The sequence below is a fragment of the Zeus faber genome (assembly GCF_960531495.2).
Source record: "Zeus faber genome assembly, chromosome: 17".
NCBI lineage: Eukaryota > Metazoa > Chordata > Actinopteri > Zeiformes > Zeidae > Zeus > Zeus faber.
In genome coordinates, this window is record NC_137204.1 from 6,605,527 (window position 1) to 6,749,705 (window position 144,179).

At 42.9% G+C, this 144,179-nt stretch overlaps 1 protein-coding gene across 2 annotated transcripts; it reads right to left on the reverse strand.

The window, feature by feature from the left end:
* Positions 1-34,945: 34,945 nt before the first annotated feature.
* On the reverse strand, positions 34,946-100,996 carry col5a1 (procollagen, type V, alpha 1). 2 transcript variants are annotated; one of them, XM_080017777.1, is made up of 66 exons: positions 100,613-100,996; positions 85,971-86,138; positions 80,749-80,965; positions 79,936-80,098; positions 70,918-71,049; positions 69,736-69,843; positions 69,134-69,610; positions 68,420-68,995; positions 68,237-68,293; positions 67,037-67,078; positions 66,249-66,311; positions 66,020-66,094; positions 64,377-64,469; positions 64,146-64,202; positions 63,951-64,004; positions 63,784-63,837; positions 63,639-63,692; positions 63,463-63,516; positions 63,279-63,332; positions 62,786-62,830; positions 62,154-62,207; positions 61,577-61,621; positions 60,437-60,490; positions 60,227-60,271; positions 59,859-59,912; positions 59,303-59,347; positions 58,663-58,716; positions 57,612-57,656; positions 57,175-57,228; positions 54,857-54,964; positions 54,516-54,569; positions 54,334-54,387; positions 53,766-53,810; positions 53,547-53,600; positions 53,355-53,399; positions 52,912-52,965; positions 52,752-52,805; positions 52,587-52,640; positions 51,675-51,782; positions 51,273-51,362; positions 50,768-50,821; positions 50,562-50,669; positions 49,545-49,652; positions 48,653-48,706; positions 48,478-48,531; positions 48,228-48,335; positions 48,059-48,112; positions 47,850-47,957; positions 46,178-46,231; positions 45,820-45,927; positions 45,658-45,711; positions 45,124-45,177; positions 44,981-45,034; positions 44,818-44,871; positions 44,592-44,699; positions 44,402-44,455; positions 44,254-44,307; positions 43,867-43,974; positions 43,657-43,710; positions 43,501-43,536; positions 43,352-43,405; positions 42,954-43,218; positions 42,728-42,840; positions 40,127-40,195; positions 37,985-38,218; positions 34,946-37,896 (listed from the first exon to the last, which is right to left on the reverse strand). In XM_080017777.1, exons 1-66 carry the CDS (start codon positions 100,710-100,712, stop codon positions 37,750-37,752), a joined length of 6,135 nt encoding a protein of 2,044 aa, XP_079873903.1. In that variant the 5' UTR covers positions 100,713-100,996; the 3' UTR covers positions 34,946-37,749. The 2 variants fall into 2 exon arrangements, with proteins under 2 accessions (XP_079873903.1, XP_079873902.1); XM_080017776.1 differs by lacking the exon at positions 40,127-40,195 and adding an exon at positions 40,260-40,328.
* Positions 100,997-144,179: the final 43,183 nt, after the last annotated feature.

Here is a 144,179-nt window from a genome sequence, read left to right on the forward strand (position 1 = left end):
GTCAGGCACATGCGTCCGTTTGCGTGTGTGCCTGTTCACACACACACACACACACACACACACAAACACACACACAGTTTAGTAAAACATCTAACAGAGAACATAATATTTACTTTATTCATCTTGTTGAAATCCAGTAGAGTAAAGTAAATCAGCTGTTTAGTTATCTGTGTCCGCCAAAACCGTAACTTGCGCTTGCTGCACTGAACAACGTCCGGAACACTGAGCTGTCACTCAAAAACTCATTAGCCAGTGGGGACTCACCCCTGAAGAAACCCCGCCCACACGAGAGGTTTGTGTCAGATGTGCAAACAAAAAGTCAGGCAGGAAGTGTGTAAACAAAAGGACATCTTATCAAAAATCCAAAAGACCAAGTTCACAGGATTACACAAATAATTTGTTCACAAGTTATACAATTTACTTTTGGAGATGTCTTTTTTTTTTTTTGCTTCATTTTGTATTCTCTCGCAAATTCTTATTTCTGTGTGGTATTTAAGAAGTTTTGCTTGATTATATTGGCACAAATCTGATTCCATAGACTTGATGTGTTATGCCCAAGGCTAGGGGGACTCAAATGCACGACACTGAGACTGCTGGCAGACAGGTTCGAGCAAGCGAGTTTTATTGGGAGACACCCGGCCGGGCTGGATTGGGCAGATGGGTCCTGGAGGGGGGGATCACTGTACAGGACGAGAATGACAGGACAGGAACGGCTTGGACGTGGAAGGGAGAAATGCAAGGTTAAAAACGATGACTTGCATCAACAAATTCTCCGAAATATGTACCGCCACGAGCGGTACTAACTAGGTTAGAAAAGCTGATGATCTGGCGATGAGTGGATGGAAGGCCGGGGAATAGATACTACAGGCTTGATGGAATGATGGACCTCAGGTGTGTGGGACGGTGCAGGATGAAGGAGCGGCAGAGGGGACCAGGAAGGGGTTAGTGCCTGCCGACCTGTCCATGATAAATGACAAATAGACAACTTGCTCCTAGTGGGACTAGGAGGCTGTGGGCGTGACATGGTGTTTGTTAAGCGATGCATGGGGTTATTTTCTTCTAGGCATCGGGTTCCAGGTTAATGTTTTTGCCGTGAAGATATATTTCAAATCTGGGCCCCCGTGTAATTAGTATTCATGGCGGACTGACTGCTTGGTTGTTTGGTCCTGAGGGTCCCAGCATCTTGTTCCAATGCCTCCAGCAAATTGTCACAATCACTATGTTGCGTTACAAAATCCAGAAAGCAGTGTTTGTATTTGGAGGCGATTTGCGAGGGTTTTCAGTTGTCAGCGATAGTTCTGCTTCGGAGTTTAGCTGCCAACTGCTGACCTGTATGGGCAGACAGCAGCAGCCACATGTTAGACAGGCACGGACGCACCGTGGTCCAACACCCAAACGGAACAGTAAACGATACAGGGGTGTACTGTACTATATACTGTATATATATGACAAATTGCTTCAGCAAAACCATATGCTTGCAAAGTATTTCTTTTTGTTTCAACCCATATAGAACTTGCAGGACAGTGAGGTGTTGGAAGAATTGATTGTGATTGTTAACTTTTCTTTATTATCTCTATTATTAAAATGTATACTAGCGAGTATAATATACACTTTTTTGATAGGGGAGATTGGCCATCGTGCTTGGGTTGTATTTGATGTATGAGGATTGTTATCTGTTTAAATTAATTTAAGTTACTTATTTTAAAGGGGGTTAGGTTCGAACACGATGTGTGCGAATATTCAAGAGGTTTATTCGTGACATACATATACATATTTTCATACATATAAGCAGTGAAATGCCTTGCTGAATATGATTGTTTGTGTATGTGTGTGTGTGTCTGTGTGTGTCTGTGTGAGTGTGTGTGTGTGTGTGTGTGTGTGTGTGGATGTGTGTTTGTGAGTGTGTGTAAACGTGTGTGTGTGTGTGTGTGTGTGTGTGTGTGTGTGTGTGTGTGTGTGTGTGTGTGTGTGTGTGTGTGTGTATATCTGTGTGAACAAAGATGAGAACAAATGGAGCAATGGGAGGATGAAGACATACCTGTCAACATTGGGGTAAAAATAAGGGAACATTTTCCATCCCAATGGCCATTACGCACAGTTACATACTGTTTTCTTTGGTTTGATCCAATTATAAATACATCTGCGATAAAAAAGTCACTGTTATTATTGGTTTTGTTTGGAGAAACGGGGAGCGGGGACGCAGAGCAGTGAACGCGGCAGTGAGCGGAGCAGACAACAACCGTTTTTTTTTAGAAATGTTAAAAATAAGGGGTATTTACGGGGAAAATAAACAACCGGATAGACAACGGGAAAGAATGGTTAAATATGGTGGAATCCAGGGAAAAACAAGAGGGTTGACAGCTGTGGGTTAGGATGTACAGTATCTATTGTTACAGAAACCTGAGAGAAAGGCGTTGCAGAGAAATGCAGCACTTCAATGTGAGGTAAGGGCTTGACTTAAGCACATATGAGAACTTGGTCATTTTCCATCACTCACTCTTTATTTGAGGACTCCACAGATTTTTTTAACGTTTTAACAAAAATATCTAAATTGGTTTTCTCGACTGTGGTTTTTCCTTTAAGAATAGAAAAAGTCATCATCCAATCCACTGTAATGGAGAAAAAAAACTAAGACTAACCTAATCATAATGAGCCTGCGAAAATGACCCGATGAATCAAGCTGGTGAGGATATAGAGGTTCATTATGTTTTCATAAAGTATGTGCTCAGTTGTATGTACATATTGTTCAGAATCTGTTTTATTTGTCTGAATACAAATGATATAATCTTGTTTAAAAACCAGAGAGAAACATTTCAGATTTATCTGATTTGTAAAAAGATGTTCCCTGCTATGAGTTAATATTTTTTAGAAGCTTTTAATGATGCTGTAAGTAGACTGTATGGTTACTTGCTTGTTGACTTTAAAGCGAAAATACCAGATATCTTTAGACTAGACCAGGCGCTTGTTTATCTCCCCAAAACGTAACTCATAATCATAAGCAATGAAGTCACGCATCTCCAGGAACTCTGAAGCGCCTCAGTCTCAGGAAAGTTATTCTGAATACCGCAAGTAATGATTTTATCACCGCCCATGTGAAAAAGCATTAAATGTGTTACAGGGTAGAATGTGGCACCAATTTGTATTATTAAGCAATCACTGACGGGAGGATGTCTCGCTGAGTTTTATTCATCCCTGCAGGAGGACTCCCACAGCCTTTACATGGCACGTTCAATCTGGGAGTGAGTCTCCCCATCTAGAGCTGCTTTCACACATGCACCGCAAACCTGAAATTATCCAGACACTACCCAGAGGAACTGTACCGTATGTGTGAATGCAAATGTCCGAATCAGTTTGACTAGACGTTAAACAGACGTTACCCAGCCAGCACCCTTGTACAAAGTCTGCATAATGTCTGATAAAGTGCTATGTGTGAACAGAACAGGTGCTTGTCTGGAGGATTCACAGCAACATGGTGGGTGTGTACCGTGTTGATGACGTCTCTATCATGCATTATGATTTATGGTCAGTTCAAACAATGCTTTCCAGCTACTTGGTGGCCCGTATATTGTCAATTAGGACAAGACCTCAATGCCCCCCTGCTCAGATATTTCAGGAAGGGCCACCAGGAGTTGTGTGTCTCTGGATCCTATCTGCCAAGGCTTTTGCATCAAAGCCCCATGGTTTCCATTGACTTTATCCTCCTCATTCTTCCTGTACAGGCACCACAGGAGTGTCACAACTATCAGCACACTTAGTATGACCAGGGTGCCTTCACTCAGGCTGCATCCAAGCCGCTTGAAGGTTTTTCATGGCCTACTGGGTGGCGTCATCCTACGCTAGTCATCCGCTGATTCGGATATCTTCCTATATCTGCTGGCCTGAATCCACGTGGCTATTTCGGCTACCTGCTGTAAGGAGCATCTGGAATGGGTGGAATCTTCAGGAATCTTTAACCACAATCAAGTCACCTAGTGCTAGGCTGTCCCTTGGCTTCTCGTGGTAATGCGTCCTTCACAAATCTGTGAATGTCATAAAGAGCAGGGAGAGGTTTGCACAATAACAAACATTTCATCCTCACATAGGTCTGTGTTAGATAATTGTCTCTTCTGGCGCCCAATCCCCATGGTCAGTGGTCTTTCAAACAACACTTCAAAAGGACTAAACCTGTTGTGGCTAATAAGTAACCCTACATGAAAAGAAACTGGTTACATGTTATACTAAACCACCAATACTCAAGGTATATGTATCAAAAAAAAACTTTTAGAATTGTATGCTATAAAACCAAAAAAGGGAAGTAATGAAATGACAAAATTAACTTAAATCTTCTATTAAAATGGGCCAAAAAAAGAGGGACCAAATCTGAGACAAAGAAAAAGAGGAAATAACCCTCTCCAAAAAAATAGAAAAACCCTGGTAACAGGGCTGTGACTGGTTCACCCCGCCAAAGGCTGTGATTTGCTGTTTGGAAGACCACCCGTAAAAATATAGAAAGCCCCTGGTAAGAGGGCCGTAACTGGTTCACCCCCACAAAGGCTGTGATTGGCTGTTTGGAAGCTACCCCAAAACAAGAGAAAACATGGTAACATGACTTTGAGTGGTTCCCGGCACTGAAAGGGGCAGAACATGTAATTGGAGAAGGGTACATCTCAGGATATAAGGAAGCCCAAAAGGTTTGGTTAGCCCACTCAAAATGTATTGCTGTACTTGACTCTCAGATATTCAATAAAGATTTTCACATCAGACTTGGTTCGGTTCCAGTGTTTTTTCTTCCAAGTTTGTTGAGGCCAGAACAGATAGAAACATCATCCAGAGATCCATACTTCTCACAAGCCCAGGTCTGGACCTTTTTGGTCGCGACATTTGGCGAAGTTGAGACATGAGAGAATGACGACCAAGACCGAGATCAAAGACCTGGGAAGGACCAGTCTGCACTTTAGAAACCCTACTGGCCTCTTAATTTGAAGGTAAGCAGAGCCTTTTTTTCTCTTCAAATTCGGGTTTGTGTGTCTGAGTGCAGGACTCCTCCCAGGTTGCAGGTATCTTAAAAGTCTCTTCTTCAATGAACCTAAAATATTGACCTAGTTTAAAATTACGTAATTATGAATTTAATCAGAAAATGGAACTTAGACAGAGGCTTATGTGAATAATCTATTTGAATGTGTGTTGAATCAGTGATCCTTCGTTGAATGTTGCTATAATTGGATGGTGTGTGGTTTGTCTGGAGGATTGGTTTGGCTAACACTAACAGCCGCTGAATGCGTACAAGAACCATAGGGAAAAGATGTAAAAAATAGCACATCTGTAGTACATTTAGTCACAGTTACAGCGCTGAGAGGAAAAGTTTGTTGTGTGTGTCTATTAAGAATAGAATAGGTTATAGAGGTTTGTTGTGTTTATTGAAAATAGAGGGGGTATACAGGGGTTTGTTATCAAGTATAAGATTCCCAGGTCTAGTAAGAGACAATGGCGTGTATGTTGTAATTACTCTGAGCAGTAGATTGAGCAGAGCCCAGATGTGGGCAAACGTACAGCTCGTCCGGGGGGGTCATCATAAAGTAATTCAATACATATTTCTAGTGTTGAGGACTTGTATCGAAAAAGAACACCAGATAAATTCATAAAGTTCAAGAGGAACTAAGTTGACAGGACTACTATGGATATCGCTCTCCGTCCTGTGTTTTCACAGCCATATGCTGCGATGTCCCAGGTGAAGTAGAGGGCTAAACAGGCAGGGAGTCGATTCAGTTTTTAAAGTTCAAGAGGAACTTAAAGCTGGCTATTGTGCATACCGCTCTTCGTCCTGTGTCATTACAGCAGTATGCTGCGACTTCCCAAGTGAAGGAGGGGAATGTACGGGCAGGGAGTTTAAAATTGCCTAAGGGAAAGGCAACCGCATGCGTCACTTGAGAGCCTTTAGGGCGGCGACACTTCACCAAAATGTGTATAGTAGTGCTTGTAAATATTGCTATTATAACTGTAAAATAAGTTGTGTGTCTGTAATTTAGCTAGAATATTATACATGAACCACCTGGAGTGGGTGGAGGGTCAGGAAGAACAGGCAGATAAGAACAGATAAGTAGAACAACCATGTAGGAATGATGGGGTTCGTGGTGTTATTTGGATTAGCATTGTTCACACTGTGGACCGCACCTGTTACTTTGGAAAAAAGGGGATTGTGGCCGCCGTCCCAACCTAGATAGTTGAGAAAAGTATAGCAAGGCGAGAGAGAGAGCTGTAAAGTTAGTTGATAGACTGAAAGGATTACGGAAGTTGATGTGAAAAACAATGAGAGTGGGAAAGTGAGCACATGATGGATTTGGGTTTCTTTGTTTAGGATGGAACGTGGAACAAAGGGAGTTGCAAATATCATTTTATTAAGATATTAGTTCAGCATAGGAAGCTGCAGGACTGAGTGATTTCACCAAAAGTCAAATTTTACTCTGTGTGATTATGGTTAACTAGTGGTGTTTAATTGAATTTAAGCGCCAGTTAACAACAGTAGTCTTTGCTGAGGTAGTATGAATTGATATTGAACAGTTTGAACTGTTGGATTGTGTTTAGAGAGATGATTGTGATATCGATCATAGTGGTGTGGTGTTCTTCCTGGCCTCAGTTTGGTGTTGGGGGTGTGTAGTGGATGGGGTGGCAGAAGGAGCCACACCTGATGCTCAAGGGTTGGGCTAACGAGCATCAGGTTTAAAAACCCCATCCACACAGTCAGTCAGGATGGGATCCCTGTGTCATGAAATGTTCCAGCTGCGCCTGGCTAATTCCACCTAGCCTCACCTCTACAATAAACTGGTGTTATCACCCCCCCCCCCCCCCCCGGTTGTCTGTGTCTCTGTGCTGGAGGGCCCTGAAAAAGTTGGCATGTAGTGGCGAATCTGCCACATGCAGTTTGTGTTTTGATCAGTGTAGAAGTGTTTGTATCATATTGGGAAGACCTGTAGGATTGACAACAGGGTTGATCAAACAGAATTGCTCTACAATTGACAATTTGCTTGATATTCTGCTGCTCCTCCTCTCCACAGACGAACATGAAGTATTTGGCCGAGTGCCGTAAATGCACAACCAACCCCAACCAACTGTGCTCCTCTGGACCTGCACTCGGCGATGTTACTTCATCATACAAAACATCAAACGGAATGATTGCAATCTGAATGTTTTTCTGCTCCAACTGGGAGCTGTGGGATGATTGATTGCCTCAAGTCCTGCTGGAAATTATATCTTCGTCATGTCCAGAGGGTTGCTTTTGTGTGTGTTCACAGCTGTTGTCTAATCAATATGTCTGTCCTGATAATACACAGATTATTAAATGTTCTCTAAGAAAACGACATTGTCATTTGAGTATTGGCGAGTTTTAATTCAATAACTTTAAATATTTTAGAAATGGTTTAAATAGTTAGTAAATTTAATCATTAAGTAGAAACAGGATTAGGCACAGATTATAGAAAAAGGTAATTGCATCATTGATTGTGTTTACTATGTTAATAAATCCCTTCTAGATGTTAACTTGATTGGAAATGCCAAATAACTGATCAATTTTTTCGCGAATCAGACTGCAGAATTATGTGACTTATACTATACTCCCTGTCCAAGAGGTAATACTAGCAGTTCAAAGTTTAAACGCATAATTGATCATGCGATAATGGATAGTTGATCAAATATTCAACGCCAGTCAGGCTTCTGTTAGCTTAATGACTGCTGAGATATCAGGCTTACTGTTAGCAATTATTAGTACCTTTAAGGGTATAAGAAAATATATATCAATAAATTAGGAATATAGTATTGAACGCCAAATATTTTAATTTTTTAGTATGTGAAACTCTATTTTTCCTTACCCTCTCTAGTTGCTAATTGTTGTTGATTTTGAGGACATTACAATTTGAGGTTTTGAGGTTATTGATGGCAGCTCATTAATTTGAATATTGATAGTTTATTGATCTGCTTGTGTCATGGATACACAGGAATTCCGAAAATACTTAGAACAACATGGTCACATAGCTTATTTTTTTTCTTTTAACTCTAGCCGGCACAAAAGAATGTACATTATTTAAGTTAAGTTATTTATTTTATGGTTCCTTTTCTCCTCCTGGTCGCACCCTGGCATGACCTTTCTGGACTTTTGTGGTTATTGTTGTTTTCAGATTTTTTTGTGGTGGTGGCTAGTTTGGCAGGAGCTGAACTAGAAAGGAGAAGTAAGACGTCTCCTTCCCCCCACTAGTCCGGGGGTCCACTTTGGGCAAGTGATAGTACCCCCCCCCCCCCCCCCCCCCCCTTAGCCCCCCTGCCTTGGTTACAGGCCGGGCAAGAGCATGCCAGGGGCAGGTGGGGCTCATAGCCTTGGATGGCAACCCACCTAGGAGAAGGACACTCTGAACTAAAACCAGGACTGCGAGGAGTTGCGCCCCACAGTCCTTAATCACCATTGTAAAGCCTACCATGGAGTACAAAGTCTTCCCAAACCCTATACTTCCAGCGGCGGAAGTCAGCAGGAGCACCGCAGCGGACGGTGGTGCTGGTCCTCCTCCCGGAGGACAGCATGACGACAGGACCTCAAAACCTTGGGAATGTCCCAGGGAGGGTCCTGTACGATCACAGCACTCCATCCAATGCACTCATGCGTTGCAGGAGGCCATTTATAATGGGGACCTTCAACGCATGCACTGTCAGAGAAGACGGGAGGTTGGAGGAACTCTCACACTGTGTGGAGGGCAGAGGAGTGAACATCCTGGGAGTCCATGAGCACAAAAGGGTGCATGCCGAAATCAACATCAAATACTGCAGGGTTGACAGTTACACCTTCGTCACCTCCTCAGCGTGGCGAGACGAAGCCCAGGCAGCAACCGGAGGTGTAGGGCTGCTGTTGAGCCCCCGGGCACGCAAGGCGCTCCGGAGAGTCCACCGTTACTCAGAGCGAATCCTCACTGCTGAATTTGATGGCAGCCCAGTGACAACGACCATGGCAGTGTATTCACCCACCAACGTGGCGTCAGCCTAGGAGGCGGAGAAGTTCTACAGGGACCTGGCAACAGCAGTCCGTAGCGTCCAAGCTCACAACTTCCTTGCGATTCTGGGCAACTTCAATGCAAGACTCCATGACGACACAAACCGGAATGAAGCATACCTTGCCGCCCTACTCCTGGAACAGGATCTTCTGGCTGCAAACACCATGTTCAGGAAGAGAAAAGGCAAAAGATGGACCTTTCTGGACCAGCCCACCGGTATGAAGCGTCAGCTTGATTACATTCTACTGAGACGGAAGTGGAGGAACTCCATCTTGAATGCAGAACCCTATAGCACCTTCAACTCTCTGTATCCATGAGAGTTCGGCTGAGCCTCAGGACCCCAAAACTGAACCCCAGGGTGCACCATGACTGGAGGGCATTCTCTACAAACCCTGAGCTACAGGCCAGATACACAGCAGTGGTCAGGGACGGCGTTCACATACGTGATGTGAAGGAGGAACCGGGCGCAGGGTACATGAAGTTCATGGAAGCAAACGAAGTGGCAACATCGAGGTGTGTACCGGTAATACAGAAGACCAGAAGCCCTGCAAGATCAAAGCATCCAGATGTCATGGCAACACGGCAAAAAGTAAAGGACGCAAGCCACGCATTGGGTCAAAACTCGTCCGCAGAACAACGCGAGACCTTGAAGGAGGCCAAGCGTCTTCTCTTTGCCGAGTACGACAAAATCAGAGGTGAGGAGCTGATGCAAAAAGTCAGCAGAGTGGAAGCTGCCCAGGGAGAACAGCAGTACAGCGAATCATGAAGGGTGATCAATGAGATGTGTGGAAGGAAAGACCGAAAGAAGGACAGGTGGCAGGAAACAGCCCTGAGGAGAGAGTGGCACACACCAGGCAGTGGAAGGTGCTGAGCAGGAAATACCTGCAGTCCTGGGGGATCTCAACATCGATGACGGCCCTTTTACATCGCGGGAATTAGCCAAGGTCAAAGCCTCCCTCAGGCAGGGGAAAGCGGCTGGGCCTGACGGCATCCCCCCAGAGGTTATCAAGAACTGCAATCTCGATTCCGTCATCTTGGAGGTCTGCGACCAGGCTCTAATGGAAAATGTCATGCCGGAAACATGGTCACTCTCACACATCATCCCGGTACCAAAATCTGGAGATCTCTCAAGACCTGACAGTTACCGTGGTATCAGCTTCACCTGTATCATTGCAAAAATGTTCAACCGCATGATAATATACAGGATACGGAGTGCTATCAACCCTCACCTCAGGGAAAACCAAAACGGGTTCCGAGAGGGTAGAACCACCTTAGCCCAGATCCTTGCGTTAAGGAGGATCATTGAAGAGGTAAAGAGGAACAACCTGGCTGCGGTGATGCGTTTCAATGACTTCAAGAAGGCCTTCAACACCATCCACAGAGGAATGATGTTGAGAATACTCAAGGCCTACGATGTTCCTCCCAACCCACTCCGTGCCATAGGGACCATGTACATGGGAACGAGAGCCCAAGTGACAACGCCGGACGGTAACAGCAAGGAGTCCAAACCGGAGTGCTGCAGGGAGACACCCTAGCCCCCTTCCTTTTCATTATAGTATTGGACTATGCTCTGAGACAAGCCATCAAAGGAAGGGGGCCGGAGCTCAGCTTCACTATCGCACCCTGGCCTACGCTGATGACATCTGCCTGCTATCTAACAATGTGAAGCAGGCACAGGATCTCCTGACCAGAGTTGAGCTAGAGAGTGCTCAAGTCGGCCTCATGCTAAACGCAAAGAAAACCGAGGTCATGACCTACAACATCCCCCAGGAACACCCACCCCTAATAACAACAGAAGGCTCAGTGCTAAAAGAGGTCAATGACTTTAAATATCTGGGCGCTTGGGTCGGCTCCACGGAAAAGGACCTTAATGTGAGGAAAGCACTTGCCTGGAGAGCTCTTAATGGTACAATCAGTGTGTTGAAATCCAACCTCCCCCGACACATCAAGATCAGTTTCTTCTCTGCCACCGTGGAGTCCGTTTTCCTATATGGCTGCGAGTGCTGGACACTTACAAAGGCCCTACAGAAGTCCCTGGATGGGTGCTACACCAGAATGTTACGTGTGGTACTGAACATCAACCAGGACGAACACAATACCAACCAACGTCTGTATGGGGCACTACCCAGTGTATCTGAGAAGATAGCAGTAAGGAGGATGAGACTAGCAGGCCATTGCCACCGCCACCGAGAACTCCTGGCCAAAAAGCTTGTACTGTGGGAACCAACACATGGGCATCGATCAAGAGGACGTCACGCATCTACTATGTGGACGTGCTAAGGAAAGATGCTGGTGCTGAAAGCATAAAGGAGCTGGCCAGATGTATGGAGAACAGGGATGACTGGAGACGCCGATGGAAGGCTCGTCTGAGGACGACGTAGAGAGAGGATCATGAAATGAGGCAACGCTTGCCCAGCCATTAGACGGAAGAACGTTTTTGTTGCTTTCACTTAAGCTTTTGCACCTGCTCCAAGTTGGGTTTGCTGGATTACTTTTACTGTGGATGAGGGAGATGGGTTTATGATTGCTGCGTTGTTGCAATGTTATGGAGATGAATTATGTCTTGTTGCATACTATGGTCAGAGACTTGGTGCCAGGGTTATCGGGTTGATTACATGCCGTCGACTTTATCTTGCTACGGAGCAGATCGGCTCATTTCTCTCCGGTAACACCTCTCCATCATTAACATGTCCACTTTTCCCTTTGCTCATGTCATTTTGAGGTGGTTACCATTTTTAGCCATAACTGACATAACATTGCATGAATGTGAAGTGTGTGCAAATTACAATGTCAGGAAAGCATTTTCGGCTCCCATAGCACACATTCCACCACCAGATGGCCTTTTTAGACATTTAATGATAGACCACGTGGACATGACGCAACACATGGGGAGAATGAGATACTGTACATCCTGGTAGTCTGTTGTTTTAGCAGGTGGGTAGAGGCAGTGCCCACACCGTGGCCAGACTCCAGATCGGTGGCAAGGTTTCTGTGCAGGGAAGTAATTCCACGATTTGGCATTCCTGACAGCATAGCTCAGACAACGGACCACATTTTGCAGCTGGGGCGCTGAGGACAGTGTTGAAAATGATAGGAATTAAAAAAAATTTGGATGCGTGTATCATCCTCAGTTTCAAGAGACACTTGGGCATGCTAATGGCATTTTGAAGGCTAAATTGGCCAAGATAATGGAAGATGGAGCTTTACATTAGATGCAGGCCTTGCCACTAGCACTACTGCCCATGCGATCGAGCACTTACAGAATAAAACACCTAACCCTGCATGAAATGCTTAAGGGTTGACCAATGCCTGGGCCTTACCTCAGAGCTCCTTATGAAGGACCTCCGCTTGAGCAACTAGAAAGGGAACTGCAAAGCTATCTATCACATCTAACACAAATACATAAAGTTGTGTTCCAAGAACACACATACATCCCATTGTCCGTCTACTATCCTTACAGTCATGTTACACCCAAGATCAGTTATTGCCTCTAAATTTCTTGTTGGATCTTTCACCCAAACACACAGTTTCCTCTCTGTTCTCTTTTCATGTACTGCAACAGATGGCAGGACTTCCTGATGCAGCTCTGCTGGGATTGGTGTAAGTATTCCATCTGTGTTTTCTGCCGTCTGTTCTACCACTCACTTGTATCTTAATAACTGTTCTTTCCTTCAGGCTTCTGTGGCATTGGGTGGCTTATAGTCACCCTTCTTTTACGTTGTTTGGTTGTCAGGCCAGGTCGTCCATGTTGATGGTGTTGATGTCCTCATTCGGGCCCCCTCCACAGTCATTCCTTGGGCCAATAGAATCCGCCAGGGTCCGCAGCTGATCAACAGCAGCTTGAGTACAATCCAAGCCTGGGAATTGGAGTGGTTCCTCCTGGGCTCTCCTTGGCCTGGAATGGTCTCGGGCTCTGCAGAACCTGAGCCTGATTCCTCCTCATGTTGCAGTCTGAATCCCTGTCATGGCAGTCTAGTACAATGGTTAAGATGATAATATGTGGTGCGTCCCTCTACCTGAAGGGCTATTGTGGTCACCCTGACCAACTTGTAGGGACCCTCCTTCCTTGGCTCGTTCCACCGTACCCTGAAGACTCTCAGAATAACTAGGTCACCTGGTTCCAGCTCCCTTATTGGCTCTTCCTTGGGCTCTGGAACCCTGCGTTTCTCCTGTTGGAATATCACTTTATATATAGCAGTTAGTTGCCTGATACAGTATATTCTTTTAGTTCCATTTCCAATTGTTCCAGCAGTGGACCTTTGTAGGGTCCTCAGAGCATTGGGTCGACCCATTAGCATCCCATGCGGTGTTCGGTGGGTTATTCGGTTAGCTTACATGCGGTAACTCATTAGTGCCAATGGTAGTGCATCCACCCAATTCAGTTTAGTGCTTACACATATCTCGTTTACTTTTGCCTTTTGTGTTCCATTCACTTGTTCAACCACTCCCTGTGACTGCGGGTGATACACACATCCTAGCCTTTGTTTTGTACTCAAATGCTGTAGCACCTGTTTCACTGTATTTTGAATTAATGCTGAGCCACTGTCTGAGCTAATCTCTGTCGGAATTCCAAATATTGTCATGACTTCTCTGGTCAAACATTTGATCACAGTGGAGGTGGAGAAGGTGGATGAGTTCAGGTACTTGGGGTCGACCATCCAAAGCAGCAGAGAGTGTGGGAGAGAGGTGAAAAAGAGAGTACAGGCAGGGTGGAGTGGGTGGAGAAGAGCGTCCGGAGTAATCTGTGACAGAAGGGTTCCAGCAAGAGTAAAGGGGAAGGTCTACAGTACGGTAGTGAGACCAGCTATGTTGCACTGACAAAAAGGCAGGTGGCTGAACTGGAGGTGGCACAGTTGAGGATGTTGAGATTTTAATTAGGAGTGACATTGATGGATAGGATTAAGAATGAATACATTAGAGGGAGAGCTCAGGTTGGACAGTTTGGTGAAAAAGTGAGAGAGGCCAGATTGAGATGGTGGATACGTGTGTACATTTACATTTAGTCATTAGGCAGACGCTTTTATCCAAAGCGACTTACAATTGTTCAAACACCGACGGATGCAGCCATCAGGAGCAATTAGGGGTTAAGTGTCTTGCTCAAGGACACTACAGCATGCTAGCAGAAGGAGCCTGGGATCGAACCAGCAACCTTTGGATCACTAGACCACCAGCTCTACCTCCTGAGCTACCATCCCCTAGGCGAGATGAGAGTTACATTGGGAGAAGGATGCTGAGGATGAAGCTGCCAGGCAAGAGGAAGGCCAAAGAGAAGGCTTATGGATGTGGTGACGGAGGACATGCAGGCGGTTGGTGTAATGGAGGAAGATGCGCAGAACAGAAGGTATTGGAGACAGATGATCCACTGTGGTGACCCCTAACGGGAGCAGCCGAAAGAAGAAGAAGAAGAAGATACACTCTGATCTTGTGATGGGCTGCTTCTACCGATCTGCTTAATCTATCAATGACTACTAACATGTACCTTTTCCCATTTACCTACTTAATCATGTCTACGTAGTCTAAGACCAGATGTCTGAATGGTCCCTCAGGTGTGGGAATGTGTCCTCATGGGGTAGTGATTGTTTTTCTTATGTTGTTTTTTACACATATCTCACATTCATTTAGTTGATTATCAACCATTGCTTGCAAGTATGGTGACCAAAAACCTTATTTTCTGATTTTTTTTTTCACTACTCACTACTCCCCTCCTTGCGCAATAGTCAAAGTCATGCGCAACATCCCTGTTGGTGCCAACAACATCCCATCATGGGTTCTCCATAACCCTGTGGGGGTGCGCACAGAACCCCTCTCTATCCACATGTTTTGCTCAGAAACTCTAGCTTTTTCCTGAATGTGGACAACATCTTCTTCCGTAGGCGCAGCCTCAGGCATTGTCAATGTTGCCTGGATTGCCCTACTGCTGTTCGCTATTTTGGCAGCCTCATCTGCATCTACTCCATTGTTACCTTTTATAACTTAATCATTACCCTACCTGTGTGCCTGACATTAGATCATGCCACTTCTTTAGGCAGTAGCAATGCCGACATTAATTTCACAAACTGATCACAATGCATTATGGGGGACCTATCTGTTTTATTAAATTCCCTCATTTTTGAAACTGCTCCACACAAATTACATACACCATGTGCATATGCAGAATCTTTGATAGAGTTAGCATTTTCCCTGTTACTTTTCGACAGACCAGAGCTCTCAACCCAGCTAACTGTACTGAACACGGCTGTTTACAATTACAGCTTTGAATAACAGCAAACATTTTGTCTGGGTTCTGTCTCATTAGTGCAAACCCTGCATGGTTTCCCAAATGATCTATGTAGCAAGATCCATCCACCAACATCTCTTCTTCTGCCTTACCTATGGGTGTTGACAATAGATCTGGTAATAAAGGATTTCTTCGGTGACATTCCTGATTGCATCCCCAACACTCCATAGGCCCTCTGCACTGGCTAGGGGGTCCCTGCTACTTAGCTTATCAAGACTGTACTTGTGGCCCCCTATATTGGCTCGTTTGTACCCATCATTTGGATGTTGCCTGGTGTTCTGATACTGTACATTGACAATGGGTCCTGCGGTTGCTGTACTGGGTGTGAACCTGGCTAAGCGAGCGAGGTCATTGGTTCATCTCGACTGCAGCTGCCACGCCTTGTACTTTCTTTTTGTAATTGTCTTTCCTTATTAGCTCCTCCAGTTGGAGCTGTGTCAGCATTCTCTGTATCTCCTTGCCTTGTTCTGGCAGTCTCTGCTCACTCTGACGGTGCTTGTACACAGCATGAATAACGTGATTACAATATTCCTTGTGGCTTTTTGATGAAGTCAGTCCAACCACATCGTCCAGCTTATTTCTGACTGGCCCTGGCAATGTCTCTAGCATTGAGTTCTCAATTCAGATACTCCTTCCAAAGTGCCATCCCAAAGCACTTCTTACGTAGCTTCTGCTCGACCTCCTTTCCATAATACTCTACTCATGCTGGTCAACCCCAGTACTCTGGTCAAAAGTGCTTTCAGGTCTCCCACCGCTATTATCTTTCCCATTGTCTGCTCTTCAAATATTTTGATCCACTTACTTGCTCCCTCATTTATGTTGGGTAAGGTCAGTATCAGGGCCCCTAAGTCTTGCGTTCCCTAAGGGATATATTGGCCTGTTTCTCCTTTTATTAATATTAGACATTGGGGTTGGGCTATAGATCACAGGAAATTTTTTTGCATTTGGAGTGCTTCTTCTCTTTTCAAGCTTTTTATATTTTCCTGGAACTGCTGGACTAAGGATGAGCTCCTAGGTTGTCCTGAAGTTCCCTCACCTGGGCCTTGTCTCCCTTCACTCGATTACAGTTCTTCCTCATACTCCAAGTCTAGATATAGGTTTCTGGCCATTTTATTTTTGTACCCTTTGTAGCAATCCAATGTTAGCTTTTTCTCTTGGCTATCCTGTTGTTGATTGTATTGTTCTTCTTCATTTTCTATCTCCACTTCTCCCACAATGCTACTTTTCTACCTTTCCTTTCACTATTTGGTATTGCCCTTGATTGTATGGGGGTGGTCTCTCCTTATTATCTACCTTCCCCTTCTTCATCTCCTTTCTTTCCATCACCATTTCTCTGACCTTTTCCATGCTCTTTCTCCATCCCTCACCTTCTTCCCTGAACATTTTCCATACCTCTAGTTCTCTTCCTTTCCTCTCTACCCTTTTCGCTTTCTTGTCTCCCAGTTTATAGTTTTATATCAGAACTTCCATCTCCTCACACAACGTTACATCGTACGTTCCTTCCTTTGGCCCTTTAGTGGCTAGCTTTGCTGTGCGTTTAGCCCACTTCTCTGATGTCTTTTGTATTTCTTCCTTATTCAACGGGAACCTCTTTCACAGCATCTGTACTGGTGCATCCTTCATTTTTACTACTCAACTGTAGTATCAAACACAATTTTCTACAATTGAAAAAGTTAAACATGAACAACAAGTTATACAAGTTATATTTCTTTTACACAAGATCACAATGACAAATTATTATTTTTACAATTACTCCACCTATTCAGGCCTCCTTCCCTGATGGGGATGGGGCGATATATGTGGTTCCAACCCAACCTTACACTATTGAACTCGTTATTGAATTTAAAATTTGATTGCCTGCCCAGTATCACCCCCTGCTTGAGATCAACTACCCACAGCGCTGAGTGACTTCAGATGCCTTTCTCAAAGGAGGAGACTCAAAAATTAGGATTTACGAGCCCACGTTGCTGATTGCCCAAATTGGAACCCCCAGTCTAGATTGCCACTGTGACATCCGGGTTCTAGACAGGTAGAACTCAAAATTTGATCAGATCCAGACTTGATAACCTCAGAATTGGAATCTTCAATTGGAAGCCAACATAGAGTATCACCGCTGAGAACCAGCCTAATCCAAAACAGCGAGCACCTGTTTCTTCACGGGAATTTATCAGATCAACATACACTTGGAGAGTTATTCGAGAACCTTTAACTAAAAATAATGGATCATCACAATGTTATATCTGGATTTTATTCTTAATATTTGGCAAATTTTCCTCCTAATATACCCTTATGTATTTTTACTTTACCTCAAGGTTAATTCTTTATTCCTGATACTTTTGAAATTATTCTAGTGTTCTGTTTTTCTCTCTCCTTCTCTGCACTGACCTCTGGATTTGACCTCTTGTTCCTGATATAGCTCCTCAGGGAATTCTTCTACAGGCCCACTCAGATCGCGCTCACCAACACACTCACCAACACAATTCAATTTCCAGCCTGCAGACAAACTGTGGACACACACACTATTTTATTAGAATCCCTGGAATTTAGACACTATATCATAAACAGTTACTTTTCAGGGTCTTATTTCGGAGATATTCCATTGGGGACTCTTGTCACACAATAATGTCCGTTGTAAGCAGTCTCATAAGCATCAAGACTCAAATCTGAGTCTTTTCAATGCACACATTCCTGCCACAAGGGCTCATACAATTTTAGCGGGCACTGAAGGAACAGGCCTCTCAGCCTCTTTTTTCCCTTTATAAAATGTATCTGTTATTGACCCAAGTTCTTATCTATTTGAATCACAATAGTTCTTACCAATAAACATGAACTATACTTCACACAGATATTATAAATGGCAATTTCACACTTCATAATTCCACAAGCAGTTTTATCAAACAATTTCAGTTTTTTTTAACCTGTGCTGTCAGCATGCTGGGCATACAACACAGAGTATTTGTATGCCATTGCATTCAGGACAGAGTATTCTTAAATCATCAAGAACTGCTGCAATATCTGTGTTCTGTGGATGACCTGTAGAATGACAAGAGCACAGTTTCTGGTTATGGAGAGCCACCACAAACAAACAACATTTACACAAAAACATGAACATTGGATGACAACATGTATTGAAAAACAATGAATTAGGTCCAGGAAAACTGGAACTACAACTGGTCACGTGGCCTCTTCCTGTCATAGTTATGGCAGTAAATGAGGGAGGAAATGAGAGGAAAGCAACCAGCAGAGTGCTGGGGTGCACTCGAAGCAGGTGTGTGTGTGTGTGTGTGTGTGTGTGTGTGTGTGTGTGTGTGTGTGTGTGTGTGTGTGTGTGTGTGTGTGTGTGTGTGTGTGTGTGTGTGTGTGTGTGTGTGTGTGTGTGTGTGTGTGTGTGTGTGTGTGTGTAAGCTGTCAACTGGTGAGTGTACATGACTTATCCCCATTGGTACTGGTGTAGAAGGTCAGTAATATGCCGCGGCACCTCCAAGCAGCAGAAGGGGCCCCCAAGCCCCCCCGAACTCTGCAGCCCCATGGACACCCTGCAGCCACAGAAGACCCCCGGGCCCCCAGAGAAGCCAGAGGGCCGTGGAGCAACCCCCACGCCCAGCCCCAAGGAGCATGACCCAGTCCAAGGGAGCACGAGGAGACCCCGCACCCCAGGGGCGCACACATACAACCAACCCCCGGGTGCAGGCACAAGACACAGCCGCCGACCCAGAATCTGGGCAACGGGCGCGAGGCACGGATCGTGGGCCCTGATCTCAGCCCCACGGCGACAGACCAACACCCCGTCCAAGCCGCCACCTCATGGGCGAGACGGCAGGACCCCCATGCCCACCCACGCCCCGCACAAGGGGGAGGCCGCCCCACCGCAGCTGACCAGACGCCCCGCCCGGCAGGAGTGCCAAGTGCCCATACATGTAGCAGCGTGTGCCGAGCCCGGGGCACCTCGATGTTACACCCCCCCCCCAGTGATGCCGGCAGGCGACCAGGTATACAAGCCCTCTGCCACCCCCAGCATCCAGGGCGCCCACCGCAGAGAAGCCATGCCACAGAAGCAAGAGGCCAAAAGCCGCCCTCACACACTAACCCAGACCCACGACGGCAAGCCGGGTCGCAGTATGCCAGAAACCAACCAGCCCCCCCCCCCGGATCACACGAAAGTTTCCATTGTGTTGCATCTCTTGCGGCGCGCCTGTGTTGTCAAATTGATGATGTTTTCTGAATTTGCTTGTGTTATGTATTTTTGCAGTGATTTGCAGTGACCACCTTAGGGTAGGTTTTTATCAGCAGATTAATTGAAAATGGATAGTTAGGTGCAGGCAAAGGCCAAAGGTCAGTGTTCCCACCATACTACTCTTCACCACCACTTATTTTTCTTTGTTACAAGGCATATCAGAAGACTAACTGAGCCCTGTGTGGAAATCTTTTGTTTTCTTGTGCCAACTGCTCCTTTTTATTTTATAATAAATATTTTCTTAAAAATGTAATTTTTTATCTACCTTTTGTACAGTGGGTATAGGTTTATTCCCAGTTTGTTTAAGTTTGGAAGAAATCATAGGAAGTTGCATTCAATCGAAAAAGGTTTGTGTGATTGGCTGCGAGCAAAACCAAACAAATGGAAATTTTTTTCTAGATCTAGGGACAAAAAGGATTGCATTGCATGCAGGTATTGTTTGACTGGAGAAGGTTGATACTTCTTGGTATTGGGTCATTTTTGGTCGAAACCTTAAAGGCATTGAGTACCAATACCCAACCCTATCCATTGCTCCATAGTCCAGTATTGACACTGTGAGAGATATTTAATAAAATAAATTTAATAAATATCTTCAACACAGTGGTGTGGTTCACCTTCATCTGTTGTGTGGAGAAGCGTAGCTGGATTTAGAATAGTACATCTTTTCACAGAGATATTAGGCTTGTCAAGCAGAACAGTGTGATACATTAACCACCTTGAAGCTGAGAGATGAGCAGTCGTTTGTTCAAGCAATATGATGGAAACCATATGTGGCACTAAAATAACTTATTCTTGGTATTCTAGCAAATGATATGATGCTAATACAGGTACTCCTCACTTAACGACCTACCTGTTTAACGACCATTCAGACTTACCAACGGCTCAGTCGGTTTTGTGCGCTGTGTAGCACCGCAGCGTGCGCGCAGCGCTTGCGGCATCTCAGCATCAAGCATCTCATCACGCATCACCGTTCTCACTCTCGTTACCGCAGTCTGTCAGTATTCACTACACAAGCATTCACAACCGCCCCTTACCGTGAAATAACACCGGTCCTCGATTATCGATCAATTTGTTTAATGACCTGGTCCTAGGAATGGAACTCAGTCGTTAAGTGAGGACTACCTATGGCTTGTATAGGTGTATAGCTTTCTCTGCTGCTGCTACTGCTCTGAGATATCTAGGCAATCCTATTGCCACAGCATCTAGCTTGGATGAAAAGTAACCTACTGGTCTGTGTTGACCTCCATGCTCCTGTAACAACACTGAAGTCATGTTACCATGTTTTTCATTAACAGTATGTTTGAATGGTTTGCAATGGCAAATCCCTGGCAATCCTTGAGTTGGTGTAGATTGGAGAGCTTTTTTCAGGTCAACAAAGGCTTTCTCAGCCAAGTCAGTCCATGTCAACTTTTGATGTGCATTCAGTCCTTTACTGGACAACTGAACAATACTGGACATTGGTGCCTCAATTTGTACATAATTGGGAATCCACTGTCGACAATATGACGTCATTCTGAGGAAACTCATGACTTTTTGGTTTCTTCTAACCATTCATTGAAAGCTGTCCAATCTGCCTTTATATATTTTTTCCTTTGCCTTTTAGTAATTCGGTGCAAAATTGTCCCCTTTCTATGGAAATGAGCCTTGTTGCAAATAGCGTCCAATTCACAAATACCGGCGCCAATAGCCACACGCAGTTAGAGTGACGATATTACCCTCTATAGAGTGCTGGTGGTGACTGCACAGAGACCAAAAAAAATGGGGGTAAAGGCGCTATCATCTGCAGAGAGCTGGTGCATCTGAAACGCATTTATAACGGGTGGCATGCCAAGACTTTCCAGTGAGCTGTAAATTATTTTTTTACATTATTATTATAATTATTATTACTGTCACGGCATCCAAAGCTAGCGATATGGGCAGCAGTCCATGGTGGTTTTCAAAATGCACTCCAAAAGCAAGAATTTTTTTTAATGCAATAAATGAACCGTTTGGGAAGAGAACGTTTTATTATAGATTTACTCATAGTATTGAAATTATTGAAGTTATATAGTCACATGCACATGCACATAAAAATACGAAGTAATACCTGGGGCCCTCGGGTCCTTTTGGCATAGCACTGGCACAGCCCCTCTGAGGATTTCCTTCCAATTTAACATTTTTATTAAACACTTTAAATCAAAAATAACTACTGTCTGACATTTATTTGAAGTTCTATATTGATTTAAGATGAATAATTTCTTAAACAGGCAAGTGTTGCGCAGTGGTGGAGGAAATACACGACCATTTCACATCATTATCTATCTATAGTTAGACAAGGAGGACAAAGGGACAACTAGCACTGACACTTCCAAACAGCTACGTAGCAGATTATCAACTTGACGATAAAATGGTTCAGTAGTTGATGAGGTTCTGACAAACTAATCACCAAAAAGCAGGAGAAATTCTGAGTTTATTATGAAGCCGTTAAAGAAATCAAAGGAGGAAGTATCTTCGACGGGTCAGGGGGAACTTGTTGTTAACAGACATGTTATTGGAGGATGTCACATTTATGGTTTGGTAAAGAGCATCAATGGCGGAAAAAAAGATTTTGAGAGTTTTAGGTCCAAAGGGTGGGGTGCATTTTTAAAACACTTGTGAAAATAACTGTGCCTCTGTTGTCTAATCCTAATGTCAATGTGTGACACGCTTATTTTGAGTGCACATCTATACATGTCAGCAAAAGATCTTTACCGTTATTTTCATCCGCATGCTTGTTCATATCCACCACATCCGCCTGAAACTAGCTGTCTATACCACCAACTAGGACTAAATTGGAGGATAGGACATAATACACTTACATTCCATTGTTGTGACAAACATACAACTGAACACACTTTTATATTTGAAGCACATTTTATGATCAGACACAGTATAAATAAGATCAACAGTGCAACAACATCAAGATCAAAGTAAGTTTCACAGCATACGCTTCTAAATTTGAACAACCGACCATTTACAATCCTGTGTGGCATCATCCACACATCCCTACTGTTCTTCTAATATTTCAGCTGTGGCACCTGTATATAAATTACTCAGTCTGCCTCAACTATCCCGAGTACCTTTTTCCAATATATAGATAAATCAATTGTTTTACGCAGAACCACTTTGAGCATACATATAAACTGTTTAGTGAAAACCCCTACCTCGCCTATAGGGCCATACACTATCAGAAAATAAATGTGACTCCTGTGATTAACCTGACAACCAAAACAAGCTTGTGTATCTCTTTTTGTTACCTACAGCATTAATACAACCCCTGGTATTAGCCCTTATAATCTTGACAGCTTCTCCAGAGAAGCGACACGTCAGAAGGGATCCCTCCGGCTCCTCGTTACAGCTGTCGATGCAACAGTTCATTACCTTTAACAGTTGAGTGTTCTCCTTGAGATGCAGCCGCCCTTCGTCACTGCTAGTCAGGAAGGTGGGATTTATGCACCCGAGTTTTACCAAAGTCCGTGAGCCCTTCATCCAACGACACCTCTTTATCGTGACCAGCATTAGCAAGGGTGAATAGGGTCCCTTCCATGTCCAACAAGCTGTTTTCATCATATCCATATCGTACAGATTCATCATCAGCAGGTATGAGTAGAGATCCATTGATCTATATAATAATAGGAGGGTTGAAACACTGGCTAGACAGAACACATTATTATTAGACATAAGACTAATAGTATTGGAGAATGTATATTTACCATATTAACCCTTTTTTCTGACTATTTTCTTCGAACTGCAATAGCATTGAATAACAGCACTCTACATCTCCTCAATCAAAGAACGTATTGACTATGTCTGACTATAACGGTTAAACTGGTCTTCCCTCTTTTGATCTGTTCAATGCTCCATCCACGGCATATTCATTATTAGCTTCTGAAGGATTTGGTGCCTCATAGACCAACGTACCTGAAGAGGAGCGTGAACAGTTCATGTTGAAAAGTGAATAATCTTGTTAAGAACAGGGCATAAAATACAGGACGAATGAATGTGATCTGCGAAAAAACTTCAAACCCCACCTCAATCACGTCATCAGATGCCATCTCCACACACACACACACACACACACACACACACACACACACACACACACACACACACACACACACACACACACACACACACACACACAAACACACACAATTGTATTCACACAATCGTATTCACACACTGGGTTCTTACCTAACCCCCTTTAAAATAAATTACTTAAATATCTTTAAACAGATAACAACCCTCATACATTTAATACCCCCCCGGTCATAAATCACCTAGGTGTCATAAATCATTGACACCTGTCAATCAAAGTGACTGGTTGGAATTCTCTCAAAAAAGATGTGTATTATACTCTCTCACATTTACATTTACATTTAGTCATTTAGCAGACGCTTTTATTCAAAGCGACTTACAAGGGAGAGTAACATTCAAGCTACATTGCGACAGAGACATTAGTGTAACAATAACAATAATAATAATAATATCTAATAACTCTCATACTAGACTAAGAAATAAATAAACGTACACCTTCATAACTTCAAAACCTTCAAAGTTAAGATTTAAACTTGAAGGCAAGTAATTGGAAAATAAATTAATTAAGGGTGAAATAAACTATTAAATAGCACCAGCCCAGACTTCACTGTTTCAGCTTTTTATGTATTTCCACCCACAGTCAGCAGTTTGATTTCCCAGCCGTAGATGTACACTCTTAAAGGTTAATGTCTGTTGAAGCAAGTCTGACAAGCCATGTAAGTAATGTGTTAAACCAAAGTGGTGCTCGTAAAAGATGTATTACTTTATATTTTTTCATGTACCTGGTTTTTGATGATGAAATATCTTCCCTGGAAAGGTGTCATCAAAGTATCCCGGCTACCTCGTCATCTGCCTGTCATTTTGGCTTACGCTTAATGACGTATCAAGCGGAACGTAAGGGGGTGGGGGGTGGTTCCCATCATAGGAAATCCATTTAATTCAATTATCAACTGTGATCTGAGGTGTGTTGGTGAAGCAAGAAGGGTTGAAAAATCACAGGCGGCACAAGGATACTCACAATCAGTGGTTATTATTATTATTATTATTATTATTATTATTATTATTATATTTATTATTATTATTATTATTATTATTATTATTATTATACTTTCTTTCACACCATGGTAACTAATATGTGGAAACCAATCTGTTCACACAGACTCAGAGATTGAAATTTGTGTTACATATCGGCTTTAGTGTGTGTGTGTGTGTGTGTGTGTGTGTGTGTGTGTGTGTGTGTGTGTGTGTGTGTGTGTGTGTGTCTGTGTGTGTGTGTGTGTGTGTGTGTGTTAGAGAGCTGACAGTTGGCTTGCTGATGTAGTGGGAGAGAAATGATGACAGCAGTGAGGCTTGTCAACGAGCGATCATCACATTAACTATTCTCCTCATCGGCAGCTTTGGACAATGGCGGAGTAATGGACACTCCATACTGACTCACCCAGACACAACTAAAGACACAGAACAGCATGCAATTTTATATTTTTTATAAAAAAAAATACATTTTAAAAAAAGAACGGCATGCTATTAACACATAAAGTAGAAGGTTAGAGTTTGGCTTAGAAATAGGTAGGTAAGCAACTAAGTAAAAATGGCTTTATACTACTTGTTAAAACGGTTTTGTTATCAAGTGCCTCCCAGACTTGTGTCAGAAAATGGAAATACAATTTAGAATAAGTAGAAAAGAAAAAAGAACATAAAAATAACATAAACTAAACTGTAGGGTTGGAACAACATATCTCGGTACCAAATTTTTCCCTAGAAAAACGTGAATATATGCCTGGAGGAGCTGGATCATTGATCACGATATCAACTACAGGTAAATGTGCTCACTTTTAATTTACTTACTTTAACCATCAGAGGGCAGCATCATAAATCCAACTTTGCTTGATTGGTGTAGTTGGTTCTCAATGTGAGGTCCGGGGACTCCCAGGTGTCCTTTGGGATGTCCCCAGCATATATAATGTAATCGCTAGAAATCAAAGACATAGAAATCAAAACCATACGTTGACAGCGATGTTCAATCAGGACGTGGATGTGTAGTGCCAAGTAATACATAGCAGCCATATTTCTAGGATAACAGCAGGAAAATGGAAAAAGCATCATAGCAGAATTTAAATGGATGAATAGCTCAAATTGCTGACAACGGACGATAAATTAGCCAACGGCCAAGCAACTCTGGTGAAAGCAATGAGCGTAGAAAAGATTATGATTTCTTTATTTATTTGTTTTTTGTTAGCGGACAAAAGATACAGGTTAAGATACAGGTTATAATTGCAATTGCTTTATCTAGATCGCCCCATACCATACCCCCATTCACATAGTTAGAGCTGAGGTGGAGAGTGTCTCCTGCTGAAGTTCCTCAGTGTGTTCATCAAGGAGGACCTGACCTGGTCCAAGAAAGCAGATTCAGTGGTAAAAACTGCCCAAAAGCGCCTATACTTCCCGAGGAGACTCAAAAAGTTTGGCATGTCTGCCAAAACTCTCACCAACTTCTGCAGATGCATCATTGAGAGCATCCTCTCTGGCTGCATTACTGCCTGGTACAGCAGCTGCTTCACTTCTGAACCAAGGCCCTCAAGAGGGTGGTGAAGACAGATGAGCGCATCATCAGCTGCCAGCTCACCTCTGCGCAAGGCATCTACCACATTCAATGCCTTAGGTAAGCACGGAAAATCATAAAATACTACAGCCACCCAGGCTATGGACTGTTCACGTTGCTGCTGTCTTGTCGACATTACCGGAGATCAGGTGAAAATCTGACTTTCATGTCTTCAACAGGCAGTGTTTACTCAATGACAGGTTCATATAGAGGTTGGTGCTTTTTGAAATAGTTAAGTAACAATTTCCATGGGCATATATTAGGTGTAGCTTGCGGAGCTAATTCTGCCAGACAACTTGATGGCGCCACATGCTTCCACACCCTTATGGGCCGGCCTATTTAAGCAGCCAATCCCTCCTGCTCTATCTGCTTTGATGTCTTGCCGGTATTGATGAGCAGTAGAGCCCAAACGCTAACATCACATGATGCAAAATAAATAAAGATAGATAAAGATAATTTTAAAGTAGATCTAATAGTTGTCTGTCAGTAATGTATGATAAATATGATATAAAAAGTTGTAAGAGGAAAAGATTCACTTCTTTCGAAAATTCAACTGTTGTACTATATTAATTGTTCTTGTTATTTATGTATTTATTTACTTAATTATTTGTTTATTTATTTTTAAGTATTATATGATCCACCAGGAAGAATGGCATGAGCCCTTTGAGGGCCACATCTCCTGGGTTGAGAACCCCCCCTTGCAGTGGAAGGCAGACTGAAATATTATCAGCATATTTAGATACGGTGAAGGCGAGTCCAAACAGCCGTCCCGGGGATTGCGTCGGCATCAGGCCAAGGTCCGTTCCTGCAGAGTCTGACACAGAGGAACCTTAAGTTTTACAGAACGTCCATCGTGATGTACGACGCTATTTGGTTTGCGCAGAAGTGGGCGTCCACGCATGAATCTTTGCTGCTCGCCGACATGTTTGTTTTGGAGAAGGGTTGACTGGCTTCACATCCCTCATTTTAGTTTTAATAGCAAATAAAATCATCATTATAACACCCTGTTAAATGTTGAAATACATGGCTTTTGTACAAACAGCAAATTGACACAGTAAAATGTCAATTTTCAATTGGGATTAAGTAAATTTCATCGGGGATCAATTATTTGTAGGTTAAATGTGAGACTCGAATCTGTAACAAAGGAACATACTGTATGCATGAAGAAAATTATCAGTTTCCATCAAATACAGACTCAAAGTGACAATAAAATACATGAGTAAAAGTGAAAGTACCAAATTGACTTTTCTACTTAAGTCAAATTGCTCAAAGTATTAAAAGTAAAAGTACTTGTCACATCCAGTGTCCTATAACAGAACATGTAATACAACATTAAGGCCCTTTCTCAATGTGCGTTCTTGTCTGTACTTGTGTTCTTGTGGACTTGTGAAACGTCATCAGTCACAGCCCAAGTACTGTTCCAATTCAAAGTCTGCATCAAGCCATGTCCAGTCCAAATGCCCGGATGTGGACTTGCTCCGCCCATTTTATCGAGGATGCATCAGTGGTGACGTGTGTGGACTTGGGACAGCCAAGTATCCCAGAATGCATTTCGCAGAATGACTGTCCTGCGTCCTCCCGTCCCCGTGAGTCTGTACTCCCGAGTCGAACTTACCAAGCCTGAACTACCAAGTCCGCAAGTCCGGACTTTGCGTACTTGGTTTTGAGAAACAGCCTAAGTTCCTTGTGGTGTGGGGGTGGTGTGATATAAGCAGCCATACCTGCCTTGGATCTAGTTAATTGGGCCCAGGAGCAGGGGTGGCTGTGCGACTGTTGTTCATTAGAACAGCTGATGAGCACAGGTTAAAATCACCCGTTGCCACACACACACATTCAAAAAAGCCACTCAGGTGGTGTGTGGCAGGTGGAACTGCCACACTGGCACCCAGTGTGAGGCTCCCGGCACAAGGAAAGGATGTCCAGCAGAGGACCGGAGGAGAAGCTGCAGCAGCCACCATGGGTAAATGTTGGCTGCTAGCTGCTTCTCTAAGCAGCTAGCGGCCAGGACCATCCAGTAGTTTAGCAGTCAGATCACGCCCCCAAACAGCCACCGCAAGGGTACCAAGCCAAGCCCAGCTACACCTCCACCAGCCAAAACAGCAGCCTAAGGCCCTATGCGGCGTAAGGGAGGAGGGGGTAGTCTGTTTCGTCGCCCTGGGGGAGGGTCGCCCATGGACAGTGCTGTTCTGGAGAGCTTAAACAGGTCTCGGGGAAAGGGGACTGTTTTGTTGGACATTTTTGTTTGTTCAAGGTATTGGAAGCCTGTTTCAGAGTCCGGTTGTTTATTATGTTATGGTGTTGGAACCCTGTTTCAGAGTCCAGGCATTTTATTGTGTTAGGTATGGCAACCCAGAGTTGGCTATGGAAGTTTGTATATTTTTTTCATGATCATGAGGTACTACTGTTGATAGCCAACACAATCACTTAAACAGTTTTTATATCAAGCCTAAGAGTGAAACATGCCTCCTCTCTCATTCTTCCATCATTATCAATGGACCATCAATCTTTTAATACATAACATTTTCAGTCGCCAAATGTCAAGCCCTGTGAGATATTCATCTCCACACATCTTCACCACTTACACCCCACCCAGTCCCGGGAATGTCCGACACTCTATCTTTCCAAGATTAAACAGTAATAAAACATGATAAAATTTTGACTACCGTCATTGGAGAATTCAAATAGTCTGGGCTTCTGCCCAAATGAAAATCTGCTTGTTTCAAAGGTCAGTGGTAGCCACCTTTCCCCCCTTTGCTCCGTGCTTGAGTAAATAGATTTTCTTTTTCTTGAAATTTTAAACAAATGTCTTTTTCATTGTAGAGAGAGACAGGAAATGGGGGTGGAGAGGGGGAGAGATAAGGCGCAAATGACCGCAGGCTGGAATCAAACCACAGTCGCTGCGAGTGTTTTGCCTACTGGACAGGAGCGTTTCAACTCTTCTAATCAATGGATTAATAAATGAGCGGAGTAACAGGGGGACGTGGCGAGTGACAGCGGCAGCAAAACATGCAACAGCAGCGACGCAGAGACGATAATACAGAAACAGAGAGAGGGATTGTGGATTTAATGTGGAAGGACAGGGTTTATCTCACTATGTCATTTACTGTGGAGATGGGACAGAAAGAAAGATAGATAGATAGACAGATAGACAGATAGATAGATAGATAGATAGATAGATAGATAGATGGATGGATGGATGGATAGAAAGATGGATGGATGGATAGAAAGATGGATGGATGGATAGAAAGATGGATGGATGGATAGAAAGATAGATAGATAGATAGATAGATAGATAGATAGATAGAAAGAAAGATAGATAGATATAGATAGATGGATGTATGGAGAGATGATAGATGGATAGATAGATAGAAAGATAGATAGATAGATAGATAGATAGTATTTGGGTACCAGGGTGGTGTGGAGTGCAGGCTCAAGGCACAAGAGCTGACACTTCTGGCTCCTTATAATAGAACACACAAGCTACTGTATGAGAGTGTGAAGATAAATAAAGAAATACAAAGTGTGGCGCCGTATGCCCCATCCTTCTGGCTGAGGAACAAAATGATCTGATTAAGTCAAGCTCTGGGTTTTAGATGAGGCAGTGGGACAAAGCCTCCACCGCTGAGAGAGAGAGGTTTTTTTTGGAAAAGCAAATTTATTATGGGAACTCATAAAGTGATAGATAGATAGCTAAATAGATAGAAAGATAGATAGATAGATACAGTAGATAGATAGATACAGTAGATAGATAGATAGATAGATAGATAGATAGATAGATAGATAGATAGATAGATAGATAGATAGATAGATAGATAGATAGATAGATAGATAGATAGATAGATAGATAGATAGATAGATAGATAGATAGATAGATAGATAGATAGAGTCTGTAAACAAAGGATCCTCCGGTGCTGTATTGTTAATTTGGTAAACACGGTTCAAAATTCGTACCAAACTCATGTGTTATTCACCTGGATAATTACCAGCTGTGTGTGGGACATTTCCACATCAAACGCTCCGCTCCATCGCTCTTTCCCTTCTTCCACCCTCTATTATGCTCTCGTTCATCTCCTCTCATTTCTCTCTTTTCCTCTGGTGTTGTGTTTCTCAATCCCTCCTTCCCTTCCCTCCCTCTCTGATGGGACACAAATGGGAAACACGGTCGGAAAGATCCAACGCGTCCAAAGATCTGTTCAATCTGTCGAGTAAAATTTGTGCTGTCAGATAAGAAGTAAAAGTATAATGTACACATTAAACATTGATTTAAGATATCTCCAAAAATATATGAAATAAATATACAAATGATTGAAAACATTGATATACGGTGGTACTTTGACTTACGAATTTAATTCGTTCCGTGACAGAGCGTGTAATTCAATCTGCTCTCTAGCAAATCAATTTTCCCCATTGAAATTAATTTAAATGCCATTAATCCTTCCAGCCCCCCAAAAAACACCCCAATTTGTTTTGTTACGTCTTTTTAAATGTATTTGTAAAAATGTATTTATAAATAAAAAATATTGTATTAAAACATAATAAAACATAGTAAAAGACAATGTGGAAGAGAATGTGGAAGAAATTCTTCTGCAATGAGCGATAAGGTTAATCTGCCCTCTACAAGATAACAAAACTGACAATATTCAAGATTATTTATTCTGCAGAATAAAGAGAAAGGTTCAGTACTGCTCCAAAGCAGTGTCCTGATCAGTCTACCTCTACTTTTCTTGACGAGGGTTTTGTAGTCATGAGAGGTTGTGTCACATTCTGAGACTTGTCATGTGATTCGCTGTTGTCTTCAGTAACAGCTGAGAACATGTTTTAACGAAGAAAAACATAGAACACATTCGGTGCCGGGAGAGCAAATGTTGAGTGTTTACACAAATGGTCCTTTTACGATCTAGAAAAACAGAGATAACGACTAAAACATTTGTGACAGTGGTATACAGGAATGTAAGATCTCCTGTGAAAGAATCGGGTGTCACCAAACAATCATATGCCTAAGCATTTAGACATCACTTGTCGGTAGAATGATATTATTCATTAACACTGATCCATCATTTTTCTCTCACAAGAATCGCTCATGTTTTTCTATGATTTCAAGCTTTAATTCAATTGACATCATCTGCTTCTTCTTCTCAGCACTTACTTCCTTAGGACCCATGGTTAGAAAAAAAAAATTGCCAAAATAAGTGCACAAAAAGCACAAAATGCGACCACAAAACACAAAAGAGGTGCTTCCACGGTCAGGTAACCACGTGAAGTGAATGAGTGAGACAGATTTGCTTGCCACGCCAACTAGCGGCGGCGTACCTGAAGCTCGCTCCTTGTAACTCCTTGTTTTTGCCCGCAAATCAATAAAAAAAATTGACAGAACGATGGCTCGTAACTCAGAAAACTCCTATGTAAGTGCACTCGTAAATCAAGGTACCACTGTATATGTATTTCTTTATATTTTAATATATTCATATATTACGTTTATTAAAATAGATCTGTTCATATATTCAACATTGCTGTAAACACAAGAAAAAATGACTGCTAATACAGAAATATTCTATATAAAAATAATTTGATATTTTGTTCAATACAATAGTTCTGTATACACAAAAAGGATTGTTTATACAGAAATATTGTATATATGAATATGAAAAAATTAATATTTAGTTGTATTTATATTCATTAAATATACATGTAAATATTTCTATATACGTGAGAAAAAAACACAGTTTATGCAAAAATATTGTATATTAATATCACATATTATCAATAATTATACAGTGGTACCTCGACTTACGACTGCATCTACTTACGACTAATCCAAGATATGAGTGGCGATAGTCATGAAAATTTGGATCAACTTGCGATCGACTGCTCCAAGATACGAGCGTGGAAATTTGCAGTTGCCGCGTCGGCGGCCAGTCAGCAGTCAGTCAACAGTCAGTCAATGGGCGACCTAATTTGTGTGTGCCTGTAGTTCGTGGCTTATCTATATTTTTTTCATATTTACTGTGTTTGCGCTGTGTATTTTGTTTATTTTCATCCTTCATCATTTCTTAATTCATATGGGAAAAATTGCTTCGACATACATTCGACTGTTTTAACATACGACCGTTCTTATAGAACAAATTACAGTCGTAAGTCGAGGTACCACTGTATATCTATTTGTATTTATATTCAATAGCGATAAATACAATATTTCTGTATACATGAGAAACAAGTTATTCAAGGAGGGTTTATATATAAATATAAAAATTATAAATATTTATACTGGTACTATATATTTTTATTCAATAGTTCTAAATACCATATTTCTGTATACATGAGGGTGTGTGTGTGCGTGTGTGTGTGTGTGGGTGGGGCTGAATGTCCATGGAGACACACACACAATGAGCTCTGACAGTGGATGCCTTCAATGTGGCCAATGTGTGGTCCGGCCAAATTCTCTATATCCTAAAACTGCTATCTTTCAACCAGCGAGCCTCTTCCCTCTTTTTCACAATGTATTTGAGTGGAAAACCGGGCGTGAAAATCCAAATGTGACTCTCTCCTCGTGTTGAAACACTGCTCATTTTCCTTCTCCGCCGTCTGATTCATATGTAAGTGGGTCAGTAGCACGGGGGCCTGGGTATGAATGGGCTCTGTGGCTCCAAAAGATCCACAGGCTCCAAGCAATTATACGTTAACACCGAGGAGATATCCAGCTAAATATATCCACCGCTGGCTGGAACTTAAGCCTGTTTATTTCCTCAACATCACAGACCACACATAAATGCCCTTATTCACATTATGAACTGACATTATTAATAAACATCAATATAGAAAATCATGTCATTACGGTATAGAGGTCAGGTTTCCTCTTGCACTCTGAAAATTCAACCCCCCCAGCAAAAAGTACAAATACTAAATGTGTCATGCAAACAAATAGTTTAAGGTTCACCAGGTCGAGCAGTCACATTCATTTGTGGCTGTTATTGCCTATTCACACAGATCAACGGTGCTCAAAGGTGCACAAATAATGCAAAAATAATAATGAAAACAAATTGTATTATTTTCAATTAACTCATTAAAATAACAATCCCCTTATTGTCACCTTAGATTTAGAAACTTTAAATGAACATATCTCACAAAATGTAATTAGTCATGTGAAATCAGTGTTTCAAATACTGGATATATTAAATATTATTATATGTTTTGTATCTTTCATTTTCTCACGCCCCCCACTTGCAATTCATATCCCACTAAGGGGCCATCCCACATATCCCTGCTCTTCATTCATCGTTTTGCTATTAGGTTATCATTTACCCTGAGAATCAACCTCCCTGTGTGTAATTGTAGTTTTTGTAATTGTTTTATGTTCCTTCATTGATTTTAACATTACTCTATTGTGATGGATATTTAGCGCAAATGTAGTCAGGAAGACTACCTACTCCACAGCAGGTGGCATTCATCAGGTCCGGTATGCGGCCAACCAATCAGAGCCGGCCATAACCTTGGGGGAGCCAATCTCATGGCTGCCCGCTAGTATTTGTACATCTGCTTGCTCCCCCCTCTGTGTCATTTCAGATGGTGCTCAAGCGCTCCCAACTCCACCCCATCTCCACCCAGTAGCAGCCTCGTCGGATCCCCCAGGAAGACAGCCTCCATCACCACCAGCGTCAGGACTCCATCGGGGGAAGATATTTCCAGCGGCCCTCCGAGACCCATTTTCCATACATATACATTCATGTGAATTTGTGTACGAGCTCCGCAGCATCACAGAGTCCTATTAAATAAATATCTTGTTTTCTTCATCTAGTCTCTCCTGAATGAAATTGTGTTTTCAGCAATGAGCATGAGAGATACATCGGACCTGAGCAGGTAAACACTCTGCTAATGGTGGATTCTGACTCTGTGCAATCCATAGATTCAAATAGGGCCATAACACCCCTATAAAAATTGCATGAAATATTAATTAATGCACATCTTAACTCCGCAAGGCTTTATTTCAACCGTGCCTCATTTTCCTCCTTCAGAATAACTAAATGTGGTTTAAAGCAATGCATAGATAACACAGTGTGAACTTATAAAGTATGTCCCAGCATGCATTTCTGTACAAAAACAACATTATTTACATTTTCTTAAATTAATGAGGAAACAAAATACACATCTAAATTGCAAAACACGCAAACAAATTAGTGTCAGTGTATGTGTCAATGTACCGTAAGATTACGAGCCTCCTTGACATTCCTAGTGACGCAGACACAGAGTAGGCCCAATTTTAGACTAAATCACACTTTTAATCTTGGCTAACTGAAATGTCCTTTCTCAGTCATCAAAAATAGTGTCAGACTTGCCCTAGTCTTGGTTAAAAAAAGATTAAAAGTCTGATTTACTCTACGCTTAGGCCTTTACTGTATCCGTGTAACCGCCCTCAAATGGTCTCAAGATGTCTACAGAAATGAAAAAACATACCCTGTGTTGACGTTAAATTAGTCCTTACCTGATGAACTGCAGTGTATACATCTCATCCTCCCTGGCAAAATGTTCTGCATCCAGTCCTAAACACAAGCAGCCGGGAGGTTGTCAACATAAAGATAAATAAAGAGAAGACAACCCCTTTTCTCGATTGAGTTCAAAGTGATTGCGATGCCCAAATCATGGGTATCATGGGTATGTATTTGAATAATTAAATGGTAAATGGCTCTAGAAAAATGTTCTAAAGGCAATTAAAGACCTTTTGACTGTAACTTTGTCTTTCAGAGTGCATGTAAAGAGGGGGCCTCTTACACATACACTATGGTGTCATTTAACATTTATTTAGTTTTTAAATAATACAATAAATATACTACAGAGGAACATTGGCGTTGGCAGAGTTACAATAATCATCTCTCCACTTCACAATTCGTGGACATGACCTTTCATTCATCTAGGGCAATAAAAAAATTGATGTATTTCGATGAGGAGAACTCGGGCAGAAGATCACGTCCTTCTAATGTATAACAAGAGAAAAAACTTTACAATTTCATGCATACAAATAGGTTTTAATGCTTCAAAAGACATACAAGAGTGGATGGCCACAGTAAACTTGAATTTATTGACATTAAACCAATATATCTTCTATCCTCTTATCCTTACACAGGTTTGACAAAAACTGTGAAAACAGACGAACAATTGAACGAGACAAACGTGGAAAAAAAATTAAAAAGATAAAATAAAAAAATAAAGAAACAAAAAAATAGAAATAAAAATTGCAGCATTTCTGCCGGTTCTGAAAATTTACAAAAAAATGGTTTGTCCTGTTTTTTTTTATTATTGAGAGCAACGCGTTAAATTTGGTGTACTGCATCACAATGAAAGAAAGGAAAAATAACAAAACAACAATGCTCTATAAGCATATTGAGTCTTAACAGAAATGGTTCAAGTCACATATCTGAGAAAAAAAAAAAAAAAAAGACGCAATGCCAAACGACATGAAAAGGCCAGTAAAAGGTTCTGTGGCAGGTACTAGTGGTCACAAGCGAGAGTGCATAGTTTGAAACAAAATGGAATTAGGACAAAAAATTGTAGACTAACGAGAAATTTTGGATGAATTCGAGACATAAGCTTTTCATCTGGTTTCTCTGCTTAGAACTGTTTCTACTTTATAAAAACTTAAAAATATTTTGTGTGGCTTGTAGCAAAATAGGTCAAAATCAAAAAAGAGGTACAAAGCCTGTTCAAGTTGGTTCCTAAACTAGTTTGCCTCAAACATAGGCTTAGATTTAGGCTTATGCTTAAAGCTATGTAAAACATTTTAAAAAATTTAGGAAAAATAATGATCCCCCCCAAAAAATCTTTGGTGCAACAGTTGAGGGTTTCACACAAAAAAGTACTAAAACTAAAATAAACTTGACCATGTGCTTGGACCTACAGATTAGATCGAAATCCTTTGTCCCCAAAATTTGACACACTTGGTATACAGCCTAACTGCGAGGTTCCCGAATCGAGCGTTAATACACACGAAACACACTGCTTCTCCATTTTTGTTTTTTCTCTACAGGTTGAGAACTGGGCATACATTTCATATTCATTTTCGAATGTTCTATTTTCTATTTTTTTGCGGCCTACGGAAGCAAGAAAATAAAATTTAAATAAAAAAAATAAAAAAATAAAAATAAAATACCTGTAAGTCTTAGTGTAAATGCTTACGCTGATCTGAGGCTGTGGAGGAAAGGCATGAACCCCTGAAAATGAATACGGATGCAGCATAGATCTTCCTTTGTCAGAAGGTGGAGGGGCCAAAAGGTGGAGCAGTCACTCAAACTGGGACAAACCAAACAATACATAGCACCACAGAAGACAAAATAGCACCTAACTTTTGATTTATTTGTGATTTGTTTTTTTTTGTTTTGTTTTATTGTGTGTGTTGAAATGTGACATTGTTTCCCCTTGCATAGTTGGAAAGATAAGGTTTTGAAGACAACAAATAATAGAAAAAACTGTTAAGTTAATAAAAAAAAAAAATCTCTGTCCGCCACCGAAAACAAGTTTTTTTCTTTTTTTTTTCTTTTTATTTTCAGGGATAGGAATGTTTTGTTTCTTTACGCAGATCGACTCAAATCAACCGTCACATAATGTCACAAAAGCTTGTTTCCGTCTTTTATTTCCATTCTGTTCTTAAATTACAACAAGGCGTGCTCCACCCAGGCAATAACACAGCACTCCCCGCCTCCGTTCAATTTACAAGGCGAAAATATCTTTATTTAAATGTGTACTTCTGAAAATTAAGACGAGTTCCAATAGGCATCACCTCCGACCTCGATATCGAGATGCTCACATGCACGTTTTGAAGCCAGAACCAATAAAACATTGACAGGAAAAAAAAATATACAGAACGTACTTACAACATAAAAATTATTTATATATATTTATATATAAGCTCCATTCCAGAGAAAAAGGAGACATTTATGCACAAACAAAGCTCCCGTAGTGAATGAGCGAAACAAAACCGAAAAGGGACAGAGAGAGAGAGAGAGAGAGAGAGAGAGAGAGAGAGAGAGAGAGGGAAACAAGGGAAGACAAGAGATCCAAATAAAGTTGAAGAAAAAAAAACCAAAAAAACAAAACAAAACAGCCAAATTCAATGGAGTCCATTGCAAAATACTGCAACCTTCTCCAACAGGTGCATTTCTCAGGGTTATATTTTGGGGTTCTTTCGATTTTGTTTGGGAGTGCGATGGGGTGGGGTATCGGGGTGGGTGGGGCTGGTCTTGGGGTCGGACTTATCCAGTTTCAAAACTTGCATGTGATGGAGAAGGCACACTGGGATTTCAAGGTTGCTCTTTTTTATTTAAAAAATCAAATCCTATAAAATTGAATAACATCCTCATCTCGATTCCTATTTCACTCGCACTTGCTTTTTCAAAAAAAAGTTGTTGTTTTTTTTACAAATATAAATCGTCCTATTATTTTCATTTGTTTTTGTTTCTGAGAAAATAAAAATATGTGTTTGTGTGTGTGTGAGTGTGTGTGTGTGCGTGCGTGCGTGCGTGCGCGCGCGCGTGTGTGTGTGTGTGTGTGTGTGCGCGTGTCTTTTCTCCATTCGTTCAGTAAACAAGTCTTAGCCGAGGAAACAGACCGGACCAAGTTCGAATCCAAACTTCTGCGTGGCGCCGCCGAAGTCGTTGAACATGATGTCTACAAACGGCACCTGTTCCACCTTAGGCGTGTTGATCTCAAGTACTGTCTTTTCGTAGCCCTTTTTCAGCTGTCGGAGAGAGGTGGTGGGTATGTCAAAATAAGCAATCTCTTCATTCGATTGAAAATTGATTGCCGTATTGAATCGGGGGACTCACCGCGCAGCCGTCGACTACGGCGCGGATGTAGGGGTTGTTGTCGTAAGACATCTCTTCGTCGTTGGAGCCCAGGAAGCGGATGGCCTTGTCGTGGTTGTCCTGGTCCTGGTCGTGCCACGCCACCGACTGGTAGCAGTTGTAGGTCATGTTCTGCCTGGCCGCCGCGCTCAACAGCCGCAGGAAGGTCATCTGGACCACGCTGATGGGGTTGGCCTCCGCATCCACGTAGGAGAGCTAAGAAGAAAATACGGAAGGAAACATACATGGAGTCTGGCGATGGATCTTAAAAACCTGAACATACTGGGACTGAACACTGAACATACAGTAGTAGGAATAAACAAGAACATCCCTCAGCAACGTTAATAATAATGTTAAAAACTACAGAGATCCCAAAAGATCCATATATAATCAATAAAAATAAAAAATGCCATATATAATACAGGTTTATATAATGGTTGAGTATTCCAACTGTGTCTAATTGGCAGTGAAGCTTCTAGGGTAACTTTTTGGGGGGACCAGATCAATTTCAAAAGAGAAGAGACTTTTTTAACACCCAGAGGCTAAATTAATATAGTTATAACTCGCAATGCACCCCAGCTCATTGTGGCTCAAGTTATTGAAGACCTAATTAAAGTAAATTAGCAATATTAGGCTAGTCGCCATGACGTATAATATAATATCATGACCCATAACCTTACCATCTAGTTCGGAGATTATTGCGTTGAGGGTGGTTGTTAGCGAGTGACTACAAAAGGTGGCGAGTCCATTTTCCATACCAACCAGTAGAAATCCGTTAGCTCCACATGGCTTCGTCTTCTTTTAGACAAACAGTACTGACTAAGAGCCGTGCACATGCAAGATCCATGCCATGCAGCCTGAAGATCTTCTCTCTTCACCCACACACTCACATAGACATGCAAACACTTCATTCCAACACTCAATCTTTAAAAAATATAATTTGGAAAATATCCTTTTAAACCAGTTGCAACCCAAGAACTGGTTATTTCTTCCGATCAATTCAACTTAACAAATTATGCGTAGCTTGCAGAGCTAGGTCTGTCAGACAACTTGACGGCGCCACCCGCTTCCCGCCCTTATGTGCCGGCCTGCTGTGCTCCCTCCACCTCCTCCGCATCCACCTGTCAGGCTCTACTCTTCTATCCAATGGGGGATTCCAGCTCATCACTCCTATATTTCTAGTTCACTAAGTATAACTATGTCTGCTGTACACCTCACCGGGAGTGATGAATAGAGCCCAGACGCCAACCTCAAACGATGCAAAATAAATAAAACTAATTTAAAAGAAGATCTAAGAGTTGTCTGTCATTACTACTGTTAGGTGAAAAGTTTGAGTGTCAGTATCAGACCCGTGCCACTCTTCTCAGAGTGGCTAGCAAGTCCTCTTCCTTCCCCATTTGCCCCCAAAAGTGTGTGTAGATCCAGCCCCGACATCGCCATGGAAACATTACCTCTTCATCATCACAGCCGCAAGTCAACAGTGACTGAGTACCCAGAAGCTGTTGGCTGGTGACTGAGTGCATGACCTTATTGACTCACTTTCCTAATGCCACTCCAACAGATGTGAGCGGTGTGTGTGTGTGTGTGGGGGGCGCTATTCTGCTGTTCAGCTCTCCCTATCCGGGTATGAATTGTTGAACTGCAGAGAAATAACTGGCTGCCCCCCGTAATCAGAAATGTGGCCAATATTTCATATGACACATTGAACCACAGCGGTGGTTTACAGATTTGCCGATGGCATTGTGAGTCATGTCCAGGCACCCAGCCACATCTAGGCAATGCTCTCCTCATGTTCCAGCGGAAGGACAAAGGCAGTACTAAATATTCCTACAGTAAAGTGGAGACATTCAATTCAGTGCAAGGCCTGTGTAAGTGGATTTAATTTGACCATGAAAAAAAATCTAGTCTGCATTGTCCATACACCTTCCTCCATGGTCATGTGCAAGAGCATCGCCTACATTTTTAGACTAAAGGTGAGTGCAGCGTGTCCTCGTCCATGCGTTTCTTTCAAGCCATAACCACACGCTCAGTGGTGGAGCAGTACATTGAAACCATGCAGAGCCTTAGGCCCACAGAAACCCAGCCGTAGATAGGTCTCTGCAGCCATAGGCAAGGGCCACTTACCAGGGAACCTCTCTTGTAGTGACTATACCATGTGCCTGGCGAGTCTTTGGGCCATTTTGCCATTTTGCTCTGTAAAATATGAGAGGCGTTCAGGGGCAGGAAAGGGACCGGGGAAAGCGGGGGATCGGCTTACCAGTTTACCACGTTTGAATTCACTGAACCAGGAACCAGGGACCTCCTTTACCCAGGATGTGAGTCTAGCCTGGGGTATGGTGCAACCGGTAGGAGGAGGAGGAGGAAGAGGAGGAGGACAAAAACAGCAGTGTTAAAAGAGAGGAGAAACAGCTCTGTTGGAGACCACCCTTCCCACCACCCCCATACCCCTCCCGTCTCCTCCTCAGTGTCCTCAGTGGAGTCCCGCAGGCCTGAAAGAATATTAAGTGAGGTTGACAGAGTAGCAGATTTTTAGAAGACCACGGGGCCATTATGCAAGGCACAAACATTAGCTAGACGCTAATTGCTGCTGAAACATTCATGAGTACACAGTGAATAATTAAGAAATGATCTCCTGCATTGAGCTGTTAAGTGGTGTGGCTCCACGGTCCTGCAAAACCCTAACTTTGTTATGCCTTCAGACGCTGTGAAATAGGCTAACAAGGTAAAAACAGTGGCAGCGTCAGCCATGACGATGATAAATGTCCCTATAATAAGAAAAAGGAATTTCATATATAACTGTCATTGACAGCCTAATGCATTAATGAATGTGAGACTGGAGATCGCTTAGCCCTGGAAGACGGCACACATTAGGCATCCGGTGGTTTGAGGGTGATCTCTGGGTGGAGATTAGAGAACAAAACAGCAACAGGAATGAAAGTACATAATTCTTGCTCTAAAATCTATAACGCCAGGTCAGGACGGATGTCTTCAGTATATGTCGTGTGCGTGCATGAGCTTACCTGTGCCATCTGATCAATATGTGCACAGGTCATTAGCGGAATTAGTATGTCTTTCCTTTAACACATACAGATATACAAAATAAACAAGTCTGTTTCGTTATCCCAGTGCTTAAGTGCCACTGCTGCTCCTCAGAGGTCCTGTCTACACCTTACATAAACATGCGTCTTGGGTGATCGGATCACAAGTGGACAACTCTAAGTACAGGTGTGAACGCACCGAAGACGCAATGAGATCCAATCGCCCAGACCACATTGGGAGGTGGTCTGGGCCACATATGGCCACATCCTTTTAGCAGCGTGTTTGTGGCCTGGGCTAAATTGAAGGACTGCCTACTCAACAGACGTCGTCCGCGTAGGCAAGTATGTACTCTGTCGCATGCCAACGGCGTTATATTAAAGTGCGAAACAACAAGAAGAACAGAAATGGATTGGAAAAAAATCCAGCTTTTACCAAATTAACTAGCAACTGGGAGACGTGTGTGATGCGGCACAGAATGCACAGGGCTTTTTTGTCTCGTTCAATTAAGAAATGGAGGAAAATAAATACATCTAAAATAAAAACTCTGTTTTACTTTGTTTTCCTCTGAGACACGGGGAACGGGGACGCGCAGTGGACCGGTGATCGCTCCCTCTCCACTACGCAATCCACTGTCCTGAACCAAGGCGCAATTGGAAAGTCCCTTAGTTGGGTTGAAAATGTATGTTTCATACAAGTAAAAAACTATCATGAAAACGCCTGTAGAACTGTTGCTGTACCATACTCCCCTGAATCTTTCATGGAAAAGTGTTCAAATGTTTAACAGCTTCTTGCACGCTCCTGTCTCCCCTGTCTCTCTACACACTGTCGCCTAATGAAGCAGAAATATGCTCGCAGTGCCCGTCACCTTCCAAGGGCCTTCAGAGGTGATAAATCCAGGGGAGTGATTGTGACTCGGCCTGCAGGATGTCAAGGAAAAGGGAGTCATGGCGGGGGTGAAGGGTTTATGTGTGTGTATGTGACTGTGTTTTACTACACTTGTGAGGACAGCTCTCTGAATTTACTATATTTTGGTGAGCACCAGGAACATGGGTCTTCACTAACCAGGTGTGTTTAATTGGACCTCACTTTGATGCCAGTACAAGAATGTGTGTTTTGTGTGTGTGTGTGTGTGTGTGTGTGTGTGTCTGTGTGTGTCTGTGTGTGTGTGTGTGTGTGTGTGATTCTGTGAAGGAGTCATTATCTCAGTGCTGTTAATGTTCCTCGAAATATACTGCGAGATTTAAGACGCTGGTGAAACAAAATCAAGATCAAGATCTCAAGAAGTGACTCTTTGGAAATGGGACGGCTCCTCCAGTCGTCATCCATACCTCTGGGCAATAACAAAACACTGCATAATATCATGAAGGCTAATTATATGGCTACACGAGTAGCTACAACACAGTTACCCTTGCAGAAAGCACTGTCTTCAGATGCGCAGGTTAGTTTATATGCACGGCAGTCATTCCCAAGCGGGAGGAAAAAGACAATTACATCCATTTATCTACACTAGTCTAGTGTTAGTTAACCATCAATCAAATACTCAACTTGACAGTGAAATAACTCAACAGTTTTTTCTCCAACATATGACCATCCTACAGTAAGCCTTTTCCATCTGCTTCGTCCTCAATCTAGCAGCATTGGAGCCTGAGTGCGTTCAGGTATATGCGCAAATATGGCGTGGCTTACCCCTTCAGATTTCTTATCAGGGAAGATGCAGCTTTCTCCTCCAGCGGTAAAGTTGCAATAAACCTTGAACGAGTCCCGAGAGCAGCCCTGGTTGGGATCAATCCAGTACTCGCCTGGGAAAAAAAAAGGCAGGGAAAGAGGAAGCCGGCAGGAGGGGGAGTGGGTTGAGGCCGGGATGCCCAAGAAATGAAGATCTCTTTTGTGAACATCTCCAATGTGTGCCTACCGTCGGGGAAATCGGGATGGCATAGCTGCAAGTCCTTGCAGGTGCGGGCGGGGTTGCCCTGCGTGCCCAGTGGGTGCTTCATCTGCTCGATTTCAAGCTTCAGGGAATTGAGCGAGCCAAATATCTCCTCCATGCCGTCGTCGTAGTCTTTGTAGTTGGCGTCGCTGGCGGCGTCCACCACCTGGCTGGCATCGATGCTCCTGCGTGACCTGCCCATCATGGAGGCTCGGATGGGAAGTGGGTGGATGACATCGCCAGGAGGACCCTGCATTTGAGAGATGGATGGACTTTAAATTAACATCAACTCATTACGGCAAATGGAGACTCAGTTTTGGCAGACTATGGGATCAGATGGAAAAGAGAAGAAACAATGCATGTATCATGGCCGATCTGCTTACAGGAGGACCAGGAACTCCGGGCACGCCAGTCTCTCCCTTTGGACCAGTTTGTCCCTGTACAAGAAAGATAGAGAAAACATTTAATGTCATTTGTTTTAACAAATACAATGGTATTTGCTATTTGGTCTTTTCTTCTAACAGATACTTACTGAAGATCCCTTAGCTCCTTTAGGACCAGGGGGACCCTAATAGAAGGCCACACGTAATGAAACAGTCAATTGTGCTTACATTTGTGTAAAATTATATGCATGTACATAAAAAATGACCTAGATTATTGATACATTTGATAAACTAGATATTCTTACAGGTAATCCTGGAGGACCAAGAGGACCGAGTGGGCCTGACGGTCCAGCAATACCCTTGTGAAGAGAAAAATGGAAAATTTTACATCTGCAAAGAACATCTTCTGTTTGACCATTACAAAACATTGGGTTTCAAAGTACATTCGAAACGACTATTTTTGTGGAAGCGGTATTGACTTTGACTGTGTGCCTTTTTGCCAAACTCAGACTCACATTGTCTCCTTTGGAACCTGATGTTCCCTGAGGACCAGGAAGACCCCTGTCTCCCTTCTCTCCCTGTTCACCTGGGGGTCCGATAAGGCCGATGAGACCTGGGTGACCCTGAGGGAAGCAAAGAGCAACACAAATTATCAATACAACAGTGAAAACGCCACCAGGCACATTAGCACAATGCCATATCCATCTAGAATCATTAGCGTAGTGATTTTATGGCCAGGTGCAAACAACAGCCATTTACTGATTTTTAAATAGCACCATAAATAGCCATAATAACACCATAAACAGCATAAATGGCATTACTGGTCGTTATGTATTTATGCAGCTTGGACGCAAAGAGCCCATCAAAGGGGATACAGATGAGCAATAACCAAAGTGTCTCACTTTCTCTCCTTTGATACCAGAATCTCCCTTCAAACCAGGCAATCCTGGAGGACCCTGTGGAAAGGCGAACAGTCAAATTGGGCTGAAGAAGAGTGTGATTGATTGGCCTGGTTCTGTCCTTATGGCAGCTGGTATTAGTTCTACTTACCATGGGTCCTGGAGGTCCATCAGGACCTGGGGAGCCAGGGAAACCTTGCTCTCCCTGTAAAGACAAAGCAATTAGCCATGTGTTGCCTTGTATTGCACAAGGACAAAAAAGCACAAGTTCCTAAAAATAACAGAATCATTGGTCTACATTTTTATAGGCAAGGGGCACGATATTATGTCGAGTAACTTACGACTGGACCAGGGATACCCCTCAGGCCTTCAGAGCCGGGCTTGCCAGGTGATCCCTGAGGTCCAACGGGACCTGTCTTTCCTTGGGGACCTTCCAAACCTGACTCGCCCTATCAAGCCAGATGGGCACACACACAAATTAGTTTGAGTTTTTTAACATTTAAGTAAAATTGAGATCAACAGAGGCAGTCCGTAGAATGTTTCAAAGGAGGTCTAAGCATTTCTTACCTTGGCTCCCTTTTCCCCTTGCCTTCCTTCAGGTCCTGTTACTCCAAGAGGTCCCTGTTTTGGGAAAGAGGCATTATTATAGAGATCAGCACATAGACACAAAATATTTGGTTGTTAATCTTGCAGAATTGAATGCTGGAAAACTTAAAATCTTAACACTTACTCTCTTTCCCGGGGGACCAGAGGGACCTGATTCTCCGGTGGGTCCAGGCGAACCCTGCACAAAGTCAACATTTTTATGATAAATGATGAACGTAACATTTCAGGAGACATTCTTTAGACTGATAAAAGGTATGCAGCACTCACAGGCTGACCGGCCTCTCCGTCATCTCCCTTGTCACCCGCGGGACCATCCAAGCCCTGCACGAAGAATCAAAAGAACACTGATGTTGTCCGTGCACCGCATTCAAATATTTTAGAGATGAAATATCTAGTGTAATCCCTGTGCTTAGTTTATTCAGTTTCTCAGCAAAACTTTAAACATTTCAGCGATATTTAATTTAAAGTTTGTCTCCCTGGTTGAATTTCTTTTTTAATGAAATTGTATAATTTTTATCATCCTTGATAGATCATCCTCTAAACTGAGTTTAGAGATTTTTCTACGGACATTTCATTTTCAGGAACTGCTTAAGTTAAGTAGGGTGGCACAGATCACTTGGAAATATATAATTGGGAATGATCTGGTATTTTTTATTAGCATTTCTAATAGAGTAGAACACTGTTTTTACTGCTAGAAGAAGGTTAGTCATTCAAATACTATGAGGCTATTAATGAAAATACATTTACATGGCAACAAACTAGGTCACAACGGTATTAGCCAATGGCACTGTATTTACTTACAGCTGGACCAGGTTCTCCGGGAGGTCCAGGATCACCAGGGAAACCGCTTGGACCCTTGGAATAAAGGAAACAACATTAGGGTGCGAAAGAATGATGATAATAGTTAGCATTCAAAGGTGAAACTGACTGATATCACTTGAACATTGATTAAGATAAACTCACAGGACTGCCTTTTGGTCCGTCATCTCCAGGGGGGCCCTTGGGTCCAGGAGGTCCGGCAGCACCAGCAGGACCAGACTCTCCCTTCTCTCCTCGCTCTCCTCTTGGACCCTGTGATAATGAATGAGTGCGTCAGATCGTCAAATTCAAAAATTTTTGATACAAATAATAAAAGCAATACAAATAAATACAAGAGTAAATGAATTCTCAGATACTGAATATATATATTTAACTGTGTGTGTAGTTTTATAAGTTTATACTGTAGGTCCTTTATAGGACTATCCATATATATATATACTGTATATGCATATTCAGGATATACCCTATGACGTGTTTGGTTTTAATTGCATTTAACACTCACTGGTCCACCGACTTCTCCCTGAAGACCTGGTTCTCCTGTCTCACCAGCGTCACCCTAGAGAGAGAACAGTATGTGAAATATGAGTGACATATTCTGCTTCAGAAAAGACAGCTTGTCGTACCTGCACGGTGCCGAAAGAGAAACTCACAATTCCCACAATGTCCCAGTGCCCTTGGACACCCAATTGGGGATAGAAATGGATGACACAATAGACTTCAATCCATCAAGGGTAGTCGGATAGGGCGGCTGGAACAGGCGCTGACCTCAGGGTTCCTGCTACCCTGCACATAAATTTTCTCTACTTTTCCCTGTTTTATTGGACGGCGGAACGGTTGACCTGCCTGTACCCCAGGCGCCGTCATTTCTCACTGTCACGGGCGCCCTGTCCTACTTACACCTGGGATATAACAACGTGACCGCCCCTCCCTTTTCCCAGAGGAAATATTATCCCATATCTTGTCTGGGACACGGGAACATATCAAAAAACAAAAGGCTTTCTCAAGGCCAGCCAGGAACCAGCTGGCTAGCTCAGCTGTGCTTCAACAACCGCTTCCCAGTGTCTCTCCAGAATCACAAGCAGTTCTGCAATGTAGATCTCTACCAGTCATCTCAATTAGCAACTGGCTTCCTTCCCGAACATATTTGCCACTTAAAACAGTGGGTACATCTTAAAAGCATAACTAATCTTGCATTGAGAGGAGCTTAAGCAGCTTGGTATGTTGTGTTGTCTATCTGAGAACACTACACATGGGTTTGATCCTTGTTCATTACCAAATGAGACAGCTGGTGAAGTACCCTGCCAGCAGAGACACTGCTGGCAGGGTACTTCAAGCCTCTCATCGGTATTATATAAGGGAGCTATTATCGGAAAAGGGCCTTAGGTCAATTGTATGCCAGCAGCCTAGGCCAGACAATGAAAGAGCAGCATTAGACCAAGGAGAACATTGTTTATTTACAGTTTGGACAGTCCACCGTTGGAGACATGTTCAAGGAGTAAAGGTGATTTCATCAACCGGACCAGAAAAATGGCATCACACCAGCGGCGGCTCTTCCTCAGCGGCTACTGGCAACAAAGGCTCATAATGACACGGCTAACAAACAAATAAGCAGCGTGGGATAATTTCATCAGAGCAACCTTTAACAATGCATTCAGCATCTCAGCATCCCGAGTCCTGGAGCCCTGGGGTGACCAGCATCCATCCGTCCATCTATCTATCCATCTATCTATCCATCTATCCATCCATCAGTCCGACCATTCGTCCGTCCATCCATCCATCTGCCCATCCATCCATCCATCCATCCATCCATCCATCCATCCATCCATCCGGGGTAAGAAAGATGAGACGCCCACCAGAATGTGTTTGCTTGCTACTCCACATCACAAGAAATGATCCTGCACCATTTAAATGGAATCATATGGCTCAGCGGATTTAATATTAATGCCTACAAACGCTTTGTGAGGGGGAAGCAGTCACAATACACAGCATCATCGACTAGAACCGACAACTCCAGAACACTCCGGATGTACCAAACCTGCCTCTTCCAAAAGTCTTCCAAAAGATTCAAACTAACACATGAATGTGGTGAGGGTTTTATAAACTAAACACGTTCTGCTCTTCAACGCTCCAATGTCTGAGCAGAAGAATAATGTTTGAAAATGCGAGATCCTCACTTTTTCTCCCACGGATCCAGGGTTTCCGATACCACCCGGAGGTCCCTGAGGGCCATCCGCTCCTGGAGGTCCTGAAGGGCCTCTGGGGCCAGGTGGTCCTGGCGGGCCCTATGTGAACAGAAAATACAGATTTATCTTGTATAACCTTATGTCAGCATCATATTAATCCATTCGTTGCATTGCGTTATCATTCTTTATGATGTTCTTACCATCTGGCCAACATCTCCAGTTTCGCCCTTCTCGCCTGGGGGACCGGGCAAGCCCTAAAAAGAAATAAAATAAATTCAAATACAATTACTGAATAACACTGTGTCATCATGTGTCAAAATATGTGTCAATCATCTTGATTCTTGATCATGCATTGTTCAGAGGACTAACCTGGAGCCCAACGGGGCCTGGAGGTCCTGGGAACCCTCTGGATCCTTCATCTCCCTTCTGGCCAAAGAGACCCTGCTGTCCCCTGGGGCCAGGCTCTCCATCAGCACCCTGAACACAGCCATAGGAGGAGGAAATAAGTATTTTACAAATGAGGCTGAAGAAAGAACTTTACTGTATAAATATTTTCTCCAATAGGACAGAGGTGGATGTTTGTGAATCAATGTGGTTTTGGGTTGGGTGGAGCACTTACAGCAGGTCCAGGAGCTCCGACAGGGCCCTGGGGTCCAGTAGGTCCAGGTGGACCCTGTAGTGGAGGCAAAACTGATGAATTAACAGACTTCAAGGATTATCAATTCTACATATAAAAATGAAATTGTGTATCTCTGAAAAATAGGAAGTTTAAGATGATGGAAGAAATGACTTACATGCTCTCCTTTATCGCCCTTGCTTCCCTTCTGACCCGGCTCTCCAAGTTCTCCCTGGGAAAGAGAATAAAAATGATCACAATGCACACTGTACTTACGGCAATAAGCAAGCTACTGTAATACATATTAAAAGCTGTGAAGCTATTTTTTTCATGCTAAATGGTCCGTAGTGAAACGCATCAAACCTCACCAGAAATAAATTCCTTGTAATATGTAAATGTACCTGGCAGAATACACTGATTGTGATTGTGATTCTGACGTGAAACCCGATGACGTCACCCCCCCGCACAATCAAATCACAGCCAAGCGGCGGAGGAGAGAAACTCGACACTGAATACGACATATTGGACTACTCCACAGAACCGGAAGCGTCATATTTAACACATTGGGATTTATCTACTCAGCCTCGAAGATGATAAATATAATTTCGACATCGTCCGACGTATGTGTTAGTGATATGCTCCTTTTTCTTTTCTGAATCATGATCTGTGTTAGCGGTGCAAAAAAAGACGATACGAAAGACTGCTATGTGATATTCCCGGGTACTTCACACTCTACAGTATCGTCATCGCTTCCACATGCTACGGGTTATAAGAGATTTATCTGATTTTAAGATCTTTATGTGTGGTTTAGGAGGGTTTTTAAGTGGCGTGAGTTGTTTTTTACTTCAGGAAATCCTTCCTCCATATCCACCACATCCTCTCATACTAAGTGTGTAGTGAATAGGACATTGACCAGTTTAGCACTGATGAGAGCTCCCGATCGAGGGCCTTTGTTTGTCTGCTGCAATTTAGTTGATTTTCAGTGTGTAAGTCAAATCATACGATTTGTTTTAATCAATTCCTCTAATTTAAATTAGTTGGAGTATTTTGGTGATGGTCGGTTCACTTACCTTGTCACCATCCTCTCCGGGGGGTCCGGGAGGTCCTCCTGGTCCTGGCAGACCCACGGGGCCCTGAATTCCGTCTCTACCGGCCGGGCCTTGAGGGCCTTTCTCTCCCTAATACACATTTTCATACAATGCATTGCGTGATTATCGGAATTTCATCTCAGTCATAGTCAATTCTGCTTCAGGGTACCCAACTTCTAATGCTGCATACTCGATACAGAAAACATATAGACAATCTATTACTTACACCATTAGTTTGAGGTCAACTGGACATAACAACTGACAAATAATCCATGTTTTATGCATTGGAGACCCCCTGACATCCATAATGAATATTATGACTCTTGGCATCCAATTTTATTGGGATATTCTCTGATACCAATATATCATATACATAGTGTTCATACAGATATCAGATAATAGCATCAGTACTGGTGCAGCACTAACTTAATTGTGAGGTGTATTGTTTTTATTTTTGTACGTATATTCTATTCACATTTTCAGTCAACAACAATGTTAACAATTCAACTTTAAAACAAAGGTAAGACAATCAAGGAATACATATTACAATATAATGAAAAAAAGAAAACAAACAAACGAAAACAAACAAACAAATAAAAATCGAAATAATAAAAATAAAAAATGAATATAAAGGAAAAATATATAAATTATGTTATTGCTATATATGCTATATTACTGTATAAAAGGGCATGAAAAAATATAAAAATATATAACAATAAAATCTATTTTAAATGTATTGACGATTTGTCATAAAAATAGTAAAAAGTAAAATGGTGCAAAGGTGTCTGTCTACAGGCTACATTATACACTGTAGTTCAGTGTATAGAAGTTGTAAATCAGATCTACAGAGACATCAACTAAGAATATGATTAATATATCAGATACAGAGGAAAAGAGGAAACAGTTCACGTGTATTCTTGAGAAATTATTATTATTACAAAATAATTTCCCCTCTATATGCTAGAAAATATCTAGGGGAGGAAAAAAAAATCTTCTTACCGGTCCACCTTTCTCTCCAGCAGGCCCCGGGGGTCCCTGATGACCAGGACGTCCAGTGAGACCAGTAGGCCCAGCTGGGCCAGCAGGACCACGTTCACCAGGAGAACCCTTTAGGAGGAAGCATAATAATTAATATGCTGATTAAATACTTAATAAATACCACAAAACAGGGAGAGGAAGCGGAGATATTTGGATCTTGTACTCACAGCAGGGCCAGGTGGGCCGTTCGGGCCTTCATTTCCTTTCAGGCCATGAGCCCCCTGCAGAGAGAGAGGGAGAGAGAGAGACAGAGAGAGAGAGAGAGAGGAAGAGAGAGAGAGAGAGAGAATTAAGGCTTTAGAAAATACATCTGTCACGGCAAAAGCACACACTCTTTCCTTGAACCCTGACTCCCTACATTTAAGCAGGCCTCGGTTTGAGCTTGAAAGCTCCCCCAAGAGTGCGAACTTGCAGAGCAAATCAAGGAAACCTATCCGTGAGCTTTGTGCTACAAAGAAGGAGGCATATGCCGCCTTTACTTTGGGATCCAAAAGATGACAGATGAAGAGATGAAGATGAAAAGTTTCACTCGGTTTTTCATTTACAAGGGGGCATTTGACAGTAGCAATTTTCGATTGACATATTTCTTTATTTATTTGACTCAAATTCATAAACTATCGTTTGTCGTCATTGAGTACTATAGAAGCTCTGAGTACAGGGAGCAACACTCACCATGGGCCCAGGCAGACCTCTCTCTCCGGGGAAACCTCTTGGACCTGGGGGGCCGTCCTTACCAGATGGACCAGAAGGGCCTGGGTCGCCCTGGGGAGCAGAAACGCAGCGATGTTAATCATCTGAGGCAGCTAGTAGTCTTTGCAATGGTAAGACTCTAACCTCATTCCACAAAATGAAAGTAACAATAATAGAGGCAGCAATATCAAAACAACTCCATCTAACTCTACTCTGAAAATGCTGCTGATGTTCCCTGCACTTATTGAAGGCTCTGCTTATGATGACTGTCATTTTTGGCTTGACGGATATTTAAAATTGACTTATTTACACTTGTTTTGGTTAAATGTGTCTGCTAAATGACATCACGTGAAGTTATTTAAAAAGAAAATGCATTTCACTAACCTTGGCCCCTTCTTTTCCCGCGGCTCCGGGAAGACCCTGCTCTCCAGGCGGGCCTGGGGGTCCTGGGTGGCCTCGATCTCCCATCGGTCCGGTCTCACCGGTCGGTCCCTAAGATTCAGAGATAATAGCATCAGTGAAGGAAAATACAGTCCTGAGTCGAAACCTTGCAGAAAGGGGAGGAGGGGAGGGAGTATGGTTCCGATTGAAAGACACAAAGAATGACAACGGCAAGGACATTAAAAAGGACAAATTGTGACGAGCCCGAGAATGTGTTAGTGCGTTCCACAACGGAGCATTGGAAGGATCAGCGTGTGCTGTGTGGGAGGCCAGTTAGTCACCAAGGCTGCATACTGCATATAATCACTGCTCTCAATTAGCATTAACAAAAAGGGCTGGGAGGAAATGGCTGTTCAATGAATAATGCATGAACAGCGCATTTCTAATATCAGAGAGGAAAAAGCTTGCCAGTAAACCCCCGTGAGACACATACAGGTACGATGGTAAATCTGCCTTTATTGGTCACACAAACACACCAAACACCGACAAAAAAACAAGAACTGTGATACGGCCCCTAATACTTACCTATATCAATCGAACAGTTACTGCTAATGCCTTCTGAAAACAAATTACGAACAATATCATCCGCGGCGAGGGTGGTGATAATGGTGTTTTTCACTCGCACTGGCGTTGTATGGAGAGGAATACAAATGATTGTTTGTTTAGCCGACGCTCTATAAAATGTATTTTCTTAACTGCGCGCCGTGGGGAACTCAAATCAATAGAAGCGACTGAGAGAGAGAAAGGGTCTGCAATCAAATCAAGCGGCGAAGCCACGATCCATGCACGCGGCCCTTTGTGCATGAGGAGGGATAACTAGAGCGATCTGAGGAGCGCAATGCCGGGATTCCTTACCTGAGGTCCGACCACGCCCGGGGGGCCGGGAGGGCCCGTCTTGCCTTGGAAACCCTTTGGATGAAAGGAACCGTTAGGACCGTTTTTGGCATGGCAGGAAATTAAACGATGAGCTCTAAAAAGACATTTTGAGAAACATTTGATTCAGGAGCAGGTTTTACTCACAGTCTCTCCTCTCTGTCCAGGGTGTCCGGGCAGTCCATCTTTCCCAGCAGGTCCCTGGGATGGAAAGATATAATCAATTTCTTATCCTAAATATACATTCAGTAGATACTTTTAACTCTGTAATGTCCTTAAGTCCTATGTAGGCTCAATTTGTACTCACAGGCGGGCCTTTTGGTCCTGGGAATCCAGTTGGTCCTTGGGGGCCTGGCAGGCCCTGAAACAAATAACACATGGACTTCTTATCAATATCTTTCTGTATTCATTGTTTGTTTTATTGCATTGCTGCATTTCACTATATGATTTATTTTTGTTTATGTGTGTAAAGCATCTTTGAGTACCTCTCAAATAACTACACAAATACAATGTATTTTTATTTTTATTATTATATAACAATACTTCAAATTAGGGGTTCAAATGAAATTACATTTGACTAAAATGAAGTAATAAATGATAATCGATATATTATAGAAATATTGTACTTTTGACTCAAATCAAATGACATGATAATAGCTTTAAGATATATTGTACATTTGGCAAAAATAAAAAGATGCATGATAAAAGCTATAGATGCAGTGTATGGTAGATATGATAGATGTGACATACCCTCTCACCAAGTGGCCCTGGAGGACCGTCACTTCCTGAGTTACCCTAAAGTGATGACAAAAAGTATTAGATTGGTTAAAATGTGTTAAATACTGTGTCCAATTAAAGGGGGTTGGTTAACTGTGGTGTTATATAATATAATATAATATAATATACTGTAATAAAATATCTGGGTCGGTTATTGAGCCACACCTTTGGTCCTGCTTTGCCGGTGGGTCCTCTGGGTCCCCTCTCGCCGCGTGGTCCCTTCACAGAGATAAAACATTTACTATCGAGAACTATGTAAGAAATTCATGAATCCACTGATGTCAGCGTTCGCAATACACTCCTTCATGAAATTTGCACGAGAGATGATGAGTCCAACTGTTGCCTAGCAACCTCAGCCAGACCCATTCAGCTGGGTGGACTTACGGTCGGTCCTCGCTGTCCTCTGGGTCCCGCTTTTCCTGCCGTTCCCTGCAGACGGACAGAATAACCTTTAAGCTTAAATCACCTTCAAATTGTATATTAAGAAAAGGGATGATATTAAAAAAGGTGTAATTTTTAATTAGTTTCGAGCGCAATTAAATGTAATCTTTTAAATGCTGTAAAAGGATGTACTGTGAATGCCGCGATCTCTCTTCCTTCTTGCGTTTTTGGGTTTGGTGCAAAACCCAAACATTTTTGTTTTTGTAGCGATGAAAAAGCTCTTTTTAAGCTCTTAGAAACAATCCATTACTCTTGGAGGTGAGCTAATGGCCCCGGCGCCCCTTAAACCAAGTAAATGAAACGTCGCCCAAGTGGCACAAAGTGATAAACACACTTTCGCTACTCTTAAAATTTGTAGTGTGAGCGGCAATGGCAAGGGCAATTGTCTTTATTGTAGAACCCTGTCGGAAATTTCTGCGTGTGGAGCTAAACAGCAAGGCTCCAATGATCGGCCCACTAGCAATCCAGCCCTTTGAAGAATGGAGAATACTAAGACATCTGACTGACATACCCGGGTTCCTTTTTCCCCGTTGGCTCCAGGGAAACCTTGGAAACCCTGAGATCCCTGTAAGAGAGAGAAAGGCTGTCATTCACACATTCAATACCTTAATTATTAAAACCCCATATTGATAATAAATGTATATCAATCAATGCCTGTCCTATATAATAATCAGTGAAACTACAAGGACTTACCTTTGGTCCTTGTCTTCCTGGGTAACCCGGCAGTCCAGGAACTCCCAGTTTACCCTGTGAAAAGCACATACATATTTAAATGTACAGGCATTCGTTCATGGGAAATCATTTGAAATTGATTGAAAGGATTTATGGTGTATTTTATATTCACTGGACATTTCTTAGTGATGAAAACAGAATCATATACTAATTTCCCAAGTTAGTTGTGCTGTATAATTTTCCTCAAATTATGAATGAATCAAGTGTAATCAAAACCACATTCAACACTAATAATGGAAACACTGAACACATCAAATAATTTCCCAGTTATTTCACTCCCAGAATGGCCAGTATGAGCCTACCTTTTCACCGTTGGGACCCAGTGGTCCGGAGTCACCGGGAAGGCCAGAGCGTCCTTTGGGGCCCTCGGGGCCGTCCTCTCCCCTGGGTCCTAGGGCTCCAAGTTCTCCCTGCGAGGCACAATGCGCAACCAGTCTCATTTCACACGTTGAATTACTAATGGAAATGACCCACCTTCATCTCAACAGTAACACTAAGGGGCGGTTATGTGGAACCAGATTAGCACCATACAGGACACACCAGACACTTAGACTAAATCACACTTAGATTCAATTACAATTTTAACATAGACTAACTGAAATAGTCTTTCTCAGCCGTGGTTTAAAATGGTCCCAGACTTAAAAAAATCCAATTGCGGGTGTCTTGGTGGCTCAACTGGATAAGTGCATGTACCATATGGTAAAACACCTGCAGCAACCTGGGCTCAAATCCAGCCTGCAGTCATTTACTGTGTGTTTCTCTATCTTAAAAAACAAAACAAAAAAAAACTGCTCAAAAAATGTAAAACAAAATAAATATATACATGATTTCCAGGAGGAAGATCAGAGTCTTAGATCAAACCCAGCCGGTGCAGGTTAAAATGAAGATGAATGCATGTGGCCTCCAGGTCGACCTTGACAATAGTGAAAATGGATTAAGAGCCTGGACTAAGAGCAGCACCACGACCAGACAGAAGGAGCCGACTAGTCCTCCATTACCTTTGTCTAGGACTTCAATGAAGCAACCTCTCAGAAAGGTATATCTGGATTAATTTGGTTATTGTTATTTTAGTCCTGATTTCGATTAAGCCCGGTCTGCAAAACCGCCCCTCGATCATTCAGTGAATAATAATAATAATAATAATAACTTAAATTTATATAGCGCCTTTCAAAAAACCCAAGGTCACTTTACAGGAGAGGGGCAGGGGGGGGGGACTGTGGACTTTGAAAACCCATTCCACATCTAAGTATCTCTACAACATCATCATCTTCACATCCATGTGACGGATGCAGCACCATTGGAATATATAAAGGGGAACACAAGTGCCTCTACAAAACCTGTGCAACTGACAGCGCAAAGAGTGCAGCGACTAACAAATTGACTTGCGCTGATCCTGTTTTACCATGTCCTGCACAGACGTTGTGAGGGCACTGTCATTGCCTGGTTGTCTAAGGGTTGCTTTCCCTTCTAGATGTGCACTAGCAGACCAGATGCTAAACGACAGGCTACAAACTCCTTCCGACGTTCGTCCATCGCAGACGAGCCGCTGGAGTGTGAAAGGTATTCAGATAAGCCTGCATGCATAAGCACAAATATACCATACAGACACACGCACGCATGCACGCGCGCGTGCGCACACACGCGCACACACACACGCAGAGAGGGCTCCAGTCCACATAAAAAGACATCACGCAAACTAGCCTTGACTTACATGGGCTAACCCCAAGCAGCAGACTTTAAATTTGCACAATCTCTCACACACACACACACACACACACACACACACACACACACACACACACACACACACACACACACACACACACACTTTGCTTGGCATGCTTGGAAACGGAGGTGTGGGGGGGTATTTAGATTCCGGTCCACGCTCGGCGTCTCCTCTTGAGCGTGGGTGCCTTTAAAATCTCGGCTTTCATCAGGATTTGCTATGTACGCAGCAGAAGACAGGCTGTAGCTTCACATCTGTCTTCCCGAGCTTGACGGGGTTTAAACTGCCGACGGGTCCCCTTTCTTTTTTTTTGGTTCATCAGAATACAGCCTTGTTAAGGATTTTTGGGGTTCGATGTTTGAAGTGAGGGGGTAGGGCAAGTTATGTGTGGTTTTTTTTGTTTTTTTTGTTGTTGTTGCAGTTTTTCTACAGTTTTACAACCTCATTCCCTAATGCAATCGAGAAGAAGGGAATACGTGAATATAACGGTGAGCGCACATTTTAAACCGGTCTCCCTAGGTCAAAGCAAATCGGTTCATCAGTAGAAGTCACTGGGAAGTGTTTTTTAGGGGAAGGAATCAGGTCTTGGTGTTGGTGGTTTTTGCTGTGAGGACGACACCTTGCTTTGGACATAACGGGCGTTATCAGCAATTCCTCTGTGGCATACACAGTAAGTTTGGGTCATGAGGACGGAGGCGGTCAATGTGTTCAGTCAGTGCTAATAAAGGTCGCCTCCTCCATGTCCTGTCTCAAATTACTGTTTTGCGAACGTCTCAGGAACCTGTCCGTCTACACTTTGTCAAATTAAACCACATGGGAGCACAAAATTGACTGACCAAAAGGTAGAATCTCCTTCTGTTGAATTCATTGACAATATAGCATCTTGTGTCGTACCCTGTCTCCCTTGATGCCCATGTCGCCCTTGAAGCCGGGGAATCCGTCCTCTCCCTAGGAAACAGGGGAAAAAATTGTTGAAAAACATGTTGGAAATCATTTGGGTTGGTAGGTGTTTAACACACACGCAGCCACGCGCCGTCTTCTCAAAGTTCCCTGTTGCCATGGCAACCCTTGATCTCACCTTCCCACCAACATCAGTCAGATACGCTTGTCGTGTATGAGAACAATGAACATAACACCCAAGATTATCATTATGATCGCTGCCGCGTGCTCTAATTACGGACACCGTTTCCAATTTTTGGGGGGGAGCAGGAAGCGCCAGAGTCTACGGTACCTGGAGGACAGCGGATTTAAATGAATTCATACAGCCCCCCACCCCCCTAAAAAAAAAAATAAACACCACAATCTATTTGAAATTCCATATATTTACATACCTTTTCACCCTTGTGTCCTTTCAGACCCCGGACGCCGTCGGCTCCCTGGGAGGCAGAGACGGGCAGTGTTATTGAATTCAGTGTTATCGTGGTATTAGAAAAGAGGATTATCCTTATGAAAAGGAAATACTATGACTGTAAACCGATGTCATTATATTCAAGTGATTTTGTGATTTTGAAGTGAATTTTGTTCCAAATCCCTGTGTGAGTCATTGACACGACGGTCCCATTTTTTGGTGCCCGAATCAATTCTCATTAAAAAAATAAACTAGATGAAGACACGTGTGAAATAGAAAGAACCCCTGTACAGTGAAGTAAGCTCAATTTGAAACCGCTTTACATTTTTTTAAGGTCATTCATTTTGGGAGTTTTGTGGCTTAAAACGCCAAAAATGTCAGGCGGTGCAGCTGTGTTTTAGACTGTGAATAAAGAAAATACGTATTATTTTACAAAATCAAAAAACATCAATGCATGTATCTCAATATTTGTTTCTACCACCCTTAAAAAACCTTATTTGTCATTGAGCCATTTACTCTAACTGCAGAAAATTGATTGTACGTCTTGCTAATAATTCACAGCTGAAGGTTATATATACAGCATACTGTATATATAAATATGTTTACTATGGGTCTAGCCTGCTGTCTGGTACAAAGAGGGAGGCGATTTAGCCAGGTTCCAGCCATCTCATCTGATGAAGAGCTGTTTGTTAGACGTCAAACCGCCGGTGTGATCTTTTCCCCAGGTGGAGGCTTTAATGAGTTTGACCTGCCAACCTCCTCTTTGCCAGGATCATCTGATGTAATTTGCTACTGGTTCTGCAGCCTGAATAGCATTAGATCAATGTGGGAGAGCCATGGGCCGTTAGGTCAGAAATAGCAGCGTGTTGCTTGGCGCAGATTGAGCCACTAGTGCCCCCATACGAACAGGATTAGCCTCAGAGGGCTCGAACGGAAATCGCTTCACTTTGTGAACTCTGGGTTAAAAGGATCATGATTGGCTGCTGCCCGTTAACATTTTTAAAGTTCGGTATAACTTTCTGCCATAAACTCACCTTCACACCACGAGGCCCAGGATAGCCAAGGGGTCCTTGTGGACCAGCGGGGCCCTAGGGAGAGAGAATGACATTTGATGAGGGCTTGTTTTATTCACAAAAGGATGTGTGAAAATGTCATCATTTTGGGGCAGTTTCCCGGACACAGACTAGGTCTAATCTCACTTTTAATCTGGACTATCTGAAATTGCCTTTCTCAGCCATTGTTTGAAAAAGTCTCAGACTTTGGTTTAAAAAATATGGTTTCCAGAAGGAAGGCTTAAATTAAACCTGGCCAGAGGCAAGTATATTTTCGGATGAATGGATGTGGCCTCCAGGTTGACCTTGACAATAGAGAAGATGGATTGTCTGAACTAAGACCAGCACCAAGACCATACAGAAGGAGCTGACTTGTCCTTCATTACCTCCTAGTTTTAGTCTACGACTTCCTAGTTTAGAACTAATTCAGCAATGTCTAAGAAAGGCATATTTCAATTCTGGATTAATCTAAACAGGATTAGTTGAGTCCTGATTTTGATTAAACCCCGTCTGCAAAACTGGCCCACAGAGTTACATGCAGCTGTGCCTTCTCAATGTAATATGATTTATTAAATAGGACAGAGAAAACAATGCAGCTCATGCAGCCAACATGAAAACCTACCATGTGTCCTTTGTCTCCGGATGGTCCTTCCTTTCCAGGGTGACCCTGTGAATTATTAAGAGAAAGCCTAATTAAGTCTCTCATACTCATACCAGAATAATTACGGTCATAAATACTGCAGCGCTGGCAATCATTATGGCCCTACTCTGTAAAACAATTGGAGGGCATATCAAACCGGAGAAGGCCGTTTAAATAAGAGTCTTTGTGATGTGGATTGGGCCCTTCAATGTATGGTGATTATGAGGCACTACAGGCTATTACTGGGCCGTTCACAACAACCACTGTTTTATCCTCTGCCACGTCTCAGATGGGTTTAAGGAAACAAGAGATGCGAGAAATGAGAGTAAAAGACAGAGGATGGAGATCTGGAGTGAGTATAGCGGATGAATCAGGGACAAACGTGAGTCAGTTAGGTTTTAGTTTCTAGTGTGTGTGTGTGTGTGTGTGTGTGTGTGTGTGTGTGTGTGTGTGTGTGTGTGTGTGTGTGTGTGTGTGTGTGTGTGTGTGTACTCTATACGTCTCACCATATCTCTATGTATGTGTGTCTCTTTCTTACCGGGGGGCCGTCAGCTCCCGGCATCCCTGGCAGGCCTGGTTTCCCAGTAGGACCCTGAGAGGAGAAGGACAAAGAGGATGTTGAGGATGGTACCTTGAGCCAGGTCAGGTCTGCTGTACAATATATTAGAATAGAAAATTTTATATTGAATAAATATTTAATAAAAATTAAAAAAAATTATAAGATTAATACAATTTCATAAAAAATATTATTAAAATATATTTTCCCCTAGTGAAAAAATGACCAAGTGTATCAAGATTTTTGAAAAAAAACTTTAATTTATTTAATCATTGGAATTAAAATCTATTTGATAAAACTCAAAACAAAACACCTCAACATTTTTGTTTTTGAACTGAATGGATCATTACCTTCTCTCCTGGGGATCCAATGGCTCCCTGTGGCCCTGCAAGTCCCTGTGAAGAGCACAAGTTATATTCATCAGAACATACAGTGTAAATACATATTTACTTGTTTTTTTATGTGAGTTAATTTCAATGCGTGAAGGTCATAATATGTTATTTCAGTATCCTGTCCACAATGACTATTTACCAGGTGGTTATATTCCCATGGATACGTACCTGAGCACCGGGGTTTCCCTGCTGTCCAGGGGGACCCGGCTCTCCTTGAGGTCCCTAAAGATATAATGAACACAGTTCATGGAAATTAAATCCTAAATAGGTTTTTCATCACAAATATGTAGGCTCTCCTTATTATTTATTTATTTTAAGGCTCTCCTTGTATATTTGCAGGTTTTAAAACGAAATAATTGGGAATACTGATTAAAGCCGACATTATTACCTTACACACACACACACACACACACACACACACACACACACACACACACACACACACACACACACACACACACACACACACAGACACACACACACATTCAAACACGCACACACACACACACACACATTCAAACACGCACACACACACTCTCTCACACTTACTTCCCTAATGAAAGAAACTGCTGAACCTCAAACTCAAAATACCCTGCCTCTCAGATAATTGACAATCAATTATGCCCCCCAACCCCCCAGTCCAGGAGCCTGGAAAGATGTGGATCTTCCATCTCTTCTTAATTGGAACATTCTCAGCAGACGGGCCGCTCCGGCTGTCATTATGGCCGGGTGCTTCTTTTCAAATGGACCTGGGATAGTGCTGGTGGACTTCTCAAATGGGCCTCAATACAGCCTGTCTATTCTCCATTAGCCGCAGAGTGTGTCTTGTGAGCGTATAGGTGTGTGAGTGTGTGTGCGCGCGTGTGTGAAAGGTTTATTTTTGCAGGTCATTCGATTCGACTGCTTTCAGTATCGGCTAGCTACACGACCAGCATGTTAATACTGAGTAATATTTTGTTCCAAAACATAAATATATATATATATAGATAAATATAATGTGTGTGTGTGTGTGTGTGTGCGTGCGTGCGTGCGTGCGTGTGTGTGTGTGTGTGTGTGTGTGTGCGCGTGTGTGAGAAGGAGGGACGGTATTTGAGCACATATGCACTAATAGCGTGCATTAGAGGGTGAAATGGACTGGAGGAGAAGTGGATGGGGCTAATGCTTTTTTTTTTTTTTTATGTGTAAAATATTTAAACTCTTGTGTTTTCTTAGCATGTTTGTATACCACGTTATTATTAATATTATTATGATTATGATGATTATTATTATTATTATTATTATTTTCCATTCAATTTTGACTCTACTCACAATGTTTCCTTTGGGTCCCGAGTGGCCGTCCATACCAGTAACACCCTGAAACAGAGGAGATGAAAAAAAAAAAATTAACGTCTGAGTATATACATAGGAGCAAGGAAAATATGACGGCGTATCAAGTACTAGATATTTATCAAACTTTTTTTTACTTACTTACTTTAAAAAATAATAGTGACATTAAATTTACTTGTATTTTATATATGGAAGCTTGTTTATCTGTTTGCTTGCTTACTCTATGAAAATGGCTTTATTGAATGATTTATACTAGTTTTTGTTTTGACATTTAAATAGGACACCTGTTGTCTTTGTGAAGTAGATCCAACAAAACAAACTTAAACAATTAAAATATGCCCACAAACTCCATTCTGAGTGGTTACAGCTGAGGTCATTACCATGCATTACTGTGCGGGTGTATGTTTGAAACAAACTGCATTTATTATTTCCCTGTGGTAGAAATGACTTCAATGTTTTTATACCAAAAACAAAATAAAAACCAAAAACAAAATGAAAAAAAACAAAACTCATGAATGAATAAATCAATGTTTGTGTGAGGACTGATGTGAGGACTTACAGGGGGTCCGGGAGAACCCTGAGGTCCCTTGGGTCCCAACAAGCCACGAGGACCCTGAAGAACGAGCGGAGGAAATCGTATTAATGTCGGTATCAAAACCGCGTTGGCTTTCACAGCAAATACATGTCTTGCTAAATCAAGCGCATGTAAACTTTAATTTCCCAAGGCTGTGTTTGTCTGCCCGTCTGTTTTGAATTCCAGCGCTTGACTCAAAACAATTTCCTCACACATTGTTGCTGACCATTAACTCCAAACCGATCTAACACCCCCTGCTGGTCAAAGAAAATAATGACACCCTAATAGCAGTCAGAGTCGGCTCCCCTCCATCCTTTGCTCTTCTTACATTCTGTCTTAATAGATGAAAAGCTCTTCTATCGTGAACATTTTATCTACTTTTTCCCAACAGACAATGTATAAGAAATAAGTAAAATACAGTTTGATTAACATTTACTTAAAGAAAGTGCTCCAATAATCGTCTTGACAGTATAATGCAGCACACATGCTTCTGATGGTATATTGAGAACAACTGCATCCTGATTTCTTATTTGACTGACATTCTATGGTGGCGGGGTGGAATAAAAATGCAAAAATGTATGTTCCTTCATTGTAAAACAATGAATGATGTCACTCACGGATTCGCCAGGGAGTCCCCTGGGTCCGATCTCTCCATCATCTCCCTGTGAGACAGTAGAGCAGACAGTCAGGATGTGGCACAGGCCAGGATGTGAATGACAATGGGGAGGGTTGTAGCAGAATGGAAGTGGGGAAGTGTGATGATGATGAAGTCAAACCGAAAGGCGTATGAAAGTGCAGATAGGAGAACGACAGTAATATAGGAGATAAACTGGGTTGTTGGTTTGAGGGGTAATCAGCACAATCAGGGGACATGAGAGATAATGCTTTGGCGGCGTGCAGAATCAGATGTTGATAAGTAGACTTACAGAGAATGGAAAATTGAGACAAAAAGATGAATGTAGGAAGGAAATAGGAAAATAAGGAGAGGCAGGGTTCGATATTTGTACATATCCATCTTTTTAATGCGTATCAATGACGTTACATAGACAGAACATTAAGACCGCATAACTCATTTACTATGGAAACACAGTAAAAATAAATGATGCTTACTCTTTCTCCATCCTCTCCAGTGGAACCAGGAGGTCCAGAGGGCCCAGGTTCACCCTATGAGAGTACACCAAACATAAAACGGTGGCACAGCACAACCGTGCATACACAAAACACACACACACACACGTGCGTATTTTGTATGTTTATCTATGTGTGTGTTCACACACACTTCTGGAAAACTTACCCGATGTCCCTTTTCACCAGGAAGCCCAGCCAGCCCATCAAAACCTCGGTCTCCCTGAGGACAGGAGTACACAATTTAATTTCCAGGTGAGGCTTATAATGTGATTTATGGCATATCATGTCGTATATAAATGTCATATTGATCATCAAGATAAAAGCACAAAAAAAGAACCGCACCTTGGTTCCAGTTTGGCCTGGCATTCCCCTGGCGCCATCGGCTCCAGCTCGGCCCTGCAAGAACGGCATTGATGATTATCATTGAGAGAAACATGGCTCATTAGTTTACTACGCATGAGGAAACTTGGTGTCACCGTCTGCGTACCCTTCTGCCCGGCTTTCCAAAAGGTCCAGGAGATCCCAAAGGGCCACGCGGTCCCTAGAACAAAAAAACATAACGCTCCAGTGTCTTTTTGGATAGGACATGTGGAGAGAGGTAAAATGGCAAAAAAAGGAAAGGCAGTGAGGTGTCCAGCCTCTGCAGACTCTTACCTGAGGACCGGACTCTCCAGACTCTCCCTTCAGTCCAGACACACCAGGATTCCCCTGGAGAAAAAAATAAAGACATTCATCACCATTATACATGCACTATATATGCTTGCTGCAAACCAAACTCTAAAATCCATTTCTTCTATTATTCTATATTTCCAGTGCACACTGAAGTGTTAGTACATCTGTAGTACATACCAGAGGGCCTGGTCTACCAGTCAAACCCATTGGTCCTGTGGGGCCACGCATAGCCAGCTGAAAGGGAATGAGGATAATTCTTTAGCCAGGTGTATGTGTCTTGTTTAGACTGATGTATGTATATGTATGTCGATGTCTGTAGACATACGTATGAATTTGTCTGCATTAAAAGTATATAGTCCATGAAATGTGTTCATGGTTACGAAGGGTGGCTTAGGTATAAACTCTTACCCTAGCTTGCTGCATGATGGCTTGCATCTGGGATTCCTGGGCGGACATAGCCGGTCCCTTCTGTCCAGAGTCACTTCCGGAGCTAAACCGGAACTATGGAGGGAACCGAAGAACAGTGAGATCCACGGAGCAGAGTTCATGTACACAGTCCGCTTCAACACAGGTGATAATGATGTGCAGCGGGCAGATAGTTAGGAATGGGTCAACCTCATTCAGCATGTAATAATCAATATTCTATTGTATTGACTGCACATTGAAAAATATGTGTAGTATTATTGGTCCTGTACATGCCTTTAAATTATGCAAAAGATGTGGGCTTCTAAGAAGAAAAGCTGCCAAGAAATCAGAGATAGTGTAGCCAGGACGGAGAAATACTGACAGCGCTGTATCCGTTATACTGACATCTCGTGGTAAAAACTTAGAATTGCATCAAGTGTCAAGTAGACATTGCGGTGCAACGCACGGTTCACTGCCAGGCATCTAGAGATTGGTTTCATATCACAGTATGTAGAGGGCAGATCTAACAGTACACTAGTAAAATACCAAGCAGAGATCAATGACTGGAACATTTCTACTGAGTAACAAAATAAAAACAACATTTTACTCCAGGTCCAAGTTTTAGTTGTCACTATATCGTGTGCATATCAACCAACGTAGCTGTCTGGGGTTGGATTGTTTCTTTTTTAATATTTCTCTATACAGTGTCCTCTATGCCTCCATGTACTTACAAAAATAACTTACCCTCTGAATAATGAACATAACTAGACCAACTTGGATAATTATATGGCAAGAAAGAGGTCATAATCAATAACCGAAGTGACATCTCACAATAATCACAAATGTACATATAAAATATGGGGCTTGACCAATATAATTGATTTTACACTTAAATGACGCCATGGTATACACTCACCGCTACGAGAAAACAATTCTCATTCGAGTCGGGAGCACTAGAATCAAATTTCAGGCAGTAATAAAGCAGACAGGCCGCAATTCCTGTCCAGACACAGGGCCCTACCACACCACATGGCTTTGCCAGACAGCGCTACGGAACCTTAAAACCACAATCACACATCTGCAAAACGAATCAGCCAACAGCAGCAGGACTCGCTGGTCACTAAGTGGCAGGCAAGAGTAGCCAGGTAGGAAATAAACAGTCAGCACCACTGCGAATGCTTCATGACGACACCTCGCCCTAGAACATGCAGACCAGATTCACATTTATTCATCAAGTGTCTTCAAGTAGCTTTATACCGTTCTGTAATTTAAAGGAGCTGAACTGTGATAGAAGGATCATTAACGCCATCGGTGCTGCCAGCACCCATGATGCATGAGGCCACCACGAGGGGGTGCTAGAGTACAAAGTTACACGTCAGAGGGCTAAGTGAGATGGATCCATCAACATAAAAGGGTTTGATAGGAAACTCCCAACATTCCAGGAGAATGTGTAAAGCGCTCCTGGAAGGTATCGATCACTGAGGGAAACACACGCATTCTAGCCAAATGCAAGGCACACAGGTCGTCGCCACACGGACAACTCTTCATACGTTTCGCAAGTTGTTACATTTAAAATGAATTTAACACCAGGAAAAAAAAAATGAATAAGGGAACAGAGGTTACGAGGCATTTTAGCATGTACTCACAGGCAACATCATAACAGTTCCTGCGGGTCCTGGCAGTCCATCAGCGCCGGGAAGACCAGAACGACCTGGGGGGCCCTGTGCACACACACACACACACACACACACACACACACACACACACACACACACACACACACACACACACACACACACACACACATTCAAGTGTAGTTACAGCCCACATCCCCACACCGTTTAAAAACGTACTGTTATGACTTTTGCTTCTTACCCTCTCTCCAGAATCTCCGGGGCTGCCTGGAGGTCCGGAGGAACCCGGAGGTCCGGGGAGACCCTGTTTGGAACAAAAATATGTTGTCAGACCATAAAACATCAATGACATAACACACAATGAACAAAAAGAATCTACTGAGCTGCACCTTTCATCGTATCTCTTGTAAAATGTTTGCACATGGAGGAAAGGAATGTATGAGGCAATGCGGGACAGCTCGTAAGTGGTATTTTTTTCCCTGTATTTTTCCTTTTTTTTTTGTTGTGTCTTGCTTTGATGACTTAATGGCTTTTTCCCCCCCGGTGTCAATATGGAAAAAGCTCAATAGGTAATGAACTTTTTTTTTTTACATTCAGATAAGTCCAACTCTCCAGAGTGTGACATGGCATTTGTCACTAACTTTGCTGAAGGATTCAGGTTGGCAAATCACCCTGCGACAATCAAACCAAAATATTGAATATTTATTCCAAAATGCAAGAGATGTGTGTGTGTGTGTGTGTGTGTGTGTGTGTGTGTGTGTGTGTGTGTGTGTGTGTGTGTGTGTGTGTGTGTGAAAAGAGAAAGCGTCACAGGATGTTGCAGGATTTAATGAATGACATGGTGATTACGTGGAGCAAAAACAAAGGATAGAGAGAGACAGAGAGAGAGAGAGAGAGAGAGAGAGAGAGAGAGAGAGAGAGAGAGAGAGAGAGAGAGAGAGAGAGAGGAGAGAAAGAGAGCGTAATACAGAAAACAAAGGAAGAGAATATAAGGTGAGAGCTGCAGAAAGGGAATGAAGGGGGACTTACTGTTGGCCCTTCAGGCCCAGGAGGACCCTCTGACAGCATACCCTGCAAAACACGAGCACGAAAAATGCATCAGATATCACATGGAGAGGAAGAGGTATGGTATCCATTATTATATATCGACTGCCCATTATTTCCATGAGTTAGGCGTAAAGTAAAAAACCTACATGTTGACTTTCCATCTACTGTAACGTAAATTCCTGTCTGTCATTCTGATTAAGTTTGGAGGAGTGGGAGTGTGATCGATAACAACGCTGTGTGAGCAAAAACCAGAAGCCCAAGGTGGACAGGATGGCACCTCGGTCAAAATGAGATATGACATACGACATATGACTTATGACATTTCAGGAACACACATGAATATCCAAATCCTGATTTTTCCCATTTGCCTGAGTATGTGGCCATTAAATCTTTAAATCTTTAAAAAAAAGATTACTATAAAGAATGAGAGAGAGAGAATTGACGGAGAGAGAGAATGTATAGGTACTTCTATGAAAAAGTCAGAGGAGACCTATCTGAAACCTGCCCTTGTTACTTGGTGGTCCACCTATGTATATTTGGTGGAACTCGTCACATTTCGTTTTAAGGTTAGACATCTATGGCTGTGCTCGGTGCATGATTTTATTATCTGCATAATTCATTGTCATTCTTTTTTCATTCATTCATTATTTGTTCGGTAGTTATTTGTTTGTTTTGTTCACTTTGTTTAACCCCTTGAACTGTGGTGTGAAATTGACAAATGTGTACTTAGGATCAAACAAAATGTTTCCAATTTGTTTCCCACACGGTCAGCTGTGACTGAGAGAGCCGATAACTGGGAGTCGTCTCTCCACTCAACTCTTGGAGCTCATCTCAGGCGGTTGGCATGGAGGCAGCCAAGCCTCTGAGGTTCCTCTGTCCCTGTGCCTGCTCCTCTCCAAGTGTTTACCCTGGCCCACTTTGAGTTTCCAGATCATGGAAAATCCTTTCATGGCTGTTCTCCAAATGTTTATGCTGTCGTGCCCATGGACACAGCAGCGTGGGACTGATAGGCACCAGTGGGACCTCGCAAGGGTGTTTTTGTTCAGCCGGAGGCGATGTTTGGAGTGTGTTGAGATCTGGATAATACATATGCATTCTCCGGATATAAACATCCGCGAATTCCTGTACACAAAAAAGGCCGGCCCCAGCCAAAATCTGTTGTTTCGAAATGAAGATACTCACAGGCTCAATAACAGCAGGTTCTCCCTTCTGTCCCTTCTCACCACGAGCTCCGTCCACCTACCAAACACACAGACACAAAGACAGCATCAGTCTCAAGTCTCAAAGACAGCTTCCTCTATATCACCCTCATCCTCATCATCCTATCCTCCTCATCTTCATGATCATGTCTTGTTATGTTTTCACCTGTCCGTAATACTCATCGGTCTCGGCGGGCAGCAGCTTGCCCTCTTTCTCTGGGTAATCCAGGTCTCCATAAGTGTCGTACAGTTCCTGGTCCACGTTATCGTACTCGCTGATGTGCTCCTCCTTGAATGCATCCAAATCCGTGTAGTCCCCGCCATCCACACCCTGGCCATTGCCTGTAGCGACAGAACCTCCGGTTCCGGCGCTCGCCGATCCACCTCCCGCAGTGGAAGATCCTCCCGCCGAGACAGAACCACCTCCTGCGGACACAGAGCCACCGCCGACTGACACGGAAGCTCCTCCGTCTGACCCGCCCGCGATGGTGATGGTGCTACTGCTGCTAGAGCCTCCTCCACCTCCAAGGTGGACTGAACTGCTGCTAGAGCCTCCTCCGCCCCCGAGGTGGACTGAACTGCTGCTAGAGCCTCCTCCACCACCGAGGTGGACTGAACTGCTGCTAGAGCCTCCTCCACCACCGAGGTGGACTGTACTGCTGCTGCCTCCTCCACCAGTGGTGTAATGGCCATCACCATAGTCATATCCCTCGCCGTAGCTGTCATCGTAGGAACTTCCCATCTGAAAAACAAAGGTGAGGTGTGAAGATGTGATACTCCAAGATCAAGTACAGCTTTCAAGAGAGGATTCGATCCTTAGATCCGTAGATTCTTCGAGCAAATCGTTCATTAAGTTATAATGATGATAACGGCGACTTACTGAGGTCTTGTTGCCCGTCATGCTGATGGTCGTTCCTCCTCCGCTGTTGATGAGCCTCCTTTCGGTCTCGGTCCCGGTGCCTAGGTCAACGTTGGAGCTGAGCCCCAGGTCTAGCCCGCCTCCGGTGCCGGTGCCGGTGATGGTGATGCGCCGAGAGGTGTCGGGAGATGCCGTGGACTCGTCGTACTCGGTCTCGTAGTTCCCGTAGGTGTCGTAGTTATCATATGGGGCGGTGTCCTCGCCGTAGGTGTTGCCTCCCGCTGTCGCGGCGTCGCCTCCCGCTGTCGCGGCGTCGCCTCCGGCTGTCTCGATGCCTCCGGAGAGCACTGAAGAGCTGCTGGACGAGCTTGACGACGATGAGCCGGCGGAGCCCGTGGAGGTGGAGGTCAGCACTTTGCCAGCCGCAGAGATAGAATCCCCTCCGAGGTTGGTGAGTTCTCCCTTCACTGTGGTGACAAAGCGGTCACCTCCTGTCACCTATCACGACGGAAAACACAGTCAAGAGTTATTATTCATTTTGAAATCAGAAGCATCGGTGGAAAAAACAAACAACTGGGATAAAAGCTTGCTTGGTGTATCAAGTTGACCCAGAAGGCCCAAACCTTTTCCTCTTTTGCGGTTCCCTCCTCAGTATCTGTGGTTGACTCGGAGGGTTTGTCCACATCCTCATAGTAAGGGTATTCATAGTAGTAACTGTCCTCCTCTGTGTTCTATAAAGAGAATATAGGTGGCATTCATTGGGAAAATAATACTCGAGACAAAAATATATATATTATAATGTTCTTGGTTGGAAAAAAACATGACGTGTTAGTGTGTGATAATTGCTTGATCATTCGATCATTTGGAAGAGCGCCGGGCCATTTGCACAGGTCAAATATCAGCCGCTGATGAGAGGGGGACAGGAATGTTGCCCTTCATTCACCCTTTGCTCTGTATCTCTGCCGAAACACGTTACACTGAGATGAAAAATCACCTTTTTGTCGAATTCTGAGAGAATCCATCACACCTTTTAACAGATATGGATACTTCTCCGTGACTAAAGGTTAATGTTCTTTTCCCGACCTCTAAATTGTTTTAACCGATTGCCAAAAGAGACATTCTGAGAACCCCCGGGGCCCAGGGGAGTAAGACAGGATGAGAATTGAAATCATTGTGTGTGGTAGGGCTGTTCTTTTGAGAGTTGGAAGGTTGATCGAAAGGTATGGCAAAGGAGATAAGAAGATTAACTATTTCCTCACGGGCAAAAGAACTACAATGAGTGCACGTCTTTCATGAGCAGGTCACGGAGTGCATTCTGTGTTCTGATTCGAGATCAGAAATTGTAAGTATGAGGATGCAGGCTCAGGCAGGCAATGCCTAATATCTGTATATTATTAACTAACTGCACAGCATTAAAAATAACTTCTTGTTCAGTCAGAACTTTCCACCAGCGATATGCATCTTTTTCCATTGACAAATAAAGCAGCTAATCTTCTGTATTATGTCCATCTAAGATCTGATCAGAGCCATTTGCACCCATGTTTTGGAGTTTGGATTTTGGATTTTGAAGATCATCTTTCAGTATTTCTATTAGTATTTTTACTAGATACGTGGCTAGAGGTAAAGGCCAAAATGCCCTGAAAAACACCTTTGAATGTAACTGTTTGCAATAGGTCCCCTGGATTTATACCTGATTTACCATCTTTGCAGTTCTTACAAAAAGTTATTACCCATCCAGTATAACAGTGACAAAATAAGCAGAGAAAATAAGAGTTTGAGAGAAGTGAGAAGGTGACAGCACTTACATATTCGTCCGTGTTGGGGTCCTGGTTCTGGGGCTGGTCAGGTATGGGCACCTCACAGTCGGGGCTGTAGTGCTCGCAGTAATCGTAGGCGGCGCGGTGGTCTCCTACAATCATCAGCTGTTGGATGTCTCCCTGGAAGCCACACAAGAAAAAAACAGAAAGTCTTGAGATTCACTCAACAGAAAGTAAACAAACGGGCAAACAAAAGTCACCAAAGTCAGTCTCAAATTCAAACACCTATTGGAGGATGAAAGAATATATATAAACGTTTTGATTGTTTTATCCTATTATTTATTATTTTTCAATTTAAGAAAATAGAAATGTAAATATAAAATTAACAACCTTTATATATATAGAACAAAAATGTAAATATATCTAAAATACATAGATGTATATAATTTAATTTATTTATTTAACATATATATTGATTATTTGAGGATATTAATTAATCAATCAATCGATCAATCAATCGATCAATCAATCAATCAATCAATCAATCTATCTATCTATCAATCTGTTTTTTGTTTATTTATTTATTTATGTATTTATTTATTTATTTATTTATTTGTGGGTTTATAATATTTATTTACATAATATTAATATATTAATAATTAATATAATCATAATATTTGAGGATTTGATTTGATTACATTTTTTTTATTACTTCTTTCCAAAACATTGGTCTAGTAAGTTGTACCGAAGGGTGACTAAACGGGAAAGAACTTTGTCTGAGATCCAGAAGTGTCATATTTCATCAGAACATCGAGTAAGCAAAAATTATTAGCCTTAAACGTAGTCTGTAGAAACACATGAAAAGAAAACAAATGTCTGGCACAAACACAGGCACAGATCCAGATTCACACACGTTCACACTATCATCAAACACAACTTGTCTTTTTTCACATGAATCCCAGTCAGGGAAAACCAAATGAGTGATTATGCCTCTGAGCCGATCATGTGAGACAAATGGATTTCCTTGGTGTGTGCAGCGGAGGACGAGAGCAGACATGCACCTACACACACACACACACACACACACACACACACACACACACACACACACACACACACACACACACACACACACACACACACACACACACACACACACACACACACACAGACAGACACACACACATATACATATTTGATTTGCAAAGGTCAGTGCATGGAGAGAGAGAGGGATGGGGGGGCAGGGAGAGCAACCCAGAAGAAGAATAGAACATTACAGGAAAAGCGGGATAGAACAAGAAAGAACAAGAAGGAGATTAGAGGGAAAAAAAGAGAGGAAGAAAGAGAGAGGAACGGAGAGAGAGGGAGGCTCGGGAGGATCCCCGGGCTGCGCAGGGAGTCGGGTGTGTGCTCGCCACATGCTCTCTGACTGAAACCACACCACCGCGCCACATAACGCTGTTTCTATCAATCCAAACACATTCTTCCGGCCAAAACTGCCGTGCCAACCCAAAAAAATCGATGATTTCAAACGAGACAACAAATCAAATGTATCAACGGCGCTGACGCAAACAGATTTTCCGGCGATACGTGGATCTTGTAACAGAGAACGGGTCTGACATGGTTTTAATTATGTCCCTTTGCCAAAAGTCTGAAAGCCCAAAGTGAGGCAGCTCTGTCCAAGTGCTGTTCTCCGCACTTTGCTCTGGACCTTGCTCTAGACCGTGCTCTAGACCGTGTTAAAAAGGACTAACTCTGCTAACTGACACCTTTTACCATCGTCCATAAACACCCCTGCCCTCAAATTAGTAATCCTGCTTGTTCTTGTAAAAAAAGTGGAAGACCATGCTCCGTTCCAGTGGTATAGGTTTTGTTTGAATATTGGGGGGGGGACACATTAAGTGGAGGCTCTGTGCTTCCTCCCATAGGAATTTTTGTGCGCCAAACATTTCATTTCCTGCATTCTGGTGAATTGTTATGCACCAATTTGTGCATTTTCTGCATCAATTTGTGGTGAAATTGTCTTTATTTATGTAAAGGAAAACACAAAATTCAGGCAACAGATGGCAATTGAAAATATAATGGAATATAACGCAGTAAGGCTCTCGGGCATTCTGTATTGCTTTCAAATATTTATTCTCCTGTCGATTAACTTTTCTCATGTAATATTATCCCTGCTGAGTCAACACACATATAGGCATGATTTACTCTTATGTCCTGTTTTGTTTACCTCCTTAAATGTGCATGTGGCACCTATTCACATCAATAATAAATTAATTCACTTGAATTCATTTATAAACCCCTAAAATATTGAAGGGACGTATCTAGTGCATCCTCTCTATGCTAATCTAATCTATGCTTCTAGATTAGATTTTTGTCCTATATCCAGGCTTCAAAGCTGGACGAGGGACAAATCCCAATACTTCCTTTGTGACATTCCATAGCTTTACCAACTGCAGGCCAAGTACACGTCATCGGATAGAGAATGTCACATAACAACACCTTAACCACAGGCCTCTATCTGCAAGACATCATGACTTGGACATGCAAGATCTTTACGCCATTTGTACCTTGAGCTATGAGCTTTAGGAAAATAAGGGTCTGCTGAGGGCTAGATTCAGCGTCAATTTGCGAAAATACTCATACTCATGTATTTCCTCAGAGCATTAAATCTTCTCTCAAATAAGCGTATATGAAGCAGTATCATCTAACATGAGGTTGCACCTGGTGAAGGCGAGACCAGGTCTCTTCATATTCTTATTCACAGCCTGTTGTCCTGTGTTTCCGACTACTCTCATCCCCCCTCCTCTCCTCCCCTCTCGCCCTTCAGCAGATTGACCACACGTGGTACCACCGTCTCCATGTCACGCAGACAGGATGTTCGGACAGCGTTCCACAGCTGAACGTGCATAGTGATGTGAAACCTGTAATGTACACAGTACGTCCCAAGTTGTTCATTGCAGCCAAAGGCCCAATGGAAGCATCAGTTCTGCTGCGCCAAACAACCAGCTGCAGCGGTCAAAGGTTTTTTTGGGGGTTTTATTTCATTCAGTTAATAATGTAAAATGCAAATCCAGGCAGCGTACTGCAGATTTCTGGATAAAGTTGCCTGACTTGATTGAGAGCTTTTTTTGTTTAGTTTTGTCTCGTTTTTACACAAAATTGGGTGAAAGGTGCCGGGTTTCTCTGTAGACTATGTTCTCTTCGTCATTCTACTATTGGCATGGATTTATTGCTCTCGGGAATTTTCTTTACTCTGTGATTCTAAATTCCACCATTGAGCATATGCTTGTCTATATAGCATGAAATTCTAGGCTGTTTATGCTTATTTAAAAAAAGCATTTGTGTAGTTTCCTTGTAGTAGCGATGAGTTTTCTGCTGTACTAGATCTCAGTGGTGTAGCATGCTAGTGATAGCAGGGTTTGTCCGTTACGCACGGAGTGTCCGTTACGCACGGTGCTTCTGTTGTTTCGTTCAATAAGGAACAGAGTAGAATAAAATAACCTCCATCTAAAATAATAAAACCCATTTTTTTTATTTTGAGGAACGGGGCAAGGGGACGCACAGTGGAGCACACACCCCATCGCTGGTGTGCCAATGGGATAGGCCTCTCGCGGCCACAGGGCCCGGTACAGCTGCACCGGTTCCACCGTCGGTACACCACTGCTAGATCTCCATTCACACAAGATTTCATAATGAGCATACAGCACAACAAACCAAATCTGTGCCAAATTCAGGCTTCCATTCCAGAGTTCCATATAAGTGTATAATGAGTGGAAGTGTCTCTGCACCCATCGACCCCCCAACTATGGAAGAGATTACAGCTTAAGAAGAGAGGGTATTTTGGTCAATCCCAGCCATACCCATCTTAAAGCCATTCACACATACGTCAGTGTCACCAGTAAGCAGACACCCCCCCCGCCAGGAAGAATGGTTAAGAGAAACCTGCAATTAGATGTTCCTTCTGGAGATGGGACAGGGACGGGGACACTTATTTAAACCATCATATGGTTACATCAGAGCGGTGGTTAGGGCAGCAGGCTCCGACAATAGCCTTCCTCATCCTCCTCCTGCTGCCTCCTGCTGTCAGCGGCTCCTTGGCCATGTTGAAATATGACCTCGCTCCTGTCTGGTCCACTCTTTCCAAGTGGAAAATTAATCGCTTATGGCTGTGAATGACGGCCGACACTACCTCATATACTGTACTTCATGATATAGAAACTGCTGAGAAGGTTATAGTGTGTGCATGTGTGTGTGTGTGTTTATATTCGTTAGGCAGACATGGACAACAGCTTCTTTTGTGGGGCCAGGTGTATGTGCGCTCTCCTTTTTTTCCCCCAAACGGTCCCTGCATTAGAAAATCAGGAAGAAGGATCTTATCATTGGCTGAAACGATGGGAAGCCATTTATTTCTTTGTGAAATGTAACATTTGTGAAGCCCTTTGAGACCGTGCTGTGATTAAGGTCTATAGATATAAACTTCACTTTACTTGTCTTGACCCTTCATTCATTGAATGTCATTGACTAACCCCGCCTTCAATAATCATCATGAATCATCAACATCATCGGTGATCGCTAATATTAATTCACTGTACTGTGGGTTGGTTACCCCCCCCCCCTCCCCCCACCGCTGTTTCAGGCTGTGACCAGGTGGGGGCAGAATAGCACTCCAGTGATTTGGGATTTGGAAGCCAAAACTACTGCATCCATCTTAATATGTCTCCACGGATCTCTCACTGTGGGTGGAATGGGTTCATTGTGTTCCCTGCTCCGACCTACCAGGGCATGCATGAGATGAAGAGGACACTGGGGAGATCTCTTTAGTCTGATATATCATTAAAAGAAACCAATGGATGGATTACAAAAAAACAGCCAAAGAATTGATTAAGCCATAAAATCAGTCGTTATGCAAAGGAACATCATCGGATATGTACACACACACAGACACAGACACAGACACAGACACACACACACACACACACACACATACACACACACATAGACACACGCACACAGTAGGAGATATAAATGACCCTTGGAGTGGTTTGAAAATGGATGTCAGGTAACCTATGTGCTTCACCCGTGAGGAGCTCTTCATCCGTTTCGACACACCCCTGAATACCTAGAGAAATATTTACCAGTCATTATTTTGTGGATGTAAACGGGATGGGGTTTCAATCGGGCAGGGTGGACTTTTGGGAGGTCCGAGCTCTGGGGAGCTGCTTTCACAAAGGTATTTACACAGTCACCCATGAGCTCTCAGCTCTACGCCAGGCTGTTGTCCCAGTGCCAGCCCACACCCACACGCCAACCAGCACCCACAGAGTCCCAAGGCCTGGACACTCTCCAAGGTTGACCACAAAAACCAAACAACATGCTGGAGAGGTCAGCTGGCTGCACCGGGGCCATAAATCAACACACATGTGCACTGGAAAAGGACGTTCCGCCACCATAGCTCTAGTATCGACTGCGTATGTACAGTACAACAGGCCATCGCATCAATGTTGGAGGGTAATTCCCACCTTACCAGACATCAAGTGCATTTTCTCCTCTACGTACACTTTCCTCCATAGACTTTGAACTGGTTTCTACAGCTCCCGGTCAATGGCCAAAGCCAACGCCGTTCTGCAACCTTGCCCGCTACGCTACTCACTTATCCGGGAACCTTTGTGCCCCTGTTCAGATTTGAAGGGCTTTCCAGATCTTCTGTCGTCTGACCCGCCCCCTACCACCACCACCACCTACCGCCCCGACCCCAATATAACATAATAATCCTGGGTCTCTTGGAGATTTAGCCCGGCTTCACTCCCATTTCCTGCCCTTTGGGCCACATGTGGAAGCCAAAAGATACTCGACTTCACCTAACAGAGGTGGACTTTTGAGAATGTTTGGCTTGGCCGTCAGCTGAAGAGCTACACGGAGAAGTGCTGAGGGCAACACTTTACAGCTTGCTGACACAGTCGAGACAGGGCTGAGGGGTTTGGGTGGGTGGGCGGGTGGTTGGGAGAAAGTGAGGGTTACATAAACATTTGACCTGAGTTATAGGACTTATCATATTTATCCCTGGTGAAAACTTCATCTTCCCTCAGACCTTTCAGAGTCTTATATATGGTCGATAATGTAGAGAGCAGCTGTCTCGACACAATGGTGTAATATGTACACATTGATTTAATCCAGCACAATCTCAAACGCTTCAAATTCTCTTCCCCTGTCCCACACTGCACCAAACGCAGAAACATGCTGTGGAATGCAGAAATCCATATTACAAACATAAATATAAAACTAGCACAGAACAAAACAGCCTCCAGCTTGAACCTGAAAAATATCACTGTGAGTTTGTCGTCTAATATGTGGGATTATATTTCATTGCACCCCTATATAACATCTATGGCTCAATAAATCTTTCCCTGTCATGGACATTTATGCAACGGACTAGAGCCATCCATCAATTAAAGGGAAAAAGAAACATTTTAGACTTCTTCTATAAATAAGATTTGCAGCTAAAATATAATTGTCCAAGAGAACGTGATGGACTTGAATTTATTTATTTATTTATTATTTTATTTATTTTCACTTTTAAAACATTGTTTGAAAACATCTCGGCAAAGCTTTGCAGGTTATAAATGACAAACCACCAACACCTGCTGTGAAAGGGGCTTATGAGCTCAGCCAAAAGGCATCAAGTGGGATTCTGTTCTTGGAAAACTGATAGAAACAGTGACTTCGAGCTGCGAGCTGAGGGAAATACCTTCCAAACAGCTTTACTTTATAGGCCTCAAAAATCTCTAAACTCTCTAAACAAATGGAGGAGCAGAGCTTAGTCAAAGAACAAAGATAGAAATAGGAACAGACTTAGGAGAAGAAGCGGAAACAAGATCTGAGAACTAGGCCTTGCACATTAAAAGCCATAAATAAGTATTTAGCCCATATCTTGCTATTTTTTGTGTCATTCCTGACTGGCTCTGACTTTGGCTACACCAGTCCTGCTCCAGATCCCAACATAACGTCCAGTCTCTGGAAGCTTCTTTCCAGAGCTCCAGAAAAGGTCGGTCTCACCTAACGCTGCCTGATGCTCCAGCTTCAGCTCCCCCACCACTACCGCCACCGGCACCACCACCAGGCTGGGGTCGGTTTGCTCTGTCCGGCGGCAACGATTGATTTCCCATAACGTAAATGTCATTTTCACTGAAGGCCATGAGCTTTAAATGATCTCCCCTCTCGCTTCGTGGTGCGAATGAAAGAGCTGCAACTCAGGTCAGAGCACACTCTAAGAACACACACCAAGGTCAATATTCATATAAAATACTTGAGAAAGGCTACTCGGTGGATTAGAATGATCCAACTATCATCAATAGGTCCACTCAATCTTCATCTTGGTTTGGTCCAATTGAATCTAGTAGAGATCTTTAGAGTATGGTGCTTAGGAGAGATGGGTCTCTCTCAGCGACCACAATAACCCGTGGCAGAAGCCACACCACAAACCACTTGAGCGCAGGGTAAGTAGTACTTGCAGTCCTGCATGCTGCCCATCATACGCGGAGAAGAAGAAAAAGTGTTTTCTCTGGAGGACTTTACGAGCAGGAAAAATACATCGCTCAGCGTAATTCCGTTTTTTGTGTGGACACAATCGCTTATTGTGCTGCGGCGCCTGCTCATTTATTTTTTCTGTTCCTGTTTATGTTTATTCATAAGTTTTATGTTTTATTACGTCTGCGTCGAGGCGGTTTTTCTCGAAGTGCCCCCTCTCACTGGCCACCCTAATGCAGAAGTAACAGGAAGTTCTCGGTGGAAAAGTTACTTCTGTCTTTAAGAGTCTCTTTTGGCTTGATATTTATTATTTTATTATTAATATTTAACATTTAATTATTATCATTATTTTTTTATATATTTGTTATATATTTATATATTTAATATCATATTTTATATACATACATTTTATATATTATATTTTTTGAATACTTTTTATACATTATTTTTGGTCTGGTGACCAAAAAATATGTGGTGTCTGCCTTTGGCAAAAGTCAACACATAGTCAGACGAAACCGTAGAAGAGAGGGAAAGGGGATGGAGGGGAGAGAGCAGTGTGAGCAGGAAGATCATTTGGAAACTATGCGGCATATTTTCCATTTTCTTCGAGCACCGAAGCCGATCCTGTCTCCCAACTGGCAGACAGACAGTGGGAGGGCTTTTAACGTCCCTTGCTAAATGTCCGTCTGTTCCCACAGTAACAGGTGGACCGTCGCTTGGGATTGGATAACACGTTATTACCCAAATTGTCTGTCCGTCACTTCGACTTGATTAAAACAAGAACAATGGTAAAGTTAGGAGAATATTTAAAACCCACCCAAACGGATAAATCCAGCTTCTGCTTGGGTCAAAAACTACCAGGAAACACAAAATGAGAATTGTACACACACAGAGAATTGGTGATGAGGTGAGGTCAATTTTACCTTTAGCTTTGAATTCTACATCATTTAAATTTTCATCCAAAGGATTCCTAAGGGGATTCCAAGCTAAAATTGCATCATATTTCTTCAACATTTTTCCCACCGAGCGCTCGGGACATCGACGTCACACTGGCTCTGCTTCAGTCACATCCGTCAGCCTCTTTTTCAAATTATTATTGAGGGCTGCAGCCTCAATGACTAATCTCTTTTTACAACCGCAACGACCACTAGACAAAGACAGCACTATTCTCTCTGTACCTCAATGTGTGTGTGTGTGTGTGTGTGTGTGTGTGTGTGTGTCTATGATTTATTTTTATATTTTATTTATGAGGAAAAAAGGTTTTCTTTTTCCAACAAGTTGGTATAGTATTGTACCAACTTGTTGGAAAAATTATTATTATTTTTTTCATTAGAATCTTCCTTTTCTGTTACTAATTCGTAAACTGCTTTAGACTTAGGAACTGGGAGCTTTTGTCTGCACAATGAGAAATTTTTCAGAAAAACCTTTCATTTGTGGTTACTTTTGCTTCAATGGAAACAGAAAACAGAGAAGACATTGTAAAATGAGACAAGAAGACAGTAATATAGTAATGCAATCAAATTCTTCCAAATTCACTACCTCAAAGACTTCCTCATCAAGTATTCTGGTTCCGAAAACGACTATTCCTTTGGTGTCAATGATGGGGTGGTCACTTCGCATCAGTCTCTGGGTGGTCTTCTTTTTACAGTCCAGAATCAGGGTGATGGTCTGCTTGTGCACACTGATGGCCACTCTATGCCACCTGGAAAATGGAGGAAATCAAAGTGTGAATCAGTCACATTCGATAGACACTTTCTTTTGAGCTTGGACTTTGATTTAGTCCTCAGTAATTGATTTCAGTTTGTCGGGTCGAACGTTCACTTGCTCGCCCCAATCTTTTGACAGAGTGACTCCAGACTTCCGACTAATTTAAATGAACTGTTCGGCACGACCGAATCGTTTGCTATTCTTGCATCACTAACTAGTAGTAGGCCATAAAAATAACCACAGTTCTACATGTTGGTGGTGTTTTCAGTGGTTAACAGGGTCGTGGTGTACCATGGGATTATTAAGTATTGAGTCTGACTGTTGGCATAGAAAAAACGTTTTTTACGTTATACCTTGTGGAGATGACAAGGGATTGCCTTTGTAATTGAGGGGACTGAAGTGGCCCCGCACACTTAAAAGGCTTTCTAGATTTAAATATACATCAAACAGATGCAGACAAGCATTAATAACACGTCACACCTCGGCGGAGAGAGACGGGACACCTGGTTAAGGTGCTGCCTGAGAGCCCAAAACAGCGCGATCAACCAGTCGAACAATAAACACACATCCACCTGCTCTCTGATTATAGAGGAAGACTGATGCTGTCTGAAACTGACACATTTTAATGAATGCTTTTGCAATTACTTTCCGTCAGCCAGGTTGACTCCTCTGAAAAGGGGGTAGTCCTCTGGGCTGGGTTTCCCTGTGTGGTCCTCGTACAGGAAGACGGGGGAGCGCCCCACCTCCAGGCCCAGCTGCTGGATGCCCTGCTCATTGTACACGGACATCAGGAAGGACTGGCTGCCCTTCTTGGGCTTCACCGTGGCTAGGATGGAGAAGTCCTCTGGGAACACATTGCCTCCTGGAAGGAGAAGGAATTTGGGTATGGGGAGAGAGATTTAACATCACAAAAAGCCAAAAAGTTCCACGCTATCAGTCGTGATAAGAGTTTCGTCTCCTTTTTGAGATTCAGTTCTTGACGCGTCACTCGTCAAAAAGAGTCGTTTGATTTTCCGACTCTTTGTTTGGATTTGATTCAGTCGGTGTAACGCAATGATGGAGTGATGGAGGACTTCCGTAATGATGAACGGATATCAGAAGAGTCGCTTGGTTCAGAGCTGTGAATGATCACAAGAATCATTTAATTCTGGCAGAAATATTCATTTTGGTGGACGTGTAAAATGGTGAAAGTGTAAATCACTCACATTCAATACAAATTGTGCCAAAAACCTTGGCAAATGAGTTGAATTTCATCCTCAGTGATTATTTTCAGTTTGTGGCGTCAAAAGACTCGCTCGCTCGGCCACTCTTTTGTTGGAGTGACTCCTGAGTCCCGAGTCATTTTAAAGATTTGTTCAATACGAACAAATCGTTTCGGAATCTTGCATCACTTAGTCTTAGTAGACTGTAACAAAAAGCTCAGTTTTACATATTTGTGACATTTCGTGACGTTTTTAGTGGTTAACAGGATAGTCTTCTTCTACTTCTTCACTGATCGTGGTGTGTCGTGGAATTATTTAATTATAAGAAGTGTGCAATGGTAGAAAAAATGGGATTTTGGGAAATGCTAATTCCAGTCATGTTTAACACATACATACCAATGCAGAAAGGCAAGGGGGCCGTGAGAGGGGAAACAAGCGAGGAGGCAAGAGAAGCAGGAGTGGAAAGTGGAAGGATGCCAGTGTACGGATGAAAAAGAGTAGTAATCAGAGCATGTGATCCTGGGAGACTTTGTAAAAACTATCGTCCAAAAACCCTTTCCTCCCCTGGCCGCGCCTTCCCCCCCTGTCACTGCTGCTGAATTTATCACACTTACACACATGAGAAAGTCGGACAAAGGAGGAGGTATAAAAACCACTGAGAAAAGAGATAAATACCACAACACGAAAAAATATGATGAAACAGGAGCACAATTAGCTTAAAGGGAAATCTCCGCCTCCATCTATTCGGTTTCGACGTGCAGTCAAAAACTCCTTCCCCCATTTTGTTGGAGGCAGCCACATCTGCCAGACAGATGCCCCCTGAAAAAAGACCTCATAGGACATTCTAGAGGACCCCATCGAAGGAGGGAAAGGCTTTCCAGTCATCTGAGGAGAGAGAGGGGCCCTCAAAAACACAGCTTGGACTTAGGTCACGCTATTCAGGGGGTCTTAAGACACTATCGGCAAAAGCGGATCTCGCAAAGAGCGGTATTTTTCACGAAACACTGAATGTTTATAGACATAGATGGGTAACCAGGTAAAGTTAACAAAGCAAAGTCACCGCTCCAGGATTCCGCCAGCGACATTTAACCGTTCGGAATGTGTAGAGCAGGGATTTCCTGTAGACGGACAAAGAGAGGCAGGTTTCATGGTCGCAGCGTTTCTTGTCGTACCGCTCGAAGTATTCCCGACCGCTACTCCAAAGCCCGTTTTGCCGTAATGGAAGGCAGGTTGAGTTACGTGGAAAACCATATCGGGTGGTCTAGGAGTCTGGAGAATAGCCACAAGAGGCAACGAAGAAGCGGGTGACAAAGAAGCAGGCGTCTCAGCGGGAAGGCATAGACGCTGGGTCAGGGAGAGAACGGGAAGGAAAAACGGCAACAGGGCTCCCGTCCGATGGAAAGCGCGGTTTTCTTATCATCTGCTATCCTGTATCTCCGGTGACTTTTTTCACTTTGCATCCATCCCATTGACATCTTCTGCTTAATGAGCGCCATACCTCTACAGCTAATCTGGTCAATCACGCCTTCAAAAGAGTACACGCCTGGGCTGAGGATTTCCTGAGGGATTCAACTTGGCTCTTGGGTAATGATAAAAAGAGAATGTGAAGCATCGACAGGGGAATTTAACTTCAGGGGTATATCTATAAAGAAGGTTATGGATAAAGTAGGATTGAAGCATTTCATTAAGACTCCAGACTTTTGAGTGGTGGAGAAAGGAGGCAACTGTGAGACTATTGTGGGACTATGGGGTTGTGATGAAATGTCAGTAAAGACAATGCAAACGACCTCGACAAAGACGCAAGACCAGAAGCACTGTTACTGGGGAGGTGCTGGAGAAATTGAGGAATGGTTATGAAAAGAATGGTGACACTGCATTGTCTTGTTTGTTGTCAAATCCTTTCTAATATGTTCTCACGCCCTTATGGTTGTGAGGTGTATATAATTGTACCACCCATTATATAGCAGAATTTTTGAAAATTTCCTCGGATCCATTTGTAGAATTGTTTGAGTTCAGAGGACTACGTTTTTTACGCACTGGTGCAAAGCTGAATATTTGTCTCTTGGAACCTACTTAAAAACCTTAAATAAATCTTTAAAATAACTCGAGATAAAAACCTCCATCGCCGGGCATCACTCAGGATCCAACACAGGATCAACACTGGTGGTTGAGAAAGTAAAAGAAAAAAAGTCCACCGTGCCACTTAATCTGATAAGACTCTTCAGAGAACTCCAGTTCCATGTGATGTAGGTGAGGAGGAAACCCAGAAGAGCCCTGAAGTTTTCAATACCCCCAGGGCTTCCGATGAATCACCCTTTCCACATGTTTGCCTAATGATTGCATGTCTGCACTCGTTCTTTCCGACACATCATGATCGACTGCAGCCGCAGGCTCACGGGACAGCATATTGCCAATCAGAAGTGGCCTTGAGCATTTCCAGGATCATCACTGCAGCAAAAGAGTGGTTTTAGTGGTTTTAGTGTATCTGCTTATTTACTGTAAGTGCATGTGTTGATTCGCGGCCCACGACTCGCAAGCGATTCGTTCGGGATGAACAAATCTTTGAAATGACTCAGGAGGTTGAAGTCGCTCTGCCACATGAGGTGCTCATTTGACAAAATAATAACGGAGGATTAAATTAATGTGAAAAAAAAGGCGACGCCATTTCACATCATTTCGATTGAATGTTTTTTTTTTATAAATAATTCTTGTAAAAATTCCGTTCACGACTCAAAGCCGAAGAAACTCTTCTGACTCGTTACGAAGTGTCGGAAAAATTGAACTCATAAAGAACCGAATCTCAATAAAGAGTCGAACTTTCCATCACTTGTGTTATAGGCTGTTTTATGCAGCTGCGCCCACAATGTAGATTTTTTGGTGATAATCCAGGCTTTCTCTCAACCTCCGGGCTTTTTGGGTCAAAGTCCCTCTCCAGCGGCGAGTAGAGTGGTAAGAGGACACGTGGACAGAATGATCTCACGTTCGGCAGACTTCTGGAATAAATTACTTTTACACTCTTTATAAAGGTTTAAGTGAGAGACTGGAGCCAACTGAGCGGACCACATCACAGACGCCAGCACATTTTTTTTATTTCACTGCCCTAAAGTCACAAACAGATAGTTATTCTGTATATGTTGTATCCTCAGACTATATGGGGGCCTTTTATGAAGTCCTCTGTGTTGGTTTCTATTTTCCAAACTGTTATTTGGGATGATCAAGACGAGTGTTTGTGTAATTACAGTACGTGTTTCTAAACAGTATGTGTTGTTTGCGCTGCTCGTACAGTAGTTCAAAGTTAACTGTGCCGTTTGGAGTGCATGAGAGGACATGCCGTCTGGCAATACAATCCCACTCGAACACTCTATTACGATCGTGATATATTGCAATATGGCTATCTGCCTATTACTTTTTCCTCTTTGCTTCACCGTTTATTTAACTAAGTAAGCTTTGACTGGGACTCTTCAAAGTGAAATAAGACATCCGAGAAGGGAATGAGAAAATGCGGCGAGCAAGACACAGAGGTCGAAATGTAGCAACGGTACGAGCCGTCAAAAACCGCAACAGGGACAGAATTCAAAATGACTGGAAAAACGAAAGACAGTGGGAAAATAAAGGGGGGGGCGGTGTTTGGAAAAGAATTGGAGAAGTGGTAGGGGAGAGAGAGAGAGAGAGAGAGAGAGAGAGACAGAGAGAGAGAGAGAGAGAGAGAGAGAGAGACAGAGAGAGAGAGAGAGAGAGAGAGAGAGACAGAGAGCAAAGTAACCCAGAGCCACGTCAGCACAATGGATCAGGGGGAAAGTGGAAGCCCCCTCCCCTCCACCCCTCCATCCCTCCCTTCTGCCTCTCCATCCCTCTGCTCCTCCCCTATCATATTGGAATAAATGTCAGATGTCTGTGTTCTCTGGTTGCGCATTGAAAAAATGTGCAATACACATTTTGTCATTAAAAAACTCATGCCGTAGTTCATATGAATACTTCTAACAACTATAAAACTTAAAAGGAAACTAATGAGAAAGACATTTTCTCTCTCTCAAGTTTTTTTCTCTGTCTCTCTAAAGAGACAGAGATATATTTTCATCTTAACTCTGCAGTGTATTTGACATCTAATTTTAAGAATTTATGGCTTGTACAATATCTCTCGTTTGGGGTATAAAAAGGCCAGAAATTACAATCTAGTCATATTATATAACTATATATACTGTGTGTGTATATGTATTTATTTATTATATATATATATATATATATATATATATATTTATTTATTATTATTATTATTTTTTTTTTTTTTATATTTATATTTATATTTATATTATATAGGCATATTTCATATAACCACAACCCTATCCTTTCGACCTGGGGTTAGACCTTCAGGTAGCAGAAACAATCTGGTCTTGCAACTACTACTAACCCCTAAACCTAACCCTTAACTAACCTAACCTACACATAACCCCTAACAACAACGCTAGCAATAACCCTAACCTAAACCTAACCATAACCCTAACGTTAACCCAAAACCATTTATGAGGCTTTGAGGACTTGCAACTTCTACTAACCCTAAACAAACCTAACCTAACCTTAACCCTTCTAATACTATATAATAAAACCAAAAAGTTTGAGCACACTGAAGGGAAATGAATAACTTGCGTTCTGGAGAGCTCCACTCACCCGGATACAGCTGCTTGGTAGGGGCGCTGAGCTGGGCATCTTTGGAGACCTTGTAGGCCACGTCGGGCGTGTTCGTCGACCTCCGGTGTGAGCAGAAACCCGTCGTTTGCGTCACGCCATCAGGTAAACTGTGGAAATCTAGAATCTTCAAGAGGTCTGCGGGGTCAACTGCAGGGAGAGAACAGAGACACAAAAAACAGGAGCGTCAGATGACAGTATTTTTAGATAACCATGGACCTTGTGATTCTGCATTTTAAGGAGAGTCTCTGCTTCTCATAGTTGTTGTTTTCGCTGAATAAAGATGACCGTCCCTGTGTGGGGCACCGTACCAGTTGCACCTCACAAAATGTGTTATGTTGTTTTATTTAGATGTGCTGAAAAGAAATGGACTAGTTTATAGATGCCCATAATAGCACGTTAACGCTGCCTCCTCCATTGTGTCTCTTCACTGCCAGAGCGGCCGCTGCCTCCCTCCGGTCGCAACCCTGCAATCTGCGCGCTTCCCGGCAGGCGATGGGTCCGAATCCTGCGACGTGAGGTTTGACCCGGGACCGCACCCTCAGAACCCAAAACCACCCAGGACAAACAGCCGCTTCTCCGACCGCACTTACAGCGAGCTGCGCAACACACACAAACACACACACACATGTGCACACACACACACACACACACACACACACACACACACACGCACACACACACACGCACACACATACACACACACACACACACAGCTTGATTTAGGGTTACTATGCTTTATTTAAAGGATAAGTCAAATGAGGTGGGAGTAGGAGCTATTTGTGAGTTTATACGAAACAGAATTCTCATTTCGAATTATTATCTTATTGTTGTCATTGCACTGATTTGTGAGGGCATGGCTAAATTGGGAGCTAAGGCTTTTCTACTGCTATGCTGCTGGTGCAGCTGTTCTTCTCCAAAAAATAATTTTTTAATTAATTTATATGATTAAAAAAATGACTTTGTACAACTACGTTTATTGTACATTAAATAAAATGTTTCTGGTTCACTGTTAGGGTAATTTTATTAGTTATTGTATATGACCATACAACAGTATTTGTGTTGTTTTTCTGTAAGTTTTAGGTCATATTTGTTCTTTATCATTATGTTTATCTATCTACAGTATCTATCATCCTTTTTTATTTTGTTGTAAGAAATTCGATCTCTCAGTTCGTTATCAGGTTTTTGGATATTTTAGGGATTTTTTGGGGGTTTCTATAGGAGAAAACCTATACAGTGGGGGTCACGGCATTGTTTTAAATGACGCCACCTATTTACGGTCATATAGACTCAAGCACAAAAGCAGTTTACTGCAGGGCTTGGAGAAAAGCGTCTCCATATACTTCTTCTATCAAGCCTTTTTGTTTTGCACAAACAGTAAAAGAATATCAGATTGGGAAAAACACACCAGTGACACTGACACACACACAGGTAAAGTCAGTCTTTTGTCAGCATGGCTGGGACCACACAGACACACTCAATGGCTTTGTGCAGAAAAGCTCTCAATGGTCATTGGAGACTTGAAAGAACTGCGAAAAATCAGGAAAGGCGAAGGGGCAGAGCAGAGTGTTTACACTTTCTTCACTGGCCTCCAACAACCACCAGCTGCACACCATTACACACACATACACTCTTACTAACACCCCCCCAAAAAAATTATTGGACATCCTTAAAGGCTGGCCACCATTTTAAACCACTTCAGCTGTATATGCTGTAACATGGCCATTACAGATTAATATCTGTATGTGTGTATGTGTGTGTGTGTGTGTGTGTGTGTGTGTGTGTGTGTGTGTGTGTGTGTGTGCGTGTGTGTGTGTTTGTGTGTGTGTGTGTGTTTACAGAAAAAGGGAGAGCCAGAGAGGGTGGGGGGTGGGGGGGTTATTATGATTTGTATCCTTTCTCAAGTTCAGTTTATCTCTATTACAGAGCACACTTTCAGAAGTTTTGCCTCAAAACAAAACAAAATATATATATATTATATGAATCAATAAAGTATAAATATATATTTTATCTGTTAATTATTAAAATATACTAGAATATAAATATATAATATGTATTATATAATATTTCTTATAATATAACATTATTTTATCATATTATAACATTTATAAATGTTATCATATATAGACATATTGTATTATATTTATTATATACATATATTACAATTTGAAGATCAACACCTTCCTTGATCACTTTCCATTGATTTCATTTCAAACTCTTTAAAACTCTGTCTGAATCAATTCAAGGAAAAAAATTGAATTCTAATCAATTAGATGTTGGTGAACTATGTAGAGATAGAATTGCTTTTGTCGTTCCTCTTTTCCCTCAAATTCCCTCTGCCTTAGTTAAACTGTGTGTCTTTCTCTTCCCGGTCCTCCCAGTCATCCTGCCCCGCCCACGTTGCTTCAGGGAACATATTAGGTATAGGTAAGGGGGCTGTATAATGACACCTAAGGTACAATAACCGACCACCCACTCATTAAGTTCTACCCCTCTACCATGAGGTGTGACAGCCAGATCACTTGACTGGGGAAGTACATTCTGCAGAATGACACAACCTGAAGTGGTTGAAGGCTTTAAACAACAAAAGTTACATTTGTTTGTCATCAGCTCATAATGAAGAGACGTGCAGAAAGTCGGCCAGCAGCCGGAGAAGGCCTGTCGTCCAGCTGGCCTGATGCTGGTTTAACGACCTGCCCAAAGTGAGCTTCGGAATGTAATGATATGTCAGGAAAATCCAATTGAGTAAGGAGAGTGCGAAGATTCATATGGCATTTTTAATATCAAATCATCAATAATACGTCTTGATGACTTTGTTGTATTGATTCAAGCTCAATGTAGAACATATGACAATAAAGGGAGAAAGAATTGCACATTCCAACCGGATTCATAAGGAAAACACCCAATGAAATGATGCATTTTCTCAAACTTAGCAAAAATGGACAGTGACTGCATTTTGGAATTTGATGTGTTTTGACTGTTTGGGAGTGTAGCCTATAATAATAGTCATCTATTATTCGTATAATATATAGTATACAGTTCTTAATTTGTAAATCAGGAGGGACCAGAACACAGAGAGGCTGCCGATCTGTACTACTGATAAGGTTAAAAATACGGGAGATTTATGGGAAAATATTTAAATGGGGGGACATCAGGAGAGAAGGACAAAATACGGGAAAATCCCGGGAAAAATGGCAGGGTTGACAGGTACATGATTGACGTCTCAAAGGAGGTGCCGGATCCAATCAAATCGGTGCTGGTCCCAATCTGGAATGTCCCGGATCATGTTAGGGCCAGATCCGGCACAAATGAAGCCCTGACAGTTTATGATATAATTGTCTGGATTCACACATTCACCTCGAGCCACGCCCCCTGCATGCAGTGATGCTACATTGAAACAATGGAAAACCGGAAGAGATGAATGCAGATATGTCTGATCTCACATTAATAACAGTAAATAGCTTCTTCATATAAATGACGAATAGTTTGCCACTTTTCTTGGTGGGAGCGAAGAAGCAGAAGCTTTGCAGTCCCATACTAGTAACCATACTAGTAACTCCCCAAAATAACCCCCAACAGGGTTATCAGGACCATCTATCATCTCTCCATCTATCTACCTATCCATCATCCATCCATCCTTCCATCCGTCTATCTATCTATCTATCTATCTGTCTATCTGTCTGTCTGTCTGTCTGTCTGTCTGTCTGTCCGTCTGTCTTGCTTAATTGATGAAGCACATGGTGAGAAAGTTGAGAAACTGCAGCTCTCTTTATCACTTTCCAATTGTGCTCAACCAACTGTGCCATTGTTCGTATGGTGCATTTACCATTTGCACTCAACGGCATTGGAGGAAGAAGAAGAAGAATAAGAGGAAGTTTGTAAAGAGCATCCAGTCGTTGCTAACTTGGACGTGACCTCTCCTGAGGAGTGTTGCTTTTGCTAATCCACACTGACACAAGATAATCCCGTACAGATCAGCGGCTGTTGAGGAGGAAACAATTGTGACCAGTAGCCCTAATTCCCCTACATGCTCATTTATCTATTTGTCTCTCTATATTATAAAATCTCAATTAAATTCATAACACATAAAATGATCTGTTAGACCAGCAGATGAATGAATTATTTCTTCCTCAGAGAAATTCACATCCTATTGATATTACACATAATACGACATAACCTGTCGATGGCTTATTTTCAGTTTAGTAGGGACACCTTAAACACCTGGAGAAGACCCATTTTTCCGTCCTCGACTAGGTCACCCAGGGGTGATTTGGGGGAAATGGCAGCGCATATTGATGGAAACAAAATAAAACACCCTTATTCTGCCACAAGTCGCCACAAAAACAGGTCCGCTATACTGTAAGTACAAGTTCGGCCAACCGACCGAATCGCCTTCATAGTCGCGCAAACCTCTTCATATTTATTTATGCGTCTCACTTACCGACGTCCGGCCGCTCGAGGAAACCGTCCTGACCACATCCTAAGCCGCAGGTATGGCTGTCAATACAGTTTTATGCAGCCGAGGTGTTTACCTACTTAGTCGCGGCGGCTCCCTCGGGAGCCCGACACCTCTGGCAGAAGGTGCTATAAATACCTCTGCAAAGCCCGGCTTCTCACGAGTAAATTCTCTGTGCATACACTAGTAGTGGTATGGTCTGCAAATACATAGAGTCTGGCCTTTTCAACCCTTTTGGCAAGACCGCACCCATCAGCGTATCAGGGTCCGCTGTTTTCCCTAAACGCCAACACACTATTTGAATGGAGGACTCACTGCAACATACTGTATGGAGATGCAAAACCAAAATCAGCCGCATCAACGTCATTTCCAACTGCACAGTTTAAAAGTTCACAGTACAAATTAAGCTCTTTCCTATTGATGTCCAAGAAGTAAAATCAGAAATGGCATCGTCGAAACCTTGTCATATTTGATATGTGAAAGCAGACGTCAATGCCTTTCTTTCCCAAAATGCTTATAAGACGATCTTCGATCTTTATTTTTCAGTCCCGACTCTCAATAGGGCCAATGAGCTGAGAAATACCGAACTGATAGTGAAAGGGAAGATGTGAATTTAGCTTTTCCATCTCCCTGTAGGCAGTGGATTAGGAGCCCATGTGTGTAAAATATGCCTCCACTGGCCACGACTCTGACTCACCGAAAATGAAATGACTCTATTACACCATTTTTCAATAGAAAACCCATTTATGAGACTGTTTATCCAGACAGGGGGAAAAGTTTTTCACGGGGGGGGGGGCTCCGACTGATACTTAGCTCATAAAAAAGCACAGTGTACGAGGTGAAATATAAAAAAATGCGTTGTACTGTACAACTAATTCTCCAGAGAAACTGGGATATATTTGTTTCTCTCTCCATTTCAGAGAACAGCAGCTTAACATGGTCCCTTTTCACCCTCTATTTCGGCCCCCTCATTGTCCACACACACAAACATATACACACACATGTAGAAACAGATCAACTCACACTCACACATTTAATGTAATGGCACTTGATGACTGTAGACTGCAGCATTTCATTCGGGTGTGGGCGGGGGGGGTCAATGAATTAGAACGTTTCATGGGTGGGGGGTGGGGTAGAGGAGAGATTAACATTCTTCCCTCTTCCACTGCCCCTTTTCCTCCTCCGCCCTTCTCGGAGCGAGAGGCCTGATTCGGCAGGCACATGCTTGACCTGGCACTGAGGACACGCAGTAATTAGGAGCCACAGAGAGGACCCCGCTCCTCCTGGAAGCCGGCACAGCCGAAAACAAGGCGGTCCAATGGGAGACTTCCCCCTCCTAGAGAGCTTCTTAGACGGTGAGGGTGTGAGTCATGATCTTTTTGATTGCAACCCCTTCTCCGTTATCCAACTTGGACGGAAGCCAACTCTGATGTGTGTGTGTGTGTGTGCGTGCGTGCGTGCGTGCGTGCGTGCGTGCGTGTGTGTGTGTGTGACCTAGGACCTTTGAAGGACCTTCCCTCCTTGAAGGTCTCAAGGTCTCGAGGTCTGCGCATTAATATACGACCAATTCCCTTAATATCCTGAATTTGGACTGGACTACTTCTATCCAACATGTCAGTATCCACACGCTCTCTCACTCCACCCCGCGATCCCCCCAAAACAAGACACCGCTAATTCAGCGGTGACCTTAACTTGTTGCTTCTGCTTTTCATGTGACTCTCCCTGGCAATTATACCGCAGTCATTATGTTTGCTACATTAAACACATTACATACACTACATGGGCATCCTACGGTATAATGGAACATACACACACACACACACACACACACACACACACACACACACGTGCGCGCGTAAGCATGCGTAAACTCACACCGGCAACAAAAATCTTTTGGGTTTTGGAAAGTCAGCGAGTAATCACACACACACACACACACACACACACACACACACACACACACACTTCCCTCGCCTCGCCTTAATTAAACCTGCTGCTTATCACACGGTGGTGAGTCTGGCTTACTGTGACTCGCTGCACACTTCCACATGCATTCTTTCCTGGAAGGTGCACCCACGTCACCAAAAACATCAGTCTAGCCTAAACGCACACCTAACACTGTCATAACATTGTAATAAATTAGTAATAACATATTAATAACTTATGACTTTGTATATTATGTATATTTTCATATATTTGGCAATTTCTGTTTTAAAAATTGCTTTTTAGGCTAATTGTCTGCACAGAAACGCAACAATCTACACTGAGAAAATGTACTATATAGGACTATAACGTTGTTAAATATTGAGGTGTCGTACGTTCAGCTTTTCAACCGATACAAAATGCAAAATCTATCGAGAAACCGACTTTTCAAAATAACCCGTCGACCGAGAATGGGGGAGACGAAAAGCAGCAAAGGCCAATTCAACACTCGAGAAAGAGAGTTGTTTCTTGTTTCCTTTCCTTATCCGATGGCGGCATTTCTCTTGTTTGTTTTTTGACCAGTCTGCAGACGCTCATCAGGGAAATGCAGGAGCGCAGCCAGAAGAGGATTCCTGGGAAATAAGCGCCATCGCGCCACTTAACAGAATAAGCAGGAAAAGCACCAAACAAGATATAGAAGGGACCCAGCGAACGCACTCGAGACAACCGACTCGAGCGGCAAAAGCGGCAATAACGAATTCCTCACGCAGGACATGAGGGATTGAGCAGCGAGTCTTGGGTGAAATACTTGATCTGGATGGGTATTGCTTTAGCAGAGGGGGATACCAGATGGCTTACTTCACTGTCTCCGCTCTGGAGCTCACAGGAGTCTGCCGTCCGGCCACCGCAGACTAAAGATGGAAAAAATGACTCCGCCAGCTTCCAGAGCGTCCCAGCGTTCACTGTGCGGCGGGGAGGAGGAGGAGGAGGAGGAGGAGGAGGAGGAGGAGGAAGAGGAGGAGGAGGAAATTCTCAGGGAACATGCCACCCCTGCTGGTGTCACCACTCTGTGTTTCACTCCATCTCACTCTCTCGCTGTCCCTCTCTCTCTCTCCCGTACTATCTCTCTCTTCCCCTATCTCTCTCGCTCTCCTAAGCTCCCCCTCTCTTTCCCTCTCTCTCTCTCTCTCTCTCTGCCCCGAGCTCTTTCTCCCTCCCTATCTCTCTCCATCTCTCTCTCTGTCCTAGGTCTTTCTCTCTCCCTAACTATCCTCTCTCTCTCTCTCTCCCTCGCTCTCTCCCTCTCTTTCCCTCGCTCTATTATGATTACTATATAATTCTTATGTGTTTATTTATTCATTGCTTTGTTTGTTGAATTGTCTCCCCGTTTTTTTTGTGCTTGTGCCACTGGAATCATAACACATGTGTTCCCTCGTTCTCTCTCAATAAAAAAGGAATATATTATTTTTCAATTCAAAGAGCTTCAAAAAGCTTGCTTTGCTTACGTCGCTAAAACAAATGTTTTTCGTTTCGGTAAACATGCAAAAACCTCTCATCTAGCCTTACCTGCTGGACCTGGCGAAAGTTTAAATACACGGATTAAGAGCAACAATTGGATACTAACAACGGCATCGTTATACGTTATTATAATTGACCGATGCACATGCACCTACGTATGTACTAAAAATCCTACTTGAGCTTCTGACATAAATGGCTGATCGCTTGAGAGACACAAGTTTCAAACAGAAGATATGACAGGAATCAATTCATATCTGGGTTGATTCCAAACAAAAATAGGCTTCGCTCCATAAATATCTCCACTTTTAGATTATTGTCATTATCAATTAATTCAGTTACCAAAATATTTAGCAGAAGAACTGAACAACAGAATAAAATACTATCTGCAGAGTATGTGGGACTCTAAGTCACCTTGAAAGAAAAAATATCAAAATAATAACAAATTCTTAAACAATCCAATAGTTATATGTAATTACAAATTTAAAAAAACATAATCAATAATAAATATCATTAAGACTGACACTGTGATTGAACTCCATGGAACTAAAACAAGGTTTCAGGTGGTAACACAAGCGCATCTCAAGGCTGACCACAAGGCTGACCATCACTGCATTTCAGAGGAGGGAAACTGAGTCCATGAAGTTTGAGGAGCGGGAGATGATGGAGGCAAAGCCAATGGGAGCCATCACTCATGTGGTTATTGGGACAGTAATTAAAAAACGTAAATGTAGCTGAAGCCTCCTATGCTGCCAACCAGTCGTTATTTGTTATAGTGATGACCAAAGGAACCAGTCGCTGGCAGCGACACATGGCCTGTACTGTGGGTAAATGGCCATTATTATGAGAGAAAACACCGCTTAGAATGTTAAAAACACATCAAAATTGCACAAAATGAACCATCTAAGACACGTACTGCAATCATCAAATGCTTCACTGTTTATTGGATTCATCTATGTCTTTGAAGTTTCTAGTTTTGGCGTAAGCGTAATCTAATGGAGGGCACACATACTGCTGAATAAGCAAATACTGACTATAGTTTTTGTTTTTTTCATGGCGCCATTTCCATTTCAACTCCTCAAAGTTTTATCACATAATAAAAGTAAAAATAGAAGGGTTCTTAAAGAAGTGAGGTTTGTGGAGTAACTAGAAAGTGAATCATTCTATTTCCCCTATGAGGGGAAAAAAATGCTTACCCTGGGTAATTCGGCTGCCTGCGCTATGGCCGGGCTATGGTCGGGGGGAAGGGGGGAGTGGGGTTGGAAAGGATGACTCATACATTTCTTTCCATGCTCAATGATTATAATACCCCATAACACAGAACAGTACTGTTGCCCGGCCGAAATGAATCCTAAACCTCTGAAGGCCTCAGCGCATACGTCTCTGCCTTGCCATGGGCCTCACGCTTAAAAACAAAGTAATTGTTAAAAATGAAATGAGGTTCGGAGTAATTTAGCAATTATGAAATCTATGTAAGTGATTTTTCAGTGTAGGCCCTTGCTGTGACCAGCAAGAGCAACCTATTTAGCCCCTGAAAAATCGGCCAAAATGAAGACGTTTTCTGAAAATGAATATAAATAGCTTTCAGAATTAAAATCTCAGAATCAGAATCTTTCTTTTCCTGCCAAGCAAATTTACATATATTAGGAATTGGCTTGGTGCATTGCTTTGCTACAATTTGCGTAGAAAAGCTTAATAAATAGCCAAATATACAAAAAGTAGTCAAAAATAGTCAACAGAAATAGTCAAATATAGAATATACAGTATATACAAGTGTAACTCTATGCACAGGGTAAATTCTGGGTATAGATAGCTAAGGTATAAGTTATAACTATTTATTTACTATGTTATTACAGTGTTATTAGTGTTATTAACTATATTGCATGGTAGCCTATCATAGCGTCACTCCATGTTGATGACGTCATCCCATCGTCTGGAACACGGACCGTGTGTTATGGGTCTACTCGCACGGGGTCAGAGGCGCCCATTTTTTATCACCGGTCTTATTATCGGGCGTTTGAGCTAATTCACAGAGTTCTTTCCACAATGGCCGCATTTACAGGCTCATGTGGGGTCACCGCCTCGCTCCCCGCCGTCCGAACACATTAGATTCCTGCCCTGGAACCATGGCGACAGACAGCCACACACACGGAGATGTTTCGGGTTTGGGACTGAGGGTTGAGGCTTTTAGATGAACACGTGGCGATGAATACTAAATGATAAATGATGGGGTATCTTTGATGGAAGCAATGGACGCCAAACCATAACTAAACATTGGTGTTGACCAATGTATAAAAAATCTGAATACTGTCCTTTTTTTCCCTTGAAGTATACAAATAATTAGACCTAAGCTCTGCAGGATTTTGCAAGACCAAGGATTAAAGGACTGATTGCATCTTTTTTATTTGATATTTATATATATATATATATATATATATATATATATATTACTTTGAATTCTATATTAGTGGATATTCTCACCACTTTTTCTAAATGTTTCTTTAACTTGTGGCAGGATGAGAGTGTTTCATGAATTTAAATGAATTTTCCTTTGAGATCAGTGGTTCAGATAATGAAATTGTAAAATGGAAAACAGCTGTGGAGGGGGCTACATTTGACTTGTGACCCCATCATAAAGCCGACGTGCTCAAACAAAAAGCACCTTTCAATGGCACTGGTAGTATATTTGCAAGTCTACATGAAATACAAACAGGTATGATAACCTGAAGAAAAAAAGCTTTCTCGTTCTTTTCTTTTCCTTTGAATAATACAAGGAAAATGGTTTCTCGCTGCACAAGGACTCTAAGGATGAAAACATCTGGAACAGATTCTTTTCGGCCTTTTCTGGAGGAGTGAGCAGACAGCACAATGGGACTTATCAGGACCAGATGTGAACTGGGAACAGTCGAACAGAAAGGCTTTTCTCCATTATTCCTTTATATATATAAATATATATATATATATATACATATATAAAATTGTATCCAACCATGAAGTAAAGCACATTTTTAAATGCACAGTACAGTTCTTTGCTTTATCACATCTTTGCTTGCCATCATTGGGTTTGGCTCAAATCCACCCATGTTTTCATTTGCTCAGGGTATTCCAAGAATGTCAGTTCAATGCTTTTGATAAATAAAAGCAGTTTGACACGTTGGTAGCAGTGTGGGAATGTTTCACCAAGACAAAAAAATATATATATCGATTTTTTTTTATATTTTTCCTAATTTGTCCAAATAAACGTGGGTTCAAAATGTTGAAAACATGAAGCTTTGCGAAAAGGCTTCATGGAAGGTTGGAAATAAACAAGCTCAAAGACAAAAGAGACGTTTAATATGACCCCCAAACCTTAAGCCTACACTAGATATGAGGCTCATAAAACAGCCTTAAAATCAGCCTCAAACGAGCAAATCAGATACTGACATGAACAGGGGGGTCAAGACATTACAATGCTTTAATAGGAGCATTGGCACTTAACATCTGGAAGCAATGACTCCAGTATGCCCCATGACGCAAATTAAATATTTTTTAGATGTTAAAACTGTGATTGCGGGGCACAGAATTACAAATTAAGTTTTAAATTGTACAAGGGACATAGGCAACATTGATTAACAACAATGTACTGGTGCACTTTTTTACCAAATCCAGAAGTTCCACAACTTTAATCCTGCTTAAAGAAACGTCCTCCTTCAGGTAGAAACTGTAAACCAGCATCTGAAAATCACGACCTTCACCCTTTGACCTCTGACTTTTACCACCCTCCTTGACATTCTTGGCACATGTCTTTCACTGAGCCTTAAGGCAGAAATATGTTCAGGCTTACTTAAGCCTTTCTGAGCCTGACTTAGTCAGCTGTAATGAGTCTAGCTGACCCAAAGTGCTGTTCTATAGCCATATTTAATGCAGATTAATGCTGAAATGATAAATATATATATATATATATTTTTTTTTTTTTATTTTATTGACCCTATGGATCAGATGGCTGTGGTAGAAAATATTTGGAAGATTAATATATACTGGAAGTGGATATACATTCGTAGCTCTATTAACTAATCTCAACACCTCACACATTTGCTTTGTCAGGCAACTGCACCACCGTGTGTTGTCAAATTGAGGTCCTGCTTCAAATTCTAATGCAGTCAATTTAAAGCTAAAGAGACACAACAGACATCTTTATAAACATGAACTTTGTCTAAATTATGTTCTGAAAGGCACGTTTCAGTTTTTATTCAAATTTATGTTGTGACTCACGAACTTCAAAGTTGCAAGATCTTTTTTTTTTGGACATATCGTTTCCACTTCTGTGTCACTTGTGCAGCATAATTTTGCAAAAATAACTTTCTTCAGTTTGTGTTATTACTCTTAATTTTTATTCGTTCATGTTATAACTTATTATATTAGGAATAGGGGAAAAAATGGTTTACAAGATTGTATTGAAATTATTTTTGTCCTGAGGTGAAATATTGCAATTGATTGCATGTGTGTCGTTTAGGTGTTATTTGTCTTATTTTGATTACCTGGATACACTGTTACTTTAACGCTTCTAAAGGGATAATATGTGTATTCTTATAAACTGGAAGAATTCTCCAAGCTTATCTTGGTCTAACGCTAAAAAAGTCACTAAAGTAGGCGCTAGATTTTGATGTAGAGTCACAATACCATGTGAACAGAAGCATAAGAACCATAGACTGGGATAATGAGGTCCCTGCTGATTCCCACAATGAAAAAAAATTGCTTTGAGAAAATAATTATTGCTTAATAGCCAATGTTTTCTGACAAATAATGAAATGTTACAAAAAAATATTGATGAAAAGTGCATTTTTCTTTTGACCATTGGGGTTGGTCACTCGTTTCACTGGTCAGGCTGCAGTGTCAGGACAAGCCTGTACTGGCCAGGACCCTCCGAGGGCCTGAGGGCTGAGAGATCATCTGGTTTGGGTAAAGACCAATCCTTCGTTGCTGACAAAGTGGCTAATTCTTGCTAATTACCGCCCCAGAAAATACACTTTCTCCGGCCTGATGTCGCACTGCTTTTACGAGCTGCTTCGTTCAATATTTGACTACAGTTCAAGAATATTGCAATTATAAACAATTTCCGTTCCTGAAATGCAACAGCTTATTAGAAAGAAAGCATTTACCATTGAAAAACAAATGCAGAAGTACTGATCGTGGGACACTGCAAATAAGACACCATTAAACGCCGCACTATATGGTAAGCATGCCGCTGACACTGGGGTCATGACATTGGAAGTGTCAGGTGTCAAGTCTCAGGAAATGTAGCTGCACCATAGTGAGTCACTTTGGGTTTCAAAGACACCCTGGCACCACACCCGTGGATAACTGTAAACGTGCTCTCTTCCCAATGTTCTGCTCAAATCCGTCTCATCCCTTCCCCGTCGATGCAGCCCTTTCCACTTTGGCTCCAACTGGAGCATTTGGCCTATAACCTAGGTGCCATTGCAAAAGACTAATAGAAACAAAAAAAAAGTCTCTGTTCACATATATCTGTTCATGTGAGACAAACATTTCAATCAGGAACCACTTTGGGCCATCACATTCGCAGGGACCATAGGGCAACAAATCTATAATGGTTTAGAAATGTTACCATCAACCGACTGAGGTATGCGGACAGAGCCGGCCATCTGTTAACCTTGAAGGCCTGTGACAGTAAACAGCAGACCACCTACCATGCATGCAGGCAGATGCAAGATGCTAATAATATAGTTCAGACAAAAAAAAAAACCCTCTACTTCAGCACTAAATGCACACAACCCTCTGCCTTGGACATTGAAGGTTCCCCGTTTATGGCCGTTCTAAGAAGATCATGCCTTCAAAATTGTAATTGTAAAACAAAATAAAAAAAATCTGTAGGAGGGTAGTGGTGTCACATCACGGCGCATTTCAGCTAAAAGATTGTGCAGACTGATGCTCCTACAGTATGAGCTGCATCCCATCGCACACTCCAGCCAAGGGGGGTGGGGGGGGGGGGGGGTCACGCCCTCCAGCCACTGATGCGGAAAAAAAAAAGTTGTTCTTTTCCTTCTCTTCTTTTTCTTTCCTGGACTTCACTGAGCCTCGTCACAGCAACGGCTGCGCTAGCAGACAATGCCGTGCGTGCAAAACACAACGACGTGAGGGCAACGGGTCCCGGCGCAAAGTTTGAAGATGCATTTGCTTCCACGAGCTGAACCGAAGTGACTCCCAGGCGTCATATTTCTCTTCGATCTGCGCTCAGCAGCAGCGGCTGTATCACCACTCCAATAATAGGCTGCAGGGCTGCCCCTTCAGGAAGTCTTTTGGGGAAAATCTATCTAGGGGGGCGGGCGGGGGGCTCATATTTGCCACTGTCGCTTATTTTTTTTTTCCCATCTACAATTAAGTTGAGAACTTTTCGCAAACTTTCCCCCCAAAGTTCATCCCCCCAGTGCTAGAGAATACAGTGCTCATGCGATGGGCGAAAATAACACGATTCTGCCGCGTCCTCCACGACGCGACTCCACCGAGATGTGGGAGTTTGACCGTGTCCGCCGAAGCGAGAACCGAGAAAGTTGTGCGTGTGGAAGCGTTCGACGGCAGCGGGGAGGGCGGGCATTGGGCTTCCTTTTTCGTTGTGGTTTTTTGGTGTTTTGTTTTTTTTTAAGGAGCGACCCGAACGGTGTGCGTGTCCCCCCACCCCACCCCGCCCCACCCCCAGCTCAGAGTGCGCCCCACGCCCGACGCGCCCGCTTACCTGAACTTGCTTGCGATGTGAGGAAAAGCAGAAAGAGCGCTGCAGCCACCTGGCCGTCCCTTATTCTCCTTTTTACTTTCCATCTTATGTGGGTATCCATGATCGCCGCGGCGCGACGTCCACGGCAAAGTGGATGCGAACTTTTAGTCAAGAGAGAACCGGGTCACACTCGTCGACCGCTTGCGGAGCCAGGAGTCCCAGAGAGAGAGAGAGAGAGAGAGAGAGAGAGAGAGGGAGATGGAATAAAAAAAAAAAAAGAAGAGGGGGAGCGGGGAGGGTTGCGTGTTTTCTCAGGCGGCCATGGTGCGGGGTTCCTCCTGCTGGCTCACGGGCGAGACACTCCTCCGCGTCTCTTCTGCTCCTGCGAGCTATCCTGCACGGGCTGAGCCTCGGATCTCGAGTGGAGCCCCCACTTCTAGAGCCCCTACAAGTCCCACCGAGGAGGAGGAGGAGGAGGAGGTGCAGGAGGAGGAGGAGGAGGATGGTGGTGATGGAGATGAAGGTGGGGTGGGGGGGGGGGGGGGGTTGCCACTCACTCAGCGGACAGGGGAGGTGAGCCAATCCGAGGCGTGGATCTAATTGCGCCCCGCCCCTGTTATTAGGGAGTGGGAGGGATGGATGAAGTCCACTTTGGGAGAAAGTTTTAGAGGAACTTCTTCTTTTCCTTGCGCTATTCCTTAAAATATGTAGGCAGGATGGGGGGGGGGTCACTTTTGTTTGACATAGATTACATTCATAATTATAATATACAAGCATACCAACAACTTATCATGTGCATAGGGTCGCATATTTTACTGTATATTTGACTATTCTTGTTTATTTTTTGGGTCTAATTGTGTATATTTGCACATTGTATTTGGTTTACCTGTTATTCTATTTTATTTTCTAATTTTTCGAAATTATTTTTTTGATTTATTTGCTTAATTTTTTCTCAGACTGCTTTTTTTTAATGCCTGTTGATACGCGCCAATAATCACCATGTCATTCTGATTCTGATTTTTAAAAAACGTGAATAAAATCACATTGCTGAATGAATCACAACAATTCACTCTCTTCCTGTATATGAACCTGTCATGGTACCGACCGCCGTAACACCTTTAAATACAAAAATTACAATAATTGTAAATCAGTACATTGAAAATGTATGAATAACCTAAAATGTGGTTGTACTGTTTTTACTTTAGTATCACAGAAGTACGCAACTTAGAAATGACATATGTAACAAGTGTTGAGCACTTGCGATTTGCCTCTAAATTAAAAAGAGGTCTATGAACCTTACCACAAGCTCTAACCCTAAGTAAGTTTAAAGTCTAAAGTCTTAGCACAAATTATTTTTGAATTAACCAATTTCTAGATGCATCAAACATAGAGGCTCACCCATTTTCCGTCCATTCATTGATAAATTTATCAACGATATCACGCATACAAAATCTTGCCATTAACATCGTAACCGATATCAAAAGCAGTTGCGGAAAAACGAAATTGATTGACAAAATATTAATTTCATTTTGCCTCGACTGCAAAACACTTTGTTTGCTTGATCACAGACAAACTGCTTTTTCAAACTGCTGTAGTTTTCCAAAGAAAAGCTAAAATTGTGTCTAATGTGTGAGCTGTCTATGGGCCGAGCCAGTCAAAATGACTTTTGCCGCTCATTTGGGTTCAAACTTCAACTAATCACCAAACATTCTTATCGATGCCAAGGGATATACAAGTGTCGACTAACGTGGATAGAAGATTTCATCTTCATTTCCTGGATTAGTTGTATGTAATAACATTTGACAGCATGAGAAAAACTGCAATAATAAGCTAAATTTGATGAATATAGAATAGAATAAGGTTTCTGTTTATAAAATATAATACCTGTCTATAATTGTGATTTGGGAACACTGGTCGCCAAAGTTTTTTTTCCTGTTCATTTTGTAAATCATAAAAACGTAATGATCATAAGATTACTTTGTTTTGATTGGTTGTGTAATTCAAGTCTTTTAATTGATGGCAATCCACGTCTAAGCCTACTGTACTTCACACCGAAGGCATCTCCACACCTGACAGTCGGATCCTCCGCCTGGTGGCTGTGGATGAACTGCGTCTCGGTTTCGCATCTTAAAATATTAAGTCAGGCAAAAAGGGAACGCTTGTATTATTCCAGCGCAACTGCAATCAGTTTGCTACTGGAATACTGACGTATTCGGTGTGAAGCAGGCTTTGCTCTGCAGTAGATATTCAATTTGAAAATACAAAAAGCCCTATATTTTGTTGTAATCAAATTATAATTATAATTTATAAGTATAATAAATACTTAATTTTGGTTCTACTCAATAAAGTGCAGAAGTTTTCCCCCTCTATCTTTCGGCCGCCTCTTGTCATACACACAGGACAAAGCATTTGCATGAAGGACAATTAATGTGCAGCCACTAGGATACAAACATGTGCAGAGCAGATCCACCTACACACAAGAACCAAAAGTAACACCCTCCACACACACACGCACACACACACACACACACACATACACACACAAATACACACACACACACACAACTGAGTATACCAGCCCACACAGGCACCAAAAGAAACCATTAAAAAAAGTAACAGCTCTAAACTGCACACACTGCTGGCCCACAGCAAGAAGGTCCTGGGTTAGATTCCCGCCTGTTGTGCTGTTGGCACCGCGCTCCGAAGGGTTATCTCCCGATTAGGGGCCTTTCTGTGTGGAGTTTGCATGTTCTCCCCGTGCTCACATGGGGTTTCCTCCATATAACATATATGAACCCCCACTAAAAACAAGCACAAGAAACATCGTCTGACCAGCATTGGACGTTGAAGTTGTTCCCCCGGCGCTGCACTATAAGCTGCCCACTGCTCCTGGCCTGTCCCCCGGAGAAAAAGACATTTCACGGCCTCCATCTGCATGTGTGTGTGTGTGTGTGTCAGACTTAGCTGCACGTAATGCATGTGTTGTGGTGTGGATGTGTGATAATAAAAGATGAGCTAAAGCTTGTCCAGTTTAATCTGTTTGTCTATCTATATATTTATTTAATATTCTATGTAGAGGACCATATATCATCACACCAATGGGCTTCAGCGACTTGTCAATATAATTGGTGTATCCAAATACTGTAAGTCCCTGTTTGAAAAACAAAGATAATAGAAAACAACAGATTTTTATTATAGGTTGTAATTTACCAGTGTTTCTGGTCAGAGCTCTTTCCTGTTTAAACCGTATTTCCTTATACCACCATAAAGCCAGAGTCCAAGTCAATAACACTACTTAGTGATGTTGGGGCTGTTTTTGATGCTAAAATGCAGTTTTCTCAACGGTTGCCAAACAATCATCACAGTATGTTTGTTTTCAGAGACTTTACCAGTCATGTTTGAAGTGAGTTTTTGAGAGCGGTCTGCATAAATCAAAGATATGAAATGATTCTGCATTCATCTTGTCTAGGTAGGAGTTACAATACATTTGTCCAGGAGTCGTACATTTCCCGAGGCTTTAATTACGTGGAATCTAACTCCAGCTTTCAGATCTGTTCAAGCATCAACTAAACACCCAATCAGTTGGCCCGTGCACTATCAAAACAGTTTTCAAGCCATCTTGTGATTGAGGCGAATTACAGATTGGAGTCAATGTGTGTGTGTGTGTGTGCGTGCATGCGTGCGTGTGTGTGTGTGTGTGTTATCTAAATGATTTATTCTTAAAAAGACGGAAGGGGACTCAAATGCAGCGCACTGAAAAAAATAGAGGAATCCCTGATCCGGACATTGGAGAGTTTCTGGCAGATATAGAGACAATTAGAAATGAGAATGTTTTGATTTGGTTGTCTGTAAACCGTAGAGATTTTTATTAATGGGATGAAACCACAGAGTGCATAGTGGCATAGTGAATAGCGTTAAAAAAAAATGTGATTCAGAACCCAGTGTTATACTAAAAAATAAAAAACATTAATAAAGAGTAAATATTATATAAATTATTATTTATGTATTCATTTAATATTTCTGTTTCTTTTCTAGAACTGATTGAAAAAAAAATGCGCAATGAATTATGTAAAAAAAAAGCAGAAATGTGAAATTATTGCCAAATTCCATTAATTTTCTTATGTGGTATTTCATGCCCTGACATTTTCACGGTTTAAGTGTTAAACATGTTGTAAGCACTGAGTTTAAAAATGTAAGTATGTAGGTGAGTAGTTAAGGAGCAAGTAATTGAGCGTCTGGGAGGGGAATGAACCCGTTGCCTCTGGAGGCAGATGCACGCATGGGTTTCATTGTTGGAGCTTGTTTGGCACGAGGCACCGCGCCACCATATTTTCCATTCCTCACTGTGTGACTCAACTCCCTTTGCCAGATTTTATCACAGCAAAAAAAGCAGCTGAAGCATCTGGAATGATGAAGGACTCCAGTGTTCCTCAGACTCCAGGTCTGGAGGAAAGGGAAAGATCTGACTTTGGGAAGACGACAAACCCAGCGTCTGTCATCGGAGAAGAAAGATAAACACGGTGATGTTTGAAGGCCCAACCTATTCACCTGCCCGCACTCCTCCCACGCTACAGTTTGTCTGCTCTTCATACCGATGCCAAAAAACACTAATGCCAAGTATCAATCAGTGAGCGTTAAGTAAATGGAACATTAAGAGATGTCCACACATGTGTGGTCTTGTACAATGTATGGAGATTCCAGAATGCCAAGAAGATAGATAGATAGATAGATAGATAGATAGATAGATAGATAGATAGATAGATAGATAGATAGATAGATAGATAGATAGATAGATAGATAGATAGATAGATAGATAGATAGATAGATAGATAGATAGATAGATAGACTGATAGATTGATATAACAATTAAAAACAATAAAAATAAAATGGCGATATGCAATAAACCTAAGAATTGACAATATTGGACCATTATAAATATTGCTCTTACAATCAGAAACTCAAGAGACGCTCATAAAGAAGCTTGTATAACGTCCAGTTCCGCTCTCAGTGCACCAGGGCATTAGTGGGCAGCAAGGTGGGGCACGTGGCACGCCGTCCACTCTAACTTACACATCTTTAAAATATCAGTGTCTGTCAATCCCTTGATGTTATGAACACCCGGGGTCATACATCAATGCAGACTTAGCGTCTGCAGCGGCATTTCGACGTTTGACTTATTAAATGCCAGAGTCACACTGCCTACAGCATAGATTTAGTTCAAGAGCGAGGTCGGGGAGAGTTGAAATTGTAGATTATTTTGGCAGTTTTGCACTCACATTATAGTCCTGCGCCGTTGACAGAAATAAACTTCAAAATTACTTTTTTAGTACACAATTCATAATTCTGAGGGTTTCAACCCACCACTTGCCACATCCATCTGCAAAACTAAAGATATACAGTAAGTTTCAGGGTCTTGGGCGCCATGGGCTCATCGATGCAGGTGGGGAGCAAAGTCTAGCCTGTCTGGTTCAATCCCACAGAAGAGCTACTGGAGCACAAATGACTGAAAACGTTAATACTAGCTATGATAGAAAGGCGTCCCAACACACAGTGCATCGCAGCTTGCTGTGCATGGGGCTGTGAAGCTGATGACTGGTTAGAATGCCCATGCTGACCCCTGTCTAGCTCCAAAAGCATCTACAATGGGCACGCGAGCATCAGAACTGGACCATGGAGCAAAGAAAGATCATGTGGATGGCCGGGGGTTAGGGTCCGAGCCAATCGAGTATCTGTGGGATGTGCTGGAACAACAAACCTGATCCATGGGGGCCCCCCCTCACAACTCACAGGACTTAAAGGATCTGCTGCTAACGTCTTGGTGCCAGATACCACAGGACACCTTCAGAGGTCTTGTTGAGTCCATGCCTCCACGGGTCACAGCTGTTTTGGCGGCAGGTGGGGGAGTTGCACCATATTAGTGGTTATTAGTGGTGGTTTTAATGTTGTGACTGATCGGTGTATGTTATCACTTAGTCGAGCCTACATTGATCTTGTGGTTAGCAGTCCAAACACAAAACAAAACGTTTTATTTTACAATGAAAATCTAAAAGAGACACTGCACATGAAAGTGTCATTTAGATGTTTAGACGTTTCTCAAATTATTTTCAAGACGAAACAAATTCAAAAACAGTCAAGACACACAAAGAACAACAACAAAACAGTTGGATCAAAGCCTCACTTCAAAGGCTACGTTTCTATTTTCCCTTCTATCCCTTAATTGTGTGATTGTAGGTGCTTACAAAGGGCTTCTGTGTGTTTGTTATTCAGTAAAAATGAGACGAAAGACCCAAATAATCCAATGTGTAGAGCTGAAAAAAGCACAAATAAGGGCCCCAAATGTGTGGCCTGTTCTCTAAAGCACTAACTAACCACGTCTCCTTCCCCGCCCGTGAGCCCTGCTCCGCCTGGCGTCTGCTTGGAGTGGTCGTTGTAATTACAGGCGGTAGCTCAAACTCATTTCTTTTTATAAGTTTGGTGTATCTTAGGTTTTTAGGAGAGGCATTGTATAAAAAAGATATCCCTCTTTGCCTATATTACCACATTTTAGCATGTTAAGAGCTTTAGCTCAAGCGGCATTTGCTCAAGTTGCATTGGCTCGATGTGCATTAGCTCAAGATTTAATGAAAAGATTTAATGAAAAAAATGCGTGAAAACATGTCAAGCTCTGCAAGGGATGCCTTAAATCCCAGATCTGCATTCCAGCATGTCTTAGCATACATAAGGCTGAGATTAAGGGTGAGAGCAATAAATTATATAAAAAAAATAATAATTAATAACACATTTCAACGTCTTTTCTGTGTATTATAACTCCCTTTCTTGAGTCCGGGTAAAATTAAATTGCCATTACTTCATAAATTCACTTTAAAAATATGTAATAATAATAATATCAATAATAATAATAATAATATTAAGAAGAATATTAATACAACAATATAATAATAATAAATATAGCTGCAGGACAGCAATATACAGGGTCCAGTTTTGTAATCCGAAGTTCCGGAATCTGCGCTCTGTGGTTAAATGTGGGACGTTTGGAGCGGACAGAGGGACTCTCTCCCACAGTGTCAGAGCAGGCGTCACTGAAAATCGCAGATTCTCTCTTTAACCACTCTCCTTTTGGGGAGATGAGGGCTGCACGAGGCTTGGGTTGGGAGGAGGGTGAATGAGCGCTAATCTCACAAACTAATTCAACTACGTTCATAAACATACAGACTCCAAATGCGAATGAAATTAAAGCAAAGGGTTGAAAAAGAAAGTAAAGGTTCGCTTTTACCCATTTAATGATGATTTCAGTGATAGAAAGTCAGGAGAGCGCCGCTTTTGGTACTGCATCGTAGACGGAATGAAGACGGACCGGTGTGAACTGACCAATCGACAAAATGACATGACACTTTCACGCCAATTTCGCGATGGTGACGTGTCGCTTCTGGTGTGGCCCAGGGACAGTTTTCAGAGTGTCTTTTACGCTGCGTGCTATCAAAGAAATATACGCTTCTGAGGACAACTGTCATGCTCCAGAGTAATAACCAATAACGTCACTGTCAGAACTGTTATTACACTTTACTGTGTACCAAACTGGAAGTATAGTATCATGGTGAAAGGGTAGGTGAGAAGTCCAAATGGAGGATGAAGCATGACAGCTAGTGCAAGAAAAATGTTTTTTTGAGTAGTAGCCAGACGGAACAAGAGAAGGTCAAAATATCTAAATGTGTTTAAATGTGGTGCGGCATATAGGACTTGGTGTGTGACACAAATGAGGCCATCGCTACGTAATGTGAAGAAGCAACTTATTTTTCGGCATTACTGTATGTGGCGTAGCTGTTTTATCCAGGTCAATTTTGATAATGTTAGTGACCATATTGGTCTCCCTTTGGTGTCTCGGAAGTAGCCACCCTTTGTTCCTGGAGTCTCCAAACTGCATCACACTGATGAAATGAGCCTCTTAACACCAGATGTGTTGAGAATCAACAGGTATATTTAAAGGAACTTCAAATTAAATCTATTAAATGTTGTCAGAGATTTTGCAGCAAATTCTAGAGCCATTTTTTCGGTCATTCTTTCTGAGGTTTTTGCAGTCCTTACATAAGAGTTTTGTCCAGTTTTCAGAGTTCAGAGGTTTCAGAAAGTATTTTAGTCCTTTTTTAAGAGGAGAGTGGCTGACCTCTAAAGCACCACGTTCTGCCCATCGATTCTTTGCTGCCTTGGAATTTGGGCTTCTATGAGGCATCTGGAAGGGAACCCAAAAACAAAAAAGAATACAAATATTCCCCCCAAAAAATACAAAAAATACATGTACCTTGTATTATGTAATTGATAATTGTTATTATTACCAGTAGTTATAATTTGGGAAGTTTGAATACATTGATATATCCGGAGTGTCTATAAATTCTAACAGTGATGTTATTGGGTTTTTATTTTGTGGAACTTGCTCTGGTGTGTGTCAGTTGTCCTCAGAAGTGTATATATTAATGATGTTTGATATGCTAAGCTTTGTTTAAGCCTCATTGTATTCTGGTAAAATAATATCAGTCACTTTGAAACTTTGTATGGTTAAGAGTTTGTATCTTCTGTATTCCTTTAGTCCCATCGCGACTATATCTGACGGTATCGTGGTAAGGTTTGGGTTACTGACTAACGTGATCTGTGTACTCCATCAACATGCACATGCGCGTAACACTTTCTTCGTTGTAGCATACGACTATGTGTGGCGCCATCTTGGTGAGGTAGTCATTGTTGATCACAAAGTCTATCCACAATACTGAAGCACCAGTCTGCATGAAACTTGAACAACACCATGTTGGAACTGCCTCCAATAAAAATCGTATTCAGATTGTCTGTGGGTTCGTGGATCCGACTAATTGCTAGACTGCAATGCTATCATGTGACCAGTGCGAGCCGGCATATGTGCATGCATACATGTTTTGGTGATGATAAAAAATACAGTTGTTTACTAAATTATTCCACAATAATGGACCGATCTGGATCAAACTTATGTGGGGAATACATGAGATCCATAGACTACTGAGGTCAGGTTTTCATTAATGATAACTACAGGGGTCCAGCCCCGAAGAAATTGTAGTAGTAATAATAATAATAATAATAATAATAGTAATAATAAAAATATTATTAATAATAATAATGATAATACTAATAAATGTATAAACTGGGGGCTCATAAATTAATAACTGGGTTATAGAGCAGTCTACATGAGGAGAATGGTTTTAAGTGTGTTTGTAGCAATGGCTGACAGAAGAGGAAAGATGGTGCACAGGCGACATTATAATCTAAACTTCGGGCCTGCTTCAATTGATACTGTGTAAAATAGTTCAGTGAGACAGCACCCGTTAAATGCTCTCCTGGTCTCTTGAGCAACAATCTGCAATCTGTGCAGCTCTCCTGCTTCCCAAAGATAGTGATCATTTGCCTTTTTGAGTAATATTTCAATGCATCTTTGAAAGCCAATAATCAGTATATGAGTTTCAAATTATTGTATTAATACCTAACTAGCACTTTCTTTTATCAATTCTTTATTTGATGATTTGGAAGAAGATTGCAGTCAATAGATACAATCATTTATTGCATATGTGGTTTCATCAGTGTTTTTGTTTAATAATGATAAAATAGATTTGATTTTATTTATTAATTCATTTGAGTAAAGTTCGGTATTAATGACCTTATTCTTGCCCGGTGTAGAGGTTACCTATTGTAAAATCATGTTTTCTCAACATTAATAAAGGGGTCTGTGTTAGGTCCCTTATAGTTCACTGTACAGTGTATATATTACCAATGTGTGCTCAGCAGTTATATCAGCATATATTCAGTTAAATACACTAAAATACCGCTTTTATAATATTTCACAGAGGCTTCCCATCCTTCATACTTATTGCAGAGGGTGCTTAGAACGGAGAGCTACATTCTACTGTTATGCTGATGATGCTAACCTCTCCCTGAAGATCACCCAAGTGCCCAGTGCTGCTGTGCCCAACTTGGGGAAATTAGTGTTGCAACTTCTTCTAGCCAATGATTGGCAACTTCCCATAAGCCACCTCACCTTTTCTGAGCAGAGCAATGTCGTTTCTATGGTGGAGAGTAATCGTCGCACCAATATTGGAGGAACTTTTGAAAAGTGGAAAGTGTTGAAAGCATTGAAAGAATCTGAGATTGATAGAATAGGATACCACTATATCAATCCTTGGGATCAAATTCAGGATGCAGAGCTGGCAATGTTTCTGTTGTACTAGTAACCTCGATTGATATATTAAGAGCAGAAGCAATTAAAGGATTTGGTTCTTTAACATTTCTGGCAGAAAATGCTGCAGAAAAGCCTGAAATTAAGCCCTTCTCTGTCATCTTTTCATAGCAAGTTGTCAGAGTCAAGCCCTGCTTATAAGTGTGGGCTATTGATCAAGAAAAGCATTTTCAGCTCCATGTTCGGCATCTGTGCTTTGTCTGTGTTGCTAAGGCAACCTCACATATGTTGCAGTGAGCACATGTGGGTCATAGAAGGTGAATGAGCCTTGTGGAGCTATGAGGTTGCATAATGTAAACAAAAGCTTCTTTCCCACATGGAATCCATAACAATTCTTGTTAAAAATATCCAGCAAGGCAGTAGGTAGTCATTCGCTCACTTGCCTCCTTTCACGGAGAAGTTCCGTATGGAGTCTGTTTCCACATAGATGACTGTTACGGATACATTACGTAATGGGTTAGAGTTAGTATGTTATGTCCAGTGTAGATGCGATATTTAGACAATCTGTCAGCAACGGACATATAATCAGAATCAGTAACATTTTTTTCCCTGGCTCTCAGAGACCAGCGCTTTGGTTTCCACCACCCATCTTCCCGCCCTCCCTCCTCCATTCACAGCCGTACCGGTATTTTAGTACTCGTCGGAGACCCCGTCCATCTCCACGTCCTCCGCTAAATGGGCCACGTGATCCTCATCGGAGTAGTTGGAGACCCGTCCATCTCCTCGTCCTCCGCTAAATGGGCCACGTCCTCATCGGAGGAGGGACCCCCAGGGTCGACATCCTCCGCCTCTGAAACATCGCTGGAGGACGCAGACAAGAGAGGTGGTGGGGTCTGCGGTCGGGAGGGTTGACCCGGTCTGGAGGGCTGGTCTGGAGGGCTGGTCTGGAGGGCTGGTCAGGATGGCGCTGATGGAACCTCCTGATGAGGGTTTGGTCCAGAATGTGCCTCGCAGGGACCCAGGACCTCTCCTCCGGGCCGTAACCCTCCCAATCCACCAGGTACTGCAGGCCTCTCCCACGCCGGCGGGAACGTAGGAGACGGCGGACAGAGAAGGCAGGACCCCCGTCAATGAAGTGCGGAGGAGGTGGGGGAGGCGCCAAGGGGACCAGAGCACTCTCCCGGACTGGCTTGACCTTGGACACGTGGAAGGTGGGATGGACGCGCTTGGACCTGGGGAGCTTGAGCCGCACTGCCACTGGGTTGACAACCTTCTCGATCTTGAATGGGCCAATGAACCGAGGAGCTAGCTTCTTAGAGTCCACCTTCAGGGGGAGGTCCCGGGTGGAGAGCCAGACCTTCTGGCCCGGCTGGTACTCCGGGGCCTGGGAGCGGCGACAGTTGGCGGCAGAGGCGTTGCGGCCAGCGGCTCGGAGGAGGGCGGCCCGGGCCCGGGTCCAGGTTCTGCGGCAGCGGTGAATGAAGGCCTGGACGGATGGGCAGGAAGCCTCCTTCTCAAGGGCCGGGAACAGAGGGGGGGAGAGGCCTGTGGCCGAAATGGTCAGGGTGTTGTGGGCATATTCCACCCACAAAAGCTGCTCGGACCAGGACGACGGGTGTTGTGATGTCATGCAGCGAAGGGCTGTCTCCATCTCCTGGTTCTTCTGCTCTGTTTGGCCGGTTTAGCTGTTTGACTGGGGGTGGTACCCTGAAGAGAGGCTGACGGTGGCCCCCAGGAGCGCACAGAACTCCCTCCAAAAGACATAGGCGAACTGGGGACCCCGGTCGGATACAACATCTACCGGGATGCCATGGAGGCGGACGACGTGATACAATAATAGCCTGGCGGTGCCCTTAGCCGACGGGAGCTTCGGTAGAGGCACGAAGTGAGCCATCTTGCTAAACCGGTCCACCACGGTCAGGATGGTAGTGTTGCCGCTAGACGGTGGCAGACCGGTAACGAAGTCCACGGAGATGTGAGACCAGGGGTGATGAGGAATCGGCAGTGGGTGTAGGAGACCAGCAGGAGCAAGAAGAGAGGCAGGCATTGACGAACCCTCGGACGTCCTCACCCAGGGAAGGCCACCAGAAGCGACGCTGGATGACCTCCTTCGTCCGCTGGATCCCCGGGTGGCAGGTGAGTCGGGAGTTGTGGGCCCACTGGAGAACCTCGGACCAGAGGTCAGGCAGGACGAACAGACGGTCGGGCGGACATGCGCTGGGTCCAGGTTGGTCCTGGCTGGCGGCTCTGACCCTTTCTTCCACCTCCCAGGTGAGTGTGGCAAATAGACGGGAGGACGGTAGAATGGTGTTAGGGTCAGCAGCATCTTCCTCCTCCTCTTGGAACTGCCGGGACAGGGCGTCAGATTTGATATTGCGTGACCCCGGCCGATAGGAGAGGGAAAAATTGAACCTTGTTAGGAAGAGCGCCCAACGGGCTTGACGGGAGTTCAGTCTCCTCGCGGACTGGATATACTCAGGGTTCTTGTGGTCGGTCCGCTCCCTCTAGCCAGTGTCGCCACTCCTCCAGGGCCAATTTGACGGCGAGAAGCTCCCTATTCCCGTAGTCGTAGTTCCTCTCGGCCGGGGTTAAACGCCTGGAGAAGAAGGCGCAGGGATGAAGCTTCTGGTCGGAGGCGGTTCTCTGGGACAGAGCAGCTCCGACTCCCACGTCGGATGCGTCCACTTCAACCACGAACTGGCCAGCAACTCGGGGTTGTGTGCTGGGTCCATTGTTGGCCAGTTTGTACTGTAACGGGTGTGGTTAGGACCCAATTGCAGCACAAAGACAGGCAGGGATATTTGGTAATGTCTTTTATTTGTAGAGCAGATGGAAGACAGGCAGGGAGCAGGCAGGATACATCATCGGGGACAGGCAGGTTCGATAACGAGGAGTGCAGACAGAAGACAGGCGGAGGGGCAGGCAGGATACGTGGTCGGAGCGAGGCAGAGTCGGTAGCAGGGAATCAGTCCGGAGAACGCTGGAGAGTCTGGTGCAAGCATCAAAGACAAACTGGCGATGGGTGGCTGGTGAGAGAGGCATATATAGGGGTTAGATTACAGATCGGGAACAGCTGTGTGCGCAGGTGAATGGAGTTGGACTAATGGGACAGGTAAGGAGAGGGAGGGGAAGTAGAAGAAGGCGGAGATCATGACATTCTCGAGGAAACCTTTTGTTTAATCATAAGAAAAAGGGTTGTGGAGTCACGGAATACATATAGAGGTGTTACATAATGAGAATTACACAGTTTAGAATCTCTAATCTGTGACGTTTACACTGAATATCACCAATATTAGACATTAACTCTAATTTCTGCCCATATTCTCCAATTTTAAATAAATGTAACATGAAAGGGGTCAAATTATAAAAGACCTTGAGTTGACAAGCAGGTCAGAAAGCAAAATAAATACTGAATGAAATACAGCAAACATTTCATGGTCAAAATAAATAAAAATCTGTGCCACTTCAGCCTGGAGATAGCAATGAATATTACATGTCCAATTTGAGGGACCAGCTGCAATTAAGTTGAAACCAGTTTTGTTGCTTGCTATTACCTGCCACATGTCTAAATGTTGGTCAAAAAAAGCACTTCTGACAGACAACACTTAGATTTACTTTAAAATTATCTTTATTTATTTTGCATCGTTTGAGGTTGTCATCTGGGCTCTACTGCTCATCACTCCAAGCAAGGTGTACAGCAAACACAGCTTTACTTAGTGTTTTGGAAATATAGGAGTAATGTACTTGAATCCCCCATTGGAAAGAACAGTAGAGCCCGACACATGGATGCAGGGGAGATGGAGGGAGCACAACAATGCAGCAAAGCAGCCAGAGCAAGAGGGATTGGTTTTTTTTGTTCGTTTTTTTCCTATGCTTCTACAGATACAACCTTCATGAACATCGTTCGGAAAACCACTTTGGAACCCTATCACTGATCTGCAGCTACTCACAAATATGAGGCTGATTTATGTAAGCTTGAAAGTCCTTGAGCTTTAGGATTGCAGTCTTGTGCTGAGGAAGTGTTTGTTCAGTCTCTTCTTGAAGGCATTAACAATACTTGATGTGACGTCTCCGACAACAGCGGGTGGAACGTTGTTCCATGTTGTTACAGCAGAGTAGAGAAAGCTCCCGTTAAGGCATTTGGTGTTTGCCCTGGGGGGTGACAAGACATGGTTTGGTGGTAGCCTACGGGTGGTTCAACCTGGGACATGAGCTGAGTGTAGCAGTGCTTTCAGGTCTGCTGAACAGTTGGAGCAAACGTTCAGCAATGGCTCAGCTTGGTGATGGCATAATCCTTTAAGGCATAGGCCTCACCCACAATGATCATCTTTAGTGCCTTTTTCTGAATGATACCTAGTTGCCTAAGAGTGGTTTGTGAAGCATTCATCCAGGCAAGGCAGGAGTACTGCATGATGCTCTTGACCTGGGTTTTGTAGACGTTGGCTCTGCCTCTAGGATCAAGCTTGTTGGCCAAATGCTGCAATGCTCTGAGGCGTTGTCCAGCACACTTGCAGATGTTAGACAGATGCCTGGTCCACTGGAGTTTTATGTCAATGCATAGTCCTAGAACGTCCATCTGCTCACTGAGTTGGATTTTAGTGCTCCCAAAGACGGGTTCAGGACAAGATGGATTCCTCTTTCTTGACAGGATCATTGCCTTACACTTGCTGGGCTCAAAGGTGACCCTCCAGGTATCAGCCAACTTTCTGGTGTTGTTCAGATTTTGTTTAGGCTTGCTGCGACCTCAGGTCCATTTGATGGTGTTATGGGTGCGAAGATGGTGGAATTTTCTGCGTAAAGAAACATGTTGTTCTCACATTGTTCCACAACATCATCTATGAAGATGGGGAATAATAATGGGCCGAGAATGGATCCCTGAGGTACTGATGCATTGATGGGGCATGGTGATGAAGACTGACCAGAGAGCACAACTCTGATGGATCTTCCTTGAAGGTAATTCTGTAGCCATATATGCAGTCTAGTTCTGCCCTTTGACGTAAGCTTTACACAAAGGCCATTGTGCCAGACCTGGTTGAATAAGCCTTAATGCACAACAACGCAACAATGCACTCTTCACCACCATTGTCAAGGATATTATTCCAAGTCCTGTCCGAAACTGAGAAGAAATCAGCTGTGCTATGATTTGGTCTATCGGCTGATTAAATGGGCTGGCCCATTTAAGGACGTGGACGCATGGGCGCCGTCAAGTTGTCTGACAGAATTTGCTTTGCCTATTGTAACTAAAATCTAGGTAAAGTATTTTTTATTTTCTTACCATGGATGCAGAAATCGATATTTGTATTTCATTTGTACTGGTCTATTTTGCATGAAATTATTTTTGATTAGAGGTATCTGTGCATTGAGTTTTAAAGCAATCATCAAGCAAGCTAATTAAGAAATAGGGTTCCATTACTGAGAGGTAATGGAACCCTATTTTTGTTAAATTAACAAATTAACATTGTTAATTTAATTTACATTTTAAGAAGGAAAGGTTCAATTTGAGTTTGAATCTTTACTCACAGCTACTACAACCCTCTTGCTGCCAGGATATGGACAGACAGACAGACAGACAGACAGACAGACAGACAGATAGATAGATAGATAGATAGATAGATAGATAGATAGATAGATAGATAGATAGATAGATAGATAGATAGATAGATAGATAGATAGATAGATAGATAGATAGATAGATAGATAGATAGATAGATAGATAGATAGATAGATAGATATACACAATATAAAGAATGCAATAACTTATATGTCTATTGTATATCTTTATATATCTTCTTGTGAGCCATTGGTGGAAAATTGCAGCTTTTTGAACCTGAAAGACCAACCTAAGTGTCAGTGGAATAGGGAGGGTTTCAAAATAAGGGCAGTTTCCATTGACCTATACGCGGAATGCTGCTCATATAAATATTATCACGAGTGCAGAATGCTTAGGTGCATGTGAAAACGGCCGGCAGCTGCTTGCAAGAGAGCGATACATCAGTGGAGACCAAAGGCACGAGCATGTGCACAAACGCATACACTCAAGCTTTTGCATAGACAATGATGGACGAACTCACACGCACACGCACACACTTGACACGTTGTCATGAACTCCCCAGCTGCCAGTTATCAATTGAGTGAAAATCCCCAGTGGCTTGTGTCCCAAGTTCTGTCTGTTTGTACTGTGCGAGAATACCTCACCCCTTTAGACAGCCATGCTATTCCTGTAGAGAAAAACATTTTTGTATTGCTCCTCTCTAAACTTTGACTCTTGACTCTGTGTTGTATGCCTAGCACGCTGGCAGCAAAGGTTTAAAAAAACTAATAATAATGATGAAAAATAATAACAATAAACTTTGACTCTCATGTATGTGGACCAATGACTCCGGTGACTTCCAGCAGCAACCAACAGCTTAAACTGAATGGACTTCTCAAGGGATCTCGAGCTGCAGGCAGCAAACTCCTCCAGGATACTAAACTCAGACCCATGCTCAACCTCTGGCTAACATGTGGCCGGCAGCCCCCAATCTTGGCGGCTCTCTCTGCTCCTATCCTAATTTTTTTTATTCCAAGGGAGAATTGAACATTGTATACAGGCTGTTGTAATTAAGAGGGAGTAGGATATGCAAATCAGAGAGACTCTGTAGTGGAAATGGGAGTGTAAGCGTTGGAGGAGAAGCTGGTGACTGGATGGGTGTGCCTCCTCTCAGAACCCCAAAGGTCTGAGTTGGTGTTGCCAATGATGTCATCAGGGTTGTAACAGTTGTCCTCAAATCTGAGCATAACTGAAAACTAAATTAGTCTTATTTCAGGTTTTGGTTTGTTATGTTGAAGCTTTGATGAATTTGGGATCTTTTTTTTGTGTGTGAAAACACAACCCCAGATGATGGAACATGAGCTCCTGGAGTCATTTAAGTGAACTTTGAAAAGTATGTGGACTACCTTAGACAACATAAACTTTTTGTGGCTCCTCCTGTATCTTCCATGAGCTGTGTCAGACGCTATGTGCAGACTGCAGCTACAGCGAACTGCTGCTGAGTCAGGCAGCCTGTGGTCAACTTTAATTTTCCCCAAATGGTTACGATGCCACCGTTTACCTCTGACTAACAAAGACGGTCTGTCTTTTGACTCTGACACTTTTGACTCTGACTTTGTAATAATGTCTGGAGAATTCGCTGTATATCTGTCTGTCTATTTTCCATCTTTTCCGTTATGTCCTTTACCACTATAGAGGTCTTCCGAGGTTTGCAAGCACCTGGAAGAGAAAATTGTACTCATGACTTATTGTGTCATGTCAATAAAATCAGTGATGTCTGTTATGCAAAAAGATCTCAACTGGCTGAAACGGTTTTGGAGTGACTGACCTTCAACACTTAGCAATTTCTCTTGCTGACAACTTCCACTATAGCAGTCAAAGAAGTGAAGAAGATATGAAGGTCACAAAGATCAAGAGCTGGGGGACACGACTCTCCTCTCTTCCTAAACCTAATCCCATCCCAGGTCTGCCAGGCAGATGTTTTCTCACACACATACACACACACGCACGCACACACGCGCACACACGCACACACACACACACAAAGACCTGGCTATGTGATATTGTCCTGCAACAGTTAGTAGGCCTTTCCCCTCTGAATTCCAGACATCCAAACAATTTCTCTGTTGAGCTGAGCGTGGGGGATGGCCTTCCACAAAGTTCCATGTTGGATCTTTTAAACAAACATTAACATTAACAATAGGGTCAAGTGGTGAGATAAATATGCACTTAAAAAATTGAAGGAAATTGCAATATGTAATATGTAATATGTAAAATTAACAACGAACAATTAAACAAACAACAATAAACCAGATTAATAAACAATGATAAACAATAAATATACACCTAAATAATTATAAAAAAAAAACTATAAAATAACAACAACAAAAATCATGACAAGAAAAACTTGGCAATAATATCCTTGAAGTGAATTATACAATTTGCAGGATAATTGATATTCATTCATCATGACCAAACAAAAACAAAACCACATAAGTACACACATGTACATCGGGAGTCCTGGGCTTGCATGTGGGCAAACACCCACATGCAAGCGCGCGTGCACACACACACACACACACACACACACACACACACACACACATACACACTGTGATCTCATACCTTGTGTCATACACTTTAGACCGATGCATCACTACTACATTGAGATTAGCATCGCTCTGGAAAATCCCAACACAGCAGCCTAAGAAGAGACTTGATCAGTCTCAATAAACACCACGTCTGGAAAATGGAGTCACGGCCCAGGGATGGCTTTGATTTTTTTTAATATTTAGTACTACACATCTATACTGTAATAACACACATTTAATACAATAGTCAGACATCAAAATTCTTGGCAAAATTCACCGGACTTCACCCGCTCATGCCTCAATGCCATTTTCTGACATTCTCCTGTCCCAATATGATCATAAACCATCATAAAAGTTAACTGACGCTGTTGCCATGTCATAGCCTGTAGTCGAAATCCAGATGTCTGCTTGTGAATGCATGCATAGTTGTGAAAAAAGGGGTCTCTCGCTTCCTCTGTGAGAGAGAGAGAGAGAGAGAGAGAGAGAGAGAGAGAGGGAGAGAGAGAGAGAGAGGGAGAGAGAGAGAGACGAAAGTGGGGGATGGTGTAACTCAGTGACGTGCGGTGAGGTCAATGCCTGGGGAGGTGCTGGCTAGTATCAGAGCCAGATTTACATACGATAGAGATGAACCCAGTAGAGGTAGCTTAAATTCGACGTTCAGTTGGCAGGTTTCACAGTGATTACTGTTTCATATTTCATATCAGCATTCTTTACAACACACGCATACTGTACAGGTAAGTTAGGTATTTGATTCACATTTTATAGGCAAATGCAACTATTCATATTCATTCAACACAAGTGAAAATGTAGTTTGCATGGCCTTACCTTTACTTGTAAATTAAGTCCATTCACCTATCCTTCTGGATAAAGATGTCAGTGACTTTGCTGTTTAAGTCCTCTTTATTTTCTTAACTTTTCCACATTGAAATGTTTAAAAACAATTAGACCTATGTTACCTATTTTGATGAGTTGTGTCCTCACATTACTAGCACACAAACTGTGAGATAAGACAACCCAGTCCATTTTTTGGGGTGAAATAAGCCATTCAGATTTTAAGCCCCTTCATACGTCAAGTGTGGCTTGACGTATGAAGAATCAGTAATTTTCATCTGAGTAAGTGCTCTGTTGGCTGCAGAGACCAGCACAAATCTTTGAAAAGAAAGAGGAATTAATACCAACTGTCCGTGAAGAAACTGTAGAGGATGGAAATGTAAGTATTAAAAGAAATATTCTGCTGTGTGTTTCTTTCTAAAAAAAAACAAAAAAAGTGTGCAGTAGATAGACTGTAGGTTGCAGCTGTCCTCCAAACAAAACCAACAAAAATAAATATTTTATTGTATTTTATGATATTTTCCTACGTTTACATGAAATAAAAAATCCCAGATGCGGTGTCTCGGTACGGTGTTGGCAAGGAAAGTCGGAACTGACTTTCAAATGAGGCCTTGTAGATCTAATATGAGTAAAGATTCAGCAAGTGGATTGCTTATTTATTGCCAAAAATCTGTTCAGAAACAGATTTTGATGGACTGATAAGGTGAAATCGGTGAAACTTTAGAGACTAAATGCAACAGAACATGGAATAAAGCTCAAACCCTATTGGCTCACAGAACTAGGGGCCTGGCAGCTCATTTACATTTAAAGCTACACACACCGAAACCGCCCGTTTTTGAACAGGAGGGGTTAACTTTCTAGTGTTTGTTCTTTTTACTGCCAGTAATTTATTGGGTTCATAACCATGATTCTGGCCACAACTCCCATTCAGACTGCTGGTGCCTGGGGACGGCGTTATGCTCACTGAGTGAGAACGGATGTGAACACATAATCACCGCACAAAAACAAATCAGGTAAGAAGTCAAAGTCCACAAGTTTTATTACAAAATAGAAGGCAAACCTATCTGGCAGGGAACAGGCGGAGAAACAGCATCCAGGGAAACAGGCAGAGAATCAGAGACCAGGGAATCAGGCAGAGGTTCGGACGGAAGGTACAGTAAACAGGTAGTAGTAGGGGAAAGGTCTGTGTAATGCAAGAGACAATCTGGCAGAGAACAAAGGAAAGTGGTATTGGTATTTATACTGAGGGACTAACAAGGGAATGAGCTGCAGGCGGGGAAAACCAGGTGAAGGAGTGACAGCAAAGCAAAAGGGAATAGGCGGATCTGAAATGACATGGAGGTCAGTGACATGGCATGAGGACATGACCAGATGAAAGTAAAACATGAAAAACAATTAAAATACTGGGAGATCAGGGAGGATTCATGACAGACTGGAATTAGGGGGCAGGGGGTGGGGAGGGAGGAAGCGAGAGTCATAGCTAGCGGAGAGGAAGAAATGGAGTGAGAGGTTGGGGGGACTTTCCCTACAACTCATTGGCTCCGGCTAATGCCAGTTGTCTGCCAGAACTGTCGAGCGTGTCTGTGTATTTGAGAAAGAGAATGGATGTTCCACCTCCCTCTACCTTAGCGTTCTTATCCCTTCTGTTATGATACTGTAGCTATATCTTTCTGTTTTAGCATTTTAGTCCAGCTTTTCTACTTTTGCCCATGGAGCTGGGGCTGGATGTGGCTGGATGTTGTAGGAGGTGAGAGGAAAACATGTCCACGATCAACAATTAGTACCATTGAAACATAATGAAAAAACCCAGTGGTATGAAAGTTGACATGGAGTGAAGGAGAGAGAAGACCGAACAGAAGGAAAAAGGGCAGAAGAAGCAAAGGCTCGAAGCAGTGATTGAGTAGCAGGAAGAACGTGTCTAGACTGTTTCTGGCCTGCCTGAGCGCTGCTCTTTGAAGTGCGTGTTAGCAATGCTCCAGCATGTGCGTTGCTTTCTGTGGAGGCTTATTTCAGATCTCCATCTTCAGACCTTCATCCGAGGGTTGAACATCTGAGCGCCCGGCAACCCCCCAACCCCCCCACCCCCACCCAGTGACGCTGCGGTTGCTTCTCCTTTAGGTCTTTTCCCAAATTCCGTTCTGTCCATATTCCTTCCTAACCCACCCCTCCAACTCTCTTTCACTCACATTCCCCTCTTTTCATTTTCCATCCCCTGCTCGCCAATGGACCCCACCACGTTCCCAGCAGATGTGTCTGTGGTTCTTTGCAGGGATGTGTGTGTTTTCTTGGTTGTGTATTGCTTGTGTGTGTGTGTGTGTGTGTGTGTGTGTGTGTGTGTGTGTGTGTGTGTGTGTGTGTGTGTGTGTGTAAAAGACAGAGAGAGTGAGAGAGTTGGGGAAAAAGTAGAACACCAACAAAGACTGGAGGCAGCTACAGAACCAACAAATAGATATAAAGATAGACAGACAGACAGACAGACAGACAGACAGACAGACAGATAGACAGACAGACAGATAGACAGACAGATAGATAGATAGATAGATAGATAGATAGATAGATAGATAGATAGATAGATAGATAGATAGATAGATAGATAGATAGATAGATAGATAGATAGATAGATAGATAGATAGATAGATAGATAGATAGATAGATAGAGAGATAGGTCCAGGTCCCTGGGCGCGTTGCTGCCCACTGCTCCTGGCTGTGCCCCCAGAGGAAGGACAAGCCAGGATGGGTTAAATGCAGAGGCCTCATTTCACCGGCCACCATTCAAAACATGTGTGCATGTGTTGTAGTACATTTGCTGTGGTGGAAAGATTTGAGCAGTTTGGATTTAAACCATTGCCATGTTTGAAGGAGGATTTATAGAAAGAGTGTGGTAGCACTTTCCCGAATATTTCAAAAAGTACAAGGAGGGTGGGGGAAGAGAAAGCAGAAGGGGCCGTCTTCACCAACTAAGAGCTCCTGGCACTTATGAGCTACACTAGCCACTGAAAACATACACCCTGAAAAAACTTACCATGGCAGCAGCATGTGTCTGCAATGTTCAGCTTCAGAGACAAATAATGACCTAAGCGAATTGAACAGCATGACCTAAATATTTCTGTGACCAATTTGATGTAGTTTGGCATCTGCGGCTTTCAGCGCACTGTTTAGCAACCCAGCGGAGGGGACGTGTTGAGATATCAGTGTGTACTGGAGAGACAGAATGGGAAGAAGTCTGGGTTACCTCTCCTCTTCCTCACTGCACCAAAAACCTGGTAACACCAGCTAACAATCGGCATTTGTCACCAGTCGGAGAGGAAAAACCCAGTCTCGGGTTAAATGACTCGCCAATAGATACGGGTTTTTATCAGCTCCACCTGCGATCGGCTCCAATGTAACATGACACCCGGGTCGACCCACTAATTATGGCCCCTTTACCTGCACGATGCGAAGCAAATTGAAGTGCCGGACGCTGTCGCATAAATAGACAGGGCTATCTGCGTATCATTCCATCACTACATATCCCATTTATGTAAAATTGGGAGTTATTTACTTTTTTCCACATGGGGGTCCGTGAAATGTTGTGACCATGGGGACCACAGCGGAGAACCCCCGTGCTCCCCGCTGGTCCCCGCTGCATGATGCCGCACCGGCGTCATGGAGTATCCGAACACGGGTCACTAGTCATACATTTTAGCAGCCAGGATACTGGACAAATAGTGTTAGGGTGGGGAAAACATTGCTTTTCATGGTGAATGGAGGGGAGACACTTTTGGGGCAGGAGATGAGGGAGACAGGAGGGAAAATCCTATTCCAATCCATTATTCCCATATAACCTGAACTGGCCACAGTATTACCTCTTCCTCTTCATCCTGGTCTAAATAGTCAGTCTCACACAGTATTTAAGTAATATATATTTTGTCCGCATATTAACTATTCTTGTTTTATCCTTAAAATATCCTAATTTCCTGTGTGACTGGTCAATAGATGTTGCAGGTTCAAAATTCCAGTAGGAGTTCTAACCTTTAAAGTTTGAACAGGCTTGTGGCAGATCCGCCTGCCACACGTCACAGAGTGGCAGCTTTTTCTCCCCTGGTCTTTCGCTGGACATTCTGGGTGCTGCTGCTGCCAGTCGGGAGAGGGCTGGTGCTGTGGCAGTCCATTGAGTTGGTGGTGGCTCCAGTGCGTCTTTAAACGGCCCTTCTGCGTCTCTACCGCGTGCTGGATAAGTCCCAGTTCAGGCGCCACAGTGTGTAGTTTCCCTTGCCACAGGGCACCAAAGTGACATTTTCAGGGCCCTCCGACACAGACACAGGCATAGATGGTGCAAACACACCAGTTTATTGCAGCGGGTGGCAAGATGTAACAAGCCGGGAGCAGATGGACACATGTTGACACAGAGGCTCTTCTCATGTGTGTGGGGATGGGTGATTTACCTGTTGCTCGTTGATTGCTCTGACGAGGAACGGGCAAAGTTGGTACAAAGTACAAAGTACAAAGTTGGTTCATAAATCCTTCATCCCACAAGTATGACTAAATAAGAGTGGACTTAGGCATCACTGCCCCTTCCCTGGGAAGAATTAAAGAAAAACTAAAGATCATTCAACAGGATAGGGTACCCTTCGATTGTTTTTGTGATTGTGTGTTTCATCAAGTGCCACTCCAGTCCTGCAAAAGGATATGATCACAATAAATAAACACGACTGTGGGCATCTTTAAAATGAAACATCCAACTGCTTTGTTCTAATTCAACACTTCAAGTTGTGAGACGAACAAGACTGAACATTTGCTTTTATCGTTTTCTCATTTATTTATATTTTTACATTATTTTCTGCCCATTTTATGATTCGTTTTCAGAACATAAAATGGACATGTCCTCGGTGATGAGCTGTCACATTAAAGGACCACATTTATAGTGTGTGTAGCAGCCCTGGTTACAGATGCAAATCGTACACATCATAAACACAGGGTCAGCTGGCGGCTGTACAGCGCAGCTCCGAAAGACAGACCTATACAAAGTAAAAAGGCATAAAGGGGAACAAAGGAAAAGACAGAGAGCGAGAGAGGTTGGTAGACGGAGGGGGAAGGAGGGGGGTGGTGGTGCACAGATTTATTTGGGGCGAACCGTCTGCATAAACAAAAGAGCAGCTCTGTTTGCGTTGGGTTGACATTGGACGCACAATGTCTTTCTTTGCACAAATATGTACGTTTGCACACTAATGCTCAAAGGGTGCGATGGTATGTATTCATTAACATTGGAATTTCATCTTCTGTCCTCCCCCCTCTCTCTCTCTCTCTCTCTCTCACACACACACACACAATCTGTCCCACACACAGTTTGTTTGACAGGCCCATCAGCCCTGTGTGGATGTGGCTAAATATTTCCCTTTTTTTTGGTCTCTGGGGAATTTCAAACATAAATGTCCCGAGCCTATACCATCAAGCGATTTAGAGATCAGCATCATCTGCTGATTATAAACATTGTATACAATTAGCTTTATCCAAATACTAAGAGAATACACAGGAATACACAGCAGTGTGTTTAATGACAATGTGCCTCATTCGCAGCACGTCAGCAACGCAAAGACATTAACAGAAATTGAGATTTCAACTTGTCAGGATTAAACCGTTAAGATGATTCGGGTGCTGACCGCTGGAGATGACATCACACGTATTACTCTGATTAGTTACCACAACACAACACCTGCCAAACATCAGCAGAATGGAAATGCAACAGCTGCATAGCAGACAGCCTGTCATGCAATGACATCACCCTTCTGACCAAATATGCAGTGTGAATGCATCATAATGAGTCAAACACAGCAGGCGAGTTTTGAGGGCTTTTTAAGCAACTTGTGACAAAGGCCTTTGTGTAATTTCTCTTCAGTGTATTATACAGCGATGTTAGGGTCTCACATCAAAAATGAAATTAAAATGAAATAATAATACATTAAAAGATAAATAATTTTGAATAAATAATAATAAATTTAGCTGCAGGCAGCAGTACATAAGGTCCAGGGTATTTGGCCCTTCGTTAAAGATCAATAGACGAGTGTGCTTTTGCTCTCTGTTCCCGGGTGTTTTGTGACTGCTGAAGTTTGTTTGTTCCGACCTGGTTACAGTGAAATTCTATGATCGTGTGGTGTTTGTGGCTGTGGGTGGGTTTGCTACGTCAATATCATTTTGAAGATGGGCTGCCTGATTAGGCTGAAATGATAATCACCATTATTTTAGTCAACACTGTGTTCATGGCTATTTATCACGATTATTCATCAATTTTGGGGAACAGAATTATTTTATTGAACTTTGTAAATAAACAGAAAACAGCTTTCACAATAATATTGTATTTAATGAACCTATAAATAAATAAACTAAGGGAAGTGGTTTTACTGACTTCACTTGTTGAGGATATATAATTCAATTAATTGTGTTTAGTGGGCTACATATTTTTGTTCTAATTGTAACAAATCTTTGGGGCATTTGGAAGGTAACCAAAGAAACACAAAAAGAATGAAAATAGTTCAGAACACATACACAATAAATGTTCCTTGTATTATGTAATTGCTTATGGTTATTGTTACCAGTAATGATAATTCAGGAAGATTGTATACATTTATATCTCTGGAATGTCTATAAATGTTTATAAATGTTGACAGTGACGTAATTGCATTTTTATTTTGTAAAACTTACTCTGGTGTGTGTCAGTTGTCCTCAGAAGTGTATACACAGTATTTATGATCTTTAATACCCTGCGCTTTGTTTAATCCAATTGTCTTCTGATAATACTTCAACTTCATTTTTTTCAAACATAATAAAGTTAAATAGTAAGAAATAATACCTGTCAGTTTTTAACTTTTTGTTGAGTTTGTTTGAGTTTGCATATTATATTGCTTTGGTCCAAACGCGACTATATCTATGTGTCACTAGACTGCAGTGCTATCACGTGATCCGTGTACTCTGTCAACTTCCACATGTGCATTGTGCGTGCCGCCATCTTGGTGAGGTTGCGATTGTTGATCACAAACTCCATCCACAATACTGAACCGATCTTGATGAAACTCGAATGACGCCATGTTGGACCTGGCTCGAATACATGTTATTATGTGATAATATGTAATGCATGTAATATATGTTATTCAGATTGTCTGTGGGTTCGTCGGATCGATGACATCCATAAAGTTCTGACGTCGGTTTATATACATATATATATATAAATCAACATACCATGTCAGTATATGTTAATATAAATGAGAGATGAGTGCTGATGTGTCCAAAGTACCACTTGGAGCCCCTCTCACCATTGGCCAGAGAAGAAGCCGTGGATGAAGAGATTGGGACGAACTTCCTCTCTTCCTCGAGGGCTCACTCAGCCAGAACAGATACATTAGATGAAGGTGGAGCTCATTGTTGGAAAAGTCTGCTCTGTTGATATTACTCCGCCCCCTTCTCTCTCCCCGCCCTCCTTTCTACACACACACACACACACACACACACACACATACACACACACACACACACACACACACACACACACACGAGATACAGCTTTCCTATATTCCCTCCACAGCCTATCATGTAATAGCAGAAACATATGCGCACTGGAGTGCTGACATGTGCACTGGCCCTGGGTCCACAGGGAGGGTGGGGGATACACGGTGCTCCGAAGAAATACTATTAATTCTTCTCCCTCTTTCCTTTCCTCTTCCTGTTTTCCTTTTGTGCTTCTACAGTAGCAAACCAATGCATTTTCAGTTATTCCCCCAATCAATAGTCCTGGTTACAGCTGTAGTGTAGTCTCTAGTAGCCCTATCCGTGTCCAGTTCATCCCTCATGTTTTCCCACCTCACACCCATCCCAGCTTCTCTTTTTGTTTCTTCGTTTCAGCGTCTTCACTTCGTGTCCTCAAACTCCCTTCTACCCTTCTTCCCTGCCGTCGTTAGGTTGAGTTGCGCGTTGACCATGTGTTGAAACAAGTCGTACAAAGACTCGTGGATGATGTTTTTAAAGAGAACAAAAGTCCTCGGCAGCTGCACATTTGTCTTGGCGTCTACTTCTTTGGAGAAAAAAAAAATTCCATCCCACCCCTCCTGAATCACTCACGACTCTGCCTGCCTCACGTTCTCACAACTCCCCTTTTCCTCTTTCCGCCAGTTTTGTTCCCTCCGTACTTCCCTCCCTCCTTTTTTTTGTTCACTTCTCCCGCTCTCCTCTCCTCTCCTCTCCTCTCCTCTCCTCTCCTCTCTCTCTCTCTCTTCGTCTTTGGCCTCCCCGTGTTCTCTGTGGCGTCCTTCTTCTTCTTGTCCTCTCGTCTCCTTGCCCTCCGTCACTCTCTTAGTCAAACGAGGCTTTCTTTCCATTTTTATCTTTGACAATCAAGTTTTCCTCTTCAATGGCTGGCTCCAACATTACACCGTCAACCATTGTTTACACCTATCAGAGAGAGAACTGAGGAACCTACCTACTGGGACAGACTAAGGAAGACAGAATGTGTGAGAGAATGCTAGACGGAGAGAGCACACAGAGAGAGTCAGAAGCTAAGACCCCAAACAGCCATTCAGAAAGAAGGAGGGACAAATTTAGAGAGCGAGAGAAATGTCTTAAATCAAGACAGGGAAGAACTTGCCAAGGTTGTGTCCAACGCAGCTTGGAAACAGTTCCATGTAGGCTGCTCGCTTTGAGGTTGCTCTCGTGAGTGTAGTTTCTGGGGGACTTTGGGGAGAGGAGAGGGTGAAGGGAGGATGGATCTGGTCTCTTCTGCGATGAGAAGCAGACTCTGCCGAGCCTTCCGGTCGCTGCAAAGGGGGAATTGCAACAGCGTTTTACAAGAGGAGCTTGCATCGTTCTATCACGGCTTCCTGTTGATGATTCAGATTTGATTATAATGAATGAACGCAGGGGTAGGCTATCACCGGTGAACATAACTTCAATGTTGAGGGTTCTTTGTGCTATCCATGAAGATAGCTTCCCTGTAGATGAGCAGCAAATCTTCTCGCCAGACCTCTGCTTTGGCCAAATATTTAAAGTCCCTGTAAAGTCAATTGAGTGATTTGTTTGGAAAGACATTATACATGTAAGAAAGTAATACTTTAAACCATGAAAAAAGACTGAACTATGTAGTACTGAATTGTGGAGTAGACCTTTAAACTGTTTTTGTGGTCCTGATGTTTTGGGCGGGCCTAAATCAGTAACGTGTGAAGTTACCCTCCCGAAACACTATTCAATATAAGAATAGAGCGCATTCGTCAGTAGTCCTCTCTCTCAAGTGCGATGAGTAGGCTGTAGTAACAGCCTACGCTATTTTTCTATCTAGCTAGGGCGCCTTCCCTGGATGCCACAATGTACATAACAGCTCGGACTCCTTGTTCACATTTCCGATTCTGAGTGTGGTGACTTCCCCAGCTCCGGGAAAGCGGGGCAGTGTCCCGGCGCAGTGCGAGCCCGGGTCGCAGGGCTCTGAGCGGGGCTCTCCCCGGGAGCGCACGGAGCTGGGGGAAGCCACCACGCTCCCCACAACAAGTATGCCATTTTCTCATGATCTATTTTTAACTTCAGAACATAATCAAAACAACGGAAAACAGCCCGTTAACGATATTCAATTTGTACATGCATGTATTGGATTAGTGGTATTTGACAATTGAGAGAGGCTGCGCCCCTCCCACGATTGGGTGTAGTTTCAGCGTCTTCAGCGGACATGGCTGGGTGATTAATATCACATTTTCCTGTGGAGCGACAAACTCAGAACACATATTTATTGTTATTTCACCGGGACCGTAATTTAACGACATACAAAACAGGATTTAATTACATATTGTGTTTGCTCCTTTAGTCTAATATCACCTCACATATACAATTAAATGTTTTAAGACGAATAAAAAAAAAAAACACCTTTGAAGGGTCAGATTGAATATTAAAGACATTTCTCTCCAGGAGGCAGGACAACAAGGAGCTCATCCATGATGAGGGCTTCCATTGCTCCAACTACTTTAAGCTTCAGTAATCAAACAGAGCGCTCAATCACGCTGTTGTGGAAGCCAAGACACTTCATTTCATCTCTTGACACTGTGCTGAGATTGTGGCGAGAGTAAATGGACGTGGTCTGTTCTGTTTTTATCCTGAGCTTTTTGTTAGTTGACGTTCAATTTGTGTGCCAGGTGATATGGAATTAAAATTGACTTATGGAAACATTGCCCCTGTAAGGAACAATTAAAAAAAACAGCAAAGTTGGGTTGGACCACAGCTTTAAACAGCTTAACACAAGAATTTCTCCCATCCTTGGGACAAAATCCCAGGAAGAAATGAACGCATTATAGTGTGTTAAAAAGTCGATGGGACAGCACATTTTGATGGTTTTTGCACTCGCCACTCCGCAAGCGCTTTGTGGGCTTTGATGAGCTGGACATTTAGATTCCTGAGCGTGCTGATGATACATACAAACTCTTGCCCAGACCGCTGCCTGAGGTCAAGGCAAAGCATCGCATGTCTGAAGGGTTTTGACATTAGACTGACCCTTGACCTACTGCAATGCTACACACCAGAGAAGTCAGAACAACTCAGAAATATATAATATAATATTATTATTATTATTATTATTATTATAAAACATATAATAAATACCATGACAAATCAAAGGGAAAAGCGGCACGTCATACTGCTCTAACAGACTATCTATAACTGGTTATTATTGTTATCAACACTATTATTACAGTATTATAATTGTTATTTGTATTTTCCTGATTTCAACATTTGTCAAAAATCCATTTTCGTTTAGTGATAAAGGTTTGGCTCTTTCTGGAGATTCGCCTCCCTACCAGTGACGGGATTTGTTCAATTTTCTCCTCTTCTACTCTTCGTTTGTTTGATTGATTGGTGTAACAAGAGTCAAAAGAGTTGCTGGCTCCCAGTCGAGAATGGAATTCCCACAGCAATCATTTGATTCGGTTAAAAATGTTAATTTAGGTGGAATGCCAATTGGTGGAATGCAAAGTAACATTTGACGACTCTTTTGGCGGAGTGACTCACACTCCTGAGTCATTTAAAAGATTCGTTCGCGACCAACAAATCGTAGAGCCTTGCGTCACTATTTTCCTCCAAACAAATGTGACTTTAATAGATCAGACTTTATTTTTGTAGGAAAGCTTTTCAAGCAGGAAGCCGTGTGAGAACGCCCGTCCAACGAAAAGCCTTTTTTAATGGAACTAACTCTGTGACATCTGCTGTGTGATTCACCAAATGGGTCTTTCTTCCCCCATCCACAGCTGTAAGGGTCACGTGCATAAAACCAAGGGAGGCTACATTTGTGTGCGCTTAATCGCTTCAAAATGACCCGTACAGATCCAGAATTCGTATTCATCGTTTTGTATTCCGGTTTGCTTTTTACGCGATCATCATTCTAGCCACCACTGTAAAGCGATCAAGCCTATTGTGGCAGCATTTCTGCATTTCCTACATATTTCCTAATGTGGGATGTGGTTTGTCGAATGCTTGTGTTTGCTCCTTTGTCCCAAAAGTTCCCAAGCTCTGTATCATTGTTCAGCACAGGCGAGTTGGCATTCGATTCCAGCTGTTTTTTATAACTTGCTGTTGTTAAAAGTTTTTTGTGTCATGTAATGCAGAACATTTTATACAGCAGTATTACTTTCTTACATGTATAATGTCTTTCCAAACATATCACTCAATTGACTTTACAGGGACTTTAAATATTTAGCCAAAGCAGAGGTCTGGCGAGAAGATTTGCTGCTCATCTACAGGGAAGCTATCTTCATGGATAGCACAAAGAACCCTCAACATTGAAGTTATGTTCACCGGTGATAGCCTACCCCTGCGTTCATTCATTATAATCAAATCTGAATCATCAACAGGAAGCCGTGATAGAACGATGCAAGCTCCTCTTGTAAAACGCTGTTGCAAATGCCCCCTTTGCAGCAAGCGGAAGGCTCGGCAGAGTTTGCTTCTCATCGCAGAAGAGACCAGATCCATCCTCCCTTCGCCCTCTCCTCTCCCCAAAGTCCCCCAGAAACTACACTCACGAGAGCAACCTCAAAGCGAGCTGCTATTCTGTCACATCTAGACCAGCCCTGAGCAGTAATTACATCGTGTTCAGGATGAACAGTAAAAGGGAGATAAAAAGTCTCCATATTATATATGGAAAAACAACAAATGAACTTTAGAGAGATAGATAGATAGATAGATAGATAGATAGATAGATAGATAGATAGATAGATAGATAGATAGATAGATAGATAGATAGATAGATAGATAGATAGATAGATAGATAGATAGATAGACAGATAGATAGATAGATAGATAGATAGATAGATAGATAGATAGATAGATAGATAGATAGATAGATAGATAGATAGATAGATAGATGCGGACGGGGGAAGTTCAGGGAGCGATGCCAGAGGCAGCCATGCAACGCACCAGAGGAGCAGCTAGGGATTCAATGTGTTCTGCTCAAGGACACGACCAGGGGCGGGGGAACCAACCAAAGAGAGATTGGACAAGGGAATGGAGCTAGTTTTACAGAAGGTCTGGAAGCAGAGAGTGGGTCAGGGGGCCACATGGCATGTTTACAGAATCTACAGTCTGCTTAAGACATGAAAGCCTTCTCCAATCGTCCAACCATGTACATACACTGTCAAACCTACGCTTACACCTACATAGTTAGAAATAAGTTAAAAATATATCTATATCTATAAACATTACAACTCAACTTTAATCTTTTACATTAGGAATGCTGCATACGGACTGGAGGGAAAATGCCATTTTTGGTGCTGGGGGAGTACTGACGTGGACACTTGGCCTGAAGGAAGATACTTTGCTGTTGAGTCATCCACAGAGAAAGTGGATTCTACCCCGGGCAGACCAGCCCCCCTGCCGACCCCGCCCTGACCGCCCCCCCCCCCCCCCCCCTACAGCTCTGATTTACACAATGCATCCTGAGGGTCACCTACCCCGTCCCAATGGAGGTGATCACCAGGCATTGGCGGGGTGGGGGTTGGGTTAGGTCCCCCAGCAGGACATTGGCTCCGGGCGGAACTTGAGAACCTTTTTTCTCCCTGGACAGGGAGGTTCGCCAATGGCCATCACTTTAGACAGCAGAAAGGCAAACAGGTATGGATCTGTTCCCTATAAACTGATTTTTGGGCGGGGGACCCCCGTGGAGGCCTGACACCTACACACACACACACACGAACACACACACACAACATGTGTGTTTGGGTGGGCACTGCTGTTTACTGAAACAACAGGAAACATTGTGGCTGTCAACATTTTACGGACGTTATTCAAATTCTCTGTTTCCTTGACCCGTTGGTATGTCCTGCGACTTCACTGCCATACTTCTCAGGACCACAAGGGTTTTTTTCCGTCTCCATTTCGGTGTAGGTGTACTTAGCTGGGTCCATATTTCAATTACATTGTTTTTTTTTCCCAATTTGTTATAAAAGAGCCTTCAGAGCTGAATGGTTTCATAGCTACTATTCCATCTTCTCCATATGACAGTGTGACGCCATGATGGTCCATGTGTCCATCTATCTATCAATAACAACCAATCTATTCTCCCCTTTCTCACTCAATTTCATTTCCATCTCACTGCCGTTTCTCCCTCATTTCCCTTCCACCCCCTCCCTCTCATTCTCTTCATCCTGCTCTCCCTTTCTCCCTCCCTCCCTCCTTTGTGAATGGTGGGTGAGGGGATTTGGCATTGTGGGAAAGCTGTCGGGCGCTTGTAGGAAGTTTTTTTTTTTCTCCTCTTCACTCGACGTTAACGTGTTCACCGGCTGGAGAGAGCGCATTCTTTCCACCTCTGTCGGCCTCACGGGTCAAGCAAAACCATTCCTCCTCTCTTTTTTTTTTTTTTTCCAGGGGATCTGGAGTCTGCCGAGCCACCGGAGTGGGACTCTCAGATGTGGCAGGGGAAGTGGGGGTGCTGGTCAGACGATTTCAGTTGAATCACAGTTTCCACCTCCACCAACCCCCCAAACCCCTCCAACCCATAAACCGTGTTTTTCAGGTGCTGTCGATGGAGGAGAAAGAAGAAGAAGAAGAGAAAAAAAGGAGGAAACGGTTTTAAATATAAACACATGTGGCACACCAGTAACGTGAGTGTTTCCATTTCAGACACTTTGCCAGTGCCTTCCAGCGAATGTCTAGGATGAGGAGGAGGAGGAGGAGGAGGCGCCAGATAGATATGGCCTGAATCAGAGGGTGGGATGGAAAGGCTGATGAAACAGTTGATGGAGACTATTTGGCGTGACTCTCGTGTCTCTCTCTTTCTCTCTCTCTCTCTCTCTCTCACTCTCTCTCTCAGCGGTCACGTTTTTGCGTATGATGATATCATATAGCGACAAGATCTGGAGAGCGTCCACTGACTGTGTAAAACATTTTCAAACAAATGTGGCGCTGGCAAGGAAAGCCTTGCTTACTTTATTAGAAGTGGGGCAGGACGGCATCACTCTCTCACATTGTCACGCACGCACACGCACACATGCACACACACACACACACACACACACACACACACACACACACACACACACACACACACACACACACACACACACACACACACATTATGTGTCTAGTTCGTCTCCTAGGCCATAATTTGACAGCGAATGGAGAGAAGTGAAGTAGTCGAGAGCCATAGAAGTGAGTCAGTGGGAACTTACAGAGTTTTATCCACTCACCCCTCCCCCCACCACCCCCTTTCGGTTAATCAGGAATATGGAACCGAGCAGACACAGAATGAGTAAGCCTAAAGAACGAGCTGAAAAAAAGAGAAAGAGAAGGGAAAGGAAGGGAAGAGAAGAATCAGCAGCTGTAAGGCAGGAACACTAAATACTGAGGGGGAGTAGAAAGGAAATCCATTTTGTTCTGTTCTGTTCTGTGGTCAGTTTTGCCTTCTTCACTGTAATGGTTTGGATTCGTGTTTTTGGAAAGGGTGAAGTGAACTTGAAGTTGCAATGTGGCAACGTGCTGAAGTCATGGCAGAACATCCAGGATCCCGACTCCTGGGGAGTCAAATATGTGTTTGTGTGTGTGTGGGTCTAAGAACAGTGTGTTGTAGAACAGTGTTTCCTAACCTTTTGCAATGAAATTATCCCATGGTACTCCACTAAAAACGTCAGAAACATGTAGAAGTGTGATTATTAATATAGCCTACTGATAGCGACATTTGATTTGTTCTCTATGCACAAATCGCAAATGATTTGTGCATAGAGAACAAATCCTTTCAATGATTCTGGAGTAGGGAGTCACTCTGCAAGAGAGTGAATAGTCGACTTACAAACTGAAAATAATTACCGAGGACTGAATTAAAGTTCAGAGATAAATAGGCCAAGGCATTTGGCATAACGCAGTGAATGTGACTGATTTGCTCTTTGCATTCCACCAAAAGAAATAATTTTGATGGAATTAAATGATTATTGTGAGAATTTCATTCCCAACTCAGAGCCAAACCAACTCTTCTGACTCTCATCCATCGTTTAGGAAGTCCTGCCTTGCTTAGTGTGTATTACACCAACTGAATCAACAAACAAGTCGGTTGATTGATTCATTTACTGAGTGACTCGTCAATAACCTAATCTCAGAGAAAATGTGGTGGAGGAGAGAGAAAATGTGGTGGAGGAGAACTGGATGTGATCTTGCGAGAAGGCAGAAGTGAGTAGAGATCCAACATGGCGACGGCCTGCTACACTGACTAACACACGTCAATCCACTCCAACTCAGACAGATAACAAAGAAATTGTTTAAAAAATTGTTAAAAAAAATTGCAAATTATATTCATAAATATACATTTAAAAAAAGGGAACACTGCGTGAAACCAAAGTGGAGGACCTCGAGGATTATATAGATTTTTTATATATCGAGTACGTGATGGAAGAGGACCAGGACCGCAAGACCGACTCAGCAATGGACACAGACGATCTCATCCCGGGTGCTGTAGAGGTGAGGGTTGATGAGATTAACAAGAAGTTGGACATGCTTGGTCCACATCTCCGAGACATTAACAAGATCAAAGCCAGCCTTGACCGCACGCACCGCACGGTCGGCGAGATGCAAAAAGACAATGGGGATCTAAAAATCTCCGCAAAGAGACTATCTTGGATATTTAATCCAGAAGTATGCGGGACAACTCATCTTTACTGGGATCAACACCCGAGTCCCCAGAAAACATGGTGAAAGACTTTCTCCGCACCGCCCTGAAACTCCCTACGGACACCGTGAAGCAGATCACCTTCCACCGGGTTCTTCGACTGGAACATCGTATGGGGAACCGTCCCTGCTCCATCATTGCCAAGTTTGGACACTTCAAGCACAAGGAGCTGGTTAAAAGCAAAGGACGGGAGCTGAAACCACGCTGGGCATGAACGACCAATTCCCCAGGGAGATCAACGACCGACGGAAGGTGCTGTACCCCATCCTGAAGGAGAACCGGCAGAAGGGTAAACGCATATCGATGGTTGTTAATAAACTATATATAGACAGTCTGTTATTCGGAGACTCCTCCACCAAACCCTTGTTATTTTGATAATTATGTACTGTATGTATTCTTGTAATTTTGGTAATAATATACTGCGAGATGTAGAAATTAGCATGCTATTTAGGTCAGGATTTAAAATATCGCTCACTCTCATCATCTCACCCTCCTAATCCGCCCTCCCTACTTCTCTCATCATCTCACCTCCCTAATCCCTGTCTCCCCACTTCTCCCATCACTCTCACTCTATATGAATGTCTAATCCTGCAATGTTATATGTTTATCTTTGTCTACTTGCCATTTTTTTGTGTAGATATGTATCCCTACAAACTTCTTGCAATACTAGGACAGTAAAAAGGAATGTAGAGGAGGAAATCCCAGACTTATCTATGGAAAAGCATGGGAACGGTAGTATAGCTATTGCCTTGGATTCACGGTGCCATCACCCCCTAACTAACTTCAATGACGCCCATTAAGTTTGTTAGTTGGAATGTGAGAGGCATGGGCTCACCTGCTAAACATGGAAAATCCTAAGCCACCTCACCAGGATGGACCCCAGCTTCTGTCTACTGCAAGAAACTCACCTCACTGCATCCAAGCACCTCAAACGCAAAGCTAAATGGGTTAATCAGATTTTTTCTGCATCATACAACTCAAAAAAAATAGGTGTTTTTTATATTGATCAATGAAAGTATCCCATATCAAAATAAAACCACAGTATCAGACCCAGAAGGGCGTTACATAATTTTAGGTAACATCAAATTAACCATAGCTAATATTTATGGCCCCAATGAGGATGACCCAAATTTCTTTCACAATATATTTTCAAAACTCTGAGAATTCTCTGAATCAATTATTATATTGGGAGAAGACTTCAACACAGTATTGGATCCAAGTTAGACAGTTCTCAAACCAGAAAAATTCACAATTCCTGGTGTTTGTCGGACACTATAAAACAATATATGAGTGATCTTGCTCTTGGGGATTGTTGGCGATCAAATAACCCACATTCTAGAGAATACACATATTATTCACCACCACACCAAAGTTTCTCTAGAATCAACCTTTTCTTGACAAGTAATGTCCAAAATCACTAATCCTGAAATTCCTCCTATTGTAATTTCTGATCACGGGCTGATTAGTTTCATCCTCATAAATGAAACAAACCGGAACCCTCCCGGCAGGTGGTGGTTTAACGCCTCACTTTTGACGGATAAAGAATTTTACCATTTCTTTTCCAGAGAATGGACTTGTTTCATTGTACTGAATGACTCCCCAGAAATATCACCATCCTTACGCTGGGAAACAGCTAAGGCAGTTCTAAGCGGTAGTATTATTTTATTCTCCACTCACAAGAAAAAGAAAGGACAAGAATGCCAAAATAAACTCTAACAACGACTAAAGGAGCTGCACTCCCAACAAGCACATTCATCCACTGAGAAAATCTAATATGAGATCCGGACAATTACATCTAAACTTAATAATATCATCCATTAAATCACACAATTCCTCATGCAACGAACAAGAGCAAATTATTTTGAATTCAATGACAAATCAGGTAAATTTCTTGCCAATCAATTGAAAGGCGATAGAGAAAAAACACTTTTTGCAGCCATCAAAGATCCACAGGGTAGGATAACATACTCCAGACATCAATAACATATTTAGAGACTTTTATAATGAGCTATATTACTCGGATAATGAATCTTATATATCAAACATTCAATCATTCCTTGAATATATTGACCTTCCTAAACTTCATTATACCGAATACCGCTCTCATTTCAGCTTTGCTCAACCCCAATAAGGACACAACCTTCACTTCTAGTTATAGACCCCTAAGTCTTATTAATTGCGACCTTAAGATTAGAAGTAAAGCACTAACCAACAGAATTGAAAAAGTAATTTCATTTATAATTCACCAAGACCAAACAGGCTTTGTCAAAGGCAAACACTCATCCAGCAATATGTGTGGTTTATTCAGTCTGATCACCATCCAGTATCGTAAAGGAACAACGTAAATACAATTATTGCCTCTTTAGATGCCGAAAAAGCATTTGACAGAGTTAATTGGACATATGTCGTTTCAATCCTCAACAAATTTGGCTTTGGAGAGTCACTCATTCAATGGATTCTCTACAACTCCCAATCTGCTTCTGTCATCACCAATGATTACACTTCACCACGTTTCACTCTACAACGCGGCACAAAACAAGGACGTCCGCTCTCCCCTTTACTATTCGCCATCTTTATTGAACCCCTTACGGCGGCCATTCGTCCAAACAGTAACATCATAGACATACAAACAGGAAACTCTGTTCACAAAATCAGTTTGTAGGCAAAATATATCTTGTTGTACATACGTAACCCAATATTATACCTACTGGAGGTGTTCATACTTATATCTAAATTCTCAGCTATCTCAGACTTTTCAATAAATTGGACTAAAACCATGGTCTTACCACTCAGTAGGGGGGACTGCAATGATGCAAACCAGAAACTTCCTTTAACCATCACAACAGGCAATATTAGATACATTGGTATTGATATCGCCACCAATCTATCAGATTTGTTTACCCTTAACTTCACTCCATTGGTGAAATCCATTGAAGAAGATCTCATTCCATGGAACAACCTACCCATCTCACTAATTGGTAGGATAGCAGCAGTGAAAATTAATATACTTCCAAAAACGAAACTATATATTTTCAATGACCCCAGTGCAACCAACAGTACATTGGTTTAATACTCTAGACTCAATAGTCAATAGATTTAATTGGAAATACAAGAAACCGAGAATTAAACTAGCAACACTCCAGAAAAACGGAAAGACTGCGGAGCTATGGATGGCGAGACATTGAACGAACAGAATGTCAGGAATTATCATTATCTGATCTACCATTCCTTACTGAATCAATAAGGAAACAAAATTGCTTTAAAAACCCATTTATCGCAACAACTCTGTCAGCCTGGTGGAAATTCCTCAAACTCAGTGGTCACACTCTATCTCCAAACAAATTTACGCCAATCTGGCACAACCCAGATTTTCTGGTTCAAAACAGACCAATAATCTTTAGGTCTTGGAAAAGACAAGGAATTACTCATCTGGAGCACATTTTTGAAAACAATTTGCTTATCTCCTTCCCAACCTTAACCAAAAGGTATAATTTCTGTGGCCACGGCTTCCACTACAATTCTTTAAAAGTTAAAATTTAATTGATGAACAACATCCTACAACCACCTCCAATAATTGAACATCTCACTCATATCGCTTAAAAAAATCCCTTTTCCAGAATATACACATTTTTATTAAAAATAGATTACATATAATCTTTACATACAATAGAATGGGAAAGAGACCTTGCTGTTCCCATCGATATCAACTTGTGGAAGCTTATTTGCAACAACACCCGCAACTCCAAAATGCAATTCATCCAATATAAGATAAATAAAAGAAAAATCAACTGGTATTAAATAATTAATACCAGAGATGACAAATTTCATGCCCCTGGGGAGTACCTGCAGCTGGCGTCTGTGTGTTGGTTTGGGGCGTAGCTGCGGGTTTGGGGCTCAGGTTGGGGGGCGGGGGGTGCAGGTCTCGGCCCCACGGTTGGCGGGTCGGCGCACTGCTGGGGCTGGCTGGGCCTGTGTGTCCTTCTGCGTCCCGTGGCGGGAGGGGGGGGGGGTAGCCTGTCGTGCCAGGGCTGGTTAGGTGTTCCGTCTGGTCCTATTAACCTGGGTCCTGAACCTGGCTGGGTGTGCTCAGCGTGAGGCTCACCATGTGGCCTCCTTCGGTGGGGAGCGGTCTCCTATCATCACACCGGGCTGCCGAGTTACCTGTCCTCTGCCCGACCGCTGGGGGCTGACCAGGGGCCTGATGGGGGTGCGGAGCTGCCTGGCATGGCAGAGGCGCATGGCGGACCGCTCTGCACCTTTGGCTGATCGCTGTTGGTTGGCTGCCACCAGGTACGGTAGGTGGGAGTGCTAGGGCACGGTCGGGTCCGGGAGGAGGGGATCCGCGTAGTTGCTCCCCGGCCTGCTGCGCCCCTGCATCGATCTGGTCACGATTCGCCTATCTCTCCCAGTGCCAAAAGTCATACTCAGCACATACACCACACAATAGGCCTCGGGCTTGCAGGATGGGTGGGATGCAAGCTATGTTGATGGGGATGCGGCGAGCAGCTGCCATCTTGCCTGTCATGCTCCTGTCCCAGCGTGCTTCTCGTCCATCCCAAAATTGTAGTCCCATTCATAGTAGCTTAGAACACATACATTCATACACCAATCCTACTACGAACACTACACCAGACCAGGGTCTGCAGGGCAGGAGGGGTGCGAGTGATTCGGGTTTCGACTTTCCTGAAGGACTCGCACCACTAACCCCACAATATTAACTGCAATAGCCAACAGCACACATTGAGCACTGGGGTTTTCCGGGGTGGCCGGTCGCTGGCGGGTCGGTGTGGGGGCCAGCTGTTGGCCTTTTGCTCCTGCTGCACGGCTTCTCTGCGGCGGGCGCCCCGGGTGCTGGGGGTGGTGGAGAGCCCGTATATCTGGCAGCTTACTGGCATCGGCGGTTGGGGGGGCTAATATCCAGGTGCCCTATGCTAAGCACACTCTGCTACGTGGTTGGGCACTTGGTGCTCATGCCAGGTGGGGCGTCTGGTCAGCTGCGGTGGGGCAGGCCTCGCCCTTGCGCGGGGCGCGGGTGGGTATGGGGGTCCCGCCAGCTCACCAGGTCATTCGAAGAACCAGTGGCATAAAGATTACGGCGTATGGGCCTGGAGGGGTGTGAGAGTTGATTTTAAAATTGTCAGTGTGGGTTGGGTTGGCACAGCTTGTTAATATTCAAAGTAGTCCTAACTTATCACACAAGCCAAATCTGGGACAAGCATCGAGGAGGCTGAGCTCATTTGTTTTTTCTGCCTGAGGTACTGGATCACAAGAGGTCAGGGGTCTGTGGTGTCAAGTGGTAGAGAGCGGAGGGGGGCTTGCCGTAAATGAAAGGCATTTACCAAGATCACCAAGTAATGAAAAGGGGTTTCCTTTCTGCCTTTTATGTCTCAGAACAGGCCTTGCGATTTCTTTCCCATTCTTGCTTTATCCTCTGCTGTTCTTGTTTATATTCGTTTTCTATTCCTTCCTTTTATTACCTCTATCCACATGACACAAGGAAGGGAACGGCTTGTTCTAAAATGTTAACCTCACCGTTGGAATTCACAACCACTGGGATGGCGATTGTGGGATAAAACCGAAAACTTAAACTTTCTCATGAGCGTCTTTTAGTTAATTAGGTACCGAAGCTTTTTGTTTGTTTTCAAAAGTAATCATGTCCAAAGGAGAAGGTTTTTATGAAAGTGCTTCTTGAATGGCTCAAAAACATTGGCTCAGATGTCTCAGAAGTTGAGAGGCTCGGCAGACCAGAGGGGACCGTGGGGTTTTAGGAAAAGAAAAACAAAACTCGGGGGGGGGGGGGCACAGGAGACGAGGGCACTTTCATAAAACTTTGGGCTGCAGAATGCCTTTCCTTCACACGTCTTGATTGATAATTACTGCCATCTGTATTTCCACAGCAAATAGAGCACTAAATCAGGATATGTAAATAACACAATTGTTATTTATTGTTTACCATAATCACTTTATGACACACTGTCCCTCATTTTCAATTTACTGGCGCATATTTCAATTTAGTAGGTTAAAGGAAAGCTGTATTCACCCAAATAGGTATATAATGGTATATTTGGTTAAATAAATTCAAGATTCAAAGCAGAATTTGTAATGCTCATATAAAGACAAATTGGAGTGAAATTCTTAGTGGATAACTCCAAAAGGCTGTGCGAGACATAATAATAATAATAATAATAATAATAATAATAATAATTATAATAATAATAATCATAAAGTCGAAGAGAAATCTGAGAAATCTGATTGCCCCCTTTTTTTTGTTTTTTTGTTTTCAAAACAGTCTACCAGATAGCATCAGATTGGACCATTCAGTTGGGCTTTTGCAAAGAAATTGGCTTAAAATTACTCCCTTGCCTGCATTTGACTTATTACTCGGGATGTCAGTACATTGAAAAACAAAATATGTTCGTTCTTCACTAATAAAACCAATTAAAACATCCTCTCTGAGTGCACAAACAGGACACAGTCTACACAAGCCCATAGTTCCTTACTTTCATGCATTGTTATGAATGTCGGTCTGTGAACCATTTACTTTTTATATCTTCCTGCTGATAAATCTACTGGGCACTTTTTTATGAAGTTCTACTTTATTGATCCCTGTGGGGAAATTTGTCCTCTGCAAGACAGTTTGAAGGACAATTAGATCTGACTCCATATTTTGTTTGGAAAGAAAATCTATTTTCTTCTGTCCCTACATACTTTGACAAGCTGTCTATCTGACTCATGCTGGCAGAGTCCAGACCTTCAATGTGATCCCAGGGTGATCACAGAGCAGCTGGAAGACGTGATCCCTCCAACTTGTCCCTGGTCTGTTCTGGAGTTGTTCACACTATACACAGCAAACACTCCCCTACCTCCTTTGACTCCTCAATCCCTCCTCCCTGGAGGTGATATTTTGGGTTTTGGGTTTGTTTCCTGTTGTATCTTGTCTAGGCAGAAATGAGAGGCTTCACCATCTATAGTACACCAACACTACCTGGTGAACTCTAACTGGCTTCCCACACCCCTGTGGCATTTACTCAGCCTTCGATCCATGACAGTTTCTGTACAGTTTCTCCCTGCATTGTTTGGGAAGCAGGAAAGTAGATATGTACAATCCACCTCCCACCCCCCGCTCCCAATCGTAATGGAAAGAGTGGAAAATAAGAGGACAGGAGTGGAGGGGAAGGAAAAGTTAGGATTGTGTCGTGTGATTGAAAACAGCTTGTTGGTATTCCTTTCCATGATGCTTTTGAGAGCTGCCTGAAGAACGCAGTTGGGAATTATTGTGTTCCTTGGCATTAAAGGTCCCATATTATATTCCTACAACAAGTTAATATTGGTCTCTGAGGTCCCCAAAACATATCTTAGAATTTTTTTTTATCAAATACGACATTCTAGCCATTCTTACATGCCTCTATATCCCTCCTGTTCTCGACTGGCTGTTTCTGTGTGTGTCACTTTTAATGCAAATGAGCTGCTGCTCCCCACGCACCACTCTGGAACTATTTGTGGCCTGGCGGGGGGTTCTCCATATTGATCTGGGCATTTTTTGTTTCATTCAATTAGGAAACTAAGGAAAATCACTCTGATCGCGCCTCATTCACCTGCCGCATTCACCCAGACCGCATTCACCCCAGACCAGACCGGGGACACCCGGTCTGGTCTGGGGTGGGGTCTGTGTGGCCACTGCCCGACCTATTGCACCCTTGCGTTGATTTGGTTGTGTTTTGCCTATCTCTCCAAGTGCCAGAACTCAAAATCAGTACATACACCACACAACAGGCCTAGGGTTTGCTGGACGGGTGGGGTGCGAACGATGTGAATAGGGATGTGGCGAGCGGCTGCGATCTTGCGATCAACGTCTGTCTTGCAATTTTAATACCACTCATATTAGCTTAGAAGACATACACACCCACACAAATATTACTCCAAACAACACAACAGGGTCGGGTGGGGCGACTGTTTCGGGTTTGATATGCTTGGAGGACTCGTGCCCCCACACCCCGCAATTTTAACTGCATTTACCAGCAGCACACATTGAGCACTGGTGGGTTGGTGCGGAGTTGTAGTTGGCCTGGGGGTGGCCAGGTGGACCCCCTGCCGGCTGGGTTTGGGTCCTGGCCGCTTGTCCCTGGTGCCGGGTGGTTTTTGGCCTGCTGCGACCCGGCGTTGCGTTGCGATAGGCGGCTGTCGACCTTGCTCCCGCTGCGGCGGGAACCTCGGGTACTGCGTGGGGGTTGAGGGGTCACATATCTGGCTGTGTGTAGGCCTTGGGGGGGCGGCACTGATGTCAGGCTGTCCTGCGCCATGCA

What these genes read in the sequence shown, in the direction of transcription:
- col5a1 (XM_080017777.1), bottom strand. Translation starts at nt 100,712, where the DNA reads ATGGATACCCACATAAGATGGAAAGTAAAAAGGAGAATAAGGGACGGC. An exon ending in CTGGGCCTGAAGGGCCAACA is followed by an intron (nt 66,312 to 67,036) that starts GTAAGTCCCCCT and finishes TGTTCCAAACAG; the next exon opens with GGTCTCCCCGGACCTCCGGG. An exon ending in CTGGAGAGGATGGAGAAAGA is followed by an intron (nt 62,831 to 63,278) that starts GTAAGCATCATT and finishes ACTGTCTCACAG; the next exon opens with GGAGATGATGGAGAGATCGG.